Below are 144,179 nucleotides of genomic sequence, written 5' to 3'. Positions count from 1 at the left end.
ATCTCAACAGTATGTGCTCAATTCAAATCTAGGCCACAGACATGAAAGGGCAGTGTTTAACCCACTGCATCAACCAGTCCCTTTGATAGAATTATGTCTTTGTGAAGCTGCAAATTAAAATGAAAGACATTTCTTGGAAGCAAAACAACAAATGTGTGCAGAGATGCGTGAAAGGCCTATGCAAATAAAAATCAAGAAAATTACAGTTTTTCAAAATTCAGGGGACTGTAGTAAACATATTAGTAGCTTAGAATGCAGTTAAACTCAATAAACTGTGCAATATAATGGTTGCTGTTGGGGAAACACAGCCCCTCACCCAGTAAGTTCATCAGGAGCAGAAAACCATGTTCTTGGTGAGAGGCAATATGTTCTAATTAATTACGATGTCGTACAATGAAAGGGAACCTCCCTTTGATTGGCAGGTCTGACTCACAGCCCCTGTATCCTCCCACTTTTTCACACAGACAACTCGCTGCGAGCTGTTTTGCTGCTTTGTCCTTTTGGCCAAGCTTTCTGTGGCCATTTTAAAACCTTTTGTGATTGCCCAAACTCCAGGGAACAATTTTATTACTAAAAGCACTGTCTTAAGGTGTGTGAATATTTTCCACAGAGCTCTATGACTCCGGTGTTGTCCACGTTCTGTCCATCTCAGAGCAGTCTTTTGCGGTTCTCGGCACATTTTAAAACACTGTAGACCAATCACATCACCCAATTCTTCGTCCACGATGTGGACCAATATTTTCAATCTTCAGGGAAATAGGGGAAATGTTGCAACCCCTACAGTTCTAACACTGCTGTGCAGTCCAATATGTGGCACAAACCCATTAGCACCACATTATGTATTTGCAATGTTCTGAATAGATGCTTAGGAAAAGTTTGCAAATGCAAAAACTTTGTGGAAAAAATAACAAATTTATATTTTTCATCTGGCACAAAGAAAGTCACCTTCCACACAAATATATTGGCTCACAACTTGCAGTCAGCAGCGAAGCGACGGCACTCACCGCTGACCTCTAAGAACGCTGCCCTCAAAGATCTCTCGACCTTAATTTGATTGTAGTGCTGTCAAAAGGGGATCCAGAGTGTGGAGCAGCAGTGATATCATCAAGCTGTCTAAGCAGCCAATCACATTGAAGAATTCTTACAGCAAATCAGGAAATAAGCACTGATTATCAATTCACTTAAAAAAAATTACAGAGAGCAAAATAAAGATTGGGACGTACACATGGGGTTAAGGTAGAAGCTGAAATATCATAAACAAACTTTAAAAAAATATTATTTAAAAATTCTAGTCATTTTTATCATAATGGAGAAATTTGACATTCCACAAATATAAAATTATTTTTCAGGGCCAGAACGGTTGTTCAGCAGTCAATACACTGTTAAAATCCCAGTTACACCTATTCCAACAAGGCTTAACTTTTTATAGGGTGTTCAGCAGCGATATTAGAGCAGAAAGCTTAAGTTTTCATCATTTCAACTAATTTCACTGATTGCCGGCTATGGAGAGTTCCACAGCGCAGCCTGTGGTGAAGCAGGGAATGACTGACCGCAACGTCAGGATTTCCACGTTTATCTGCGCATGTGCTAAATACTGAAGTTACGGTCAGTTTCAGTGGGGTAAAGACGCCGAACGATGACAGTTTCGCTGTCATTACCACAGAAAAATCTGGGCAATTAATTAAACCAGGACTCAAGTGGAGATGGTTGCATAGTGGTTATGTTACTGGACTAGTAATCCAGAGGCCTGGACTAATGATCTGGAATACATGAGCTCAAATCCCACCATGGCAGCTGGGGAATTTAAATTCAGTTAATTAGATAAATCTGGAATAAAAAGTTAGTATCAGTAATGGTGATCATCTGCTTCACTAATCTCCTTTAGGGAAGGAAATCTGCTGTCCTTACCTGGTCTGGCCTATATGTGACTCCAGACCCACAACTATGTGGTTGACTCTTAACTGCCCTCTTAAATGGTCCAGCAAGCCACTCAAACCGCTGCGAAAAACAATACTAGGCCCCGGATTCGGACATGAAAAAGGCACACCCAGACCAGGTGGCCCTGGAAAGTCCCCCTCACTAACATCTGGGGACTTATGCCAAAATTGGGAGAGCTGTCCCACAGACTAATAAAGCAACAGCCTTACATAGTCATACTCACAGAATTATACCTTTCAGCCAATGTCCCAACCTCGCATAATACCAAGCCTCTGACCTGCTCTTGAAGCCACTGTATTTATGTGACTGGTCCAGTTGAGTTTCTGGTCAATGGTGACCCCCCAAGATGTTGATGATGGAGGATTTGGCGATGGTAGTGCCGTTAAATGTCATGGGGACATGGTTAGTCTTTCTCTTGTTGGAGATGGTCATTGCCTGGCACTTGTGTCACAGAGTCTGGGGAAGTGACTCACCTCCTGATTCCCCAAAGCCTTTCGACCATCTACAAGACACAAGTCAGGAGTGTGATGGAATACTCTCCACTTGCCTGGATGAGTGCAGTTCCAACAACACTCAAGAAGCTCGACACCATCCAGCACAAAGCAGCCCACTTGATTCGCACCCCGTAAACTGCCTTAATCATTCACATCCTCCACTGCCGGCGCACCATGTCTGCAGTATGTATCATCTACAAGATACTCGATAGCAACTCACCAAGGCTTCTTCAACAGCACCTCCCAAGCCCACCACCTCTACCACCCAGAAGGGCAAAGGCAGCAGGCGCATGGGAACACCACCACCTCCAAGTTTCCCTCCAAGTTACACGCCATCCTGACTTGGAAATATATCGCTGTTCTTTCATCATTGCTGGGTCAAAATCCTGGCACTCCCTACCTAATAACACTGTTGGAGTCCCTTCACGACACAGACTGCAGCAGTTCAAGAAGGCAGCTCACCACCACCTTCTCAAGGGCAATTAGGGATGGGCAATCAATGCTGTGAGGGCAGTAGTGTGAGGGCAGTAGTGTGGGGGCAGTAGAGTGAGGGCACTAGTGTGAGGGCACTAGTGTGAGGGCAGTAGTGTGAGGACAGTAGTGTGAGGGCAGTAGTGTGAGGGCAGTAGTGTGAGGGCAACAGTGTGAGGGCAGTAGTGTGAAGGCAGTAGTGTGAGGGCACTAGTGTGAGGACAGTAGTGTGAGGACAGTAGTGTGAGAGCAGTAGTGTGAGAGTAGTGTGAGGGCAGTAGTGTGAGGACAATAGTGTGAGGGCAGTAGTGTGAGGACAATAGTGTGAGGGCAGTAGTGTGAGGACAGTAGTGTGAGGGCAGTAGTGTGAGGGCAGTAGTGTGAGGGCAGTAGTGAGGACAGTAGTGAGGGCAGTAGTGTCAGGACAGTACTGGGAGGGCAGTAGTGTGAGGGCAGTAGTGTGAGGGCAACAGTGTGAGGGCAGTAGTGTGAGGGCAGTAGTGTGAGGGCAACAGTGTGAGGGCAGTAGTGTGAGGGCAGTAGTGTGAGGAGAGTAGTGTGAGGACAGTAGTGTGGGGGCAGTAGTGTGGGGGCAGTAGTGTGAGGACAGTAGTGTGAGGGCAGTAGTGTGAGGGCAGTAGTGAGGACAATAGTGTGAGGGCAGTAGTGTGAATTCAGTAGTGTGAGGGCAGTAGTGTCAGGGCAGTAGTGTCAGGGCAGTAGTGTCAGGGCAGTAGTGTGAGAGTAGTGTGAGGGACGTAGTGTGAGGGCAGTAGTGTCCGGGCAGTAGTGTGAAGGCAGTAGTGTGTGGTCAGAGTGAGGGCAGTAGTGTGAGGGCAGTAGTGTGAGGGCAGTAGTGTGAGGACAGGAGTGTGAGGGCAATAGTGTGAGCGCAGTGTGAGGACAGTAGTGTGAGGGCAGTTGTGTGAGGGCAGTAGTGTGAGGGCAGTAGTGTGAGGGCAATAGTGTGAGGGCAGTAGTGTGAGGACAATAGTGTGAGGACAGTAGTGTGAGGACAGTAGTGGGAGGGCAGTAGCGTGAGGGCAGTAGTGTGAGGGCAACAGTGTGAGGGCAGTAGTGTGAGGGCAACAGTGTGAGGGCAGTAGTGTGAGGGCAACAGTGTGAGGGCAGTAGTGTGAGGGCAGTAGTGTGAGGACAGTAGTGTGAGGGCAGTAGTGTGAGGACATTAGTGTGAGGACAGTAGTGTGAGAGTAGTGTGAGGGCAGTAGTGTGAGGACAATAGTGTGAGGGCAGTAGTTTGAATTCAGTAATGTGAGGGCAGTAGTGTCAGGGCAGTAGTGTCAGGGCAGTAGTGTCAGGGCAGTAGTGTGAGAGTAGTGTGAGGAGAGTAGTGTGAGGGCAGTAGTGTGAGGGCAGTAGTGTGAAGGCAGTAGTGTGTGGTCAGAGTGAGGGCAGTAGTGTGAGGGCAATAGTGTGAGGGCAGTAGTGTGAGGACAGTAGTGTGAGGGCAATAGTGTGAGGACAGTAGTGTGAGGGCAATAGTGTGAGCACAGTGTGAGGACAGTAGTGTGAGGGCAGTTGTGTGAGGGCAGTGGTGTGAGGGCAGTAGTGTGAGGGCAATAGTGTGAGGGCAGTAGTGTGAGGACAATAGTGCGAGGACAGTAGTGTGAGGGCAATAGTGTGAGGACAGTAGTGTGAGGGCAGTAGTGTGAGGACAATAGTGTGAGGACAGTAGTGTGAGGGCAATCGTGTGAGGACAGTAGTGTGAGGGCAGTAGTGTGAGGACAATGGTGTGAGGACAGTAGTGTGAGGACAATAGTGTGAGGACAGTAGTGTGAGGGCAGTAGTGCGAGGGCAGTAGTGTGAGGACAATAGTGTGAGGGCAGTAGTGTGAGGGCAGTTGTGTGAGGGCAGTAGTGTGAGGGCAGTAGTGTGAGGGCAGTAGTGTGAGGGCAGTAGTGTGAGGACAACAGTGTGAGGGCAGTAGTGTGAGGACAATAGTGTGAGGACAGTAGTGTGAGGGCAATAGTGTGAGGACAGTAGTGTGAGGGCAATAGTGTGAGGGCAGTAGTATGAGGGCAATAGTGTGAGGACAGTAGTGTGAGGGCAATAGTGTGAGGACAGTAGTGTGAGGGCAGTAGTGTGAGGGCAATAGTGTGAGGACAGTAGTGTGAGGGCAGTAGTGTGAGGACAGTAGTGTGAGGACAGTAGTGTGAGAGTAGTGTGAGGGCAGTAGTGTGAGGGCAGTAGTGTGAGGACAATAGTGTGAGGGCAGTAGTGTGAATTCAGTAATGTGAGGGCAGAAGTGTCAGGGCAGTAGTGTCAGGGCAGTAGTGTCAGGGCAGTAGTGTGAGAGTAGTGTGAGGGCAGTAGTGTGAGGGCAGTAGTGTGAAGGCAGTAATGTGTGGTCAGAGTGAGGGCAGTAGTGTGAGGGCAATAGTGTGAGGGCAGTAGTGTGACGGCAGTAGTGTGAGGGCAATAGTGTGAGGGCAATAGTGTGAGCGCAGTGTGAGGACAGTAGTGTGAGGGCAGTTGTGTGAGGGCAGTAGTGTGAGGGCAGTAGTGGGAGGGCAGTAGTGGGAGGGCAGTAGTGTGAGGGCAACAGTGTGAGGGCAGTAGTGTGAGGGCAACAGTGTGAGGGCAGTAGTGTGAGGGCAACAGTGTGAGGGCAGTAGTGTGAGGGCAGTAGTGTGAGGACAGTAGTGTGAGGACAGTAGTGTGAGGGCAGTAGTGTGAGGACAGTAGTGTGAGGACAGTAGTGTGAGAGTAGTGTGAGGGCAGTAGTGTGAGGACAATAGTGTGAGGGCAGTAGTGTGAATTCAGTAGTGTGAGGGCAGTAGTGTCAGGGCAGTAGTGTCAGGGCAGTAGTGTCAGGGCAGTAGTGTGAGAGTAGTGTGAGGAGAGTAGTGTGAGGGCAGTAGTGTGAGGGCAGTAGTGTCCGGGCAGTAGTGTGAAGGCAGTAGTGTGTGGTCAGAGTGAGGGCAGTAGTGTGAGGGCAGTAGTGTGAGGGCAGTAGTGTGAGGACAGTAGTGTGAGGGCAATAGTGTGAGCACAGTGTGAGGACAGTAGTGTGAGGGCAGTAGTGTGAGGGCAGTAGTGTGAGGGCAGTAGTGTGAGGACAATAGTGTGAGGGCAGTAGTGTGAATTCAGTAGTGTCAGGGCAGTAGTGTCAGGGCAGTAGTGTCAGGGCAGTAGTGTGAGGGCAGTAGTGTGAGGACAATAGTGTGAGGGCAGTAGTGTGAATTCAGTAGTGTGAGGGCAGTAGTGTCAGGGCAGTAGTGTCAGGGCAGTAGTGTGAGAGTAGTGTGAGGGCAGTAGTGTGAGGGCAGTAGTGTCCGGGCAGTAGTGTGAAGGCAGTAGTGTGTGGTCAGAGTGAGGGCAGTAGTGTGAGGGCAGTAGTGTGAGGGCAGTAGTGTGAGGGCAGTAGTGTGAGGACAGTAGTGTGAGGACAGTAGTGTGAGCGCAGTGTGAGGACAGTAGTGTGAGGGCAGTTGTGTGAGGGCAGTAGTGTGAGGGCAGTAGTGTGAGGGCAATAGTGTGAGGGCAGTAGTGTGAGGACAATAGTGTGAGGACAGTAGTGTGAGGACAGTAGTGGGAGGGCAGTAGTGTGAGGGCAGTAGTGTGAGGGCAACAGTGTGAGGGCAGTAGTGTGAGGGCAACAGTGTGAGGGCAGTAGTGTGAGGGCAACAGTGTGAGGGCAGTAGTGTGAGGGCAGTAGTGTGAGGACAGTAGTGTGAGGGCAGTAGTGTGAGGACATTAGTGTGAGGACAGTAGTGTGAGAGTAGTGTGAGGGCAGTAGTGTGAGGACAATAGTGTGAGGGCAGTAGTTTGAATTCAGTAATGTGAGGGCAGTAGTGTCAGGGCAGTAGTGTCAGGGCAGTAGTGTGAGAGTAGTGTGAGGAGAGTAGTGTGAGGGCAGTAGTGTGAGGGCAGTAGTGTCCGGGCAGTAGTGTGAAGGCAGTAGTGTGTGGTCAGAGTGAGGGCAGTAGTGTGAGGGCAATAGTGTGAGGGCAGTAGTGTGAGGGCAGTAGTGTGAGGGCAGTAGTGTGAGGGCAGTAGTGTGAGGACAGTAGTGTGAGGGCAATAGTGTGAGCACAGTGTGAGGACAGTAGTGTGAGGGCAGTTGTGTGAGGGCAGTGGTGTGAGGGCAGTAGTGTGAGGGCAATAGTGTGAGGGCAGTAGTGTGAGGACAATAGTGCGAGGACAGTAGTGTGAGGGCAATAGTGTGAGGACAGTAGTGTGAGGGCAGTAGTGTGAGGACAATAGTGTGAGGACAGTAGTGTGAGGGCAATCGTGTGAGGACAGTAGTGTGAGGACAATGGTGTGAGGACAGTAGTGTGAGGACAATAGTGTGAGGACAGTAGTGTGAGGGCAGTAGTGCGAGGGCAGTAGTGTGAGGACAATAGTGTGAGGGCAGTAGTGTGAGGGCAGTTGTGTGAGGGCAGTAGTGTGAGGGCAGTAGTGTGAGGGCAGTAGTGTGAGGACAATAGTGTGAGGGCAGTAGTGTGAGGACAATAGTGTGAGGACAGTAGTGTGAGGGCAATAGTGTGAGGACAGTAGTGTGAGGGCAATAGTGTGAGGGCAGTAGTATGAGGGCAATAGTGTGAGGACAGTAGTGTGAGGGCAATAGTGTGAGGACAGTAGTGTGAGGGCAGTAGTGTGAGGGCAATAGTGTGAGGACAGTAGTGTGAGGGCAGTAGTGTGAGGACAGTAGTGTGAGGACAGTAGTGTGAGAGTAGTGTGAGGGCAGTAGTGTGAGGGCAGTAGTGTGAAGACAATAGTGTGAGGGCAGTAGTGTGAATTCAGTAATGTGAGGGCAGTAGTGTCAGGGCAGTAGTGTCAGGGCAGTAGTGTCAGGGCAGTAGTGTGAGAGTAGTGTGAGGGCAGTAGTGTGAGGGCAGTAGTGTGAAGGCAGTAGTGTGTGGTCAGAGTGAGGGCAGTAGTGTGAGGGCAATAGTGTGAGGGCAGTAGTGTGACGGCAGTAGTGTGAGGACAGTAGTGTGAGGGCAATAGTGTGAGTGCAGTGTGAGGACAGTAGTGTGAGGGCAGTTGTGTGAGGGCAGTAGTGTGAGGGCAGTAGTGGGAGGGCAGTAGTGTGAGGGCAGTAGTGTGAGGGCAACAGTGTGAGGGCAGTAGTGTGAGGGCAACAGTGTGAGGGCAGTAGTGTGAGGGCAACAGTGTGAGGGCAGTAGTGTGAGGGCAGTAGTGTGAGGACAGTAGTGTGAGGACAGTAGTGTGAGGGCAGTAGTGTGAGGACAATAGTGTGGGGACAGTAGTGTGAGAGTAGTGTGAGGGCAGTAGTGTGAGGACAATAGTGTGAGGGCAGTAGTGTGAATTCAGTAGTGTGAGGGCAGTAGTGTGAGGGCAGTAGTGTGAGAGTAGTGTGAGGAGAGTAGTGTGAGGGCAGTAGTGTGAGGGCAGTAGTGTCCGGGCAGTAGTGTGAAGGCAGTAGTGTGTGGTCAGAGTGAGGGCAGTAGTGTGAGGGCAGTAGTGTGAGGACAGTAGTGTGAGGGCAATAGTGTGAGCACAGTGTGAGGACAGTAGTGTGAGGGCAGTGGTGTGAGGACAATAGTGTGAGGACAGTAGTGTGAGGGCAATAGTGTGAGGACAGTAGTGTGAGGGCAGTAGTGTGAGGACAATAGTGTGAGGACAGTAGTGTGAGGGCAATAGTGTGAGGACAGTAGTGTGAGGGCAGTAGTGTGAGGACAATGGTGTGAGGACAGTAGTGTGAGGGCAATAGTGTGAGGACAGTAGTGTGAGGGCAGTAGTGCGAGGGCAGTAGTGTGAGGACAATAGTGTGAGGGCAGTAGTGTGAGGGCAGTTGTGTGAGGGCAGTAGTGTGAGGGCAATAGTGTGAGGGCAGTAGTGTGAGGACAATAGTGTGAGGGCAGTAGTGTGAGGACAATAGTGTGAGGACAGTAGTGTGAGGGCAATAGTGTGAGGGCAGTAGTGTGAGGGCAATAGTGTGAGGACAGTAGTGTGAGGGCAGTAGTGTGAGGGCAATAGTGTGAGGACAGTAGTGTGAGGGCAGTAGTGTGAGGGCAATAGTGTGAGGACAGTAGTGTGAGGGCAATAGTGTGAGGACAGTAGAGTGAGGGCAATAGTGTGAGGGCAATAGTGTGAGGACAGTAGTGTGAGGGCAATAGTGTGAGGACAGTAGTGTGAGGGCAGTAGTGTGAGGGCAATAGTGTGAGGACAGTAGTGTGAGGGCAGTAGTGTGAGGGCAATAGTGTGAGGACAGTAGTGTGAGGGCAATAGTGTGAGGACAGTAATGTGAGGGCAATAGTGTGAGGACAGTAGTGTGAGGGCAGTAGTGTGAGGGCAATAGTGTGAGGACAGTAGTGTTGTGAAACAGTTGATTAAAGCCTTGTTTTATACTCAAACCAAGTGCTTAGTAGTTTTCTTACGTCACTGCCCTCACACTACTGCCCTCACACTACTGCCCTTACACTATTGAATTCACACTACTGTCCTCACATTGCCCTCACACGACTGCCCTCACACTACCGTCTTCACACTACTGAATTCACACTACTGCCCTCACACTACTGCCCTCACACTACTGCCCTCACACGGCTGCCCTTACACTACTGCCTTCACACTACTGCCCTCACACTACTGAATTTACACTACTGTCCTCACACTACTGCCCTCACACTACTGTCCTCACACTGTCCTCACACTACTGCCCCACACTACTGACCTCACACTACTGTCCTCACACTACTGTCCTCACACTACTGAATTCACACTACTGCCCTCACACTACTGCCCGACACTACTGACCTCACACTACTGTCCTCACACTACTGCCCTCACACTACTGAATTCACACTACTGCCCCCACACTACTGTCCTCACACTACTGAATTCACACTACTGCCCTCACACTACTGCCCGACACTACTGACCTCACACTACTGTCCTCACACTACTGCCCTCACACTACTGAATTCACACTACTGCCCCCACACTACTGTCCTCACACTACTGCCCAACACTATTGCCCTCACACTGCTGCCCTCACACTACTGCCCTCACACTACTGCCCCCACCCTACTGTCCTCACACTACTGCCCTCACACTACTGCCCTCACACTACTGCCCTCACACTACTGACCTCACACTACTGCCCTCACACTGCTGCCCTCACACTACTGAATTCACACTACTGTCCTCACACTACTGCCCCACACTACTGACCTCACTACTGTCCTCATACTACTGTCCTCACACTACTGAATTCACACTACTGCCCTCACACTACTGCCCTCACACTATTGCCCTCACACTACTGCCCTCACACTACTGTTGTCACACTACTGCCCTCACACTACTGTCTTCACACTACTGCCCTCACACAACCCTCACACTACTGCCCTCACACTACTGCCCTCACACGACTGTCCTCACACTACTGAATCCACACTACTGCCCTTACACTACTGCCCTCACACTATTGAATTCACACTACTGCACTCACACTACTGCCCTCACACTACTGAATTCACACTACTGTCCTCACACTACTGCCCTCACACTACTGACCTCACACTACTGTCCTCACACTACTGCCCCACACTACTGTCCTCACACTACTGAATTCACACTACTGCCCTCAGACTACTGCCCTCACACTACTGAATTCACACTACTGCCTTTACACTACTGCCCTCACACTACTGCCCTCACACTACTGAATTCATACTACTGTCCTCACTACTGCCCTCACACTACTGACCTCACACTACTGCCCTCACACTACTGTCCTCACACTACTGCCCCACACTACTGACCTCACACCACTGTCCTCACACTACTGTCCTCACACTACTGCCCTCACACTACTGCCCCACACTACTGCCCTCACACTACTGACCTCACACTATTGCCCTCGCACTACTGTCCTCACACCACCCTCACACTACTGCCCTCACACTATTGCCCTCACACTACTGTCCTCACACCACCCTCACACTACTGACCTCACACTATTGCCCTCACACTGCTGTCCTCACACTACCCTCACACTACTGTCCTCACACTACCCTCACACTACTGTCCTCACACTGCGCTCACACTACTGTCCTCACACTACTGCCCTCACACTACTGCCCTCACACTACTGTCCTCACACTGCGCTCACACTACTGTCATCGCACTACTGACCTCGCACTACTGCCCTCATACTGCCCTCACACTACTGTCCTCACACAGCGCTCACACTACTGTCCTCGCACTACTGACCTCACACTACTGTCCTCACACTGCCCACATACTACTACCCTCACACTACTGCCCTCACTCTACTGCCCTCACTCTACTGCCCTCACACTTACTTCCAGTGTGAGGGCATGCACGTGGCTTTGCCTGCACCACATATAAATGCTGAGTTGTACTACAACCGCAAAGGTTTCCACTCTCTGAATGTGCAGTTGGTGTGCAACCATGCTCAGCACATCAGGTGAATGCCCAGTATCCTGGCAGCAGTCATGATGCTTTTATTCTATGCCAGTCCTCTGCTCCCTCAGTCTTTGAGCCGCCAAGACAAACCAGATGGTGGCTACTGGGCGACAAGGCAATCCCTCGACCACCTGGCTCATGACCCCGCTCTGCAACCCAACCACACATGGGCAGCATGCATACGACGAGAGCGATGCTGCCACATGAAACATCATAGTGCAGACCACTGGTGTCCTTAAACAACACTTCTGCTGCCTGGACCACTCTGGAGGAACCCTACAGTACTCACCGGAGCTCGTATACCAATTTGTTGTCATCTGCTGTATCCTCCACAAACTGGCCATCATGAGGGCACAGCTCTTGCCACCAGGGATATGGCCTCCAGGGGGAGGAAGAGGAGTAGGAGGAGGAGGAATAAGAAGAGGTGGAAGAGGAAGAAGCAGAAGTGGAAAGAAGGAGGCAACCCAGACAACCTCTTTCTGACTGGGATATTTGAGAATGGCCAGCACCGTCTCCTCCAAGGGGATGAGGTGATGCAGGCGAACCTATCCCCCGCTGGTTAAAGTTTGCTGGCGCCGGTTATGCGCCACCTTTTCCTGCAAGAGAAAGGGAAGTGTGTCAGTGAGTGGTGTAATCTGTTTAGGTGATGTGCCTGTGATGGTTGAATAGCTGACAGTGTGCTCAAGCTGTGAGATGTGGGTGTGAGGCTTGCAACAGTGGTAAGTGTGTGCGGATGATGTGAAGTTACGAATGTGAGGTATGAGTCATGCTTGGTAGAGATTGTTGTTAGGTGAGTGATGGGGTGTGGTGAATTGAGCAGCGTGTGAGGCTAGTGGTGCAGATGGTGGGATTTGGCACTTGAAGATGAATTCACTGACCTTGACCACTCGTATGTGGTCATTAAACTTCTTCCTGCACTGCATCCATGTCCTCAGGGCTACACTGTGGCATTGAGAGCAACAGCTATCTGCTCCCGCTGCACTCAGGTCCATTGCCTGGAGGGCCTCCTGGCCCCCTGTGGAAATAGGAACTCTCTCCTGAAGTTGACCACCTGGACCAAGGCCTCCAGTGCTGCATCAGAGAACCTTGGTGCATGCTCTCATCCTTGTTGTGCCACCATTATAACTTTCTTGTTCACTGTCTTCCCAGCCACTTCAATCACCTGTTGCAGGTAGCAGGCACTCCCCTTTAAGAGGTGCAGACTGCCTTTAAGTAGTGCAGGCTAGCTTTAAATGGAGTTAGCCTCACACGAACTTGTGTGCCTTGCTGAGCGTTCAGCCACTCAGCAGCGCGTTCAGCACTGAGCAGAACGCTACAATCTTGCAAATGAGCAGGCAGCACAAAGGTCATATTCTGCCTGCAGTCTTCCATAGTGTATTTGGATTTCCAAAAGGCATTCGATAAGGTGCCAGATAAAAGGTCACTGCACAAGATAAGAGCTCATGGTGTTGGGGGTAATATATTAGCATGGATAGAAGATTGGCTAACTAACAGAAAACAGAGAGTCAGGATAAATGGGTCATTTTCCGGTTGGCAAGCTGTAACTAGTGGGGTGCCACAGGGATCGGTGCTGGGGCCTCAACTGTTTACAATCTATATTAATGAATTGGATGAAGGGACTGAGTGTAATGTAGCCAAATTTGCTGATGATACAAAGATAGGTGGGAAAGCAAGTTGTGAGGAGGACTCAGAGTGTGCAAAGGGATGTAGATAGATTAAGTGAGTGGGCAAAAATTTGGCAGATGGAGTATAATGTGGGAAAATGTGAAGTTATCCACTTTGGTAGGAAAAATAGAAAAGCAAAATATTATTTAAATGGAAAGAGACTACAGAACGTTACGGTACAGAAGGATCTGGGTGTCCTCATACATGAAACAATAAAAAGTTAGCATGCAGGTACAGTAAGTCATTAGGAAGGCAAATGGAATGTTGGTCTTTATTTCAAGGGTGATAGAGTATAAAAGTAGGGAAGTCTTGCTACAACTGTACAGGGCGTTGGTGAGACCACCCCGGAGTACTGCGTACAGTTTTGGTCTCCTTATTTAAGGAGGGATATACTTGCATTGGAGGCAGTTCAGAGAAGGTTCACTAGGTTGAATACTGAGATGAAAGTGTTGTCTTATGACGAAAGGCTGAGCAGGTTGGGCCTCTACTCATTGGAGTTTAGAAGAATGAGAGGTGATCTTATTAAAATATACAAGATTCTGAGGGGGCTCGACAGGATAGATGCTGAGAGGATGTTTCGTGGGGGAATCTAGAACTAGGGGGCATAGTTTCAGAATAAGGGGTCGCCCATTTAAGATGGAGATGAGGAGGAATTTCTTCTCTCAGAGGGTTGTGAATCTTTGGAATTCTCTACCCCAGAGAGCTGTGGAGGCGGAGTCAGTGAATATATTCAAGGCGGAGATTGACAGATATTTGAGCTACAGGGGAGTCAAGGGTTACGGGGAGCGGGTGGGAAAGTGGAGTTGAGGCCAAGATCAGATCAGCCATGATCATATTGAATGGCGGAGCAGGCTCGGGGGGCCGAATGGCCTACTCCTGCTCCTATTTCTTATGTTCACCTCTTGCTTTCACCCACCCCCCGCCCCCCTACCCCCGACCACAACTCTACCCTTGTGCCTGTCTAATTTCAGAGACCAAAGAAATCCAACTGGGCCAGCCAGTGGTGCAAGAGGAAGAGGGAGAGAAAGAGGAGAGTGGTGATGAAGATGAAACACCATCACTCGATCTGACATTCGCAGCCACCAGCTCAGATATTGGCACTGCACGGAATTTAGAGGGTAGCTCAGAGGTGGGATCTGTACGTGGTGAGTCACCGGGCACGAGCGGGCTGCAACCAGGGCAGGGGAAAGGGTGGCTCGGGGGCCAGCTCCCTGGAGGGCGAGGTCGCATACGAGTTCTGCTGCAAAGGAGTATGCAGAAGCTCAGCACCAACATTGCACAGGGCTTTGCGCAGAGCCTGGAGCCAAACTTTCCAGCGTGGAAGCGGGTGGGCAGATCCATTAACGCACTTGTGGACCCAACCATCATACAGCGTCTGATGGCAAATGTCTCAGCTTCCAATGCTGTACAAGCGGCATCCACCCAACATCTTCTGCTGCAATGGAAGCTCAGGCTGAAGTCATGCAAGCTCAGCTTGCTGCCACGCAAGCACAGGCTACTGCCATGATGGCTGGGTTTACCAGTTTTGAAAGGGGCTTGCAGGGTGTGACAGCATTCCAGCAATCTTTCCTCCAGCAGATTACTAGGATTGCCCCGGGGGAGTGGCAGTTCCTCTGTGGAGGACGAACCTGCTGTCCTCTCTCAGGATGACAGTATTCACACTCCCACAACTGCCACTCCGCCAGTGTCCTTGCTGTTGCCTGTCAGCCAGTCAGCCCAGACTGCTGCCGCTCATGCCGAAGTGGTGCAGTCCGAAGCCGGACCTACTAGGCCCAGAGCTGCTCGAGGTCATCCTGCAAGACCATCTGCCATCACTGGGGTAGCATTGAGGCACTTACTCAGGGGTACGGTAACATAGTGGGTATGTTACTGGACTAGTAATCCAAAGGCCTGGACTAATGGATCATAAGAACATAAGAAATAGGAGCAGGAGTAGGCCAATCGGCCCCTCGAGCCTGCTCCGCCATTCAATAAGATCATGGCTGATCTGATCCTAACCACCAATCTACTATTACAGAACCATCTCCTGAATCTAACAGAATTAGACACACGAAATAGGAGCAGGATCAGGCTACACGGCCCCTGGGCCCGCTCCGCTACCCACAGGGCCATGTCCGATCCGAACCTAGACTCATGTCCAAATTCCTGCCCGCTCCCCGTAACCCTTAATTCCCTTTACTTCTAGGAAACTGTCTATTTCTGTTTTAAATTTATGTAATGATGTAGCTTCTACAGCTTTTTGGGGCAGCATATTCCATGGACCTACCACCCTCTGAGTGAAGTAGTTCCTCCTCATCTCAGTTTTGAAAGCGCAGCCCCTTATTCTAAGACTATGCCCCCTAGTTCTAGTTTCACACATCATCGGGAACATCCTCCCCGCATCCACCCGATCCAACCCCTTCACAATCTTATATTTTTCAATAAGATCGCCTCTCATTCTTCTGAACTCCAATGAGTAGAGTCCCAATCTACTCAACCTCTCCTCATATGTCCATCCCCTCATCCCCGGGATTAACCGAGTGAACCTTATTTGTACTGACTCGAGAGCAAGTATGTCTTTTCTTAAGTATGGACACCAAAACTGTACGCAGTATTCCAGGTGCGGTCTCACCAATGCCTTGTACAACTGAAGCAATACCTCCCTATTTTTATATTCTATCCCCCTAGCAATGAAAGCCAACATTCCATTGGCCTTCTTAATCACTTGCTGCACCTGCATACTAACCTTTTGAGTTTCGTGCACCAGGACCCCCAGATCCCTTTGTACTTCAGTACTTTCCAGTTTCTTGCCATTAAGATAATAACTTGCTCTACGATTTTTCCTGCCAAAGTGCATAACCTCACACTTTCCAGTATTGTATTCCATCTGCCAAATCTCTGCCCACTTACTTAGCCTGTCTATGTCCCCTTGCAGGTTTTTTATGTCCTCCTCACTCACTACTTTCCCTCCCATCTTAGTATCATCTGCAAACTTTGATATGTTACACTCGGTCCCCTCCTCCAAATCGTTAATATAGATTGTAAAGAGTTGGGGACCCAGCACTGACCCCTGCGGAACACCACTAGTTACTGATTGCCAGTCTGAGAATGAAGCATTTATCCCAACTCTCTGCCTTCTGTTAGATAGCCAATCCTCTATCCATGCCAGAATATTACCCCCAATCCCGTGATTTTTTATCTTAAGCAATAATCTTTTGTGTGGCACCTTGTCAAATGCCTTTTGGAAGTCTAAATACACTACGTCTACTGGTTCCCCTTTATCCACCCTATATGTTACTTCCTCAAAGAACTCCAGCAAATTTGTCAAACATGACTTCCCCTTCATAAAACCATGCTGACTTTGTCCTATTAAATTATGATTATCCAAATGTCCTGTTACTGTCTCCTTAATAATGGACTCCAAAATTTTACCTACCACAGATGTTAGGCTAACCGGTCTATAGTTTCCAGTCTTCTGTCTACTGCCCTTTTTAAATAAGGGTGTTACATTAGCAGTTTTCCAGTCTGCCGGGACCTTTGCCGAGTCCAGGGAGTTTTGGAAAATTATTACCAATGCATCCACAATCCCTACCGTCACTTCCCTCAAGACCCTAGGATGTAAGCCATCAGGTCCAGGTGATTTATCCGCCTTGAGTCCCATTATTTTACCAAGTACCACTTCCTTAGTGATTTTGATCGTGTTTAGCTCCTCCCCCCCATAGCCCCCTGTTTGTCCAGTGTTGGGATATTCTTAGTGTCCTCTACTGTAAAGACTGATACAAAATATTCATTCAGTGTTTTTGCCATCTCCATATTTCCCACCATTAATTTCCCGGTCTCATCCTCTAAGGGACCAACATTTACTTTAGCCACCCTTTTTCTTTTCATATAACTATAAAAACTCTTACTATCTGTTTTTATATTTTTTGCTAATTTACTTTCATAATCTATCTTCCCTTTCTTAATCAATCTTTTTGTTATTTTTTGCTGTCTTTTAAAGTTTTCCCAATCCTCTATCCTCCCACTAGATTTGGCTACCTTATATGCCTTTGTTTTTAGTCGAATACTATCCTTAATTTCTTTACTTAGCCACGGATGGCTGTCTTTTCTTTTACACCCTTTTCTTCTCAGTGGAATATATATTTTTTGGAAGCTGTAAAATAACTCCTTAAATATACACCACTGATCATGTATCGTCTTACCCTTTAATCTATTTTCCCAATCCACTCTACTCAATTCCACTCTCATACCTTCATAGTCTCCTTTATTCAAGCTTAGCATGCTTGTTTGAGATCCAACCTTCTCACCCTCTAATTGAATATGGAATTCAACCATGTTATGGTCACTCATTCCAAGGGGATCCTTTACTAGGACATTTTTAATTAATCCTGTCTCGTTACACAGGACCAGATCTAAGGTTGCTTGCCCCCTGGTCGGTTCAGTTACATACTGCTCAAGAAACCCATCCCTAATACACTCAATGAACTCATCCTCAAGGCAGCCCTGCCCAATTTGATTTGTCCAATTAATATGATAGTTAAAATCCCCCATAATTATAGATGTTTCCTTATTACAAGCCTCAACTATTTCCTGATTGATACTCCGTCCAACAGAGTTGCAACTGTTCGGAGGCCTATAGACTACGCCCACTAGTGTTTTTTTCCCCTTATTATTCCTTACCTCCACCCAAACTATTTCATTATCCTGATCTTTTGACCCAATATCATTTCTCTGTATTACAGCGATTCCTTCCTTTATTAACATAGCCACCCCACCTCCCCTTCCTTCCTGCCTGTCCTTCCTGATCGTTAAATAACCTGGTATGTTTAATTCCCAGGCATTGTCACCCTGCAGCCATGTTTCTGTAATGGCCACAAGATCATACCCATATGTAGTTATTTGTGCCATTAACTCGTCTATTTTGTTACGAATGCTACGTGCATTCAGATAGAGAACTTTCAAATATGTTTTGTGACACTTAGTTCCTGCTTTTGCCCTTTTTATTACTTTACCTTTTACTCCATACCTTCTGCCCCTTCCTGACACGCTCTGGTTTTTAATTTCCCCACTGCTACCTAAGTCTATGACCTTCTCTGTTGTCATTTTTATTATTTGCTCTCTAGGAACCTCCCCCCGACTAGTTAGTTTAAAGCCCTCTCTACAGCCCTAGTTATATGATCCGCCAGGACTCTAGTCCCAGCACTGGCCAAGTGAAGCCCGTCCCAATGGAACAGTTCCCTCCTGCCCCAGTACTGGTGCCAGTGTCCCAGGAAGCAAAACCCATTTCTCCCACACCAGTCTTTGAGCCACGCATTTAACTCTCTAATTTTATTTGTCCTAGCCAAATTCGCTCGTGGCTCAGGTAATAATCCAGAGATTATTACCCTTGAGGTTCTGTTTTTTAATTTGACCCCTAGCTGCTCATACTCCTTTAACAGAACTGGCTTCCTAGTCCTATCTACGTCGTTTGTACCAACATGGACCACGACAACTGGATCCACCCCCTCCCACTGCAAGTTTCTTTCCAGCACAGAGGAGATGTCCTTAACCCTGGCACCGGGTAGGCAACACAGCCTTCGGGACTCTCGCTCTCGGCTGCAGAGAACTCTATCTATCCCCCTAATAATACTATCCCCTACCACTACAACATTTCTATTTACTCCCCCCTCTTGAATGGCCCCCCATTCCACGGTGCTGTGGCCAGGTTGCTCATCCTCCCTGCAGTCCCTGCTCCTGTCCCCACAGGGAGTAAGAACCTCGAACCTGTTGGACAAGAGCAAGGGCTGCGGCTCCTCCAGCTCTACCTCCTGGATCCCCGTACCTGCCTCACTCGTAGTCACACCGTCCTGTCCATGACCATGGGCTACATCTGAATTAATTAACTTCATAGGTGTGACCACCTCCTGATACACAGAGTCCAGGTACTTCTCCCCCTCCCTGATGTGTCGCAGTGTCTGAAGCTCAGACTCCAGCTCATCAACACGGAGCTGGAGTTCCTGTAGCAGCAGACACTTGTCACAGACGTAATCACCGTGAGCCTCAATGGGGTTCACCGGCTCCCACATCTCGCAACAGTAACACATCACCTGCTCCATTCTATGTAATTAATTAAATTTGTTATTGTTAGTTATGGACACCCTCTGCCCGATTTTAGATGCTAGTATCCCCTTTAATTAATTGGATTTAAATTAAATCAATCCCTCTAGTTACACCAGTTAAATGGTTTACCAACAATCACTCTGCACCAGAAAGGCCTTATTAACTACAACCCACAGAGTTAAAGTTTGAAAAGAGCACCTAACACCCCACTTACCCTAACTCACACTTACCCAAACTCACAGCACTCTTTGATGACTCGCACTAAGACTGGTCTTTTTATACTGTTTGTTTGTTTACAGCCAAATGAGTCACCCCTGCTGATTGGTTAGAAAACTGGTTTCCACTGCCTGCTGTGCCAATTTACTCCTACTGCAGTGTAACCTTGTTTTACTCTTCTTAAACCAACAGAATCCCAAATATTTAACTTTCCCCCTTTACTTAAGCTGCTTAAGTAATCTTATCAAGAATGATTTAAAGAGAAATAACAATGAAAGAACTCTCACACTTACCCAAACTCACAGCACTCTTTGATGACTCACACTCAGTGCTTGCTCGCACTAGGACTGGTCTTTTTATACTGTTTGTTTGTTTACAGCCAAATGAGTCACCCCTGCTGATTGGTTAGAAAACTGGTTTCCACTGCCTGCTGTGCCAATTTACTCCTACTGCAGTGTAACCTTGTTTTACTCTTTTTAAACCAACAGATCCAGAGACGTGAGTTCAAATCCCACCACGGCAGCTGGGGAATTTAAATTCAATTAAATAAATCTGGAATAAAAAGTTAATATATGTAATGGTGATCATGAAACTGCCGGATTATTGTAAAAAAAAAATCTGGTTCACTAATGTCCTTTAGGGAAGGAAATCTGCTGTTCTTATCCGGTCTGGTAAAATTGAAGTCATTGGGGATTGGGTGGGGGGAAACTCTCCACTGGCTGGAGTCATACCTAGCACAAAGGAAAATTGTTGTGGTTGTTGGAAGCCAATCATCTCAGCCCCAGGACATTGCTGCAGGGCAGTGTCTTAGGCCCAACCATCTTTAGCTGCTTCATCAATGACCTTCCCTCCATCATAATGTCAGAAGTGGGGATGTTCGCTGAACATTGTTCAGTTCCATTCGTAATTCCTCAGATAATGAAGCAGTCCGTGCCCGCATGCAGCAAGACCTGGATAACATTCAGGCTTGGGCTGATAAGTGGCAAATAACATTCACGCCACAGAAGTGCCAGGCAATGACTAATTCCAACAAGAGAGTGTCTAACCACCGCTCCTTGATATTCAACAGCATCCTTCATGGTATTACCATCGCTGAATCCCCCACCATCAACATCCTGGGGGGTTACCATTGACCAGAAACTTAACTGGACCAGCCACATAAATAATGTAGCTACAAGAGCAGGTCAGAGGCTGGGTATCCTGCGGTGAATTACTCACCTCCTAACTCCCCTAAGCCTTTCCACCAGCAACAAGGCACAAGTCAGGAGGGTGATGGAATACTCTCCACTTGCCTGGGTGAGTGCAGCTCCAACAAAACTCAAGAAGCTCGTTGACTATCCAAGAGCGGTGGTTAGACTCGCTCTTTAGTCATTGCCTGGCACTTGTGTGACGTGAATGTTACTTGCCACTTATCAGCCCAAGCCTGAATGTTATCCAGGTCTTGCTGCATGTAGGCATAGACTACTTCATTATCTGAGGAATTAGGAATGGAACTGAACATTGTTCAGCAAACATCCCCACTTCTGACAAAGCAACCCACTTGGTTGGCACCCCATCCACCACCTTAATCATTCACTCCCTCCACCATCGGCATACCGTGGCTGCAGTGTGTACCATCTACAAGATGCGCTGCAGCAACTCGCCAAGGCTTTTTCGGCAGCACCTCCCAAACCCGCGACCTCTAACACCTAGGCCAAGGGCAGCAGGCGCATGGGACACCACCACCTCCAAGTTGCCCTCCAAGTCAGATACCATCCTGACTTGGAATATGTCACCATTCCTTCATCGTCGCTGGGTCAAAATCCTGGAACTCCCTCCCTAACAGCACTGTGGGTGTACCTTCACCACACAGACTGCAGCGGTTCAAGAAGGCGGCTCACCACCACCTTCTCAAGGGCAATTAGGAATAGGCAATAAATGCTGGCCTTGCCAGCGACGCCCACATCCCATGAACAAATGTTTAAAAATGCACAAGGGTGATTAGTTGACATTTGAATGAAACAAGCTGTCTATGAGGGGGCAACAAGACCTTTAAAACAGAGATAAGGAGGAAAATAACCTCATGAGGCTGGTCATAGGTACCCTCTCCCTTGTAATAGGACGATGGGATGGGTAAAAATGATTGACCCCGGGTATCCACCAGCTCATCGAAATAAGGTATAAAAACAGATGACCGAGAGAGGAAAACAGGCAGTTAGGGGCAAAGGCTTTCCCGAGGTGGCTACGGCCTAACACCTTGGTCAAGTTTAGCCTCTGAGGTGGCTGACAGCCTAACACCTCCAACAGCTCGAGAGATGGCCCAACGGAAGTGACGGCTGCAGCAAACTGCAGGAATCCACCCAATCCGAGACCACCGTACAGCCTCACCGTCCGTCCAGTTGTTTCATTCCATAGATTGCCCTCATCTATCAGGGGTTGTATGTCTACTGTATCTATTTCAATCGCATGTAGTAATATCTGTTTATGCTTTAAACTGTAGCTCTCTAATAAAAAGCCTTACAACTCCTAAGACCCTTTGGGTAATCTGTGTGTGACCTGTGATCCTAATGTTACGCTAGAACTGGGAGATGTTACAGATGTCGTCTGCTCCAGCCTGGAAGGAGCCCAACAATAAAGTTCAAGGCCACGGTCACCTTTACAGCCACTGGCCATGCTGTCCTCACCCTGGACTGAGGCTGCAGGTCTGTCTGCAGCAGATGGCAGATTTCAGTGAGTACCTCCTTAGTGAAATCGGAGACGTCACATGCACTGTTCATCGCTGAGGTTGAGGTAGGAGAATTGCTCCCAGAAGACCCTGGGTTGATATCTCTCTCTTAGGCAGTCCCTCGGAACCGAGGATGACTTGCTTCCACATTAGAAATGAGCTCGCAGGTGACTGATGAGTCCAATGCGGGACCTACAGTCTCTGTCACAGATGGGGCAGACAGTGGTTGAAGGGGCGGGTGGGCGAGGTGCTTGGGTTGACGTGCGCTCCTTGCGCTTGGCTTCCACTTGCTCCCGGCGAAGAGGCTCGAGGTGTTCAGCACCTTCCCGGATGCTTCTCCTCCACTTTGTGCGGTCTTGGGCCAGGGATTCCCAGGTGTCGGTGGGGATGTTACACTTTTTCAAGAAGGCTTTGAGGGTGTCCTTGAAGTGTTTCCTCTGCCCACCTGGGGCTCTCTTGCCGTGCCGGAGCTCCAAGTAGAGCACTTGTTTTGGGAGTCTTGTATCGGGTATGCGGACAATGTGACCCGTCCATCGGAGCTGATTGAGTGTGGTCAAAGCTTCGATGCTGGAGATGTTGGCCTGAGCAAGAACACTGACGTTGGTGCACCTATCCTGCCAATGGATTTGCAGGATCTTGCAGAGGCAGCGTTGGTGGTACCTCTCCATTGCTTTGAGGTGCCTGCTGTACATGGTCCATGTCTCTGAGGCATACAGCAGGGCGGGTATCACTGCTGCTCTGTAGACCATGAGCTTAGCATCAGGTTTGAGGTCCTGGTCTTCAAACACTCTCTTCCTCAGGTGACCGAAGGCTGCACTGGCACACTGAAGGCGGTGTTGGACTTTGTTGTCGACGTCTGCCCTTGTTGACAGTAGGCTCCCGAGGTATGGAAAGTGGTCCACATTGTCCAAGGACTTGTCATGGATTTTGATAATCGGGGGGCAGTACTGTGTGGCGGGGGCAGGTTGGTAGAGGACCTTTGTCTTACAGGTGTTTAGTGTAAGGCCCATGCTCTCGTACGCTTTGGTGAAGGTGTTGACGATGGTTTGGAGTTCGACCTCTGAGTGAGCGCAGAATCAAGCGTCATCTGCATACTGTAATTCGACGACAGAGGATGGGACAACCTTGGATCTGGACTGGAGGCGACGGAGGTTGAACAGTTTCCCGTTTGTTCTGTAAATTAGCTCCACTCCAGTGGGGAGCTTACTGAGGGTGAGATGGAGCATTGCAGCAAGGAAGATCGAGAAGAGCGTTGGTGCGATGACACAGCCTTGCTTGCCCGGTTCATACATGAATTGGGTCTGTGGTGGAACCGTTGGTCAGGATCACATTTTGCTGATCGTCGTGAAGCAGGCGGAGGATGGTGACAAACTTTTGAGGGCAGCCGAATTTGAGGAGGACACTCCATAATCCCTCACGGTTGGCAGTGTCAAAGGCTTTTGTGAGATCAAAGAAGGCCATGTACAGTGGTTGGTGCTGTTCCCTGCATTTCTCTTGTAATTGACGTGCGGTGAAGATCATTGTCCATGTGCCCCTTAGTGGGCGGAGTCCGCATTGCGACTCTGGGAGGAGCTCTTCAGCCACTGGGAGAAGGCGATTGAGGAGGATTCTTGCGATGACTTTCCCTGTGGCAGACAGCAGGGAAACTCCTCTGTAATTACCGCAATTGGACTTGTCACCTTTCTTGAAGATGGTCACAATTACAGCATCTCTGAGATCCCCTGGCATGCTCTCCTCCTTCCAGATAAGAGAAATGAGTTCATGAATTCGCGCCAGTAGTGCTTCTCCGCCATGCTTTAGTGCCTTGGCGAGGATTCCATCTGCTCCTGAGGCCTTGTTGTTCTTCAGTTGTCGGATGGCCTTTTCAACCTCATGCCGGGCTGGGGTTGTGCTGAGATGGTGGTGGGTAGCATGCTGCGGGATGGAGTTGAGGACACTCGTGTTGAAGACAGAGTCTCGGTTAAGGAGATCTTCGAAGTGCTCCTACCAGCGGGCACTGACTGCCTCTCCGTTCTTGGCCCGCAGTGGGGTGGGGCCTTGGGTGCTTGGGCCGTAGATGGTCTTGACTGCGCTAAAGAATCCATGCACATCATGGTTGTCGGCTAGCTGCTGGATCTCCTGCGCTTTCTCCTCCCACCACCTGTTCTTTAGGTCGCGAGTTTTTTGTTGGACCTCGGCCTTCAGGCATCTGTAGAGCTGCTTTCTTGCTCTCGAGTTCTGTTGCTATTTCCAGATCAGGAATGCCTTGTGCATGCGGCTTATTAGCTCCTGGATCTCCTGGTCGAACCAGTCTTGGTGTTTCCTGGTCGAGTGACCGAGCGTCTCTTCACAGGTGCTGATTATGGAGGCCTTGAGTGCACTCTGTGTCTCTGAATCACCGGGAGTCTTCAGGTTGGTTGTGAGGCACAGTCTGAATAGTGCTTTCTTAGTGGGGTCTTTGAGTGCTCCAGCGTTGATTTTCCTGCGGCATTGTTTCTGTTGCCGCCGCAGTTTTGGGGCCACATTGATGGAGTTGACAGAGCGGATTAGGCGGTGGCCTGTCCAGCAGTCAATAGCTCCTGTTATGGCGTGGGTGATGCGGACGTCCTTGCAGTCCTTCGCTCGGACGATGACGTAGTCCAGCAGATGCAAGTGCTTGGAGCGAGGGTGCTGCCATGAAGCTTTGTACTTGTCTCTCTGACGGAACAAGGTGTTGGTTATGACAAGGCCATGTTCTAAGCATTTCAACAGGAGGAGGGTACCGTTGCAGTTGGCTTTCCCTACCCCCTCTCTGCCGATCACACCTCTCCAGGAGTCTGTGTCCTTTCCAACTCTAGCGTTAAAGTCGCCAAGGAGGATCAGCTTGTCACCCGTTGGGACTCAGGACAGGGATTGTTCGAGGCTGGAGTAGAATTCCTCTTTGGTCTCGTTTGTGGCTTCCAGTGTTGGGGCGTATGCACTGATAACCGTAGCGCACTGGTTCCAGGCTAGGGTGAGCCGAAGAGTTATGAGGTGCTCATTTATACCGCTAGGGGAGTCTCTGAGACGCCCAACCAGTTCATTTTTTATGGCGAAGCCTACCCCATGGAGGCGGCATTCTTCTTCAGGTTTGCCTTTCCAGAAGAAGGTGTAACCACCGCCTTGCTCCTTGAGCTGGCCTTCCCCTGCCCGCTGGGTCTCGCTTAGGGCAGCGATGTCAATGTCGAAACGTCTGAGCTCCCGGGCAACGATAGCAGTACGGCGTTCCAGTCTGTCACTGTTGGGGTTGTCCATGAGGGTCCTGACGTTCCAGGTCCCGAACTTCATTTTAAAGGGTGGAAGATGCCTGTGCATGAATTCTTTTAACGTGGGGTGGCCGTTGCACACCAGCTACCACACGGGCTTGCCAGAGCAAGGTCTTGGTCCAATGGCAAGGAGATCCAAGACGATTGGAGACCAGGCTCTGCTACAACGGCCTAGCACACACACACAAACATAATGCTACTGTCCTCCTCCCTCCTTCCTGCAGGTCCTCTCTGCTTGGGTTTCGTAGGATGCATTGTGGTCCTCCCGACCTCACTGTTGGCCCATGCCACAGCTTCCCTAGGCCCCGACCCCGCTGCTGGTCCACGCTGCGCCACTCCTGGGCCTTGACCTCACTGCTGGGCTCATCCTCGCTCCTGGGTCCCGGCCTCGGACATGAATGTTGTTGTCTCTCACAGGATCAAATTAGCACTGATATTCTCGCGATCCCTGGCCCCGAGCTCCACTCGTGATCCACTAGTCACTAGATCACTAGTCTAGTGAAGAAGCGTAGTCTTGACGGCGGAGAGGTCTGGGAATTTGGGAGCTAAGTTTAAGTGAAGAGCCAGTGCTCACTGAGAACAAAGAACAGGCATGGTCGGGGGATGGGCAGTGGGCTCAGGTAACTTTAACCTTGCAGCTTGAACTTGCAGTTAGGGATAAAATGCACCCACTATTAGAGCCAGGGGAACTTAAACAGCAGAAGAGAGGAGACTGGGGGGAAAAAGAGCAAAGGATGGCAACGGATGGCCAAGGAGCTCCCTAGGGAGCTGCCAGCCCAGGAGCCATCTTGAAGCATCTTGAAGGGTGGATATGGCCTCCTGCTGAGAGTCCTTCCCCTCCACCTCCTCCCTCTTCTAGCAGCTTGTCTTGCTCTGTGTCACCTCTGCTCATTCTTCCTGTCATGCTGCAGGCCATGGGTGATACAAACTACTGCACCCATGTCTGGGAACAACTGGTCTGAGCAGACCGCTTGCAAGTCCTTGAGCACGTGCCAGAAAGCACCAAACACTTCTACAAACTCAGCAATAGCTAGTAGAAATCAATCAGCAGCTAACCTGTAAGTAGGTGATGATCTCTTTAACTAGCATTGGTGCGGGGGGGTCCTTCCGTATGTTCAGCTGTGTGAGGTTGCGAGAGGGCGTTAGCTGCAGCATCGAGGTCGAAAATGGCAGCGCTGGCATCAAATCAGCGTTACAGGCTGACTGATGTCACGATCTGCCTACTCTGCATATTACGATGCACGCTCCCAACGCTGATGCTAACGTCCTCACTAAAATGGTGTCTGGCGCGGCCCGCACCAGAAGTCTGCGTGCGCTGCTCGGATGCCATTTTCGAGCCAATTTGGCACCTGTAGCGCCCAAAAATGAATTTGTAGTCCAGGGTATTTTACAGCCCATCGGGAAACTGAGGGGATGGGGTGCAGTGCTGGTTTTACACCCCGCACCAGTGGCCCTGGATATGGAGCACACGGTGTCCGCCGGCACGCTCGAGGCCTTCCGCAACCGGTGGGCACCGCGGGGACTGGAGTGCATCATCACCCCGGCCAATCAAATTTTAATTTAAGTTGTTAAAGTTTTATTTAAAGTTTTATTAGTTACAAATTATTTGTTTAACCCTCCAAAACCAGAAGAGTACACCCCGCACCATTTTGCTCTCTATTGAAGTCAACACAGAGTAATATTGAGCGGGATGTCAATCAGCGTTACACCCAATCATGTGGGTTTCTCGCCCAATGAGTTTGGTTAATATTACCCCAAAGGCTGCTGGGCTGTGTGTCATCTTTTGCTCCTCAACTTAAACAATCACTAACCTGTTTTAGGACTCAGTGATGTGTAGATTGAAGCTCATAAGAGGGCTTATCGGGTTATATTTTACAGATCAGTGTGCAGCCCTGTATTGCGAACACTACTTCATTTAATCTATTCTAACAAATGGATGGTAAGGGGTCTTTGCAAACAATTAATTAAGCACAGCTTCATTGTTTTATTTGCAAAAAGCTGAACAAGTGCAGAGCTGAATGGCTGCATCAAAGGTTCCCATCTGTTCAGCCAAACCAATCAGACCAAAACAGCAATAATACGATTCACAAGGCTTTGCATTGAGTGTATCATTGCCAGTTTAACAGTTGGCATTACTACAGGTGTAATATCATAAACAGTTCACCTGTGTGCCCATTATAGTTGTTATTGGATGCCCATGAATCCAAAAAAGCTCATTGCAGTATGTGAGTTCATATGGACTGAAATTAAAAATAAATCTGTTTAACTATATTTTGGACATGGGTAGAAACATAGAAGATAGGAGCAGGAGTAGGCCATTCAGCCCCTTGAGCCTGCTCCGCCATTCAATGCGATCATGGCTGATCATCCAAATTCAGTACCCTGTCCCTGCTTTCTCCCCATATCCCTTGATCCCTTTAGTCTTAAGAAATATATCCAACTCCTTCTTGAATATATTTAATGAATTGGTCTCTACTGCCTTCTGTGGTAGAGAATTCCACAGGTTCACCACTCTCTGGGTGAAGAAATTCCTCCTCATCTCAGTCCTAAATGGCTTACCCCTTATCCTTAGACTGTGACCCCTGGTTCTGGACTCCCCTGCCGTCGGGAACATCCTTCCTGCATCTAGTCTGTCAAGTCCTGTTAGAATTTTATAAGTTTCAATGAGATCCCCTCTCATTCTTCTAAACTCCAGCGAGTACAAGCCCAATCGACCCAATCTCTCCTCATACATCATTCCTGCCATCCCAGGTATCAGCCTGGTGAATCTTTGCTGGTGAATTCCAGCCTTAAATGTAGTTGGTGTATATCCAGAGAGTTTCAGGGGTTGCATTGGTGTATATCCACAGTGCTGCATGGGTTACATTGCTCTGACCCTGTTCTGCAGGTGCTGCACTGTTGTGACTGCATAATGTGGGAATTGCATTGTTGTGAATATCCCTGCTGCAAGACTTCCAGTGCTGCATGTCCTGAGTGCTGCAGAAGCTGCACTGCTGGCGTGTCCGGGTGCTGCTGGAGTTGCACTGCTGCTTGTCTGGGGTGCTGCTGGAGTTGCACTGCTGGCGTGTCCGGGGTGCTGCTGCAGTTGCATTGCTGGCGTGTCCGGGGTGCTGCAGGAGTTGCACTGCTAATTGTCCTGGGTGCTGCAGGAGTTGCACTGCTGCGTGTCCGGGGTGCTGCTGGAGTTGCACTGCTGTGTGTCCGGGGTGCTGCAGGAGTTGCACTGCTTATTGTCCTGGGTGCTGCAGGAGTTGCACTGCTGTGTGTGCGGGGTGCTGCTGGAGTTGCACTGCTAATCGTCTTGGGTGCTGCAGGAGTTGCACTGCTAATTGTCCTGGATGCTCTGGGAGTTGCACTGCTGAAGTTGCACTGCTGCGTGTCTTGGGTGCTGCAGGAGTTGCACTGCTGTGCAGTTTGCATCCCTCCTCCTGCAAGTCTCAGGATCAGTTGCCAGTTGGCCAGCCCGCTGCTTGTGTGAGTGCGGAGAGCGGAGCGGAGAGACGCAGCTGCCGGGAGTTCAGTGCCATTTCTCTCGGCACGGTCCGGTTTCGGGGGTGTCAGTCAGACTGTCGGGTCTGGATGTGGTTGATGCTGCTGTGCTGTACCTGGAGGGACGATCGGATGGGCGAGGAGGAGGGTGGGTAAGGCCAGGCTGTCAGACGGGAACCTCAGATGCAGCAGACAGTGGGTGGGTGCAGTCAGTAACACCGGCTGACTGCAACCACCTCTGCTCATTAAAGAGGACTTTGCTGTCCCGAGCTCCATTCAGTTGCATGTTAATACTCTGAGGTGCTTATGAGCGTGTCCGGTGCCTGCCCTGCCTTGTCCATCCCCTCCAGGCTGCATTATGTTACATTGCGCTGACCCAGTGTTTATATCTCTTTCTGGTCGCATGCTCCATTGCATTGAGTTGCGGTGCTGTATTCTAATGCCTGGTTGCAGCAGGAGGCATAGCCTTCAGTCGGTTGCATTATGCTTTGTCTCTCTGGCTGCAGCTGGGTGCATGTCCTGATGGGCCCTCCGTGGTGTTGCCATAGGCCTGTCTGGCCGCAGGAAGGCTGCATGGCTCAGCTGGGCGCTATTCAGTCGCACTGAGTTGCTGTGGTGTGTGTTAACATTCTGTCTTGGGTTGCAGGGGGATGTTTGCCATGCTGTGCAGGATGTGGCCGCTCCATCTATGATGGTCAGTACCTTCAAGCTCTTAATACAGACTGGCACAACGCCTGCTTCAGGTAGGAACCCAAGCTCCTGGCACTACACCCAGTCTGCACCAATGTCAGTCAGCATTAATAGAAACAGAAAATGCTGGGACTACTCAGCAGATCAGGCAGCATCTGTGGAGAGAGTTATAGAGTTAACGTTTCAGGTCGATGACCTTTCGTCGATTTACCTCATCCGCAGTATTTTGCTTCAGTCAGCATTAAACCTGGTCCACATCCTGCGAATGCTCATTTAAAGCAATAGTTGATCTGAGATCCAGCTCATGTTGTATTCTGTAAATTGCATACAGTACACAGTGTATAATACACTGTTCATAGTGTGTGCACCATATGCACTGCACATAGTGTACACTGCACAGTACATAGTACCAGCATTGTCGATGGGATTTCAGTAGATTGTAATGGTGATCGTGTGAAGCTTTCCAACTATGTGCACCAGAACAGTGAAAAACTGCAGTAGAATTCTTGATTGTCCTTCCACATTTAGGTTGTGTCTGAAGAGAATTTTTGAGCATAACACTGGGGTGAAGTACTTATGTTTGTTTGTGTTTTAGGCAGTCCCTTGGAACCGACGATGACTTGCTTCCACATTAAAAATCAGTTCGCAGGTGACTGATGAGTCCAATGCGGGACCTACAGTTTCTGTCACAGGTGGGGCAGACAGTGGTTGAAGGGGCAGGTGGGTGGGGTGCTTGGGTTGACGTGCGCTCCTTGCGCTGCCTGCGCTTGGCTTCCGCTTGCTCCCGGCGAAGAGACTCGAGGTGTTTGGCGCCTTCCCGGATGCATCTCCTCCACTTTGTGCGGTCTTGGGCCAGGGATTCCCAGGTGTCGGTGGGGATGTTACACTTTTTCAAGGAGGCTTTGAGGGTGTCCTTGAAGCGTTTCCTCTGCCCACCTGGGGCTCTCTTGCCGTGCCGGAGCTCCGAATAGAGCGCTTGTTTTGGGAGTCTCGTATCGGGCATGCGGACAATGTGACCCGTCCATCGGAGCTGATTGAGCGTGGTCAGAGCTTGGATGCTGGGGATGTTGGCCTGAGCAAGAACACTGATGTTGGTGCGCCTATCCTGCCAATGGAGCACTGGTGTGGGAACAATTTGAATTAAGAATATTAACACAGTGTATTGGCATAAATACAATTTTACCTAAGGTAGTTGTACCAATAAATGTTGTGACAATACTGCATGTAGTAAACCATGCACAGCAGACATGAATGTACTGCCTGTGGTGTACACTGAAATAAGTACTGCCCACCACACTGTTACTAACCATCCCCATGCTGTTGAGGTCTGACCATTTCCACTATACAGTGATACTGTCTGAACATTCAGCATTGGGGGATTTATAAACAATGTACCAGATGAGACAAAACTTGGAAGTATAGTGAACAGTGAGGAGGAGAGTGATAGACTTCAAGAGGACATGGACAGGCTGCTGCAATGGGCGGACACGTGGCATATGAAATTTAACGCAGAAAAGTATGAAGTGATACATTTTGGTAGGAAGAACGAGGAGGGGCAATATAAACTAAAGGGTACAATTCTAAAGGGGGTGCATGAACAGAGAGACTTGGGGGTATATGTGCACAAATTGTTGAAGGTGGCAGGGCAGATTGAGAAAGCAGCTAAAAAGCATACAGGATCCTGGGCTTCATAAATCGAGGCAGAGTACAAAAGCAAGGAAGTTATGATGAACCTTTATAAAGCACTGGTTCGGCCTCATCTGGAGTATTGTGTCCAATTCTAGGCACCGCACTTTAGGAAGGATGTGAAGGCCTTAGAGAGGGTGCAGAAAAGATTTACAAGAATAGTTCCAGGGATGAGGGACTTCAGTTATGTTGATAGACTGGAGAAGCTGGGGTTGTTCTCCTGGAGCAGAGAAGGTTGAGAGGAGATTTGATAGAGGTGCTCAAAATCATGAGGGGTCTGGACAGAGTAGATAGAGGGAAACTGTTCCCATTGGCTGAAGGGTCGAGAACCAGAGGACACAGATTTAAGGTGATTGGCAGAAGAACCAAAGGCGACATGAGGAAAAACTTTTTTACTCAGCGAGTGGTTAAGATCTGGAATGCACTGCCTGAAACGGTGGTGGAGGCAGACTCAATCGTGGCTTTCAAAAGGGAATTGGATAAGTAACTGAAGGAAAGAAATTTGCAGGGCTATGGGGAAAGGGCGGGGGAGTGGGACTAGCTGAAGTGCTCCTGCAGAGAGCCGGCACGGGCTCGACAAGCCGAATGGCCTCCTGTGATGTAACCATTCTATGATATGTTACTGTAAAGATCTATTTGTGGACTATTGTCTGTCAGACCCAGACATTTTTGTTGGTGGTTAGCAATGAATCAATGGCTACACTATTGTAAAGTTCATCCAACACACACTATTCTGTGTGTACTATTCTGGGATCAGTAAGTTATACAGATATGTCTGCAGTATTAGAGTCATGCTGTAACAATAATCTGTTTACACTATTATAGTGACAGTATGGCACAATGCCTGCACTATTGTAGGGTTGCGCTGTTGCCCAGTGATTGTGTGCAGTATTATAGCTTAGATCTGTTGCACAGTGATTATATACACTATTGTAGGGTCGACGTGTTGCACAGTTATTTGTGTGTGTATATTGCAAGGATAGTCTTTTACGTGTGTGTGTGTGTGTGTGCACGTGTGTGTGCGTGCACGTGTGTGTGTGTGCGCACGTGTGTGTGTGTGCACGTGTGTGTGTGTGTGCACGTGTGTACTATCATAGGGTCAGACAGTGACAGTTTGAAACACAGGAAGTAAATATTGCCCAGATAAGAGCAATGGGCACTGCCAGTCTGTAGTAATACCAATGGTGTGTAGGATAATGCCCATTTCTATCATGATACTGGCATTTTGTGCTGTAGGGCTATTGATGAGTATTGACTTGCTATAAATAATTGGATCACTGGCAAGTATTAACAGTCTGCGCTATACTGCCTGTCTGTAGAGAATTGTCAGCAATGGATATTGCCAGGTTGTAGAGTAATGACCATTACGCTCTACTAAGCTGTAAAGGAAGAAGGAACTTGCAGTTACACAGTGCCTGATGATGTTTCTCCAGTGTTGCCAAGCTCTGTTTTATTGCCAGTCTGTAGAATAGTGCTGTCGGGACTGAGTAATGCCATCATTGACAGTCCGTAGGGTAGAAAGAGAATACTATAGATAGATGGATGGATACATTTATACAGCACCTTTCACAGCCTCAGGATGTCCCAAAGTGCTTCACAGCCACTGAAGTACAGCAAAGTGCAGAGATAAAGGCCATATTATCTGTTTTTAGTGACGTTGGTTGAGGGATAAATGTTGGCCAGGTCACTGGGTCTTTCATATCTACCTGAGAATGGAGCCTTGTTTTAACATCTCAGCCGAAAGATGGAGCCACTAACAATACACAGTCACTGAGCATTCCACTAAAGTATCAGCCTGGGTTACGAGCTCTGGAGTGGGGATTGATCCCACAACCTTCTGAATCCAGAGGGAAGAGTGCTACTACTGAGCCAAGACTGACCCTCTCCCCGAGCCATACATCCCCCACATACACTCTTCCTGCTCCGCCCATTAACTGTTCGTTCTTAGCTGTCTCCATTAGTGGGTGCTGTTTAACACTACGCCCTGCCCTCTGGAGCTCTGTCCCTTAAATCCCTCACCATTTCCCCCTCTACTCTAAAATGTCTCCCAAATGCTCTTTGACTGGATTTTTATTCCCCTCCCCCCCAACTTTTGAAATATTAGTTCTTGTTGCAATTGATCTGGGATTTTGAGGTTGTAACTAGCAGAATAGATAAGTGGATGTGGTGTATTTGGATTTTCAGAAGACATTGAATAAGGTGCCACACAAGAGGTTATTAAAACAAAATTAGGGCTCATGGGATTGGGGGTAATATACTAGCATGGATTGAGGATTGGTTAATGGACAGAAAACAGAGAGTAGGAATAAATGGATCATTTTCGGGTTGGCAGTCTGTAACTAGTGGGGTACTGCAAAGATCAGTACTTGGGCCTCAGCTATTCACAATCTACATCAATGATTTGGATGAGGGGACCAAATGTAATATATCCACGTTTGCTGATGATAAAAAGCTAGGTGGGAATGTAAGTTAGGAGGATGCAAAGAGGCTAATAGGGGATATAGACAAGCTAAGTGAGTGGGCAAGAACATGGCAAATGGCATATAATGTGGAGAAATGTGAAGTTATCCACTTTGGTAGGAAAAATAGAAAAGCAGAGTATTTTTTAAATGGTGAGAGATTGGGAAATATTGGTGTTCAGAGGGACTTGGATGTCCTTGTGCATGAATCACTGAAAGTTAACATGCAGGTACAGCAAGCAATTAGGAAAGCAAATGGTATGTTGGCCTTTATTACAAGAGGATTTGAGTATAAGAGTAAAGATGTCCTCCTGCAATTATATAGGGCCCTGGTGAGACCACACCTGGAGTATTGTGTACAGTTTTGGTCTCCTTACCTAAGGAAGGATATACTTGCCATAGAGTGAGTACAATGAAGGTTCACCAGACTGGTTCCTGGGATGGGGGGTCTGTCCTATGAGGAGCGATTGAGTAGACTAGGCCTATATTCTCTAGAGTTTAGAAGAATGAGAGGGGATCTCATTGAAACATACAAAATTCTTACAGGGCTTGACAGGGTAGATGCAGGGAGGATGTTTCTCCTGGCTGGGGAGTCTAGAACCAGGGGTCACGGTCTCAGAATAAGGGGTTGGCCATTTAGGACTGAGCTGAGGAGAAATTTCTTCACTCAGAGGGTGGTGAATCTTTGGAATTCTCTACCCCAGAGGGCTGTGGAGGCTCAGTCATTGAGTATATTCAAGACAGAGCTCGATAGATTTTTGGATATTAAGGGAATCAAGGGATATGGGGATAGTGCAGGAAAGTGGAGTTGAAGAGATCGTCAATCATGATCTTATTGAATGGCAGAGCAGGCTCGAAGGGCAAAATGGCCTACTCCAGCTCCTATTTTTTATATGTTTATAATAATGGGGTAGTGGAGAGGAACCTTTACTTGGGTTCTAACCCATGCTGTACCTCCCCTGGGGGTTGTTTGATGGGCCAGTGTAGAGGGAGCTTTAGTCTGCAATTTGTGACCAGTGTTTGTAGGCTAAAAATTATCCAGGGTTCCTGTTCCTGATCGCTACCCAGTAACTCCTGCTGGGAATTGCACGTGTCGAAGTTGGTTAAGGACATTATTGACTTGGACTGTTCACCCTCTAGGTGAATGATCCGCCCTGTCTACTCACATATGAAGAACGACTGCTTGTTTGAGACACCCGAGGGCTGCTGCTGCCTGTGGAACTGTCGGTGCCGGATGGTGCAGCAGGGGAGGCGGTCTAACAGAGCACTTCCTGTGTAAATGAAACCTCAGGAAGTAGTACACCCTGTGTATAATACTGACCCTATCCCCTCCAGGCATTTAGTGTGCATTCTCTCTCTTCATACGCGCACTTATTATTTTGCTAATATTTGCAAATACAGAAAAATATACCCCATGGGGAATCCAAACTCATTGGCCGCGAAATTCGGTCCGTAGCGCTTTTTTTCCCGGTGCTACGGGTGCTGTTTTGTGCCGAAAATGGCATCCGCATCGCTCGTGCACACTTCTGGTGTGGGCTGCGCCAGATGCCATTTTAATGAGGCCGCTGGTACAAGTGCTGGGAGCGTGTACCAGGAGTATGCAGAGTGCGCTGATCATGATGTCAGTCAGCGTGTAACCCTGATTCGACATCGACGCTGCAGCCAGTGCCTTGTCTTAAACACACACAGCTGAACATGCGTTCAGCAGCAGGAAGGACACCCCACCAACGCTATTTAAAGGGATCATCATCTGCTTTTAGGTTAGTTGCTGCTTGATTTCTACTGGCTCTTGGTGATTTTTGTAGAAGTGTTTCTTGGTTCGATGTCTTATTTGAAGTTGCTGAAGTCTCCAGGGAGTGGCGTGGCAGGTTATTTCAAGGCTTCTGCTCAGAGCAGTTGCTCCCAGACATGGGTGCTGCAGTTTGTATCACTCTTGGCCTGCAGCATGATGGGGAGAATGAGCAGAGCAACACACAGGAGGACAAGCTGCTCGAAGGGGGAGGAGGGCCCTCAGCAGGAGGCCATTTCCGCCCAGGGTCTTCAGGGAGCCCTTCTCCTGCCGCAACCTCAGCGAGAAACAGTGTATGCAACAACTCCGCTCCCCTAAGGAGGTGCTCACTGAAATCTGGCCCCTGTTGCAGGCAGACCTACAGTCTGAAAGCAAAGCGAGGATGGCACTGCCAGTGGCTGTGAAGGTGAGCGTGGCCATGAATTTTTATTTATCGGGCTCTTTCCAGGTTGGAGCAGGCGGCATTTGCAACGTCTCCCAGTTCGCTGTTCATCGTTGCATAAGGGAGGTCACTGAGGCTCTGTGCAAAGAGAGGTGAATACATTTCATTCTTGCCGGAGAGAAGCAGGCGGAGCGATCATGCAGCTTTGCCAGGATTGCAGGCTTCCCCATGGTGTAGGGTGCCATTGACTGCACACGCATCACTTTGTGGGCACTGCAAGTGAACTCCGAGATGTACCGCGACTGGAAGGGATTCCACTCCCTCAATGTCCAGCTGGTGTGCGACCATACTCAGCGCATCATGCAAGTCAATGCTCAGTATCCTGGCAGCAGGCACGATGCCTTCATTCTGAGGCAGTCCGCTGTACCATCTGCATTTGACCCACCACAACAAACCAGAGGGTGGCTACTCGGCGACCAGGGCTATTCGCTGACCAACTGGTTCAGGACACCGCTGTGCAACCCAACCACACGTGGGCAGCATGCATATAATGAAAGCCATGGTGCCACACGGAATTTGATCGAGCAGCCCATTGGGGTCCTTTTAAACAACGCTTCTGCTACCTGGATCGCTCTGGAGGAGCCCTGCAGTACTCGCCAGAGCGCGTCTCAAGATTCGTCATGGTCTGCTACATGCTGCACAACTTCGCCATCGTGAGGGAACAGCCCTTGCCACCAGGTACACGGCGAAGAGGAGGAAGGGAGGAGGAATCCAAGCTGCCCCTTTCTGGCCGGGCTGCCCTTTGTCAACTGATCTGACTGCAGTACCAGTGAACGCAGCCCCAATTCCCCATTCTCCCACAGTCCCACGGCTTGCCTTCCCTCTGTTACTGACCATCACAGCGTCCTCTTGGCCACAATGCTGAAATAGAAGCCACCACAAAACAAACATTCCAATCCAACTTTATACATCAATCCATCCAATATTAAATAACAAAGTCAACTAATCAGCCTTGTGCATTCCCTTAGTGCCTGTCTTCCGTGTGCCTTTGCCTGTCCTAGTGCTCCTACGCAGTGCTACCCCAGTGGCTGCAGCATGGCTGCTGGAAGGCTGCTGTTTTTCAGTGGGAGAGACTGCAGATGGCCTTGGAGGACAACCTCGAGCAGCTCTGGGCCTAGTAGGCCCGGCTTTAGACTGCATGTGCGGCAGCAGTCTAGGCTGGTTGGCTGGCGGGCAACAGCAAGGGCACTGGCAGAGTGGCAGTGGTGGAAGTAGGAATGCTGTCCTGAGCGAGGACATCACGTTCGTGCTCCACGAAGCCACTGCCAATCCCCCGGGGCGGCACCTCCGCAATCTTAGTCTGGAGGACAGATTGCTGGACTGTTGTGACCCTGCAAGCCCCTTTCAACACTGGTAACCGCAGCCATGATGGTATCAGTCTGTGCTTATGTGGCAGCAATGCCTTCAGTCTGAGCATCCACTGTAGCACTCAAGATATTGGGTGGCTTTTGCTTGTGCTGCAATGGAAGCTGAACCATAGTCCATCAGACGCTGTATCACGGTTGGATCCACAAGTGTGCTAATGGAGTTGCCCATCACTTCCTGGCAGGAAAGGATGGGCTCCAAGCTCTGCACAAAGCCCTTTGCAAGGTTGGTGCCATACTCCTCCATGCTCCTTGACATTGCACTCAAGCTTTCTGGCAGGCCTGCACTCTACAGTTCCCACGCAGCCGGCTCACCAGCTTTTAAATTGGAAAAACTGCGCATGCGCGGTATGTTGAATGAGCCACGAACCCCCCAAAAAATTAAAGGGAACAAATCAGGCTTCTTCTGTAGGCCTCCCCATCGAAGTCCTCATCTGAGTCCTGTGCAGCAGAACTCATGTGCAACCTCGCTCTCCGGGGAGCTGGTACCTGCGCTACCCATTTCCCCCTGCCCTGGCTGCAGCCACACGTGCACAGTGCCTCTCCGCCTGCAAATCCCGCGCCTAACCGATCCTCTAAAATATGCGGAGTGTCAGTATCTGAGCTGGTAGCTGCAAGTGTGAAATCGTGTGACGGGGCGTCTTTTGCATCAGTTCCTTCTTTCTGCTCCTCTGCCACTGCCGTTCTTGGGTATCTGAAAGGAGAAAGGCACAAGGGTAAGGTTGTTGGAAGGGAAGGGGGCGAAGCAAGAAGTGCATGCTTACACCATCGGCAGCTTGTAAATCAGAAGAGATTGTAGGATGAGGGGGAAGTGGGATATGAGAAGGAGGATTAGGTATGATGATACCGACATCTTGTATTGTTTTGGTCCCGCCGCTGACTACAAGCTCAGCGCTGGCCGCTCCAATTATCTCCAGCACTATCTCCTCCATGGTAGTTAGGTCCTGCAGGCACGCCTGTCCCCCTGCCAGTTAGGTTTTGTTGCCACTGGTTGTCAGCCATCTTGTCCTACAAGAGAGAGGGGAGTGTGGTGCAATGTGTTTGGTTGATGTGCCTATCATGGTTGAATGGCTGACATTGGGTGCAAGCTGTGAGATGTTGGTGTGAGGCTTGCAGCAGTGGTAAGTGTGTGAGGGTAATGTGAGGTATAAGTCTTGTTTGATAGAGATTGTTGGTAGGTAAGTGATGGGGATGTGGTGCATTGAGCAGTGTATGAGGCTAGTGGTGCAGATGGTGGGATATGATATTTGAAGATGAATTCACTGACCTTGACCACTTGTGAGGTCATTAACCATCTTCAGGTCCTTGGGGCTACACTGCTGGCATTGACAGCGATCTGCTCCCATTCCCTTCTCAACATGTGTCTGGAGGGTCTTCTGGCCCCCTGTGGATAGAGGGCATCTCTCCTCCTGTCCACCTCCTGCACCATGGCTTCGAGTGCTGCATCTGATAATCTGGGAGCCCTCTCTGCCATGTTGCGCCATTTTCACCTCTCCCTGTAGGTCACAGCTCCCTATACAGCCAATGTCCCAAACTCCTCCATCACCATCCCTGGGTATGTCCAAATCCACCAGGGGTGGCAGCGGCACAGTGGTATACAGTCGGGAAGGAGTGGCCCTGGGAGTCCTCAACATTGACTCCAGACCCTATGAAGTAATAAATACTGGCCTTGCCAGCAACGCCCACATCTCCTTAAAAAAAAACAAATAAAAAAAAGCAGCGACTTCCAGTACCTGCTGCAGCCAGAATGCACCTCCCATTGAAGATGTGCAGGCTGGCTTTAAGAAGTGCAGACTATCTCTAATTGGAGCGAGCCTTGCACGGACTTGGCCCCCCTGCTGAAGCGTGCAGCCACTCTGCGCGTTTAGTGCTGGGCTGCACGCTGCTGTCATTTAAATTAACGGGCAGCATCAAGTTTGGGTGCTGCATGCATCGGAAGGAACGGGCATGGGGTAGTCGTGCATTGAGAAACCTGCGCCTCTTTTCACTTCTTATCCAATTTCTCGGCCATTGTCTTTGAGCGCAGTGATGTTTGCAGCATGGAGCCTCGATCACATGCAGCGTTTAAAACCATGTTCCTATTAATTTCTACATACATCTGTTGGACATCTTGGAGAGGTAAAGATTAATAATTGAACTGAACTGTATAACTTCACAGAGCAAAATGCTTTCCAAAATAAACAAAAACAGTGGGATGCCTCAGCAAGGAAATGTGATGGGCGACGTCGTCCATGAGTTGTTTTTTAATTTTTTTTATTCGCTTATAGGGTGTGGGCATCACTGGCAAGGCCAGCATTTATTGCCCATTCCTAATTGCCCTTGAGAAGGTGGTGGTGAGCCGCTGCAGTCCATGTGGTGAAGGTACTCCCACAGTGCTGTTAGGTAGGGAGTTCCAGGATTTTAACCCAGCGACAATGAAGGATTGGTGATATACTTCCAAGTCAGGATGGTGTGTAACTTGGAGGGGATCTTGGTAGTGGCGGTGTTCCCATGTGCCTGCTGCCCTTGTCCTTCTAGGTGGAAGAGATCGCGAGTTTGGGAGGTGCTGCTGAAGAAGGCTTGGCGAGTTGCTGCAGTGCGTCTTGTAGATGGTACACACTGCAGCCATGGTACGCTGGTGGTGGAGGGAGTGAATATTTAAGGTGGTGGATGAGGTGCTAATCAAACGGGCTGCTTTGTCCTGGATGGTGTCGAGCTTCTTGAGTGATGTTGGAGCTGCACTCATCCAGGCAAGTGGAAAGTATTCCATCACACTCTACTTGTGCCTTGTAGATGGTGGAAAGGCTTTGGGGAGTCAGGAGGTGAGACACTCGCCGCAGAATACCTAGCCTCTGACCTGCTTTTGTAGCCACAGTATTTATGTGGCTGGTCCAGTTAAGTTTCTGGTCAATGGTGACCCCCAGGATGTTGATGGTGGGGGATTCGGCGATGGTAATGCCGTTGAATGTCATGGGGAGGTGGTTAGACTCTCGCTTGTTGGGGATATGATGTGGAGATGCCGGTGTTGGACTGGAGTGGACAAATGTAGGAAGTCACACAACACCAGGTTCTAGTCCAACAGCTTTATTTGAAATCACAAGCTTTCGGAGCGCTGCACCTTCATCAGATTTGTTGGAGATGGTCATTGCCTGGCATTTCTGTGGCACGAATGTTACCTGCCACTTATCAGCCCAATCCTGAACATCATCCAGGCCTTGTTGCATGCAGGCATGGACTGCTTCATTATCTGAGGAGCTGTGAATGACGCTGAACACTGTGCAGTCATCAGCGAACATCTCCATTTCTGACCTTACGTTGGAGGGAAGGTTGATGTGGAGCATTTATTCAACACTCGACACAAGTCTGTCAGGTACAAATCAAAAGTCTTTATTACACCAGTGGGGAGACAATCTCTTACTGGCGCACCAGGAGACTTCTCCAAATTGATACAGTAAGCCTTACATATTTATGCGTTCAAAAGTTATGGTAGCATCGTGCACAATCCCGTTGCACTGTTTTAATTGGCTTAAAGCCCCCGTGCACAGTTGCTGATTGGCTAATTCCCTCTCGCGCGTCACATGACTGTTCGCCTATATTTATTGTCACATGATCTTTATGGTCTCACCTGTTGTTATAATTTTGTAACCTTCAGTAAAACCACATGTCTGCATTTCCATAGTTTGTGGTTAATCATAGATGATGCTTCTGAGCTAATTTCATCTAACCTTGCAAAAGCATCAAGACCTTCTGGTCAGCATGTCTGAACTATCTTTGCTGGTCTCTGTCTCAACCGTTTCTAGTGTGCAAGCTGCATTGTTAACCCCTTAATTCCTGAAGGGCGCTGATGCCCCACTTCAAGGTCATTGATGAAGCAGCTGAAGATGGTTGGGCCTAGGACACTGCCCTGAGGAACTCCTGCAGCGATGTTCTGGGGCTGTGATGATTGACCTTCAATCACCACAACCATCTTCCTTTGTGCTAGGTATGACTCCAGCCAGTGGAGCGTTTTCCCCCTGATTCCCATTGACCAGTTTTACTGGGGCTCCTTGATGCCACACTCGGACAAATGCTGCCTTGATGTCAAGGGCAGTCACTCTCACCTCATCTCTGGAATTCAGCTCCTTTGTCCATGTTTGGACCAAGGCTATAATGAGGTCGGAAGCTGAGTGGTCCTGGCGGAACCCAAACTGGGCATCAATGAGCAGGTTATTGGTGAGTAAGTGCTGCTTGATAGCACTGTCGATGACACCTTCCATCACTTTGCTGATGATTGAGAGTAGGCTGATGGGGCAGTAATTGGCCGGGTTGGATTTGTCCTGCTTTTTGTGGACAGGACATACCTGGGCAGTTTTCCACATTGTCGGATAGATGTTAGTGTTGTAGCTGTACTGGAACAGCTTGGCTAGAGGCGCAGCTAGTTCTGGAGCACAAGTCTTCAGCACGATAGCCTTTGCTGTATCCAATGTGCTCAGCCGTTTCTTGATATCACGTGGAGTGAATTGAATTGGCTAAAGACGGGCTTCTGTGATGGTGGCGACCTTGGGAGTAGGCCGATATGGATCATCCACTCGGCACTTCTGGCTGAAGATGGTTGCAAACACTTCAGCCTTGTCTTTTGCACTCGTGTGCTGGGCTCCACCAGCATTGAGGATGGGGATATTCATGGAGCCTCCTCTTCCTGTTTGTTGTTTAATGGTCCACCACCATTCACAACTGGATGTGGCAGGACTGCAGAGCTTTGATCTGATCCGTTGATTGTGGGATCGCTTAGCCCTGTCTATAGCATGCTGCTTCCGCTTTTTAGCATGCATGTAGTCCTGTGGTGCAGCTTTCCCAGGTTGGCACCTCATTTTTAGGTATGCCTGGTGCTGCTCCTGGCATGCTCTTCTACACTCCTTATTGAACCAGGCTTGCTCCCCTGGCTTGGTGGTAATGGTAGAGTGAGAGATATGGCAGGCCATGTGGTGGAATACAATTCTGCTGCTGCTGATAGCCCACAGCGCCTCATGGATGCCCAGTTTTGAGCTGGTAGATCTGTTCTGAATCTATCCCATTTAGCACGGTGGTAGTGCCACACAACACAATGGAGGGTGTCCTCAGTGTGAAGATGGGACTTCGTTTCCACAAGCACTGTGCGGTGGTCACGGCTACCAATGCTGTCATGGACAGATGCATCTGCGACAGGTAGATTGGTGAGGACGAGGTCAAGTAGGTTTTTCCCCTCACGTTGGTTCTCTCACCATCTGTTGCAGGCCCAGTCTGGCAGTTATGTCCTTCAGGACTCGGCCAGCTCGGTCAGTAGTGGTGCTACCGAGCCACTTTTGGTGATGGACATTGAAGTCCCCCACCCAGAGTATATTCTGTGCCCTTGCTACTCTCAGTGCTTCTTCCAAGTGGTGTTCAACGTGGAGGAGTACTGATTCATCAGCTGAGGGAGGGCGGTTGGTGGTAATCAGCAGGAGGTTTCCTTCCCCATGCTTGACCTGAAGCCATGAGACTTCATGGGTTCCAGAGTCAATGTTGAGGACTCCCAGGGCCACTCCTTCCCGACTGTATGCCAGTGTGCCCCCACTCTTGGTGGGTCTGTCCTGCCGGTTGGACAGGACATACCCAGGGATGGTGATGGAGGAATTTGGGACATTGGCTGAAAGGTATGATTCTGTGAGTATGACTATGTCAGGCTGGTGCTTGACTAGTCTGTGGGACAGCTCTCCCAATTTTGGCACAAGTCCCCAGATGTTGTTGAGGAGGACTTTGCAGGGTTGACTGGGCTGGGCGTGCCGTTGCCGTGTCTGTAGCCTGTGTCGAGGGCGATGCCAGGTGATCCGTCTGGTTTCATTCTTATTATTTTGTTTTGTAGCAGTTAGTTACAACTGAATGACTTGCTGGGCCATTTCAGAGGGCAGTTAAGAGTCAAACACATTGCTTAATGTGATTAAAGTATAACTTTTGTGGCTCATGTAATAAACATAGGCAAAGAGGTCAATTACTATAGTTTAGGAAGATTAAGAATTAAGAAGGGGAAAATAGAATACGAGAGTAAGTTTTCAGGGAACATAAAAACTGTCTGTAAAAGCTTTTATAGATATGTGAAGAGAAAAAGATTGGTGAAGTCAAGCGTAGGTCCCTTGCAGTCAGAATCGGGAATTTATAATGGGGATCAAAGAAATGGCAGACCAACTAAATACATATTTTGGTTCTGTCTTCACAAAGGAGGACACAAATAACCTCCCAGAGATGTCGGGGAACATAGGGTCTGATGAAAGGGAGGAACTGAAAGAAATCAGTATTTGTAGGGAAATGGGCCTGGGCAGCACGGTGGCATAGTGGTTAGCACTGTTGCCTCACAGCGCCAGGGACCCGGGTTCGAATCCGGCCTCGGGCGACTGTCTGTGTGGAGTTTGCACATTCGCCCCGTGTTTGCGTGGGTTTTCTCCGGGTGCTCCGGTTTCCTCCCACAGTCCAAAGATGTGCGGGTTAGGTTGATTGGCTATGATAAATTGACCCTTAGTGTTAGGGGGATTAAATACGTGGGGTTACGGGGATCGGGTGGAATATGTGTCGGTGCAGGCTTGATGGGCCAAAATGGCCTCTATCTGCACTGTGGGGTTTCTGTGATTTCTGTGATTCTGTGAAATTCAGTTGCTTGCGCCAGCCGGTAGCGCCTTAGGAGGAGGAGATGTTGGGCGCTAGGCGGCTAGCGGCCGGGCGCAGCGCGATCTGCGCCTCTCCCCAACTTCACTAGAGATTTAGCGTCGGCGCAAAGTCTTCGCGCGCGCTCAGCTGCGCGCGCAGATCCTGACGTCATTTCATCATGCAACGCCCTTTGTGCGCCCCAAACCGGAACTTCAGTGGCGCCGCCCTTCTTTGCGCCTGGCGCCCCCAGCGACTGGTAGAGGGGAACGGTTCCCAGTCGGTGCGGGGGGCGCTATTTAAAGGGGGCTCCTCCTGCATTATAAGTGACAGCCATTTTGTGCCAATCCTTCTGTGTGAGAGACAAAGGCAGAGAGCTTTCTGCTTTGACTCAGCGCTCGCACAGGTACTTCTGGCTTCAGGCCAGAGCTTTGCACTTGGATTTCACTTTCAGTGCCATAGCCTTGAGTCGCCACATATACTGTAATGGGAGCTACAATGGGTGGAAACGTTGGCTTTCAGCATTGCATTCAAAGGGATCAGAGACGCCGTGAGAGAGTGCCAGTCATGGCCAGACGGAGAAGGGCCAACAGGTGTCGGCACAGGAGGCCTTGCCCACCCAGGGTATACCGCCAGCAGTTCTCATATCTGAACATGTCTGAGGAGCAGTGTGTTCAGAGGCTGCGATTCAGAAGGGAGGTGGTCACTGAGATCTGCCACCTGCTTCGCAGAGATCTGCAGCCACAGCTGAGGAGCAGGACGTCTCTGTCGGTGGCAGTGAAGGTGACGGTGGCTCTCAACTTCTATGCCACCGGCTCCTTCCAATCCGCTACTGGGGACATTGCCAACATCTCCCAGTTCGCGGTACATTGCTGCATCCGACAGGTGAACAATGCCCTTTTCAGAAGGAGACGTCAGTACATTTCCTTCCCCATGACCCTGGACAAGCAGCAAGAGCGTACAATGGGATTTGGAAGAATAGCGGGCTTCACCATGGTCCAGGGTGTAGAACTGATGAACCAGCATTGGTCAGGCCTTGCTTCAGGGCTGCAGTGCGCAGGGCATGGCAGCCAGACAAGTCCACCCTCCCCCTTTAAGAGCTGACCGGCGCCAGAGTGTCTGCCGTCAATCAGCAACTCGCCGCACCTGCACTGCGCCCGCCCTCGGGGGTATCGCCCCGGACCGCAGGCTTAGCGCCTAATGATAGTCGTGCATCACCTGTTTTAGCACAGCAGCAACCTCTTGGGGCGATGCGACTGAATATCGGCGAAGGTGGCGCGAACTTGCGCCGGGCGCAAACTTTAGCGGCCGCCCGACTGTAGCGCCCCGAACGTGGCTATACTGAATTTCTAGGCCATGGTGTTAGGGAAATTGATGGGATTGAAGGCCGATAAATCCCCAGGGCCTGATAATCTACATCCTAGGGTACTTAAGGAAGTGGCCCTAGAAATAGTAGATGCATTGCTGATCATCTTCCAACATTCGATGGAATCTGGAACAGTACCCATGGATTGGAGGGTAGCTAATGTTACCCCACTATTCAAAAAAGGTGGTAGAGAGAAAACGGGGAATTACAGACCGGTAAGCCTGACATCGGTAGTGGGGAAAATGCTAGAGTCCATTATAAAAGATGTAATAGCAGAGCACTTGGAAAACAGTGACAGGATCGGACAAAGTCAACATGGATTTACAAAAGGTAAATCGTGCTTGACTAATCTACTGGAATTTTTTTTGAGGATGTAACTGGTAAAATAGATATGGGAGAACCAGTGGATGTAGTGTATTTGAACTTGCAGAAGGCTTTCGATAAGGTCCCGCATAAGAGATTAGCGTGTAAAGTTAAGGCACATGGGATTGGGGGCAAGGTATTGACTTGGATAGAGAACTGGTTGGCAGACAGAAAGCAAAGAGTTGGAATAAACGGATCTTTTTCCGAGTGGCAGGCAGTGACCAGTGGGGTACCGCAGGGATTGGTCCTTGGACCCCAGCTATTCACAATATATATTAATGATGATCTAGACAAGGGAACTAGATGTAATATCTCCAAATTTGCAGACGACACAAAGCTGGGTGGGCGTGTGTGCAGTGAGGAGGATGCCGAGAAACCCCAGGATGATTTGGACAGGCTGGGTGATTGGGCAGAAGCATGGCAGATGCAATATAACGTGGATAAATGTGAGGTTATCCACTTCGGTGGCAAAAACAGGAAGGCAGATTAGTATCTGAATGGCAATAGATTGGGAGAAGGGGAAGTGCAACGAGACCTGGGTATCCTTGTGCACCAGTCACTGAAGGTAAGCATGCAGGTGCAGCAGGCGGTTAAGAAGGCAAATGGTATGTTGGCCTTCGTAGCGAGAGGGTTTGAGTACAGGAACAAGGATGTCTTGCTGCAGTTGTACAGGGCCTTGGTGAGACCACACCTTGAGTATTGTGTGCAGTTTTGGTCGCCTTATCTGAGGAAGGATGTTCTTGCCATGGAAGGAGTTCAGCGAAGATTCACCAGGCTGATACCTGGGATGGCAGGAATGACGTATGAGGAGAGATTGTGTCGATTGGGCTTATACTCGCTGGAGTTTAGAAGAATGAGAGGGGATCTCATTGAAACTTATAAAATTCTGACAGGACTGGACAGACTAGATGCAGGAAGGATGTTCCCGATGGTCGGGGAGTCCAGAACCAGGGGTCACAGCCTAAGGATAAGGGGTAAGCCATTTAGGACTGAGATGAGGAGGAATTTCTTCACCCAGTGAGTGGTGAACCTGTGAAATTCTCTACCACAGAAGGCAGTAGAGGCCAATTCATTAAATATATTCAAGAAGGAGTTGGATATATTTCTTAAGGCTAAAGGGATCAAGGGATATGGGGAGAAAGCAGGGACCGGGTACTGAATTTGGATGATCAGCCATGATCGCATTGAGTGGCAGAGCAGGCTCGAGGGGCCGAATGGCCTACTCCTGCTCCTATCTTCTATGTTTCTATAAGCAGTTAATAAAACGACTCGAAGGATTCAAGAACAGATAGGTCAGGAAGCCTTGATTGAGGAAAATATATTTGAAGCAAACAACTGAGACTGTTTAAGTAAATAGTCTGATCTTGGAGGGTTCAACAACAGATACGTCATGAGGTCTTATCTATGACGTGTACCTTTTTGATGCCGGCAAATAATAATAATAATCAACTTTATTGTCATTGTTAGTGCACAAGTGCAGTACAACGAAATGTAGGCTTGCGGCTCCCGAGAGTGTACATTTAGATTAAGACTAAGTTGTATAAAGGAACCTGGTTTTCAACAGTTAGTTGGAGAGCTCGAACGATACAGAAACCGAAAAGCTACATTATAGATTGATCACCTATGCTCTATATGAATAAAGTCTGTTCCGTACACTCCACCGTCAAGCGTGTCATTGTGAACCGTCGAAGGAAGGAGGTTGACTAACTGTTGATCCAGCATCAAGTTGCTGATACTAACTAATCTTGGTTTTCTGATTTAGGGTTTATCCATTAATTAGACAACGGCACTAAGAGCAGATCCTCCTCGCTCACAAAATTCAAGCAGGACAAGCTTCAGGTCGCCAGCCCTGGTTGGATGTATTCTGGAGGTTTCATCACAGACATCCCGCCTCCAACCGCCCCGCCCAGCCAAACAGACTTTTTTCCCCCCGTCTCCAATATTTTTATAATTACAATACGAAAGTATTCAAAGAAATTGAAAAAATGCACACTTTTTGTGAATGCCCCATGATTTCTTTTTTCCCCAGGTTGCTCTCAGTAGTGGAGATTAATCTTTAATTTCTGGAGGATTGGTAACCTGAGGCAAGCTAGTAAACAAGGACTGAGTTCCCTGAGCTTCGGGGGCCAGATTGCCAGGGCTTGGAGGACTGCATGTGGCCACAGTTTGCACACCCCTGTTGTAGTTCATTGAACAAGTGGATCCCAACAGTGTCGGACAATTGCATGAATAAGCTCCAGTGCAATTGGAGGAGAGGGACTGTGTGAATGAGGTTCAAAGGGAGGGGGAGGGGGGCGGGGGTTGTAGCAAAAGATGTCAATTTCAGAAACCTGCGAAGTTCTTCTTCTTAGGCGGAACCGAGGATGACTTGCTTCCACATTAAAAATGAGTTCGCAGGTGACTGATGAGACCAATGCGGGACCTACAGTCTCTGTCACAGGTGGGGCAGACGGTGGTTGAAGGGGCGGGAGGGTGGGGTGCTTGGGTTGACGTGTGCTTCTTGCGCTTGGCTTCCGCTTACTCCTGGCGAAGAGACTCGAGGTGTTCGGCGCCTTCCCGGATGCTTCTCCTCCACTTTGTGCGGTCTTGGGCCAGGGATTCCCAGGTGTCGGTGGGGATGTTGCACTTTTTCAAGGAGGCTTTGAGGTGTCCTTGAAGCGTTTCCTCTGCCCACCTGGGGCTTTCTTGCCGTGCCGGAGCTCCAAGTAGAGCGCTTGTTTTGGGAGTCTCGCATCGGGCATGCGGACAATGTGACCCGTCCATCGTAGCTGATCGAGCGTGGTCAAAGCTTCGATGCTGGGGATGTTGGCCTGAGCAAGAACACTGACGTTGGTGCGCCTATTCTGCCAATGGATTTTCGGGATCTTGCGGAGGCAGCATTGGTGGTACCTCTCCAGTGCTTTGAGGTGCCTGCTGTACATGGTCCATGTCTCTGAGGCATACAGCAGGGCGGGTTACATTGTCATTGTGAATCAAGCCCACTTCCAGATTATTAACTTCTCCAAACCAGTTCCTCCTTGATGTCACCAAAACATTGTCACAGATCCGCAGCAATGCAAATTATGTTCCTGATAACTGTTTTCATTTATGACTGGAGCAGGGAGTGGAGTTCAGTAATAATTTCCCCCATCCTCTATCTGTTGCTGTTGATGTGGGTTGCAACAGGAAGTGAGCTTGCTCGCTGTGTCTATGCTGTTGTGAGATCATTATCTATTCTGGCCAGTGGCTAATTTTGGAGGCAGTGCAGCCGGGCAGGTATCTGCAGAGTCTGCGAGCCGTTACTGCTCTTGCAGGGTTTGTGTTTCAGTGGAGTTAGAGGCAGTGCAGCTCTTTGACTGAAGAGCCGCAGAGTTTTAGAAATTATTCAGCGGTGGGCAACAAGAACTCCGAGTGCTGTCGCCCAGAGGGACAGAGAATGCTGACGCGCAGCTACAGAGTACGCTCCTCAAACCGTGGGGTCAGGTGAGTAGCAGAGCTCCCAGGATCGCTCCCACCTATTGACAGACAGACAGCCAAGTCATTTATAATCTGTGATACTTGCCGACCGTGAGAACCAATGCCAACCCACCAGCTCTTAGTACAGTACAGATTACTGCTGGAGACAACTCGCCTCCCGACTGTGTCCTATCTCCTTGCCCCTTTCCCTTCTGAAGCTCTGAGGTACCATCAGCCGTTGCCCAGCCAAGGCAGTGTTGTGATTATGTTTATTTAAGATTACATTGGCACCAGCATACTCGTGGAAAAACCGTACTTCAAGAAATGTGCTTCAATACTGTGTGACATTCTAATTCATCACCATCACTATTGACAGACCTGTACCCAACAGTACTGTACCCCTGTATTATACAGTGGCAGACCTGTACCCAACAGTGCTGTACCGCAGTGTTATACAGTGACAGTACTGTACCCAACAGTACTGTACCCCAGTGTTATACAGTGACAGACCTGTACCCACCAGTACCGTTCCCCAGTGTTATACAGTGACAGTACTGTACCCAACAGTACTGTGCCCGTGTTATACAGTGACAGACCTGTACCCAACAGTACCGTACCCCAGTGTTATACAGTGACAGTACTGTACCCAACAGTACTGTACCCCAGTGTTATACAGTGACAGACCAGTACCCAACAGTACTGTGCCCCAGTGTTATAAAGTGACAGACCTGTACCCAACAGTACTGTACCCCAGTGTTATGCAGTGACAGTACTGTACCCAACAGTACTGTACCCCAGTGTTATGCAGTGACAGTACTGTACCCCAGTGTTATGCAGTGACAGTACTGTACCAACAGTACTGTACCCCATTGTTATACAGTGACAGTACTGTACCCCAGTGTTATGCAGTGACAGTACTGTACCAACAGTACTGTACCCCATTGTTATACAGTGACAGTACTGTACCCAACAGTACTGTACCCCATTGTTATACAGTGACAGTACTGTACCCAACAGTACTGTACCCCAGTGTTATGCAGTGACAGTACTGTACCCAACAGTACTGTACCCCAGTGTTATGCAGTGACAGTACTGTACCCCAGTGTTATGCAGTGACAGTACTGTACCCCAGTGTTATGCAGTGACAGTACTGTACCCCAGTGTTATGCAGTGACAGTACTGTACCCCAGTGTTATGCAGTGACAGTACTGTACCCCAGTGTTATGCAGTGACAGTACTGTACCCCAGTGTTATGCAGTGACAGCACTGTACCCCAGTGTTATGCAGTGACAGACCTGTGCCCAACAGTACTATACCCCAGTGCTTGCTGCAGCTCCTTAAAGTGACAGGGCCATTGTTAAAGGGGAAGAAGCTTCTTCTGAGGTCTTGAATGAAATGTGGAAGTGGCTTTGAATGAGCCTAGCTTCATTGTGGAAGGTTGGGAGACGTGGAGTGGCCGTTTCTTAATGCTCTCAGTCCTCCTGACCCCTGCTGCTACAGTTCCCCACCCTCACCAGAAATCCTTTTGGTCTTGAGTATCAGTGATTGAAGGGCAGGTAGGAGTTGAAATCAGTCAGAGTCCCAAACGTTGATTCCTCCCCCTCCCCTGTGTCATTAACATGTGATGGGGTGACCAATAGGTGGAAGGGGAGGGAAGTTCAGAGGGCAGTTTCAGGGATAGAGGGGTGGCGGTAGGTCTTCTCACTCTATTTTCCTCAGAACATCACTCAGCGACCGCACAGAAACCGATGAGTTCCTGGAGAAAACGCCAGGTTAAAACTCAGTTGTCTCAAACTCGTTTTGGACAGAGGATCAGATTTTGTATCTTCAGTCCAGTCTGTTGAGGATAGGAGAGCCGGTAATGGAGTTTGAGAGTTATATATCAGTGCAGGAACAGAAATGCAGTGTGCTGTTACCTCAGCCATAGGCAGTAACGCAGTGTGTAAACCCTGTTAATTCAGGGATAGGCAGTAATTTAGTGGAAATGTGCTCTTGGTTCAGTTATATGTGTCCGTCTGTTAATGTGTGACATTCCCCTGGATGCATTACAGGAAGGTTGTATCCTCCAGCTAAACATCGGCTGGAAGAAATAACCTTCCTGTAATGCATCCAAGGGAGTGTTGGACCAAAGCCATCCTCTTTGGCTCCTGCAAAAAAAAAACCCAGACCCTTGCTACTAACTCCAGCGCCCACACTGGTTACTGCCTCAGACTGAACCAAGTTGTTTGCAACCTCAGCATCCTGTTCTACTCCAAACTGAACTTCAGATCCCATATCCTCTCCATCACAAAGGTCGCCTACTTCCATCTCCATAACATCAGCCACATCTGCACCATCTTCGCTCATCTGCCGTTGCAACCCTCAGCCATGCCTTTGTCACCTCCAGTGCTTTCCTGCACAGCCTCCCATCCTCCATAAACCTCCTCCTACAGGAAACTTTGTGATATCTGGCACCGACGGGACCAGCGTGTTGCTGATCTATCAAAACTGCCGGACATACAAAGTTAATGTTGAAGCATACGGAGGTTTTCATCTCCGTATCTGACAACAAACACTGTTGCTTAGCAACAGCTTCTAAAGAGTCGGCTGCAGCTGCAAGCGTCTCTAGCTGAAGCTGTTGCTATAGCTACAGACCTTGCAGTGCCTGACTGGGGAAAAAAAAAGAACGAGAACTAAAAAAACTTATAGAAAACGGCTCCTGATTTTTGCCGTTAGATCGAGTATTCCGGACATACAACCTCCGGATAAACCAAAGTTTCCTGTATAAATCTCTGCAGCCCATATCACATCCGGCACTACGTCCCGCTCATCCATCACCCCTGTCCTTGTTAACCTACATTTTACCCCAGCTCTTCCCCCACGCCGCACCCCACCCACCGCAGCCGTACCTCTGATTTAAAATTCTCATCCTTGTGTTTGAATCTCTTGATGACCTCCCTGTCTCTGTAACTTCCTCCAGCCTTACAAACCCCCTGAACTCGCCACTCTTCTGACTTCAGTTGCTTGTACATACACACCCACCCTTTGCCCCACCATTGGTGCCTGTGCTTTCAGCCGCCTCGGCCCCGTGCACTGGAATTCCCTAAACCCCTCTGCCTCCCCTTCCTGCTTTAAGATCCTCTTTGACCAAGCATTTGGTCACTCCTCCTACTATTTCCTCTTTTGGCTCAGTGTCTGTTTTCCTCATTCACTCTGTGAAGCACTTTGGGATATTTTTCTACATTAAAGACCCTATATATATGAATGCAAGTTGTTGTTTTTATTGTAACGCCGTCACTCTCCCTCAAAGCAGTGATGACCTCAGAGTATTTGTACAACTTCCAGTTTTAAATAGGTGGCATCAAGGCGTTGAATGTAATGGTTTGAGGAACATTTTGTCAACTCAGACTTCAACACAGCATCAGCACCTCACCACTGCACTGTCCCACGGCCCGGCCTCTTCAGAGCAGCTCCGCATAGACCGGCATCTTAAGAGTGGCCCCGCCCAGGCCTATTTGCAGTGTTTGTTTATAAAGTCTAGGTTGAATATATTGGCTGTGAAGCGGATCGCTCTGTTTATGTCGTTGTTACACAAAGATACAACGCATAGCTTCACAGAAGTTTCTTCGCTCTCAGGGAATGTGTGTGGGAATGTGCAGCCCACTGTCCTTGTAGTCAGTCCCCCTCTTCAACGGTGTGAGCACCATCCAGATTCAGATAGTTGCCAATAATTTTGAAGAATGGAGACTGGAGAGTGAAAGGTCGGTTTTTGACTTCTGCACTTTAAAAAAAATTTTGCTGTGTGCAGACTCGATCGACGCCCATCTGCTACATTTATAAGCAGACCCCATCCCAGCTGGGTATGGATTGCACCAAGAGTGCAGCCCTAGTCTTTAGTCAGTGGGGTTGTTCAGTGTGTGACCTGGTGAATCGGGGCCTGGTGATTCGTACACCTGATGTATTTTTATTCGATCTCGGTTGCTTGACTTGTTTTCCTTTCACTGAATTTTACTGTCTGCGTTTCTTGCTTTTAATTCTCTTCCTTCATTTCCATTTCCTCATTAAAAGTTGAACTGTGTTTCAAGCTGTCCGACGGTGGCCTGGAATCGTGAGTGGCTCCTTGATTTGTTCCCTTCCCCACCCCCCGGCCACTCTCTGCCACATGTACCGTGCCCGGCTACATGGACCATCCAGTCAGATTCGCAGGGTGGCGGCCAGTAATTCGGTTCATCGAAAGTTGGGCAGTTTACTGAAATTGGGGGCAGATTTCGGATTTGTGTCTGCACAACCAGCCCCGTTTCTACCTGTTGTATGCATGAAGGTATCTGTTGCCTATTTGGGTGTCCACGGTCAGACCTGTTTAGTGCAGGCACCCAGCGTACTTGAAAATGCTCCATCCTGTCTGGGTTTTGGACCAGGCAGTGTGACAGTGCGGCACTGCAGTTAATGGGACAGAAACACCAGCTAGTTGGGAGCTGTACAAGGTAAGTGTAAGACATCTCAAACTGCAGTACGGCGGATGTGTTTGACCAGCACTTGGCATCCTGAATCGTCAGGGAGGAGTTTAATGGGATTTATGAAGCAGGAGATTGGGTCATTTTTCAGGAGTCACTAAAGTTATAAACCAGAGCGATGTACAGGAAACTTTGTTATATCCAGCACCGTCGGGACCGAGCTGTTGCCTATCAAAACTGACGGACATACAAAGTTAATGTTGAAGCATACGGAGGTTTTCATCTCCGTATCTGACAACAAACACAGCTTCAAACAGTCGGCCCGTACCTTGGAAGCATCTCTGTAGCTTAGCAACAGCTTCAGAGAGACTTTCCAGAGCCCGACTGTTGAAAACAAAGCCACGAGAAGAAAACAAAGCCACGAGAAGAAAAAAAACCTAACAAAACGGCTCCTGATTTCTGCCGGTAGATCGAGGTTTCCAGACATACAACCTCCGGATAAACCAAAGTCTCCTGTAATAGCTATGGGATGTCACTACGGTGATTACTACAACCATTCCGGCCTCTTCTCCTCATATTATTACCTCTTTTTGTGAGGCAGCCTATGGCTGAATATCCAGCTGAAGCTTCTGTTTTAAACGCATTTCTCCAAAAGGCTGTGGGAATGATTTAAAAGCAGCAAAACCAGCAGCAGCCACTCACTGCACATTGGTGATGGTCAGGAGGTTGGCAGGGCCTCCACTAACTCCTGACGAGATGGCGTCAGGACCATCGACCTGTGGTTTCACAGAAATAAATAGAGGGGGGTGTAAAACACTTTGGTCTTTAAAACTGGAAATCCTGGTGGCTGGTTCATATATTTTTAGTATTTCCATTCAAGCCACTCATGACCCAGCCTGTCCTGTGAGAGAACCAGAGGCATTGGCAGCCCGAGCACTGCCCCGTGCCCAGGTGGCTGCGTGGAGATGCCCTCGCGCTTTAGGTGGCACAGATTCTGTCTCGGTGTGGCACAATGCCTAATCGTTTCTTTCACTATTAACAAGCCGGTGACTGGGGGCCAAGCAGAATTTTGTAAGTGGAAAGACTGCTCGTGACAGTTCCTTCTCCGAACCATTCCACTAACTCAGGGTGCTTACATAGTTGGCCAGCAAGTGCTGCTGACTGCAGACGGGGAGGAAAGGGGCAGTCGCTGCATTGACCTCAAAGACGCCAATTGGTCCAGAGGTCATGGGTCAGAGCTGTGCTTTATTCTCATCTTTGGGGGATCCAATTTCTGAAGCCTCTATGAAATTAGCCGAGGCCCTGAGTAATGTCGCTTCCCTTGCCTGGTTGTTGAAGAGCTGCTCGCTGTCGTATAAGAGGTGGGAAGAATGGATGCAAGAGCTCCTGACAGTTCTTGTTTGGCTGCGGAGGAGAACATCAAAGCCTCGCAGTGTTCATTGTCCGACTGCCGAATCTTTCGGCTAATCCCTGACTGATGCTCTCTGCATGGGATGTTTAACGATACAAGATGCAGCTTTAGTGATTGCTGCTGTCGGAGGGAGGGGCAAGCTTAGAGGCAGCGGGGGAGGTCACAGCCGACAGTGAGAATTCATCAGAAACCTTAATCAGCTCCATAATTAATCTGCCCATATCATAAGACACAAACTAAAAGTGGAAAAGAGTTTTATCTTAACATCAGGAGTTTGACATCTGATTTGCATCTTAGAAATTTTTGGATAATCCACTTAAAAACCAGTGTGTCCAGTTCAAACTGACCGGTAGGAATGAGGTGTTGATGATTACAACGTTTGCACCGCGATTACAATGTTTGCACTGCGACACCTCTCCACTCCAGCCCCGTTATCGACCGTTCCCAGTTTAGTTATCAGCTGTTAACTGCATCGGGGACTCATCCACCCTCCACTCTCCCACAGAGCAGTGGCTGAAAATGCAGTCTTTTCAGATCCGTAACTTTCCTGATAATGTCACCCTGACGTGGATTGCAGTGTGTGCCCGTGCGTCCGGCCAGATTGCTTGTTGGTGAGATGCACAGAGACGGTACTGATGCCAGTTCTCAAATTCAGTACTTGTTGGTGTCGGAGATCGCTCGGCCCTTGCACACGTCCTGTTTAACTGAGCTGCTTTTCAATGTGTCATGTGTGCTTTTTATTTGTGCATTTGCCCGGGGTCCGGTTTGTAGCTCGGCAGATCGCAGCATGCGTGTGTGTGTGTGCGCGTGGGTGGTATTGAGCTCACTACCCGAAGGATAGGAGTGCAGAAGCTCAGACTGGTAACCTGCGCTGCCCTTGGTGCTTAACATCCCCTGTTTCTGCCTGTACAGGTGCTGTGAGTGTAACATTTCGCTCTCTCACTGGTATTACGAGAAGGAGGGACGGCTCTACTGCAAGAAGGACTACTGGGCCCGATTTGGGGAGCTGTGCCATGGCTGCTGCGAGCGTATCACCAAAGGGCTGATCATGGTAAGGGGCCTACACGGGTGGGGGGGGCAGCAATAGGTTTTACATGTCTTCCCTGAAATGCAGGGACACACACATTAACGCTGCTCTCTGACCCTCACATAGCCCTTTCACTGATCAGAAGTCTCCAGATCTCCTAAAATAAAGCATCTGGAATTGACAGCTGGACGTTGTTGGCAGATGTAACAACAACAACAACTTGTATTTATATAGCGCCTTTAAGGTAGTAAAACGTCCAAGGCACTTTACAGGAGTGTTTTAAGAGAAAAAAATTTGACACCGAGCCACATAAGGATAAATTAGGGCAGGTGACCAAAAGCTTGGTCAAAGAGGTAGGTTTTAAGGAGCGTCTTAAAGGAGGAAAGAGAGGTAGCGAGGCGGAGAAGTTTAAGCAGGGAATTCCAGAGCTTAGGGCCTAGGCAACAGAAGGCACGGCCACCAAAGGGTGAGCGATTATAATCAGGGATGCTCAAGAGGGCAGAATTAGAGGAGCGCAGATATCTCTGGGGCGGCGGGGGGGAGTGGCTGAATGATATTACAGAGATAGGGAGGGGCGAGGCCATGGAGAGATTTGAAAACAAGGATGAGAATTTTAAAATTGAGAATGCATGGAGTCATCCTGTACAGCTGCCACTGGAACGCAAATGGGTACAGCTCCGGTTGTGAAGCTGGAGTGAAATGAATTGAATTCCGTTCTTTTCTTGGCAACACAGATGCACGTGGAGTGTCTGGTGTATCCACTGGGCAGAAATCACCAACACCTCTCAACAATGCAAGGTGACTCCCAGCACCTTGAGCAATCTCAGCATACAGTAAAGAAAAGTTTACTGGGCCTTGGAATGTATAGTCGGGGACAGAAGTGTAAATCCCAGAAAGTGATATTGACTGTACAAGGCACTGGCACACCAGATCTAGAGAACTGTGTCCAGTTCTGGTCCTCATAACAGTATAGATATCTCGGCATTGGCGGCAGTTCAGAAACCTGGCTTAAAGCAGCTGAGCTATGAGGAGAAGTCAGGGATTGTTTACTCTGGTGATGAGCAGGCTCGGGGGAAGAGGTTATGTAAGATCCTTAAGATAACAGATAAATTGAACCCCAATAATCTAATCTAGGGAGACGGAGCCGAGCCTAGAAGAGTGGAAATGCATGGGTAGTTTAGGTTTAAGTAGCTGATGAAGAGCCTGGTGTATGTGTGGAATTTTGCCCAAGGAGGCAGATAGTGTGGAAAAATTGAAGGTAAAATTGGAGATGGTTCAGGTAGTGGGCAACTGAGGGAGGCTAGTTTTGGGGATTGGCAGAATGGACTGCAGAGTCTTTTCCAGTCCTGAGCTTGTGTGTACCCCCTGAAACACCAGGACCTCCAATCACCATAGCAACCTCAACCACCCTAGCGACACCAGCACCTCAACCACCCTAATGACAACATCAACAATATCAGTACGTCCGACCATCTCAACACCTCCAGCACCACTGACAACCTGAGCACTTCCAGCCATCCCTGGCAGCACCAATGTGACCAGCTGGATGTATCAATCAGCGCTGAGAATCTTTGTTGGTTTATCCTGCAGGTCGCTGGAGAACACAAGTACCACCCAGAATGCTTTGCGTGCCTGAAGTGCGGTGCATTTATTGGCGATGGAGACACATACGCCCTAGTAGAGCGCTCCAAACTCTACTGGTAAGAACTGAGTATGGAGATTGGACACTTCAAACCTGAAGGTGTCTTGTCAGTTACATTTGGTCTGTTTCGATGTGACGCTAAATGGGTAAACTGAAGGGGTTAATTCCACCTGAGTTTGTGATTGAAGACAGTCCCACTTATTTGTTCTGTAATAGTTTTATCAGTACTTTGTTGCACATTAAGAGGAGCATCAAGAACCAGTCGTTTTTTCGACACTTGGGGAGGGGAGGGACGGACAGCCAGTCGCACACGGCCAACACTCACAGCCATCAGTGTTGAATAATTGTAGGAGTATTGAACACTTCCCTGATGTGCTGAAATCTGACACCGTGCTGTTACATGGATTGTGTTGACATTAGAAAGCTGTGTTGGTAATATCGCCATGCATGCAGTTGGTTGCAGGCCTTCTATCTACAAACTTTAAAGATGTTTAAATTAGTCTGTGATTCTTGACCATTCTTCTAAATGTTGTAGAACAACAAGACGCGTTCCTCTTCAGTGTGTAATCAGTCCCGTCACGAGAGATCGGTGAGGAACAGCTCGGTTATAGTGTGTAGTGTTTGAGGCATCAGTTGCATTTCCAAACTGTTTTTTGAACAAAAAGCTTGGGGCTATGACAGTTCTTCATGTTGCCAGTTTTCTCCCTTCTCACCTCCTGCTAATCGACCAAAGGAGGCATCACAGCTAGCCACACCCACTCCTCACCCACTGACCACACGCTCGCACTCTCTGGGGAGCAGAGATCACTGGTTAGCAGTAGCAACAGGAGCTGAATTTTTTTTCTTCCTCCATTCCTCCCACCACCCACCTGCCCCCTGCCCCCAGCCATCCCAGCTGAGATCAGCTGTCTCCACATAGATCAAGGACTGAACATGGGATGTTCTAGTTCTTCTGCTTTGGAGCCAGACTGGCTGATGCCTTAGTGATGTGACTGTTAATCTTTCGCACAGTTTGGTAGCCATCTAGAGTGTTTTTGTGTTCTTGTATTTCACTTGTTCATTGTCTCTTCCGCAGTGGTTGCTGCTACTACCAGACGATAGTCACGCCCGTCATTGAACAGATCCTACCAGACTCTCCCTGCCCTCGGATTCCGCACACTGTGACATTGGTTTCAATCCCAGCCTCCACGGAGGGAAAGCGAGGCCTCTCTGTGTCTGTCGATCAGCCCTGCAGTCCCAGGAGCTGCTCTTCCGAGTATGTGCACACCGTACGGGTCAAGGAGTAAGTGAGAGTGATCACTATAATAGACAAGAGATTGTTGCTGTCATTAGCGGGGGTATGGCGGGGTGTTTATCTGCACCTTGACAGTTTACAGCCATTCTGCAGTCAGTGATCCCTCCTCAATTAGTGGGGGGAAGGCGGGGTGAGTGACTGGCAGGGACATTAGGTGTGAGCTTGTTTCCTTTCCTCAAGGTGCTGGTTTATACCTGAGTATGGGCCCTGCTGGACTTCACTCAGTATCTTGGTACGAGTGGCCACTATCCAAATGTGCTCCCAGGCAGTGAGTGTTGATGGGCTATTTGATCATGCAGGGCATCACTGTCCTCTCCCGATGGCCACACTCGTTCACTTCCCAGTAGCAGTGGCTGGTTAGCAGGGACCCGAGCTGATTTTTTGCCCTCGTGAGCAAGGGGATGCTGAATCCAGTTGTAGCACGCCCGCTACCACCACTGGGTAAGATCAACAAAGTCGAAGCAGGGAGCTCCTGGCCTATACAGCTCAGCTCCAGATTTTCTTTTTATTTTCTTTTTACTAACATTGATCGGGAGAGGTCGGCCTTGAAATCTGACGGCAGCTTGAACGCGTACCTCAGAATGACCTCGTCTACCCGGGTCAACACATCCCAGCGTTCACTGGTCGCTGTGGAATCCTGCAGCACCAGCTTGAGCAGAAACCTTGTGTCGGGGTACGATAACCCTTGAAACCTGCCACACATTGTGGGGTGAACGCTAGCCCTGCCAGATCTGAGTGCTATCAATACGTAGAGGTAACAAATGTAATCCAGCAATCCCAGTACAAGAGTTCAAAGTAACAGCCCCCTCCTGAGCTAGCTGGATGACAGAATTAACGGCACCGTAACTTCAGATTTTATCAAGTTTTCTCAGGAAAAAATACTGTTAATTTTTATTAGTAAATTGGGAACATATTCAGTACGTTCAATTGAGTAATATCAATAAACAACTGTACACTGGAGAAGGTGTTGAAGAGACACAACTAGTTCTGGGTGCAGCTGCGAGAAACTCTAGTGGCAGTAGCTTTGCTGGGCTGCAATAAGGATTACTACAGTTGTTAAGTCTGTGTGTTATAGTGCGAATTACTACACAGACCACAAGAGTAAATTGTAACAGGTCTTTACTAGTCGAAGGTCAGGGCGGAACTGCCCAATAAATCATTACACAGCACTTATATACCGGTGTGGTCACCACCGGTATTACAGTATACAGCAGCCAAGATAAAGTAGTGCAACTCTTAAAATAGTTCTCTTAAAGGTGGAACGGTTACATACACCACAACAGTAATGAGACTTTGAACATATTCCAGTTGGTGTTTTGCACTGTAAAGGCCAGGAGCAGCAGTCTGAATTTCTGGGTGTGGTGGTAGGATTATTGTGCACTGACCTCGCATTGTTTATTTTTTTCTGATAAAAGAAAGGCCTGGTTTAAAAGAGGTGGATAATCTAGTCATGGCATTAGGTTCATGCATCCCAATACCTGTGTAGTGTAATGTAGTGCTTTGTTTTCCTATTTGTTACTGAACTTCCCTGATTTCCCATAGCAATACTCATGGGAAATCTTGAGGTCTGGATCACAGCTGGCAAACGTTTAGATGCAAACCCAGCCTTTCCCGTGAAGAGCATTGCTCAGTACAACTTGTGGGGAAGTGGTCTAACTATCTTGAGATCATTTAGCAGTTAATTGTTGGAAGTTTCTCTAAATTGACAGCTGCTTGGCTCCACCCCTTGTTATCTTGACTTCTCATCTCAATATTGTAAGTAAAAAGGAGGAAATAACTAGCTTTTTTTCCTCACTTTTTTAAGATTGGATTTTTTTAAATTAATTTTCGGAATGTGGGTGTTGCAACCAAGACCGGCATTTCTTGCCCATCCCTAGTTGCCCTTGAGACGGTGGTGGTGGACCTTCTTGAACCACTGCAGTTTATGTGGCGAAGATACTCCCACAATGTTGTTAGAGAGTTCCAGGTTTTTGGCCAGCGACAATGAAGGCACGCCGATATAGCTCCAGGTCAGGATCATGTGTGGTTTGGAGGGGAACTTGAAGGGATTGGTGTTCCCATGCACCTGCTGCTCTTGTCCTTCTAGCTGGTGGAGATCGTGGGTTTGGGAGGTGCTGCCGAAAAAGCCTTGGCGAGTTGCTGCAGTGCATCCTGTGTATAGTACACACTGCAGCCACGTTGTGCCGGTGGTGGAGGGAGTGGCTGTTTAAGCCAGTGGATGCTTTATCCTGGATAGTGCCGAGCTTCTTGAGTGTTGTTGGAGCTGAGGGCAAGCGGAGAGTATTCCATCACACTCCAGACTTTTGCCTTGTAGGTAGTAGAGAGGCATGGAGGAGTCATAAGGTGAGCCACGCTCTGCAAACACCCAACCTTTGACCTGCTCTAGAAGCCAATGGCATTAATGTGGCTTGTGTGTATAGTGGTGATTTTTTTGTGTTTCATTCAAAGTGTGATGCCTGGAGTGTTACGATGCTATCAAAACTTTTGTATACATAAGTAGATCAATGAAGAACGTGAAATGGTCAATAGGCCCAACAAGACTGTCCCTTTATAACATACATAACACCCTTGCCTGCCTTCTCACCATATCCCCTGATCCCTTCTCTTAACACAACAGTGAAATGGGAGATGGCAGCCACATATAGCATGTGAGGAGTAGCAAGCATCAACTATAAATATTGGAGGAGAGTGAAGATTCCAACTATATATTGAGGGAAGGTGGTGGGAAGGGCCAATGTATCTAAAGGGTGAGTGGGATAAACCAACTGCACATAGTTGGGGAGTGGGAAGTGACACGGGGGGAGAGTTACTAACTGTATGCAGTGGTGGGTGGGGGGGAGAGAATGTTGACAACTACTGATGAAGGGTGATGCGGTCCAATGAATTAACTTGGTATTTGAACCCATCACCATAGTATATTATTTGTATAAATCACCTGTGCCCATTCCTTTCCTGAAAGTGAGGCCTACATTGGGTTGCAAGACATGGTTTGTGATGAATGCCAGAAGTTGGGAGTAGCTGTTTTCACTGAGTAAAGTTGTGATCAGTGCAGCCATCTTTAGTCGCCTGATGACCCTGACCACGTTCTTCCTTGTTGGTTCCATTTCTCTTCAGGGGGATTAGCAACTCTGGGATAATGTATTTCCCAATATTGTGTGGTGTTTGGTTATCTCTTGGTACGGTTCATGTTTAGTTTGCTCTTGTAATATAGAAACATAGAAGATAGGAGCAGGAGTAGGCCATTTGGCCCTTCGAGCCTGCTCCGCCATTCAATGAGATCATGGCTGATCATCCAAATTCAGTACCCTGTCCCTGCCTTCTCCCCATATCCCTTGATCCCTTTAGCCTCAAGAAATATATCCAACTCTTTCTTGAATATATTTAATGAACTGGCCTCCACCGCCCTCTGTGGCAGAGAATTCCACAGGTTCACCACTCTCTGGGTGAAGAAATTCCTCCTCATTTCAGTCCTAAATGGCTTACCCCTTATCCTTAGACTATGACCCCTGGTTCTGGACTCCCCGGCCATCAGAAACATCCTTTCTGCATCTAGTCTGTCCAGACCTGACAGAATTTTATAGGTTTCGATGAGATCCCCTCTCAATCTTCTAAACTCCAGTGAGTATAAGCCCAATTGACACAATCTCTCCTCGTACGTCATTCCTGCCATCCCAGGTATCAGCCTGGTGAATCTTCGCTGCACTCCCTCCATGGCAAAAACGTCCTTCCTCAGATAAGGCGACCAAAACTGCACACAATACTCAAGGTGCGGTCTCACCAAGGCCCTGTACAACTGCAGCAAGACATCCTTGTTCTTGTACTCGAACCCTCTTGCTACGAAGGCCAACATACCATTTGCCGCCTTAACCGCCTGCTGCACCTGCATGCTTACCTTCAGCGACTGGTGCACAAGAACACCCAGGTCTCTGCACTTCCCCTTCTCCCAATCTATTGCCATTCAAATAATAATCTGCCTTCCTGTTTTTGCCACCAAAGTGGATAACCTCACATTTATCCACATTATAGTGCATTTGCCATGTTTCTGCCCAATCACCCAACCTGTCCAAATCGTACTGGAGTTTCATGACATCCTCCTCACAGCATACCCTCCCACCCAGCTTTGTGTCATCTGCAAATTTGGAGATATTACATCCAATTCCCTCGTCCAGATCATTAATATATATTGTGAACAGCTGGGGTCCTAGGACCGATCCTTGCAGTACCCCACTAGTCACTGCCTGCCACTCGGAAAACGACCCGTTTATTCCAACTCTTTGCTTTCTGTCCGCCAACCAGTTCTCTATCCAAGTCAATACCGTGCCCCCAATCCCATGTGCCTTAATTTTGCACGCTAACCTCTTATGCGGGACCTTATCGAAAGCCTTCTGAAAGTCCAAATACACCACATCCACTGGTTCTCCCTTATCTATTTTACCAGTTACAGTAGATTAGTCAAGCATGATTTACCTTTTGTAAATCCATGTTGACTTTGTCCGATCCTGTCACTGCTTTCCAAGTGCTCTGCTATTACATCTTTTATAATGGACTCTAGCATTTTCCCCACTACCGATGTCAGGCTTACCGGTCTATAATTCCCCGCTTTTTCTCTGCCACCTTTTTTGAATAGTGGGGTAACATTAGCTACCCTCCAATCCATGGGTACTGTTCCAGAGTCTATCGAGTTCTGGAAGATAACCAGCAATGCATCTACTATTTCCAGGGCCACTTCCTTAAGTACCCTGGGATGTAGATTATCAGGCCCTGGGGATTTATCGGCCTTCAGTCCCATCAATTTTCCTAACACCATTTCCCTACAAATACTGATTTCTTTCAGTTCCACCCTTTCATCAGACCCTATGTTTCGCGGTATTTCTGGGAGGTTATTTGTGTCCTCCTTTGCGAATGTGGTTGATCTAATGCCTACTGAAGATGGGCTTGTATAGTCATTGCAGTCAATAATAATTAAAACATGCTTCCAAAGATTTGGGTGGTCCATCCAGAGAAGGTTTTACTGCTTCTGGTCCACAAAATCGGGTAGACTTCATGGGCATAACCAATTATTGAAGAGCTTGAGCGAAACTTTGTCTTGCAGGCACCAGTGATATAATCGAGAATAACCTTCTAGCTCCCTCATATCCGAAAACTCTTCGTCGTGGTCATTTATAATTCCTATAACACCCTTTGTTGCAGAGTTGACATGGACTGCATCAGTCCAGATGTGAAAAACTCCATTCACGTTGGTGATCGGATCCTGGAAATCAATGGCACACCAATCAGGAATGTGCCTCTGGATGAGGTAAGCTGAGAAGGGAAGGTAGGAGATCAGCAAGTTATGTATCTTGGTCACTCTGCAAAAATCCTAATTCACACTTTAATCAGACTGTACGCATTTAAAATTAATGCAAGTCTATTGAATGAAACTGCCCGTAATTAAATGGCAGTCTCTTAGGGGAGAAAGGGAAATGCCAACTGTATGTAGTGGGGCAAGGGAGACTGCCAGCTCCAGATAGTGGAGGAGGGGAGACAGACTTTACATATGGGAGTGTCGGTTCCATATAGTGGGGAGGGGGAACCAGCTAATGCCACTCGTACAAAGTGGGCTGGAGAAGAGTGGGAGTTAATAACTGTAACTGGTAGGAAAAGGGTGGGAGATTCCAGCTATATATAGTGGGGAGAAGGAAGTGGAATATGCCAGCTGTATATAGTGAGAAGTATGTACACCAAAATTTTACAATGGGATGGAAACTGCGAGTTGGATTGTCAACTGTATATGATGGGGAAGGGAGTGAAAGATGCCAACTGTATAAAGTAGTGAGTGGGAGATGCCAACAATATATTGAGAGTGGTAGAATTCAACTGGACATAATGGAGTTGGGGAGAGGGAGACGCCAACTGTGTATGTTGAATGGGGAGAATGGGAACACTAACCATGTGTAGTGTGGAGGAGTAGGAAGAATCAACTGTATGTGGCGGGACAGAATTACTGGCACTATGTAGCGAGAGAAGGGACTGGGAGAGACCACCTAGTGGGTGGAATGGGATAAACCAGTCCTACATAGTTTGGGGGGGTGGGGAAACAATGGTAAGTGCCATCCGTCTATACAGTCAGCAACTGTATATAGCAGTGAGGGGAGTATTGCTGACAAGTACTGCTGGAGGGTGATGTGATCCATTGTAAAACGGGCCTGACATTCTACGTAGACCACATCTTGTGCTGTGAAAGATTTACTGTGTTTGGATCCTGAAGCTGGCAGTGTTTTGATAGTGTGACGTTTGACCTCCTCAGATTGACCTCCTGATTCAGGAGACCAGTCGCTTGCTTCAGTTAACCATTGAACACGACCCACATGATGCGTTGCTGGAGGAACAAGTGGACACTATCAGCCCTATGTCAGACACCTACAGCCCACAGAAACCAAGCTCCCTGAATGGCGAAGGTAGCACCGTCAAGAAACGTCCCATCATGTAAGGGCACATTGTAGTTTGTATTGAATGTCCACTTGATCTGCCATTTCTTAATATGCGGCATCCTATAATCTAACTTTTAAAAACACACAGAATCATAGAATGATACAGCACAAAAGGAGGCCATTCAGTCCATCGTGTCTGTGCCGGCTCTTTGAAAGATGCATGCTCCTTTTCAAGCATTCATTCTTGCTGTTACAATATATAAGTTGTAGGACACACATTCGATCCTCCATTCCATTAAGTTCTCAATCTTGGCTGTGGGGAAACATCAAGCAGAAGACGAGTACCTCTCCACAAGGTTGGAGGGATGAAATCAGCATGTTAATCGTCCTTGAGCAATTTCCTTCGCCTCTTTTGTGACTAGTTCAGAGTGGCATTGGTAAAGATCTGACTGAAGTTGAAGTTGGCCCCCTTCAGTCAGAGGACCTAGGTTGACCTGGTGTTTGAATTACCCTTTAACATTAGGGGAACTGAAAGGAGCTGAATTCCTGCCAAGAGCATCAACCTGTAAATTCCTGTTTTAAAATTGGTTTCTCGGTTCTGTCTAGTGGTGGTATTTGAGTGAAATCAAAATACTTTACAAAAAGAAAAGCCCAATTCACTAAAACACTCCTGGCATGATCCTGGGAATTACCAACCTTTCTACACTGACAATAATGGAGAAAAGGCCAAACTTAGTTACAAAGGAAGGAATTCAGGAATATTTATTTTCGAATGAGCTGTTAGATCGAGTCTCCGGCTGCCTGCTGGTAGTTTGGATGGATGTTAAAGATCGTGTGGCGCTGTTCGCAAAGGGGCCGGGAGTTCTCGTGTCCTGGCCAACATTCAGCCAACAACACCGAAAATCAAATGAACTGGGCTTTATCTCATTGTTGTTTGAGATGTTACAGGTACAGAATGGCTGCCCTGTTTCCCCACACAACAGCAGTCATTGCACTTCAAAAGTAATTCCCCATGTGAAGTGCTTTGCGATATTTCAAAGTGAAAAGTGTCAATGCAAGTATATTTATTAACAGCAATGGCTCAACACCAGTTAATGTTCATCATCTGTAAAGTTCCATAACACTATATGAGTTGCCGGATGAGGATGAAGTGACGGTCATGTACCTTGATTGACTGACCATTTGACAAGGCGGCCCTCCACAGACAATCCAGGATAAAGTTGTAAATCACAGCTCTCTGATACACTCGGGTTCCTTTACTCACCAGTGAATCACAGAGCCACACAGACCAAAGGCTCCAGATTCAGCTCTTGGTTTTTACTGAGTTAGCTGATACGGGCTAAGGCAGCAGTTGGGTTAAAAAAAAATCAGACAGGGTTTCCCCTCCTAATTGCTAATCACTGACCACTACTGGATGTCAGTTAAGAGCAGGACACTGAGGAAATTAGGGCCCTGAAATTTCACAGGGCTTCCCCAGTCTCCCGCCATAACCTGTGCAGAATTTCAGGGCCGGTCATTTTTGGAGTCACTTCGATCTCTTACTGTACTTTGTGCTCTAACCAATACCTGTATATTAAGTTCTGAATTGGATGGCACGAAGAAAGAGCTTGCATTGTGTACCATTGGCACCTCTCGGCAGGAGTGCTCTTCCAGGGCCCACAAGAATAATCTGAGCCGCTGCCACTCTGTGACCCTGGTCCGATCTCAAGGCCTTATTCTGGCGAACTGTACCGGGCCTCCCGCAACTCGCCTGCCAAATTTAAATGAGGCTGAGGCCTCTTTGCCACCGGATTGAATGGCGATGAGCGCACTCCGCCAATTGGTCGCCCAAAGTTAATATTGCCCCTGAAGTGTTTTATTCAGGTCTAAAATATTGACCGAACCTAGAGTGTCACTTAGTACTTTTCTCATTGCAGCCCTTTGTCTTCACTTGAACTGAGTATCTGTAACTCTGTGTGTGTGTGTGCGTGTTACCTACTATATCGACTCCTGGATACAGCCTTCACTTTGTTTAATAATTGACGTTATTAGAATGTAACAAAACATGGACTGGAACTCACTGAGTTTGATTTATTGGACCAGTGTCCATATCGACCATTATAACTCTTACTCTCCATCCGCCTCTAGGAGAAGCTGCAGTATTGATAAATCTCCAAGCACTGGATCACCTGCCTCTCAAAAGAGAGATTTGGGCCGCTCTGAGTCCCTGCGAATTGCCTCCAAAATGCATCGTATCTTCCGCCCTTCTGACCTGATCCATGGGGAAGTGCTGGGAAAGGGCTATTTTGGACAAGCCATTAAGGTATGCTTTTCACAAATCCCTATCCCTGTTCCTCTCTGCTTCTTTGGGACGAATTTTACTGCAGATACTTTCTATTCCCTGCTCCTTTCAGTCTCATTAGCAAGCTCTGTCCTATAGAGTACTTTCCATTGTGGGTCCATGTTGGGCTGGGGTTGTTGACAACATAAACTGCTGAGTGACACCGGCTGAGTCACAAAGTGGTTTATCTTTCATAACCCACCTGACCACTGACTCGTATTCCCTTGAGAGACTGAAGAGTATTACAACCAGTATCTGCGTGCCCTTTATTTGTCTTTCGTCTCCTAATAAACACCGAGGTACATCCTCTGGGATGGAGAAGGATAGAAAATGCTGTTTCTTCAGGCAAAGACGCTGAATAGAACCAAATTGTGTAAATCTGTCGTATCTCCTTTCCTAATGGCAGTGCTCTGTCCTAGTATATATATTTTTTTTTACTATTGACTCTGGTTGGATACCAGTCTTGACATCCTCTCAGATCCGCCACCCTGTCTGCTAGACCTGTCCTCGGAATTAAGAGTTCCTACTGAGATGTACAGACGAGTACAATTCTCACTGCTAATCGCAAGAAGCTACATCCCCCGCTTTGGCAAAACCCTACCCTTCCCATCATCAACTTGTGGATTAAGATCCTTCCTGGAGGCCCATACAGTCTCCTCCTGCAGAGAGCGATGGATGATCGATGCCAAGGAGGGCAAACATCCCCATTGGTCTCCAGCTATACAGAAAGAGTGACCCAGTCCCATAATGCTCTTGGAGAAGGTGGCATGACAAGACGTTGCAGCCCTGTTTTGACTCTGCTGTTCCCAACATTTAAAGTTTGGTAGTCAGAAGAAAATTTGTGTAAACTTTGTTGCTTTTTATGCTCTCTTCAGTTTTTTTTAACTGGCATATCTTGTGCAAAGCAGTTTCTTCAATTGAACAGCCTGTCTCAGCTGCCTCATGTAAGCCCATCTGCCTGGCTCCTCTAGTTGCAGGGCTATATTCTACAGTACCTCGATTTACACCAGAAGTACTGTAAATAAATACCCCAGCTCAATACACCAACCTTACCATGAGCCGAAATAAAAAGCAGAGTATTTATTTCTACCCATGTGACAGTGACACTGAATGGAGTGACGTACAACTTGTTACCTTGAGTGGAGAGACATTAGCAAAGATCTCACATTTTGAAATGGACTGCAAAATGAGATGATAAAGCATCAAATTAATATGAAACCTTATCCAAACCTAATGCTCAAACCTTACCCTACTTTCTCAGACTTTACACTAGTTGACACCAGTAAAACCTATCCTACCTTCAAACGTACTACACTCCCAAACCAGTATTCAAACAATATTCTAGCCCAATACACAAAGCAAGTGTCCACATTGGCAGAGTGGTAGCACTCTGGCCTCTGAGTTAGAAGGTTGTGGGCTCGAGCCCCATTCCAGAGACTTGAGAACATAGTCTAGGCTGACACTTCAGAGGGAATGCTGTACTGTCGGAGATGCCATCTTTGATGAGACATTAATCTGAGGCCCCATCTGCCCTCTCAGGTGGACGTAAAAGATCCCATGGCGCTATTTTGAAGAAGAGCAGGGAGTTCTCTCTGGTGTCTTGGCCAGTATTTATCCCTCAGTCGACAACACTTTATATAAAAAAAAAACATTATCTGGTCATTATTACATTGCTGTTTGTGGGACCTTGCTGTGCGCAAATCGGCTGCCATGTTTCCTACATTATAACAGTGACTTCACTTCAAAAGTACTTCATTGACTGTAAAGCGCTTTAGTATATCCTAAAGCGGTGAACTGCACTATATAAATGTAAGTTCTTACCCGCCGCCTAACACCATTGTGGGAGCACTATCGCCGCACGAAGAATGTCCAGCACCACCTTCTCGGAGCAACTGGGGATAGGCAATAAATGTGGCCTTGCCTGTGTCATCCACAACCCATGAACAAATATATATTGAAAAATTTCAAACTTTACCCCTAGCCTGATGCAGCAAACTTTACCCTAGTCCAACATCCTACCATACTCACAACCCAAACATAAACCTTACTCCAGCCCAAAATTCAATTTATGAACTGTAATCCCAGTTTTAGTATTCATCTCTACAGGTATATGTGCCTGTTTGATCCCTGAATCTACGATGTGGGATTGCTTTGTGGTTGTGGACGTGCTCAGTGCAGCAGTATCCATTTCCCTCTTCGCATTTCCTTATTTTTCCTTTGATCAGGTGACACACAGAGAGACAGGAGAGGTCATGGCGATGAAGGAACTGATCCGATTTGACGATGAAACCCAAAGGACCTTTTTGAAAGAGGTTGGTAAATGAGAGTTTCATTTCTGCTGACAGTATAGTAGTTAATGTGTTTGTGTAAAAGTTCTGTGTGCTAGTGTAACGCAGCCCATTTAATTCAAATAGCTTAAATACTTTAATATTACTATTCATCCTGCAGAAGATGCTATTGGAGGTGATACTAATGTACTATTGGCTTGATTGGAGATGTTAATGATGTAAAATGGGTTCTATTGACCATGTTACTGATGTACCATGGATTCTGTTAGAGATGTTGTTTATGTACCCATGTTGTTATGAAAATGTGACTGTGGTACCATTTGTCCTGTTCGAGCTGTTAAGTACCATTGATCCTGTTGGAAATGTTGCTGATGTCCCATTGATCCTGTTGGAAATGTTGCTGATGTCCCATTGATCCTGTTGGAAATGTTGCTGATGTCCCATTGATCCTGTTGGAAATGTTGCTGATGTCCCATTGGTCCTGTTGGAAATGTTGCTGATGTCCCATTGATCCTGTTGGAAATGTTGCTGATGTCCCATTGGTCCTGTTGGGAATGTTGCTGATGTCCCATTGATCCTGTTGGAAATGTTGCTGATGTCCCATTGGTCCTGTTGGAAATGTTGCTGATGTCCCATTGATCCTGTTGGAAATGTTGCTGATGTCCCATTGATCCTGTTGGAAATGTTGCTGATGTCCCATTGATCCTGTTGGAAATGTTGCTGATGTCCCATTGTCTCCTGTTGGAAATGTTGCTGATGTCCCATTGGTCCTGTTGGGAATGTTGCTGAGGTCCTGTTGGAAATGTTGCTGGTGTCCCATTGGTCCTGTTGGAAATGTTGCTGATGTCTCATTGTCTCCTGTTGGAAATGTTGCTGATGTCCCATTGGTCCTGTTGGAAATGTTGCTGGTGTCCCATTGGTCCTGTTGGAAATGTTGCTGGTGTCCCATTGGTCCTGTTGGAAATGTTGCTGATGTCCCATTGGTCCTGTTGGAAATGTTGCTGATGTCTCATTGTCTCCTGTTGGAAATGTTGCTGATGTCCCATTGGTCCTGTTGAAAATTTTAGATTCGAAGCATCTGGGAAACAGCAAGAAGATGGTGGTCCTGAAAGTCTGCAGGACTTTGGCAGGAGTCCTGTAGAATAGGCTGGGACCCAATAATCCTCTGTACCCTGTTGGGGGTGGAACCGCTCTCCAACTGCAATCATGGCCATTGCCATAAGGAGGGGGGACGAGAGCCGGTGAGTTCGTAGATGTCTTTAGATGGACCCGGTGTATGGTCAGCAACTGGGGGGCATCCCAACTAGCCTGATCCTGATGGGCGCTTTCTCGAAGAAGTTATTGGCTCGAGATCCGATGCATGACGCTTGTTTGAACTTTCCTCCCTTCCTAGCCCAGGGCAAAAACATTAGTTGCACCATACCCAACATGAAGGCTAAGATCAGCTAAGTCAGCTCCAACTGGGATCTTCCTAGTCTGCATGGCTAGATTGCACACTAGATGGTTCAGTTAATAAATGCAATATCAGGGAGAGCTCTTTATGTCATGTTTTAAATTTAGTGCACTGTTCAGTGTTTAACCATCAGCTTTGAAATCTGATTGGGAGAGATTGCAAAATGGCTGAGAGTATCTCTCCATATTGTTGTGCAAGAGGTGAGTGGATCAGGTGTGTGAAATCACATGAGAATGGAGGGAGTGCTAATTTTATACTTGGCTCTCACTGGCTTATTAATATAGCTTGTCTTTCCCTCCTATAATCAGGTTAAGGTGATGCGCTGCCTCGACCACCCGAATGTTCTCCGGTTCATTGGTGTCCTTTATAAAGATAAGAGGCTGAACTTCATTACAGAGTACATCAAAGGAGGAACACTGAGAGGCATCATCAAAGATTTAGTAAGTGATGACCGAACGAACACAGTCTACTTGTTGGGAGGGTGTGCAGGATTGCTCCAGTTCAGAACCACAGTAATACTAGGAACTGCATCCCAGTGAAGGTTCCATTGAACCTTTGGCCAAGTGGTTTCCTGTGATGGTTGTCATGGTGAAAGCAGTCATATCTACTAAAGAGTAAAGTTTCTGTAGTATAGGAAGACTGTCCATATAGGAGGAGCAGCACTGCCAGTTTGGGAAGACTATTCCATTTTGTCCCAAGCACGCAGTCTGAAAATAGAATGCTGATTAATCTAAAGACTGCCACAGAGATATGCACAAAGTGTAAACAGAGAAATCGGGGTAGGAATCAGTCTGGGTCCATTTTTGGGTCCAGTTTTGGATAGAAATTGATCCTCGGCCCTTATTAGCATACTTGGCTGGTCGTGCCGCGTAGCTCTGGGCAGCTCTCCTGAGCAAAGACTTCATTTGCGGGCAGCCTGCCTTGCTGGCAGTGACTCTCAGGTAAGTCCCTAGAGATGGTGTTGGAGCAGGCTGTGGAGGGGAGCGGGGTGATCACAGCACCTGTGGCATCGGGGTGGGGGGGCGGGGTTGGAGAACTTCTGCTCCTCCAGCTCCACAGGAAAGATTTTTATTCAGTGAATTTTTTTCCCCCAACCTACCGGGGCTGCTGAAGATTCCTGAGGGGGTGGGGGGAACAGGCCCGATGTTTGCCCCGCCCATCGGAGGCAAACTTCTAATGGGAGCCATCAACAGGTGTTTGGTCCCTCATTTGCATATTCCTAATACCTATTTTAGGTGTATGCCCAGGACCTACGAGTTTAGCAGTGGGACCAGTGCCTGTGCAGATTGGATGCAGGCTGTTCCACTGATAAATTGGTGTGCTTTGCCCCCGGACTACGGCCGAAAAATGAGCGCAACACATGCCAATTTCTACCCCTTCTCTGAGAAAGCAGTATACAAGATGAATTTATAGGAACAGGGAAAGACCATTTAGCCCAACAAGCCTGCCCCTTTTCCATATGAGTACAGCCTACTGTTTTTTTCACCATGTTACTCAACCCCTTCTCTCCAGAAACAAATCGACGTCTCTTGACCCCTCAGTGTCCTTCTATGGTAACTTACTGCAGCACAATTTCATTACCCTCTGGGTAATACATTCCACCTGACTTCCCTTTATACACCTAACTTTAGCACTTTTCATTTCTGCTCCTGGTGCTTAAGCTGTTTGCTGTAGTACGGCTGGAGAAAGCATGTAACCGGTGAAGAGGTTGTTTCATGGGAGCTGCTTTCTTTCGATGAAAAGTTAAACATAACAACACTAACTGGGCCCTCTTTGATTCGTCCCTCCAACAGGACAGCCCGTTGCCATGGAATCATCGCGTGAGCTTTGCCAGGGACATTGCTGAGGGGATGGTAAGCTTCTGGGTCTTGTTGTGGAGGATTGAACAGAACTGCATACAGAACACTGACCTCGGTGGTCTGAATTCAGACCAATAGCAGAAAAAGGGGATTGTTAGTGTCTTTTTCAAGGGGGTGGGGCAACTCGTGGATGTTAAAACTGTCATTGACTCATAGCCCCCTGGGCTCAGATTCATCACAGGATAGTGTAATGAAGTTGGGCTTTGTGTCTGTGTGAAGTCTAGTTCCATCATCTCTCTCAAACTCTGCTGGGGACAGAACAGAGGTGTGAACTGCTGCTGTTGCGATCTTGCTGCTAGATTCAGTCTTTAGTTGTATTTATGCTCATGAGAGGACCCACTTCAAACCGTACCAGCCTGATTTAGTGCACTTGAGTTTCTTGTCTTTTTTTTGTTCCTTTTTAAAATTCCACTGAAAGACCAGTGCCGGTGAACTGTGATCCAAAAGCAAAGTGTGATGTGGTGACTGCAGCTTTGTGGAAGGCTTTGCCACTGCAGTCTGTTCACCAGAGGGCTGGGGCACTGCAGTCGGTTCACCAGAGGGCTGGGACACTGCAGTCGGTTCGCCAGAGGGCTAGGACACTGCAGTCGGTTCGCCAGAGGGCTAGGACACTGCAGTCGGTTCACCAGAGGGCTGGGGCACTGCAGTCAGTTCGCCAGAGGGCTGGGGCACTGCAGTCGGTTCACCAGAGGGCTGGGACACTGCAGTCGGTTCACCAGAGGGCTGGGACACTGCAGTCGGTTCACCAGAGGGCTGGGACACTGCAGTCGGTTCACCAGAGGGCTGGGACACTGCAGTCGGTTCACCAGTGTAAGTGGTTTTTGACCCTAGCCCAATTGCTAGACGGACGGTTCGAATCGCCCCCGCCTTATGAAAATTCTATACCCGGGAATTATTATTCAGAGTGTAAATTAAATAAGTCACGGACAGGAATGCTTCGGTGAAAAATCAAACTTATATTTATTTGGTCTAACATACACTGGCTAAAACATGCACTACTAAACAAAATCACTGTCTCTGTGGAGAATAAAATCCAGGTTACAAACAACATACATACAGTACACAACTGGGGACTATAACGAGCAGTAATTCCCTTGTTGCTATGGTGGACTCTAATTCCACCCCTACCAACGAATTACCCAGTCGCATAAACCCCTTTGCCTGGCTGAACCAAACGAAGCTCCCCCCCTCGGAATAGCCCAAAAGCTTCACTTCTGAGAAAACTCTGAACCCTTACAACTCACGGGTTACCAGCTTGGGACACTCGAGACTATGCTTACCCCCACACGCGGTCGGTTTCGATCGCTCCGCTCAGTCGCTTCTCTGGTACTTCTTGTTAGGTTGATCTTGGTGGAGCGAGAGAGAGAGAATGGTGGAAAATAATTTATCTTTATAGGAGTCTGGCTACCCCTATCTTTCCTGCCAACCTTTAAAATCCTTTTGTTTCCAAGCACTCCAGTGCTTAATCAGTGATGGGCCATCCTCAGACCCATGAGTATTCTGTGATTGGACTCTAATGGCCCTAAGTCTGGGACACATCTCAGTCTTTGTGTTGGGAAAAACTGGCTCCTCTCCAGCTGGCGAGGCCAGTGGGTTCATTGTTCTGCTTCTCTTCTGAGATGGAGGTGAGAAGTGCTTTTGCATATTCGAGTGGCTTTCTAACAAGTTCAAGTTCAATGGCCCCCTTCCTTTTTCCAGGACTGTCAGGCGAACCCATACATTCTGGGTGACTGACAGTCCTTTTGTCACAGCCAACTGCCATGCGTTCTCTGGAGTTTTAACAAACCAGTTTTTTCACGAATCTGCACAGGGTGATCCCACCACAGGGAAAATGCCCTCAGAAAATCCCATAAAGCCCACAAAAAAATATTCTCGACTGAGTCCATTCTTTAAAGAGAGACTTTGCAATCTCTTCAGTCCCCCGTTTGATGCTTTTCTTTCCACAAAGGATCACTCGACGAGAGAGCAAAGGTCAAAGTCTCCCACAAGTGAAGCTGTTTCCCTGATTATACATTTTAAAACCCCAGAACTGTACCTCTTACTGCGTGTCATAGTTCCCTTTTACCGAGTCAAAACATCAGCGAAACGGCTTCTTAACACATTCAAACGGCTGGGTTCCAATTCCCACTGACAAACTTCAAGTCAAAATACAGAACATTAATAAGATCCACAGGATGTTACCAAAAGGTCACCGCGCACATCACACAGTACAGCATTGACAGGTGGTAACACATTAAAAAATGCAACAGCGCACATTGCGCAATACAGAGAGCAAAACTATTACCAGAATACAATACACTTGCTTACAGAACTTTGGTACATTACAAGTTTTTGGCAGGGACAAAACCCATCATCAACATAAATCAATTACACCTTTCCGGATCGATCTAACACCCCTTGCCACCGCGCTTGGAGTATCTGGCTCCGTCGCCTGCAGCTGGTGTAAAACAAGTAGCTTACAAGCAACAATTGTATGATAACTAATGCATGGGAACAGATGCGGATCCAGGGAGGAATCTCTATACTCAGACCGATGTCCCACCATGGTGGCGAGACAATCCCCTTGATCTCCTCCCCCACTTCTACTGTCTTTTGCTCTAAAGTGTAAAAATGTTTCTGGGAGAGCACAACGGTTTTTATTAACTCAGTGAGGTGTTCCGGCAGAAAAGGAATCGGGTACCCGAAATGCTCCACATAGTCCTGGAGACACGTGAAGGTGTTGTTCACAGTGAGGTGAATGGTCGAGGGTTCAGGGATGGGAGTAATTCGCTCTTGTGCCACTTGAACCTCGGCCTTGGGTTTGAAGCAGAAACTGCTGTCGCTCACCGGACACCACATGTCCTGGCTGTACCGGTAGTGGAGCGCCCTTGTGGTCACACAGTATGTCCCACTCCCTACGTCTGCTACCTGTGGAGGTACGTGATCTGGTGCCATCACTTCCATGGTGCAATTGATAGGTTCCGCACCTGCAGAAGCAAACCCACATTCTGGTCGCGCAAAAACATTCAAGTGCTGGGGACACAGTATTACGTGTGTACCCCGGCTCTGGCATCCGGAGAGGTCAGTGCCTGTCATAGCATGCTCCCACTTTATGACATACGGCGGGACCGCTTTAAAACGAACATGCACTCCTCCACGAATGACCCCGATTTTCTCAACCCTGTATACCAGTGCTGGCTGGGATGACCCGTCCATTACAAGCATCCTCACTACAATTCCCATCACTGTATGGTTGGACCACCCGCAATCTACAGGGACAGGGTAGGCTTCAGATGCTAAACGAAGCTGGCACGGGCTCAACGAATTGCTATACGGGTGCAGCACGGCGAGATGCTTATTGCTTAACCATGAAGGGACGCGACCATGCCTCAGGTCCTCCAGGTTACTGCGGCTCTCGCCCAGCAACCATGCTCCATACAACACACACACCTCATTCCGTGCAGCCTGCTCCGAGGCGTTCCTGTCCTCCCGTATCAAATCATTAACAGTTTTTGCGTGCCTCTCCAGCTCCGCAATGACCTCCTTTAAATGAACGGTCATTGCCTGGTCCTCATGAAGCTGTGAACGCACCACTGTATTCTCTTCCCCGAGAATCTTACGTAGTTGGTTCTTTAACCCAATGATCTGCATCTGGAGTTGTGCATCATCCATACTATTAACAATACATGTTCCTGTACTGAACGCTGTGGCTACATCGTTCCAGGTCCCTCTTCTCTGCCTCCCGGACCCCACACTATCCCCAACATTCAGATTATAAAGCTGTTCTTTCTCTACATTTCCATAGTCCAGTTCATAAAATTCCTGAAACATCGCTTTTAACAGAGCTTCATAAAGCTTCTCTGTCTTCCTTGGACACCACACAGGCAGATGGACTTCAGTCAGGTTCAGGATCACGGATGCCACGACATAGTGCACATTCTGAAACAACACTTTGTCAGTAGGGATTAACACCAACCCATTCCCTGGACCCCTGGTGGTGGTGGGACACCCATTACAGTTGTCTGTACCATCAGGGGTCTGGGCGGGGGCTTCCTGGCGTATGAGATGAGCTCTGTGGCATTGATGGGGTTCGGGGGTTTTGGGATCACACAGGAGTCCACACTCCGATCCCACCCCCGGGGTCCTGCCATCGCCTGCTAAACGCGATCGACACACCCGCTGGGCAGATCTTTTCCGACCCCCACATACACACATAAATCCCTTCCTTGGATTCCCACCACTTATCCCAACACACATTCACTCCTCCCTGAGAACCTGTGATCATCCGGTACGTGTCATTACTTAGTCTTTCCCAGTCAGCAGTCTGGTCCCCTGTATCCGCGCTCAGTTTCCTGAGCCACCACCACCTTCCCAGTGGAATGTGTCCCCTACAACTAAGGCACACCCGTTTACCCTCTGTTACCCTAACCCGGGAGGTGGTAACCCCTATTCTCGGGCATGAGCTGGACGCTTCACCATAGGTGAACTCGTCATGGCTGGAATACCGGGTGGAATTCGACCCCAGCTATCCAGGCCATCTTCCCTCGTGGAGATAGATGCTCGCCCCATCCTTCGAGCCACTTCCTGTGGTCCCGGTCGGTCCTTCTCCGCCGGTGCAGCCGAGGATAACCAATTCCTCAGTGTCGCCCCTGTGACTCGTGCTGGCTTCAATCATGATGATCAGGACTACCATAGCTGACTTCATCTTGTTCTTGGGCGTTCCCTGAAAACACACAGAATGCAACGTTGTCCTTGGGTGATGCCTCACCTTTCCAGACGCAGCTACACACGATTAAAATCCAATCTATACAGACAAGCTAAGGCAACAGACAGGAGAGAAAGAAGTTATGTACAGCACCACCCGTCTCCGGGTGGCCACACTAGGTCTCCTCGGCCCTGGGCCTCTTACGACTCCGGCTTCCTTCGTTCACTGGTGTTTAAGGAGGCATCCACGGCACCCTCGGCCATGGGATCCTGGCACTCCTTCTCACTCCTGCCCCCACCGGCGGAACGACTGGTCCCTCTGTGGGCTCCTCACAGTCCCAGATTAGGGGCTGGAGACCCACACCTGTAGCGCAGCTCACCACTCCCTGCTGTTTCCTCTTATCAGCTCTTTCCCCGGGGTTGAAAAGATTGCACTGATTGATATGGAAACACTTAGTGCGTCGGGGCATTTTGACCACATATACCATCGGACTCGCCCTATCCACGATACTGTACGGTCCCATGTTTAGCGGTTCAAAAGTCCATATCCTGGCAAAGTTTCTAACCATTACTTGATCCCCGACCTTCCACTCGTGGTGTCTCTGAGGCTCAAGCAATAAACGATTTCTACGATGTTGCTTCCCCATGTTACTGGCAGCCTGCCAATGGATCTGTCAGATGCTCAAGCAAATTCTTAACAAACCTGTCCCGGTTCACCTCTCATCTGACCTTCCGTGAGAACCGGGGCCAGTACATGGCTGGGCGTTCTCATGACCCTGCCAGTCACTAGCTCATGCAGGGAATACCCTGTGCTTCTAGACGGGCTGGCTCGGACCCCCAGCAGAACAAACGGCAAGACCTCCGCCCATTTTCTGGGCGAGTCTCCCGTCTCCTTCCGTAACCTTTCCTTGATGGTCCTATTCATCCGCTCCACAATCCCCGATGACTGCGGGTTGTGTGCGACGTGCCATTTACCCTCTACACCTAGCATCTTCAGAGTCGCCTGCGTGACTGCCCCTGTGAAGTGACTCCCCTGATCGGACTCCAAATACTGTGGTAGCCCCCACCTAGAGAACACTTCTCACACTAGAATCATTGCGGTCCCCAAAGCTGTGGCTGTTTGGCATGGGAAGGCTTCTTCCTTTACCGTAATACCTGCCACTCCGTATGGACCCTTTACCTTATCTCCCTTAGCTAGCGTCTCCAGAACAGTCTTTAGGGCGGGATCTCGTGCCTGGACCATCTTTAGGTCCGGGGCCAATGCTACCCCTGCACTTCCTTGGGTCCCACCTCTGTCTCTGATCGCTGCTACCAGACTTGACCCATATGGATCCCAAAATGTGCCCGTTCGAGCATCCTCTTTGGCCAGCACATCGGCCTGCTGATTGCCCTCCGCACGGGGTTCAGTCTTAGAATGGGCCTTGACTTTGTGGATATAGAAATCCCCCTGGGTTCCTATCGATGTTAAGATCTGTCGCAACAATGGCTTGGTTGCTAGGGGTTTCCCGTCTGCAGATGTGAACCCGCGACGAGACCAAATGGCTAAATATTCTGTACACGAATTGCAAGTGAACATGCTGTCCGAGCAAATCGTGTAGGGTGTAGGGAACTCTTCGGGGTGGGTAACCACATACACCACCGCCGACAGTTCGGCGTGCTGGGCGCTCATGGTGCGCGGGAGTTTAATGGCCTTGGCAATGCCTGCCTTTGGGTCAAAAATCCCGCATCCAGTGAGTCGCTCCCCGGCCACCACTGTACTGGACCCGTCTACATAGATCTCACGGCCCGTGGGATGGATCCCAGCCCGAAACCCTATGTCTACGTCCCATATCCCTTCAACAGAACTTTTGTGGGCCACCCCTGGGTAGATCAAATTTGCGGCGAGCTTGGGCTCACGGAGGCCTTTCACACTCAAATTCATCTGAGAGAGCAATAAAGTCCAGCGAGCAATGCGTGCACTGCTCACCATGCCGTCCTTTATCCTCCCATCCAGAAGCATCTGAGTGGGCGTATGATGGGTTAAGAGAGTTATCGACCGGGGAAGCCCACATGAAGATTTGTGATCTCCTCACGGCCCAATGTGTGGCAAGCAGGTGCCTCTCACAATTAGAGTACCCCCCTCTCTACATCTGTGAGGATTCTTGATGAGTATACCACAGGCCTCAGCTTGCCATGCCGCTCCTGGAGCAGCACTGCGCTCAGACTGTCCCCTGTGGCAGCTACCTCCAGAAAGAACTCTTTTCCCCCATCAATCGCTCCTAAAGCCGGTGCGGTCTGCAGATCTCTCTTCAGACGACTAAAAGCTGCCATGCAGTCCTCCTCCCACTCCCAGCCCACTCCCTTGTGGAGGAGCCGGAGTAGAGGAGCTGCCGTAGCAGCATAGTCCTCTATGAAATCCCTACAGTATCCTGTGAGTCCCAGGAAGGATCTTACCTCCGTTACTGTGGTTGGGGCAGGTCCTGTACCGCCTTCCTCATCGATGGCCCTCTCCCCAGCACGCACGGTCAGCCCGAGGAATTTTACTTCCTGCTGGCCGATCTGTGCTTTCTTGGGATTAACCTTGAACCCAGCTTCCTTTCACAGACTCAGCAGCTCAGCCAGCTGGGGGCCATGCTCCTCCCCCTCGTTGGAGAACAAAAGCAGGTCATCCACGTACTGCACAAGCTGCTGTGGTCTGCTGAACCCTTTTAAACAGTTGGCCATACGTTGGTGGAAAATAGAAGGACTGTTGTGAAACCCTTGGGGCAGGCAGGTCCATGTGTACTGCTGACCCTGGAAAGTGAATGCGAACTTATACTGGTCCTCCCTTCTGAGAGGGATAGAGCAGAATCCGTTCGAAATGTCCAGCGCCGTGAATGTTTTCGCGGATGCTGGGATACTCCTGATCAGGTCAGCTACGGCTGCGACGGTGGGGGCACAGGCTGGGATGTTCTTGTTAAGAACCCAATAGTCCACAGTGGCTCTCCTTGAATTGTACAGTTTCCTAACCGGCCAAATCGGAGAGTTCACATGGGTCGTTATGGGTCTCAACACACCTGCTCAACCAGTGATCCCAATGCCGTCTCTAAATCCGCCACTGCCTCTCTGGGGAAGTTGTACTGTTTCTGTGGTCGGGCCATGGGGTCTCCTTCTACTCTGACCTCCACCCCTATTACCCTCCCACAGGCGTGCTTGTGTGTAGCGAATGCCGCGAGGTTGGCTTGCACATCCGCTATGTACTCCGCCGGGGTAGAAGTGACCAAAAGTTCAAGGTCATAACTACCCTTGGGCTTCATCATGCACACGGTTCCCTTGCTTTGCTTCCCTGGTATAACTACCACCTTGTTCTCCTTTCCTGTGCATGCTGCCCCCCAAAGACAGTGATTCTGGAAATCCACCAATATCTTGTGGGCCAGTATGAAGTCTGCCCCCAAAATGCCTATTCCCTCCCGCTCCCAGCGCATCAGGACACACTTCCACTCCATATGGAGTGTACCCAGATCGATGGCCAGCGGGATGGAGAAAGACCCAGCCTGCTCGTTCCCGGTGAACCCTACTAAGTTATCTGGGACCCCGCTCGATAGAGGTGATGTGGTTGGGTTATCCGCATAGACAATGGTGCTTGAAGCTCCAGTGTCCAGCAGATAAGTCCCTTGCACCTTCTCCACCCCCATCTTCACGCACGGTCTCTTCCAAGCATCATAACTTAGTGGGCACAGGTAAACGGGCTGAGAAGCCCCTAGTCATGGGTCGGGATTGTTCGGGGCGGATGGGAGTCCACTGCCACGTCAACCCTACCCTGCCCTGCCGGAAAGACTGCGCGGAGAGCAGCCACTAATGCCGCGAACGGATCAGTGCTGCTTCCTGCCACAGCTGCGGCTTTCTGCACTGGCGCTGGAGGATCCCCTTTCCCGCTCCTTTTGTCAGAGACTGGGCAATCTCTCCTCCAGTGCCCTTTACTCCCACACCCATAACAGCCCTGCTTCTTCTCTGAGCAACCCCCTTCCTGGCCCCACTCTCTTCTAACGTTGCCTCCACTAGGCTTTAACTCGTGTACTCTGCCCTTTGGTTTCTCATCCTCACCCCTACCATTCTTAAAGAGAGAGTTAACTGACGGATCACACACTCTTCTGTGGTCTGGGGATCCCTGGAATTGAACCACCCCTCTGCTTTGGCCTTGATCCTGGGCAGGCTGTTTGCCACCAGGGTCCTCAGCCAATGAGCCCTAGGCTCCCACTGCAGCTGCGCCCGGTCGGGCACCCCTGCACAGGCACTCCGGTAGACGGGCCAAAGCCTGTCTGCGAAAGCCTGCGGTGCCTCCCCAGCTGACTGCAGTGTCCTTTCCACTCGGGAGAAGGGACTTCCATCATTGAGGCCCATAGCCTCTAGGATGTCATCCTTTATCCTCTCTAACGTACCCTGCCCCCTCTTGCTACCCGCTGAGAGTGACTGGTACAACCTCCTATCCAAGGAAAATAAAAGTAATTTGGCTGTCTCAGCTTCGTTACAATTATTGATCCCCCCCCACCTGCTCCACATCTGTAAAATGGACAGATGGGTCCCCTGTGCTGGTCAGTTTGGTCAGGTTAGAGACCATTGCCTGCAGCTGGGTGGTCGTATATGGGACCACGAAGTCACTCTGCAGTGCTCCTTGCTCTTGACCGGCTACGGGCGCACCGTATTTCCACTGCTGGACAGGGCACATGGGTCCTGGTCCCGGCACTTCGGGCAGTGGTCAAGCATCCTCCTCTGCCTCACAGTCCTCCTTATCTCCCTCCTGCTCTTCCTCATCTACCCGGGCCATTCCCGGAGCTACCAAGCAGACCATCCCTTTGGCCTTAGATAGAGCATCGGTCAAATTCCGGATCTGCTCCTGGCAAGGACCCTTATCAAACCCTCCAGTGCTGGCGACTCTGTATGCCACCTAAATATCCTTCAACTGCTCTCCCAGCACGTTTACCTCACTCGACAAGCGAGCATTCTCCTCCCTAACCACCCTCTCGTTCCCCTTTGCCTCAGTTACCTGGCATTGCAGGAACTCCTTATGGTTACGGAAGGTTTCCTCCTGGCTTATTCTTCCCTGCTTCTCATCCCTTAGCTCCGTGCATAACCTGCTCCCTACTACAGCCCTTGCGTCTGACTGTGCCTTGGACTCCCTGAGCTCTGCCTCTAACTTATCCACCTGCTTATCTAGCAGTTGGACTTTTCTTTGTAGACAGACGAGCCATATCGCCTTTTCAATGCTGCGCCTATGCTACTTGCCCTCCGTCCATTCTGCTGCTGCGTCCACCGGATGCTCAGCACACAACAAACGTAGCACCCACTTCTTAGTGACGTTAACCTTCTTAAACACATATGAAGAAATCCTTTCCTCCATTTGGGATCTTTCGCCAGAAGCTCTGTCCATGACTGATTTACACTCCTGTAACTCAGGTCCTGCCGCGGTCGCCAAGAGTGGAAGCGGTTTTTGATCCTAGCCCAATTGCTAGACGAATTGCCCCCGCCTACGAAAGTTCTATACCCGGGAATTATTATTCAGAGTGTAAACGAAATAAGTCATGGACAGGAATGCTTCAATGAAAAATCAAACTTATATTTATTTGGTCTAACATACACTGGCTAAAACATGCACTACTAAACGAAATCACTGTCTCTGTGGAGAATAAAATCCAGGTTACAAACAACATACATACAGTACAAAACTGGGGACTATAACGAGCAGTAATTCCCTTGTTGCTATGGTGGACTCTAATTCCACCCCTACCAACGAATTACCCAGTCGCATAAACCCCTTCGCCTGGCTGAACCAGACGAAGCTCCCCCCCCTCGGAATAGCCCAAAAGCTTCACTTCTGAGAAAACTCTGAACCCTTACAACTCACGGGTTACCAGCTTGGGACACTCGAGACTATGCTTACCCCCACACGCGGTCGGTTTTGATCACTCCGCTCGGTGGCTTCTCTGGTACTTCTTGTTAGGTCGATCTTGTTGGAGCGAGAGAGAGAGAATGGTGGGAAAGGGTCTATCTTTATAGGAGTCTGGCTACCCCTATCTTTCCCGGCAATCTTTAAAATCCTTTTGTTTCTAAGCACTCCAGTGCTTAATCAGTGATGGGCCATCCTCAGACCCATGAGTATTCCGTGATTGGACTAATGGCCCTAAGTCTGGGACATCTCTCGGTCTTTGTGTTGGAAAAAATTGGCTCCTCTCTGGCTGGCGAGGCCAGTGGGTTCATTGTTCTGCTTCTCTTCTGAGATGGAGGTGAGAAGTGCTTTTGCATATTCGAGTGGCTTTCTAATAAGTTCAAGTTCAATGGCCCCCTTCCTTTTTCCAGGACAGTCGGGCGAACCCATACATTCTGGATGACTGTAGCACTTTCTCTTACTACTGGTCGGACCTCGAGAATTACGAATTCGCTTAACAATGACAGACAAGGATGTGAGCAATAAAATTGGTCTTTTAATCAGACTATAGTTCAAAATTCAAGTGTACATAGAAGCACCTTTGGCAATAAATTCAAAGAACTCCCGGCAATAAATATGCCTGCAACTTATCAATTCAAAGTATATAAAGATGCCCCTTTAATGATTCAAATGTACATAAAAGTACCCTCTTTAACTTTATCTAAGCCCATGTCCAATTCTCATACATACTCCTTCATTCTGGGTGATCGGTCAAAGGAAACTGTGAGTCGAAACATGAACTGGCCAGCTTTCTCACTTCAATCTACCTCCTGCACTGTCGTCTCTGTTCTCCTTCGTATCTCTGAAAACTCCCACCACTGGGTTATAAGGCCTCGTTGATCGTAAATTACTCTCTGCCTCCCTTGGATAGGTCTGCCCACTCCAAACCTTCCCTAATTGGAGTTCCATCCGCATGACACATTCCTCGTTCCTGTGAGATGTATGTTCTCCCCTTCTTGTCCAGGTGACCTCTCAACCAAAGAAGACACACTGACCACCATTTTGTGTCTTCACAAACAAAGAACACATGCTGATTTCTTACATTTTAAATCCATCCGTTATCATCTTGCAATTCGTTCGCAATTTCGATCTCCACACGGTAGCAGCGGTTTTATTACACTTTTCAGAATCTTTACAGTCCTCCCTCAAATGTCTCTCATGTTTATTCATGTGCAGACATTACACCAGAGTTGGAGCAGTATGTATTCCAATCGGACATAGTCCCCTTCTTATCCCCTATAATACGATATCTATACCCCATTTCACATTATTAAAGCTAATTCGGGAACAGTCCCCTCATATGCCCCAATTGTCTTCCCTTGTTCTTTCTTTGGTTACGTCTTGTCCGCATTCCCCACTCCCACATAAGCACGATTACACACACTAGCTGTAACCAAAGCAGTACTTGTGAGCACAGTCTTACCCATGGAGCTAAGTCTATACGATTAAATCCCAAATCCCACCAAGAAGTCGCCTTGTTCATTAACGAGGTTATTATTCTGGCATTAGCGTCATTCCGCCCTTTCAATACTGAGAATGTCTTTCCCACTTCTCCAATCCGTTTCACAAACTCAGTGAGATTTTCATTCATCCAAGGTAACCCATATCCAAAAATGGACACGTATTTCCCCAAATCCTCTATCTCGGTTAATGCCTTAACATGCATTGGATTCTGATCTATTAAAGGCAGAATAGTCCTGTTCCCGATTTTTACCATCCTTTTAGGTTTAATATATATAGTACTGTTAGATACCAGACATATTGACAATAACCTCCCTTGCATCTAATACAACATCATGTAACATTGACAACTCACTGGGAACCAACACCAATCCGTTAATCGGAGCAGGGAATGGGGTGGGGCACTCTTCACTCCCTTCATCGGGTGGAACAGGTTTCTCTCTCACCTTTAATTGAATGGCTTCTTGGGACTGATCAGGACATTGAATATTATCATAATGATTTTTAATTTGAGCATTTTAAACAAATCCTTTGCTGCTCATGCACCCTCTGCTCCGTTACCCTCACTGTCCAATTATAATATGTTATAGTTTGATTTTTAATTGCTACATTCATCTAATTTACAACAGAAAACCCTCTATCCAGTGAGGTTATGGTTTCATTGGTGCTGCTTCCGAGCTGCTGTGATTCCTGATATAGATCAATCCCATCCGCTACGAGCATCAAAGTGCTCAATGCGGACAGGAGTTTCCCCATCCTGGAGCTGGTAATCTTGCACCATCAACACTCATGCTTAAAAGAAAAAAAACAGACAATCCATTGCAGCTTTCCTAAGAGCCAAATGGGTTAATTCATCAATCCACTCAAATTTAAAACTTAAAAATTTAACAATGCCCAAAATGTTTACAAAACCCACATCTGCTTGTGGGGTTAAAAACAGAGTTCACAGCTGCTGTGAAAAGAGTTAACTTACATAAAGACATAGAAGATAGGAGCAGGAGAAGGCCATTCGGCCCCTCGAGCCTGCTCCGCCATTCAATGCGATCATGGCTGATCGTCCAAATTCAGTACCCGGTCCCTGCTTTCTCCCCATATCCCTTGATCCCTTTAGCCTTAAGAAATATATCCAACTCCTTCTTGAATATATTTAATGAATCGGCCTCTACTGCCTTCTGTGGTAGAGAATTCCACAGGTTCACCACTCTCTGGGTGAAGAAATTCCTCCTCATTTCTGTCCTAAATGGCCTACCCCTTATCCTTAGACTATGACCCCTGGTTCTGGACTCCCCTGCCATCGGGAACATCCCTCCTGCATCTAGTCTGTCCAGTCCTGTCAGAACTTTATAAGTTTCAATGAGATCCCCTCTCATTCTTCTAAACTCCAGCGAGTACAAGCCCAATCGACCCAATCTCTCCTCATACGTCATTCCTGCCATCCCAGGTATCAGTCTGGTGAATCTTCACTGAACTCCTTCCATGGCAAGAACATCCTTCCTCAGGTAAGGTGACCAAAACTGCACACAATACTCAAGGTGTGGTCTCACCAAGGCCCTGTACAACTGCAGCAAGACATCCTTGTTCCTGTACTCAAACCCTCTCGCTATGAAGGCCAACATACCATTTGCCTTCTTAACCGCCTGCTGCACCTGCATGCTTACCTTCATCGACTGGTGCACAAGGACACCCAGATCTCGTTGCACTTCCCCTTCTCCCAATCTATTGCCATTCAGATAATAATCTGCCTTCCTGTTTTTGCCACCAAAGTGGATAACCTCACATTTATCCATGTTATACTGCATCTGCCATGCTTCTGCCCAATCACCCAACCTGTCCAAATCATCCTGGAGTTTCTCGGCATCCTCCTCACAGCACACACGCCCACCCAGCTTTGTGTCGTCTGCAAATTTGGAGATATTACATCTAGTTCCCTTGTCTAGATCATTAATATATATTGTGAATAGCTGGGGTCCAAGGACTGATCCCTGTGGTACCCCACTAGTCACTGCCTGCCACTTGGAAAAAGACCCGTTTATTCCAACTCTTTGCTTTCTGTCTGCCAACCAGTTTTCTATCCCAAGATAGTACCTTACCCCCAATTCCATGTGCTTTAACTTTACACGCTAATCTCTTATGCATCTCTTTTGCATTTCAAAAGAAGACAAACACAGACATCACTCACTGTCGGGTTTGGTCACACAACCTCACAGCTTGCAAAGTCTTGTCGCTTTAAAATGAGATATCCTAAACATTCTGTGAAGCAACTCCACACAATAGCATTTCCTCTTTTTTTCCCCTGGTCAACCATACTTGCAATTAGTCAAAAATTTACAAAAATTGTTGATGTGTTTTTGCCACTTATCCGGAACTAGTAGCTTCCACACAAATTTACAGCAGCCAGAATTTCACCGTGGCCACAATAAAAGTCTGGTTTTAATGGGTTAATTAACCTCAATAACTCCAATTCAATTCAAACCAATATTTTAAAACTAAGCAGTATCACTTGAAAAACAAAGGAAGAAGCCACACTAACAAAGAAACATTCACACATGCTTTGTAAACGTTCTATTCATTTTATTCCAGGCACATTAACTTCAAGGATGAAGCTTATCTTTTGTAAAACAATGAACAAACTTAAAACAGCCACTTGTCCATCATTCAAGACAAGACAAGCTCTCAGTACAGAAAAGTAGGTGGGGCTGAAACAAACACACCAGACACTTTCTTTCAAAGACAGAAAACTACCACACTTTTAACACACACTTTCACACAAACTGAGATTTCAGCATTCCTTTCTGATCCTTTCACTCAGCAAACCTTGTGTTTTACTTGTTTTGGACAGAAACTAATAGCTTTGTGTCGGTAAAACTTTAATTTTTCCCTTTTTCCTTTTCTTAAATTGCCTTCACAACCTATTCTCCCAGTCTTACCTCACTTGCGGTTGCATCATGCAGCTCCAACCATCCCCTTTATTTCCCTTTGGGATTACCCGCACCTCTCCTGATTTATCCTCTTCTGCTGCGCCCCACAAACAATCATTATGACGGTCCACTATCACATTGTGGGCCAGCCTCCAATCAGAGCCTAGCACTCCATGCCCTTCCTTCTCCCAATTCATAAGAACACATTCCCACTTCGATTCTAGTCCCCCTACCTTAACTTTTAAAGGTCTTGATACCGCCCCTGCCTTTTGGTTGCCCGTGAAACCGGCTAACACATATGGTGTTCCTGACGACCATGGGGAACTATCAGGACATTCCGAGTGAATCACGCTGCTTGAGGCTCCGGGATCCACTAGACACGTCCTGTTTGTATGTTCTACTTCTACTTTCACATATGGTTGTCCCCAATTGTCGCACCTGAGGGGACACAGGTACTCGGGCTGGGCGCGGCCCCTTCACCTGAGGGGACACAGGTACTCGGACTGGGCGCGGCCCCTTCACCTGAGGGGACACAGGTACTCGGGCTGGGCGCGGCCCCTTCACCTGAGGGGACACAGGTACTCGGACTGGGCGCGGCCCCTTCACCTGAGGGGTCACAGGTACTCGGCTGGGCGCGGTCCCTTCACCTGAGGGGACACAGGTACTCGGGCTGGGCGCGGCCCCTTCACCTGAGGGGACACAGGTACTCGGGCTGTGCGCGGCCCCTTCACCTGAGGGGACACAGGTACTCGGGCTGGGCGCGGCCCCTTCATTGTGATCTTAGTGATGTTTCACTTCCTTTTGCAGCATCCACCTTCCCCATGACCCCTAGTTGTTTCAGGGCTCCCACTAAGGCCAGCCCCGCCTGATCGGTTACTGTTGCCTTTGTCTGCTCTGTAGGCACAGTGGGCCTTGTAATCGGTTCTTCATTTCTATCTTTCCTCGGTCTTCTGCAGTCTCTAATAAAATGTCCCTTTCCTCCACAATTAAAGCATTGCTTATCCTCCATAGGGGGGTAATCTCCTTCCTGTTTCCATCCCCTTGTTTCACATACCTTATCATGTTGTCTCGACTTAATTAGGCCCCTCCCCTACTTCTTCCTGTCTTTCTCTTTCAAAAGCTAGGGTCATTTTCCGCAAGGTCTGTACCTCTGTCTGGTTGCCTTGTGGGTCATACCATGCTTCTGTCACTGCTCTAATATGTGGCAGGCTATTGGCTATTAATGCTCGCAGCCAATGATTCAGGGGCCCTGCTGCAAGGTTAGCTCTAACAAGTATCCCTCCACAGGCCATGTTATATACCGGCCACAATCTTTCTGCATAACTTTCAGGACTCTCCCCGCGTCTTTGCTTAGTTTTGCCCACCTGTTCGAATGGATTACCTGACCCATACCCTAGTGCTATCGGGATTTGGTCTTTAACTTCCTGCAATGTTCCTGTACCCCTTTTTGTGGCGGCTGGTAAGCCACTTAAGACCGATATTGACAGCGTAAATAGTAACATCCTAATGTGTTCTGGTTCATCCCACTCATTTATCGCGGCCGCAGCTGCTACTTCCTGAAACATAATTGTAGGGTCATCGCCCATTTTTAGTTTCCCTAAATCACCCACCATTTCTTTCCATTGCGTGGTGTTATACGGTATGGTATAATCACTCTGAAACGCCCCTCTATTCCCTACTCCTGCAGGGGGACCAAATTTCTGCTGCCTCATAGGATTCATTGGCGGTGGGACCGGAGGTTCCGCTACTTCTGGCGGGAGTCTCACTTCCCCGTATTGTGGCCCATCATCAGACCACTTTCCTTCCCCCTCGATATCCCTTTCCTTTTGGGTCATTAAGCATATTATCCCCTTCTCTACCGATAGACGAGCTTTCAATCGATCAATCTCCTTTCGGCATTTAGTGGGATCAGCTTCTCCTGCTTTCTGTTGCTGCAACACCTTAAATGCTGTTTTTACATTGCTTAACTCTTCCTCAGCCGAGGCTGCCGGCCCATGTTGCTCATGGTTTTCTTTCTCCCATCTATCAGCTCTTCGCCAATACTCCGTCACCTGACACTGCACGTATTCTATGTTACTTTCCCCTTTCACTTTCTCAGCTTGTCTCTGTTCTTTTAATTCCTCTAAATCTTTTAACAAACGGTTCACCACCGCTTCCCTGTCGCTCGCCTTTTGTTTCAGTTGCTCAATCTCTTTCTTATTTTGAACTAATTGTCTGTGATAGACTAACAACCATACCGCTTTATACTATGGCACCTTTCCGAACGGACCTTCCGTCCATTCCTTTGCTTTTTGTACAGGGTCATCGTTCTGCACAATATCTCTAACCCATGGTTTATCTGTATCAAATTTTGAACTAATATATTTTGCTACCAAATCCTCCATACTTCTCACTTTCTTGTCCGGCATTGTTATAAAAATGCTTTTTCCCCTCGAGGTCCCTTCGTGGTCGCCAATTTATGCAGCACTTTCTCTTACTACTGGTCGGACCTCGAGAATTACGAATTAGCTTAACAATGACAGACAAGGATGTGAGCAATAAAATTGGTCTTTTAATCAGACTATAGTTCAAAATTCAAGTGTACATAGAAGCACCTTTGGCAATAAATTCAAAGAACTCCCGGCAATAAATATGCCTGCAACTTATCAATTCAAAGTATATAAAGATGCCCCTTTAATGATTCAAATGTACATAAAAGTACCCTCTTTAACTTTATCTAAGCCCATGTCCAATTCTCATACATACTCCTTCATTCTGGGTGATCGGTCAAAGGAAACTGTGAGTCGAAACATGAACTGGCCAGCGTCCTCACTTCAATCTTCCTCCTGCTCTGTCGTCTCTGTTCTCCTCCTTATCTTTGAAAACTCCCGCCACTGAGTTATAAGGCCTCGTTGATTGTAAATTACTCTCTGCCGCCCTTGGATAGGTCTGCCCACTCCAAACCTTCCCTAATTGGAGTTCCATCCGCATGACACATTCCTCGTTCCTGTGAGATGTATGTTCTCCCCTTCTTGTCCAGGTGGCCTCTCAACTAAAGAAGACACACTGACCACCATTTTGTGTCTTCACAAACAAAGAACACATGCTGATTTCTTACATTTTAAATCCGTCCGTTATCATCTTACAATTCGTTCGCAATTTCGATCTCCACACGGCAGCAGCGGTTTTATTACACTTTTCAGAATCTTACATGACTGACTGTTCTTTTGTCACAGCCAGCTGCCATGCGTTCTCTGGAGTTTTAACAAACCAGTTTTTTCACGTATCTGCACAGGACGATCCCATAACAGGGAAAATACCCTCAGAAAATCCCATAAAGCCCACAAAAAAATATTCTCGACTGAGTCCATTCTTCAAACAGAGACTTTGCGATCTCTTCCCCAGAGGGCTGGGGCACTGCAGTCGGTTCCCCAGAGGGCTGGGGCACTGCAGTCGGTTCCCCAGAGGGCTGGGGTGCTGCAGTCGGTTCGCCAGAGGGCTGGGGCACTGCAGTCGGTTCCCCAGAGGGCTGGGGCACTGCAGTCTGTTCACCAGAGGGCTGGGGCACTGCAGTCTGTTCACCAGAGGGCTGGGGCACTGCAGTCGGTTCCCCAGAGGGCTGGGGCACTGCAGTCGGTTCCCCAGAGGGCTGAGGCACTGCAGTCGGTTCACCAGAGGGCTGAGGCACTGCAGTCGGTTCACCAGAGGGCTGAGGCACTGCAGTCGGTTCACCAGAGGGCTGAGGCACTGCAGTCAGTTCGTCAGAGGGCTGGGACATTGCAGCCGGTTCGTCAGAGGGCTGAGGCACTGCAATCGGTTCGTCAGAGGGCTGGGGCACTGCAGTCAGTTCCCCAGAGGGCTGGGGCACTGCAGTCGGTTCGCCAGAGGACTGGGGCACTGCAGTCTGTTCACCAGAGGGCTGGGGCACTGCAGTTAGGTTGGCCCCCACCCCGATCCTCTCAGCAGGTCTGTCCGCCTTTCCTCTAGGGTGTACAGAAGTGGAGTGTCTCATTGAATAAACTAAAGGAGAAATGGTAATTATTTCAAAACTCTTCACTTTGCTCCCTGAATCTTTCTGATTTCAGTGCTACCTGCATTCCATGAATATTATCCATCGAGATTTGAACTCTCATAACTGCCTAGTGCGTGAGGTAAGCGCCAGCGTAACGTGGGCAAAGGGGTGAGACAGATTTCTGTTGACCGTTTGGGATACACGTGGCGCAGCTTTTCCCACAGAATTATCCTGAATTGTCTTTTGTGCCAGTGCAGCCTGCTGCACAACTGGAAGCGCACAGAATGAATGCACCTTCCCCACAGCCAATCACTGTGTTCCTGGCCAGTGATTAGGGGCCATTGGAGATCCCCGCGCGATGGTGGTCTCCATCAGAGGAGCGGGGGGGGGGAATCCCCGGGTGATGGTGGTCTCCATCAGAGGGGGGGGGGGGAGATCCCCGGGCGATGGTGGTCTCCATCAGAGGGGGCGGGGGGGGGAATCCCCGGGTGATGGTGGTCTCCATCAGAGGGGGGGGGGAGATCCCCGGGCGATGGTGGTCTCCATCAGAGGGGGGGGGGGGGGGGAACCCCCGCGCGATGGTGGTCTCCATCAGAGGAGCGGGGGGGGAATCCCTGGGCGATGGTGGTCTCCATCAGAGGGGGGGGGGAATCCCCGGGTGATGGTGGTCTCCATCAGAGGGGGAGGGGGGAATCCCCGGGTGATGGTGGTCTCCATCAGAGGAGCGGGGGGGGAATCCCCGGGTGATGGTGGTCTCTATCAGAGGAGCGGGGAGGGAATCCCCGGGCGATGGTGGTCTCCATCAGAGGAGCGGGGGGGGAATCCCCGGGTGATGGTGGTCTCTATCAGAGGAGCGGGGAGGGAATCCCCGGGCGATGGTGGTCTCCATCAGAGGGGGAGGGGGGATCCCCGGGCGATGATGGTCTCCATCAGAGGGGGAGGGGGGGAATCCCCGCGCGATGATGGTCTCCATCAGAGGAGCGGGGGGGGAATCCCTGGGCGATGGTGGTCTCCATCAGAGGGGGTGGGGGGGGAATCCCCGGGTGATGGTGGTCTCCATCAGAGGGGGAGGGGGGATCCCCGGGTGATGGTGGTCTCCATCAGAGGAGCGGGGGGGGAATCCCCGGGTGATGGTGGTCTCCATCAGAGGAGCGGGGGGGGAATCCCCGGGCGATGGTGGTCTCCATCAGAGGGGGAGGGGGGATCCCCGGGCGATGATGGTCTCCATCAGAGGGGGAGGGGGGGAATCCCCGCGCGATGATGGTCTCCATCAGAGGGGGAGGGGGAGATCCCCGGGCGATGGTGGTCTCCATCAGAGGGGGAGGGGGGATCCCTGGGCGATGGTGGTCTCCATCAGAGGGGGAGGGGGGATCCCCGGGCGATGGTGGTCTCCATCAGAGGGGGAGTGGGGATCCCCGGGTGATGGTGGTCGCCATCAGAGGGGGAGGGGGAATCTCCGGGCGATGGTGGTCTCCATCAGAGGCGGGGGGGGATCCCCGGTCGATGGTGGTCTCCATCAGAGGAGCGGGGGGGGGAATCCCCGGGCGATGGTGGTCTCCATCAGAGGGGGAGGGGGGATCCCCGGGCGATGGTGGTCTCCATCAGAGGGGGAGGGGGGATCCCCGGGCGATGGTGGTCTCCATCAGAGGGGGAGGGGGGAATCCCCGGGCGATGGTGGTCGCCATCAGAGGGGGAGGGGGAATCTCCGGGCGATGGTGGTCGCCATCAGAGGGGGAGGGGGAATCCCCGGGCGATGATGGTCTCCATCAGAGGGGGGAGGGGAGATCCCTGGGCGATGGTGGTCTCCATCAGAGGGGGAGGGGGGATCCGCGGGCGATGGTGGTCTCCATCAGAGGAGCGGGGGGGGGAATCCCCGGGCGATGGTGGTCTCCATCAGAGGGGGAGGGGGGATCCCCGGGCGATGGTGGTCTCCATCAGAGGGGGAGGGGGGATCCCCGGGCGATGGTGGTCTCCATCAGAGGGGGAGGGGGGATCCCTGGGCGATGATGGTCTCCATCAGAGGGGGAGGGGGGATCCCCGGGCGATGGTGGTCTCCATCAGAAGGGGGAGGGGAGATCCCCGGGCGATGGTGGTCTCCATCAGAGGGGGAGGGGGGATCCCCGGGCGATGATGGTCTCCATCAGAAGGGGGAGGGGAGATCCCCGGGCGATGGCGGTTTCAGTCAGCGGGTGGGGGTCCTGAGAGATTGAGGTTGCGGGGGGGCCCCGTGCGATGGCAGACCCTGTCGTTTGGGGGGAGGGGGTGTCCTGGGCGATGGCAGCTCCTGTTTAAGGGGGGGTGGGGTTGTCCTGGGCAATGGCCGTTTCTGTTGGGGGTACCGGTCTCTCTGAGGGGGGGCGCCGGGTGTCCTGGCCAACGGTCTCTGTTGGGAGTAGCGGGGTGGGCGGATGAGGGGTCCTGGGTGACAGAGCTGTTGGGAGTAGCGGGGTGGGGGGAGGGGTCCTGGGCGACGGAGCTGTTGGGAGTAGTGGGGTGGTGGGGGAGGGGTCCTGGGCGACGGAGCTGTTGGGAGTAGCGGGGTTGGGGGGGGGGGGAAGGGGTCCTGGGCGACACAGCTGTTGGGAGTAGTGGGGTGGGGGGGGGGGGGAGGGGTCCTGGGCGATGGAGCTGTTGGGAGTAGCGGGGTGGGGGGGAGGTGTCCTGGGTGACAGAGCTGTTGTGGGGGGTTGTCCTGACGATGGCGGTCCCTGTCAGATTGTGCACGTGGGCTTTCCCCTCAATTTCTGTCTTGTATTTCAGAATAAAACTGTCGTGGTGGCAGACTTTGGATTGTCTCGACTAATGGTTGATGATGTAAAGCAGACAGACAATCAGTCACCAGGAAACCTGGCCACCATGAGGAAGCCAGACAGGAAGAAGCGCTACACTGTGGTGGGAAATCCTTACTGGATGGCTCCGGAAATGATTAACGGTGAGCATGTAACGGGGGAAATATCTTTTCCCCAATTATTCATTCATCTCTCCTCAGGGTGCTCAGTGTTGCTGAGATTACACCATGGAAACCGCATTTTCCTGTCCACGGATCCATTCTTCATATGTGAGCATGGAAGTGAACATCAGCAAGCCATTCAGCAGCACAGGACATGATCCTTTCCTCGTGTAACCTCCACAAGTGAGCGCCTTCCAGCAGGAGCTCAGTGGATCGTGCTCGGGAATGAGCATCTCCCAGCCGATTTATTTTTTCTTTTCCACTTCCGTGCATCGGGGTGCTGCTGCCATTCAGCACAGACGGGATCAAACCTGGAGCTTTCTAGTCCGGTGGCTCAGTACTACATCTGACCGTAGCTTTACCCAGTGGGCCTCGGAGCAACTGGGTGGAACCTTTTCACACAGCACAATGACCTGGGTTTTAAAATGATCGTCTAGTATTGGCCAGGAGCAGGTGTCGACACTGCATCTTGAACAAGGATGGCTCAATTTAATTTGATCAAATCACCGTTCTGGAGAAGAGACTCATCCCTACTGTCTGGCCAAGGTTACAGACCACAAATTTGGTGTCCCGTGTGGTGACCCATGGTGGAAAGTTGCTCCTGGTTTTGGGTCACCCATGTGTAAAGTTAAATATGTGCTATCCAGGTGCCCTGAGAGTCTCTAACACCAGCATCTCTGAACCAATTGCAGACAGTTCAACCTTGCACTAATGATTTTTGACTACAGGCAGAGCATGGGAAGAGCACCAGTCTGTGTGTATATGAGTCAGACAGAAGGTGATGCTCAATTAGTTCTATTCAATATAGCATATTAGTGCTTCCATGTACTTGCTTTTGCTAGTGAAAGCTGTCCAGCATTCAGCACTGCTCTCTCGTGCTCGCTGGTCCTCCATGTTACTTTCTGATATTTGCAGTACTGTTTGACGCTCAGCGGTACTCTCTGGTCCTCAGTGATAGAACATAAGAACATAGAAATAGGAGCAGGAGTAGGCCATACGGCCCCTCGAGCCTGCTCCGCCATTCAATAAGATCATGGCTGATCTTCGACCTCAACTCCACTTTCCTGCCGGATCCCCATGTCCCTTAATCCCCCTAGAGTCCAAAAGTGTATCTATCTCAGCCTTGAATATACTCAGTGACTGAGCATTAACAGCCCTTTGGGGTAAAGAATTCCAAAGATTCACAACTCTGAGTGAAGTGATTCCTCCTCATCTCAGTCTTAAATGGCCTACCCCTTATCCTGAGACTATGCCCACTAGTTCTAGACACTCCAGCCAGGGGAAACATCCTCTCAGCATCTACCCTGTCAATCCCCCTCAGAATCTTGTATGTTTCAATGAGATCACCTCTCATTCTTCTAAACTCCAGAGAGTATAGGCCCAATCTATTCAATCTCTCCTCATAGGACAGCCCTCTCATCCCAGGGATCAATCTAGTAAACCTTCATTGCACTGTCTCTAAGGCAAGCATATCCTTCCTCAGATAAGGAGACCAAAACTGTGCACAGTACTCCAGGTGTGGTCTCACCAAAGCCCTGTATAATTGTAGTAAGACTTCCTTACCCTTAGGGCTGGATTTTCCCGAAGCTGTTGGGAAGGAGGCGGGACTTCAATTTTGGGGTTTTTGACCCTCCCACATCGACGTCTGGCCAATCTGCTCGATTTTCCCTTGATTGACCGTGTTGAGCCCGCCCAGCGGGCTCAGCAAGCCAATTAAGGGCCACCCGGCAACAGGTGACGTCACAGACTGCAATTTCATCTGTCAAGATTCCTTGACAGCACGGTGGCATAGTGGTTAGCACTGTTGCCTCACAGCGCCAGGGACCCGGGTTCGAATCCGGCCTCGGGTGACTGTCTGTGTGGAGTTTGCACATTCTCCCTGTGTTTGTGTGGGTTTCCTTCGGGTGCCCCGGTTTCCTCCCACAGTCCAAAGATGTGCGAGTTAGGTTGATTGGCTATGATAAATTGACCCTTAGTGTTAGGGGGATTAAATACGTGGGGTTACAGGGATAGGGTGGGATATGTGTTGGTGCAGGGGTTACGGGGATTGGGTGGGATATGTGTCGGTGCAGGCTCGATGGGCCGAAATGGCCTCTATCTGCACTGTGGGATTTCTGTGATTCTGTGACCGATGAAATATCAGTGTTTCAGAGCTGTTTGAAGCTGTGAAACACTGACAGTCTGAGTTCTAAGATGAGTTCTTCGCAGACTCATTTAGAAATCTCAGCAGCACTCAAAGCTGCAGGCTGTCACTTTTCACAGATCGCAGCCGCTCAGCTTTGAGTTCCGGCTGAGTGATGGGCTCCCGACGGCTACAGGAAGAAAGGCTGTTAAGATAAGTACAGGTAATTTAAACTTCTTTACACACTTACCTTTGCACTCATGCACCCATCACTCACCTGAGCCCCGACATCGCGACCCCTCCAACTCCTTCAACCCGAGAGCCTGCCTGCTCTACCTGGCGTGGTTTGGAGCCATCGGGAAACCTAGTCGAAACCCCTGAAAATAGGGATTAGGCTAAAAACTGCCTGTTAACTACCTGTTAACAGGCAGTTAATTGGCACTAATCCCTTCCCGCCTGGTTTCGGCGGGTCCCAGTGCGGAGCGGCTACCCGCCGCCCCTGAAACTTGCGTGGGGCGGGGTTTTGGGCGGGATGGTGTCGGGACCCCCAAATTCGGGATTTCCCCCCGCCCCCCCCCCCCCCTCCACACCTGAAAACCCGCCCGACGGCTGGGAGAAAATCGGGGCCTTATACTCCAACCCCCTTGCAATAAAGGCCATCATGCCATTTGCCTTCCTAATGGACACCTACATTTCTGTGAACACCAATATTTAATCGTTTCTCACCATTTGAAAAATATTCTGTTTTCTATTCTTCCTACCAAAGTGAATAACCTCATATTTCCCTACATGATACATCTGCCACTCACTTAACCTGTCTATATCCCTTTGCAGGCTCTTTGTGTCCTCCTCACAGCTTGCTTTCCCACCTAACTTTTTGTATTGTCAGCAAACTTGGATACATTACACTCGGTCCCTTCATCTAGGTTATTAATATAAATTGTAAATAGCTGAGGCCCCAACACTGACCCTACTAGTTACAGCCTGCCAACCGGAAAATGACCTGTTTATCCTTAATCTCTGTTTTCTGTCTGTTAACCAATCCTCTATCCACGCTAATATATTACCCCCAACCCCATGAGCCCTTATCTTGCATAACAACCTTTTATGTGACACCTTATCGAATGCCTTTTGGAAATCCAAATATACTACATCCAATGGTTCCCCTTTATCTACCCTGCTAGTTATATCCTCAAAAAACTCTAATACATTTGTTAAACACGATTTCCTTTTCATAAAACCATGTTGACTCTGCCTAATCATGTTATGATTTTCTAAATGCCCTGTTGCCACTTCCTTAATACAGGAAACTTTGTGCTATCTGGCACCGACGGGACCGAGCTGTTGCTGTTCCATCAAAACTGCCGGACAAACCAGCGCTAGTGTTGAAGCATACGGAGCTTTTCAGTTCCGTATCTGGCAACAAACACTGTTGCTTAGCAACAGTTTCTAAACAGTCGGCCGTACCTTGGAAGCGTCTCTGTAGCTTAGCAACAGCTTCAGAGAGACTTTGCAGAGCCTGACTGTTGAAAAAAAAGCCACGAGAAGAAAAAAAACCTAACAAAACGGCTCCTGATTTTTGCCGGTGGATCGAGCATTCCGGACAATTAACCTCCGGATAAACCAAAGTTTCCTGTAATAGATTCCAGCATTTTCCCGGCAGCTGATGTTAGGCTAACTGACCTGTAGTTCCGTTTTCTCTCTCCCCTCCTTTCTTGAATAATGGGGTTACATTTGTGATCTTCCAATCCGCTGGGACCGTTCTACAACATAGGGAATTTTGGAAGATCACAACCAATGCATCCAAAATCTCTGCAGCCACCTCTTTTAGAACCCTAGGATGTAGGCCATCAGGTCCAGGGGATTTGTGTTATTTTAATCCCATTAGTTTCTCAAGTACTTTTTCTCTACTGATCTTGATTACTTTTAGTTCCTCACTCTCAGTAGCCCCTTGATTTCTCACTATTTTTGGTGTGCATTTTGTGTCTTCTACTGTGAAGACAGACACAAAATATTTGTTTAAAGTCTCTGCCAACCCTTATTCCCCATTTATAATTTCACCTGTCTCGGCCTCTAAGGGACCAACGCTTACTTTTGGTACTTTCTTCCTTTTTACATACTTGTAGAAGCTCTTACAATCTGTGTTTATATTTCTTGATAGTACTCTCTGGTACTTGGTGGTACTCTCTGTTCACTGGCATTCTCTGGTAGTGATCTTCACTGATCTATTTTTATTTTCTCAGGAAAAAGATATGACGAGAAAGTTGACATCTTTTCATTTGGGATTATGCTGTGTGAGGTAAGACATTAAACTGAGTAGCTCTTGATTGCTTGTAAAGAGATTAAAGACAAGGAACCCACCTTCATGGTAGTTTTCCAATCCATCGGCTCTGTAAATTCAGTCATGCGGTGGAGAATTCCTACCAGATTGTGGCATTGTTTCACAGTATTTCACCTCCATTTTGATTGTAGCTCACTCCATTGTCTGTGTTGTCACTAAGATTATGTTGTGTATTGGTACTGTAGCAGGGTAATTTGAGGCACAGGCTGATGAGGGCCCTGATCCCAGAGAACCTCCCCTTTAAAAGATAATTGCACTTGGAGTGGGAGGTGACTTTCCCCAGGCAGCGAGGTTCAAGGGAGTAAAAAGCGCTGAAAGACTTGCTGTGTGGTCTTGCTTTGCGTTATGTGCATTAGAAAAAGATGTTTGGAACTTGGATTTTTCAACAGCTTCTGTTTGTAGGGAAAAGGAGGCTCCAAGATGATAGGACCTTGTAATGTACCAATATATTTTGAGAAAAGTTTCCTTCTGCCAGTTGTGTGCTGCTTTGTAATGCTTTAACTAACCTTAATCCAGAGACAGACCTGTACCCACCACTACTTCACACTGGCATGGATAGAGGATTGGCTCTCTAACAGAAGGCAGAGAGTTGGGATAAATGGTTCATTCTCAGACTGGCAATCAGTAACTAGTGGTGTTCCGCAGGGGTCAGTGCTGGGTCCCCAACTCTTTACAATCTATATTAACGATTTGGAGGAGGGGACCGAGTGTAACATATCAAAGTTTGCAGATGATACTAAGATGGGGGGGAAAGTAGTGAGTGAGGAGGACATAAAAAACCTTCAAGGGGACATAGACAGGCTAAGTAAGTGGGCAGAGATTTGGCAGATGGAATACAATACTGGAAAGTGTGAGGTTATGCACTTTGGCAGGAAAAATCATAGAGCAAGTTATTATCTTAATGGCAAGAAACTGGAAAATACTGAAGTACAAAGGGATCTGGGGGTCCTGGTGCACGAAACTCAAAAGGTTAGTATGCAGGTGCAGCAAGTGATTAAGAAGGCCAATGGAATGTTGGCTTTCATTGCTAGGGGGATAGAATATAAAAATAGGGAGGTATTGCTTCAGTTGTACAAGGTATTGTTGAGACCGCACCTGGAATACTGCGTACAGTTTTGGTGTCCATACTTAAGAAAGGACATACTTGCTCTCGAGTCAGTACAAAGAAGGTTCACTCGGTTAATCCTGGGGATGAGGGGATGGACATATGAGGAGAGGTTGAGTAGATTGGGACTCTACTCATTGGAGTTCAGAAGAATGAGAGGCGATCTTATTGAAACATATAAGATTGTGAAGGGGTTGGATCGGGTGGATGCAGGGAAGATGTTCCCGATGATGGGTGAAACTAGAACTAGGGGGCATAGTCTTAGAATAAGGGGCTGCTCTTTCAAAACTGAGATGAGGAGGAACTACTTCACTCAGAGGGTGGTAGGTCCATGGAATGTGCTGCCCCAAAAAACTGTAGAAGCTACATCATTACATAAATTTAAAACAGAAATAGACAGTTTCCTAGAAGTAAAGGGAATTAAGGGTTACGGGGAGCGGGCAGGAATTTGGACATGAGTCTAGGTTCGGATCGGTCATGGCCCTGTGGGTAGCGGAGCGGGCCCAGGGGCCGCGTAGCCTGATCCTGCTCCTATTTCATGTGTCTAATTCTGTTAGATTCAGGAGATGATTCTGTGATAGTAGATTGGCGGTTAGGATCAGATCAGCCATGATCTTATTGAATGGCGGAGCAGGCTCGAGGGGCCGATCGGCCTACTCCTGCTCCTATTTCTTATGTTCTTATGTTCTTAGTGTGATACAGCTCAAAATGGTCTCACAAACCAAATTTGAAAGGGTTTCATCTAAACTAGCCAGGGGTTTCCTACAGTTCAAATGAACGCAACGCAGATGAGATCAGCTCCACCCACTATTGCACGAGAGCGAAATCCTTGACCGCGTTGGTTATGAAGAGGTAAATTGTTCCTGAAACTTATGCACCACATATCCTGTCTTTAGTTATTACACACTATAAGGCTCACAAGGACAGCTGTACAAGGAGCTCTGTTTTAGAGGTCAAGGGGTCGATTTTCCTGGAGCCTTCAGGCAGGGTTTCAGGCGTGTGGGGGGGGGTGGGGAAATCCCGAATTCGGGGGTCCCGACACCATCCCGCCCTAAACCCCCCTCCACGCAAGTTTCAGAGGAAGCGGGTACCCGCCCCGCGCTGGGACCCGCCGACCCGAGGCGGGAAGGGATTAGTGCCAATTAACTGCCTGTTAACAGGCAGTTTTTAGCCTAATCCCTATTTTGAGGGGTGTCGTGTGGGATTCCTGACGGCTCCAAACCACGCCAGGTTAGAGCAGGCGGGCCGTCGGGTTGAAGGACTTGGAGGGGTTGTGATGTCGGTGTTCAGGTGAGTGATGGGTGCATGAGTGCAAAGGTAAGTGTGTTTGGTGTGTCTGAAGAACTTTTACTTACCTGTACTTACCTTAACAGCCTTTCTTCCTCTAGGCGTCGGGAGCCCATCATTCAGCCGGCAGTGAAAGCTGAATGATTGCAATCTGTCAAAAGTGACAGCCTTCAGCTTTGAGTGCTGCTGAGAGTTCTAACTGAGTCTGTGTAGAAGGACTCAGGTTAGAACTCAGACTGTCAGTGTTTGACAGCTTCAAATAGCTGTGAAACACTGAGATTTCATCTGTCGGGACGCCCTGACAGATGAAATTTCAGTCTGTGACGTCACCTGTTGCCGGGTGGCCCTTAATTGGCCTGCTGAGCCCGCTGGGCGGGCTCAACAAGGTCAATCAAGGGAAAGTCGCGTGGATTGGCCAAACATCGATGTAGGCGGGACTAAAACCCGAAAGTTGTAGTCCCGTCTCCTTCCCGACAGCTGGAGGAAAATCGACCCCCAAGTCTCTGTACAGTGTGTTCCACTGTACTGATGGACGAGTCTGTGATGAAGCCAGTGTGCTGAAGGCATAATGTACCCAGAATTATGAACTGATTCTCTCCTGTATGACAAGGGCATGGGCTCACTGAGGGCATCAGCTTCCTTTCTAATTTGTTGATGCTTTTACTTTCAGCTGATTGGTAGAGTAAATGCAGACCCAGATTACCTGCCCAGAACAACAGATTTTGGTCTGAATGTCCCGGTTTTCTTGGATCGATACTGTCCCGAAGAATGTCCAGCTGCCTTCTTTCCCATTGCAGTCATGTGCTGCGACCTGGATCCTGAAAAGAGGTGAGTCTGTCACAGAATAATTTGAGAGTAAGGGTTTGGGCGGAGCTGAGGGTTGAGGTGTAAGGGTTTGGGCGGAGCTGAGGGTTGAGGTGTAAGGGTTTGGGTGGAGCTGAGGGTTGAGGTGTAAGGGTTTGGGTGGAGCTGAGGGTTGAGGTGTAAGGGTTTGGGTGGAGCTGAGGGTTGAGGTGTAAGGGTTTGGGTGGAGCTGAGGGTTGAGGTGTAAGGGTTTGGGTGGAGCTGAGGGTTGAGGTGTAAGGGTTTGGGTGGAGCTGAGGGTTGAGGTGTAAGGGTTTGGGTGGAGCTGAGGGTTGAGGTGTAAGGGTTTGGGTGGAGCTGAGGGTTGAGGTGTAAGGGTTTGGGTGGAGCTGAGGGTTGAGGTGTAAGGGTTTGAGTGGAGCTGAGGGTTGAGGTGTAAGGGTTTGGGTGGAGCTGAGGGTTGAGGTGTAAGGGTTTGGGTGGAGCTGAGGGTTGAGGTGTAAGGGTTTGGGTGGAGCTGAGGGTTGAGGTGTAAGGGTTTGGGTGGAGTTGAGGGTTGAGGTCTAAAGGTTTGGGTGGAGCTGAGGGTTGAGGTGTAAGGGTTTGGGTGGAGCTGAGGGTTGAGGTGTAAGGGTTTGGGTGGAGCTGAGGGTTGAGGTGTAAGGGTTTGGGTGGAGCTGAGGGTTGAGGTGTAAGGGTTTGGGTGGAGCTGAGGGTTGAGGTGTAAGGGTTTGGGTGGAGCTGAGGGTTGAGGTGTAAGGGTTTGGGTGGAGTTGAGGGTTGAGGTCTAAAGGTTTGGGTGGAGCTGAGGGTTGAGGTGTAAGGGTTTGGGTGGAGCTGAGGGTTGAGGTGTAAGGGTTTGGGTGGAGCTGAGGGTTGAGGTGTAAGGGTTTGGGTGGAGTTGAGGGTTGAGGTGTAAGGGTTTGGGTAGAGTTGAGGGTTGAGGCGTAAGGGTTTGGGTGGAGTTGAGGGTTGAGGTGTAAGGGCTTTTTTTGGTGATGTTGAGGTTTGAAGTATGAGGTGGAAGGTTTTGGGATGGATAGATTTGGGCTGAGGTTGGAGATGGAAAGATTTGAATGGGTTGAAGTTGGGATGGAAGGGTTTGAATAGGTAAAGTTGGGGGTGGAAAAGATTGAATGGTGCTGCAGTTAGCTGGAAGGTGCTAAGGATTAAGGTGCAAGGGTTTGAATAGAGCCCAACCTGGGAAGATTTTGGATGACACCATGCTTTGGTGCATATGAATGTGAATGACACTGCAATTGGGGTGCCTGGGTTTGGATGACACTGCTGTTGGAGTGCCTGGGTTTGGTTGACACTGCTGTTGGACTGCCTGGGTTTGGTTTGGCACTGACGTTGGCTGGAAGGGCATGAGTGGTGCTTGGGGTGAAAGGGCTTGTATGCAGCACCAAAGTTTAATATGGAACAGTTTGGCTGGCACTGCAGTTAGGAACATAGGAATTGCTAGACAAAAGAGACCAAGGTCTATCTAGTTTGCTTTCTGCCATCCTGGTAGTTGCATGATACAACACTTATGGAGTTATTGACTAATCATAGCAATTAGTCTACAACAGACCCAGAATTGACAGCTGGGGTAGAAGGAATTGAGTGGAACTGTTTGGGTGGTGCTGAGGTGTGGCTTTCTCGGGTGCTGGGTGTTGTAGGGACTATGGTTAGTTTTGTTGGTATTTCTGGTTGCTTGCCCATCTCAGTGCCTCTGACCATTTAAAATTAACATCATTTTTAGCTCATTTTCTTTAATTTAATCCCCAACTTGGACCTGTTGGGCTAAATGGCATATTTCTGTGCTGTAAATACTTCGTAATACTAACTTGCACAATAGTGTACATGGAGAAGTTTTTACAATGAATATGTTTGGCTAATTTTTGCATTCATGAGCACAACCTTGTGTCGAACTCTTGGAATTAAGCGCAGTGAGTTTTGGGGGGAAAATGTAGTTTAATTTCCCCCTTCTACTTCCTCTCATTGGTTCATCTCTTCCCTCAATCTGTCAGGGAATGGTTTGAACCTCAATATTCCAGTGACCACTTCCATATTATAGGGCACACAGATTAGCAACTCCCAGGACTTGCTTAATGAGGACAGGCAGGTTTGAAAGTTTTGCTAACAAATGCAAATAAGGGGGGAGGAGTTTGACAGGCACCCAAGGCTGGGGTCCCCTCCTTCCGTGAGTCAGAAGGTTTGAGTGTTGGTGAATTAATTTCAAACCATATATTTGTTGAACTGTAGCATTTGAACTGCATTTTCACGACGTCTTCCAGAGCCCACTGCGTTGCCACGGTAACTGGCCCATCACACTGGTGCTGATGCTCTTGTTTCTTTTCCGCAGGCCATCCTTTATGAAGCTGGAGCAGTGGCTGTTAGCCCTGAAACTGCACCTGGAGATGCACCTCACTCTCACCTCTGACCTGGAACAGATCAATCATTCCTTCTTCCAGAATCATTCAAGAAGCAAAGAGACACTTCTGGAAACCATGTGAGCTGGCCCTACTGAGCAGGAGGCTGAACCATTACAGTGTAACCTACAAGCATGCTGATGTTCAGCTGGCCACCTTCACGTAACCACACATTTCACCTGCATACTGGGCACAATCAGACCTGCAAGTACACAACTGTGCTGTTTATAACCCTGCAGGATGACCCTTCAGCTTTAACATTTCACCGAACAGCAAGACTCAACTAATGTAAATAACTGGCCACATCCAGTTGGACACAGAAACGACATATATACAGTATATAGGATATTGGTATAAGTGGCTATTTCCACAGGGGTGTTCTTGGAACCTCAGTGCCCAGGGCACCTGACACGAGATTTGTAGATAAGTGAATCCTGCATTTACTGTCAGGACAGAGTTGCTGCTCAAACTCTGGAGACAGGAAAAACCTGCTTTGGGGTACTGTGTGAAAGACATTTGGGCAGTGCCACCCAGCTCCTAGTAGGCATGGACCCACAGTAGAAAAATGCCTCTAACTTGGCAATTTCACTAATAGAGCGGCCACAGGATGGCTGGTATGAGAATTGGAAAGTTGCCACGCTGTGCGATAGGAGGTGCTGTTTAGGTTGGGGCAGAGTAGAGGGGAGTTTTACCCTGCATCTAATGAGTGCTGTGCTTGAGCTGGGTATGCACGATACTGACAGCGTGTACCTGAAATGAAAGCATTCCATTCCAGGCACTAACATCCCTTGTCTCGATGAGGACAAAATTAGAAACTGGCATTAAGCATCCCGCAGGGAGACAAACTGCTTGTAGTTCATCCCAATTTGGAAACATTGACGATTGAGGGACAACAACCACAGCTGAAGTTTTAAACAGCAATTACGTCCCATGACTTAGATAAGTTGTTTAATCTGAGGAGAGGAGCATATAGTGATAACTTGTTACTTTATCAGGGTCTGTAGCTGTGCAACATGTAGTAAGGAGCTGCTTAATTAAGGTTAAGACTCTTTAATGGAATGAAAAATCTATTATCTGCTTAAAGTAGGTATCTGTTGAATGAAGGATTTTCAAAATGGTGACTCCAGTATCGAGTTAGGAGCTCCGAGTTTGGATTATTGTACCTCAGTGAGTCACTCTATCGGACCTCTTCACTTGGAGTGTTCACTCAGATTGAGCCCCTCCTGACCTGACCCACTCATAGCCTCTTCAACCTCCCTAGCTTCACCCAGTCTCCCCATTTACACACTGTCTGTTCAACCTCTCCGGCCTTGGCTCACCATCCCCATTGACAGTAACCCACCATTTTTGAACAGAAGTGCAAAGCACCTCATCATCTGACAGTCCAGCTTATACATTACCACCGTATTTGAACCACAGATTTACTTGACTTCTTTCCTATTACTTGTTTTCAGGAGAGCTCCATGCTAGTCTCTCTTCCCTTTTCTTCAGTCTCTATCACACACATTTGGCCATTTTTTAGTGTTACGTATTAATCTTGTTCTATGCATGATACTTTCTGCTCCAAGAATCTCAGTTCCTGACCCTCTTCTACCCTTAGCGTCTCAACCATTTTTATTAGCCTGGAACCTTCTTTGCAATCTTAACCATAGGTTGTAGGATTTCCGAGATGTAGGCTTTGAGTTGGTGGCTAGTTAATATAGTACCAGTTGCACTTAATTTCTAGCACTCGATATTCCTCCCCTTTCTCTCTCTTCCTCCCCCCCCCCCCCAATAAGATGACCCACGTCACCCCACTTCTCCCATTCTCTAAAACATCTCATGACACCTCATGGCATGGCACCCCTTGGAGAGTTTGAAATTAAGTTGGTCTCTGATCTAAGTATTGTGTATCCACCTAAATCAGTGTCATTTTAATCATTGTTGCACCATCCAACATGCAGCTACTGCTTTTCCTTAAGCCTTAGGTTTGGGTTGTGGCCCTCCAGGAGCCGGGATGCACAAACTCCTGGGAAAGGTTCATCTGCTTCTCGCTGGCTGTTCTACTCTGTGAACTCTAATTAGATTCGGCCCTGAATTTCTGCAGGACCAGCAGCACACTATGTCAGCCGGGACTGCAGTGTGACCATTGGGAAATGGGTTGAGCAACCGGCTCCCAGCCCAGGCCTGAATACACCGGCTCCCAGCCCAGGCCTGAATACACCGGCTCCCAGCCCAGGCCTGAATACACCGACTCCCAGCCCAGGCCTGAATACACCGACTCCCAGCCCAGGCCTGATTACACCGGCTCCCAGCCCAGGCCTGATTACACCGGCTCCCAGCCCAGGCCTGAATACACCGGCTCCCAGCCCAGGCCTGAATACACCGGCTCCCAGCCCAGGCCTGAATACACCGGCTCCCAGCCCAGGCCTGAATACACCGACTCCCAGCCCAGGCCTGAATACACCGACTCCCAGCCCAGGCCTGAATACACCGACTCCCAGCCCAGGCCTGAATACACTGGCTCCCAGCCCAGGCCTGATTACACCGGCTCCCAGCCCAGGCCTGAATACACCGGCTCCCAGCCCAGGCCTGAATACACCGGCTCCCAGCCCAGGCCATGCGTTTCCATCAGAACCTGGTTGGGACAGAACCTCCACCTGCCCCAAACATGGCTCATGATGTCAGTGGGATTGGGATGAGGGAATTCCCAAGTCAGGCATTTCATTGGCTGCAGGCTAATAGCCAAGTAACCTGGACACCGGGATGAACTCTGCGATCAGGTCTGTTCAGTGGCACAAGTGGTGCCTACCTAGGGTTCGAGCCTGGGTTCCGGCATAAAGCCCCAGCAGAACAATGCCGGGCAGTCTTCAAATATTTTTACGGACGATGGCCATGCCTGCAGCACGAATGGCTGCCTATCATCACTTCTCACACACACTCGCACACCATTTCCAACGACTAGAATTCACTTTTGTTTTCTGTTCTTCATTCCCTGTGATTGATAGTTCTGGTCTGTAATTTGCATAATTCCTGCTTTTCATAGACTATTTGGGATTGTATGTTCACTTCTCTTTCTCTACATCAGATTTACATCTACATTATTGTAGATTGTCTGCTATTTTTGAGCTTCCAGGCTAACTGTTTTCTGCCCTCTCCCTGTGTTCTATCTATCCTGTTCACATCACAAAGGAGAGTCACTATTACTGGGTACCAGGCACTTTCACCAGTCATAGTTGGCACAAGACTGGAAGTTACATTTCAAGAACTGGGTGATGTAATGTCTGAAATGCTCTTTCACCTCTGGAACCTGGGTTCTAACCCACCCCAGACTGAGGAGTTGAAAATCTCATCTCTGCCCAAATACATCCTTTTTGCCAACACAATCTCAATCCTACAGCACAAAACTGCCCCGAATGATAATCTCACCCTCGAATGGCCAGTGCATGAATTGGAAAAATGACACAGTAGTGCATTTGGGTGAGGCGTTCTCGGCTGAGGCACACGGTGGGAAAAGTGCAGAGGGAGCTTTACTCTTCATCTAACCCACGTTGTACCTGACCTGTGAGCGCTTGATGCTGACACTTGTTAGCCAAAATGGAAAGTGTTCCATTCCCAGCACTAACATCCCCTTATCATTCCGAGATGCAATTCCACTCAAGCTTCCTGTCTCTCTTTGATTCTTCAGATGATGAAATGGTTACAGCATCATATTCTCCTTAGAACTTGCTTACATTAGTCAATCCTGGGCCACCCATCCGCAGAGAAATTCCAGACCATGCACTTTGTATCAGACCTGCTGAATATTAGACTTCTTAATATGAAGATTAATGTGAGCATTTTAATCATAGTTCTTTCAGCTCCCTCCTGTTCACAACCCAACAGAGCAGTGGACTTGAATATGACCGATCCAATCAAATCACATATAGGGATGCTTACTAAACCTAAGGCAGACTTCCAGACGCCCATGGGCTTAGTGCCAGTATACTGTGATTTGAACTATCGGAAGCTCTGTTGACTTTAGAAGGATTTACAGCTTATGTAAATTAAAAAGGCTGTTCAGAGAGTGACTTTTCATCCTGAGTTAGTAAAATAAAGTTGTGGCTTGAGTCCTATGTAGAGCTTACCTGCGAGGTGGAGAGTCACCACTCTACTTTTACAAAGACAAGGAAAGAAAAGATTGACATCTCCACTTGCCCCCCTCCTCCCTGACATGCTGGCCTGACCAAACAGTTTACATTGTGGTCTGTCAACTGATACTTGGAAAATTCAAATCCGGTATTCCAAGCACTGCTGTCTTATTCAAGAAATTAAAAGTTGTGCATCGACCATGAGTAAGGGGTTTGAGTTAAATATCTACAGGAAACTTTGATATCCGGCACCGACGGGACCGAGCTGTTGCCGTCCCATCAAAACTGCCGGACAAACCAGCGCTAATGTTGAAACATACGGAGCTTCTGGCAACAAACCCTGTTGCTTAGCAACAACTTCTAAACAGTCGGCCGTACCTTGCAAGCGTCTCTGTAGCTTAGCAACAGCTTCAGCGAGACCTTGCAGAGCCTGACTGGTGAAAAAAAAGCAACGAAAAGAAAAAAAAAACTAACGAAACTGCTCCTGATTTTTGCCGGTGGATCGAGCATTCCGGACAGTTAACCTCCGGATAAACCAAAGTTTCCTGTAAGTATCTTTGTTCAATAGCAACCCCATGTTAGTCCTGCAGGAACATCATTAAAATCACACAGCTCAGTGCTACCTTGTCTATACTAACATGAGTGTACTGTGTCAAAACTCTGGAGACTTTCAGCATCAACTGCCTGACAGCAGATGTGGGGCTCCCGTGAGGTTAGCATTTGTAACTGTGGTAGGCTCCTCTGATGCTTGGCCTTAACCACTTTGCTGCACTTAGTGTCAGCCGCCTGATAATGACACATAGCAACAGCCACTTGTAATTATATCCATGCAACTGTCTTCAGTAAGTTTGAAGGCTAACGTTGCAATGCATGCTGTGTAGTATCCAAATCATCTCGCTCTAAAATATTCACCAGTTCACAAACGGCAAGAGGAAAGGAATAAGCTGAAGTAGTTGTCTTTACAGATTACTAGCAGTAAGGTGCATTGGATTCTTGCTTTGGCATTCTGGTTTAAATGTGTTTTAGATGTTAGTTTTTGATGGAGACAGAGTTGCAATTACTCAGTGAGTTAAATGCAGCTTGTGTTGTGATAATGAGCCGATTGGACCAGTTTCATTCCCTAGGTGTGTGCCTCGTTAGCTGAGATCCACTGGGTAGGGTGGGGGGGATAAATCAGCTTAGGATCTTACTTCTGAACACCATCCACTGACTGATGCTGGCAAATTCACCTGTGTGGCCATCAAGTGAAGACCGGATCAAGCTGGTCACTTAAATGAATTAAAGGAGGTTTGCCTGCACCTGAGGATCGATGGTCCAGAATGTCAATGTTTTCATGAGACGAGGAAATTGGGGGGGGGGGAGTTGACGAGTTGCCATGGCACAGTACTCTGTGATGGTTTCAGTACCCACCACATTACACACTGAGGGAGCTAGGCACTAAACTGCAGTTTGGTAGAGCCTACTTGTTGCCGTTTTATGCAGTTGCAGACTATAAAACTCCCTAAAGCAAGCTTGGAGCCTCCCAGAGTTTTACAAACAGCTCTCACGGTTCGAATATAGTTTTATGTTTTTGAATGCAAACTTCCAGCCTTAAGTTTTATGGATTTGGCTATAGTGAAAAGAAAGATGACACTGAGAGAACAAGGGCCTCATTCTTATGAAGTGTGTGTCTCAACCATCAATTACTTCAGAAACTCTTAACACATTTGAATATTGTACACATTCAAATTACTTAACAATACATATAACTCTATAAAATGGCTGAGTCGGTAAATGCATTGGTATGGTACTGAGCCATACAGACGAGGAAGATCCCAGATTCGATCCATGATCTGTGCTGCATTAGAGGCAAGACATTACAATTGGCCTCAGTGCTCCTGGTTTAGGAACGGTGAACAAATGGAGCAAGGTTCCTGCCCCTGATTTCCATCCAGTAGCCCCGACTGAAAAGTGCACATATGTGGACTGTAGTTGGCACAGGATTGAGCTCGGTTGCAGTGTCAGCGATGGTTAAATAGCCTGGTGACATTCATTGCCAGGATTCAACCGTGAAGATTGGCAGCTTGGGCTGCTGGTGGATGTAGAAGCGTTCCTCAGCAACACTCGGCACCTTCAGTCGTCAAGAGAGAAACTTCAGTAAAAATGGAGGAATGTTACCTGCCATATGATAATGGTATCAATTTTGTACTTAAACTTTACACAATTGTATTGTACAGTGCCATGCCCAAACAAAAGGCACGAGTTGTTATTAATAGGATAATTATGTGCAAATTATATTCATTGTAAGCATGTAGGTCTAAACCAAGTGACACCAAAACCTCTGCCGTCACAAGAGTGTTCGGGACCATGTGTTGTCACTGAAAAAACCTGCAATGCAAACCTGTGAGACTCATCACACTAAGTTAACCTGTGCCTTGTTTAGTCAAAGCTGCCAAGGACCACTGGTTGGCTTGTGTTGTTTGTGAACTCAAAACATGCATTTTCTAACATTGTTAATTTATTGTTCCTGTGGATTCAGTCACATCATTCCAGTGTTTAATTCTTCATGTTTATATTTTGAAACTCAAGCTGTGAACATAGTGCACTTTACACACAGGAGGGTGGCTATGACAGCAAGTCTGTAAAGTATTGTAACGGGGAAATGGAATAAAACCAGCTTCATCTCAGCCAGAAACTCTGTCGCCTTCTTGTACATTCTGTAAAAATACAGAGAATCTCCAATAAAGGCTGAGGGGTACTAACCAGGCAGAGTTCCTGCTCCTGATCACTGTGCAATGACTCCTGCTGGAAATCAAGTGTGTGAACATGGGTGAGGGTGTGATATGCCCAAGGTTAAATATGCTGCCAACAATCATTGATTAGATTGTACATGAGGATTTTGCTGAGGTAATCTTCAATTGATCAGCAAGCATGGAACTGTAGCCCATGAAGGAGAACATCAACAGGAAAGGAATGAGAAAGGGCTTATTCTCTATTAGAAATTTTGGTAGACATTCTCCGATGATAATTGGGGACTGGTGGTGCATGCAGTTAGACTGACCTTTCTGCTCTTTCCTCTGCGACCTTGGTCAAAATTGAGCCCGGACCAATGGGATAAAAGTCTCCTCTGTCTTCTGAATGAAGGGTCAAGTGACACATCAAATGAGTGGTGCTGTCTCAATCAAGTACTGGGTCAGCATTGGCCCACAGCACAAACCTGTTCTTAATTGGCAATCTCAGAGACTGCAGGAAAGCTGTCACATTGGACCAGTAGGTAGAGCGTGCTATTTTGAGGTCTGAGCTGAGGGGCAGAGTAGAAGGAGAATTAACCATGCTGTGCTTGAGCTGGATGCTTAACACTGACATGGGGTATCCAAAATGGAAAGTGTTCAATTCCCTGGCTTTACACTACATTTGGCTCTGCTATATGTGACCTGAACACGCATTGAGAGCTTTGCATCGAAGGGGCCAGAACAAAAATGGCCACAGTAATAAACAAACAGTGCAGACACACCAAGATCCTTTATTAAGATTCAACACGTATGATTAAACAGCATCCTCTGCTGGAGAAAAACCAAGGCACCACTGAAACGATGGAGGGGAATTGTATCAAAGTGGTTTCCTCTCCCCCATTGAGCTATTAGAAAAATTCATGAGTTAACATTTATAAAGAAATCAAACCCATAACATTAACAGTGATAAGGAGTTAATGATTTATTTATAACTACTAGATCTCTTACACTAATGGAAAAGTCAGATCTATTGCTGTATAAAGAAGTGGGCATAGTGTGCTTTTGGTGATATAAAAGACTTGCATTTATATCGCGGTTTTCACAACCTCACCAAAGCGCTTTACAGCCAATAAAGTACTTTTAAAATATAGTAACTGTTGTAATGTAGGAAATACGGCAGCCAATTTGTCACATCAAGGTACCACAAGCACAAGGTGATAATGACCAGTTCATCTGTTTTAGTGATGTTAGTTGAGGGTTAAATATTGGCCAGCACACCAGGAAGAACTCCCCATGTCTTCTTTGAAATAGTGCCGCGGGATCTTTTACATCCACCCGAGAGGGCAGACAGAGCCTCAGTTTAACGTCTCATCTGAAACACAGCACCACTGACAGTGCCACACTTTCTCAGCACTGCACTGGAGTGTCCGTCTAGATTTTGTGCTCAAGTTCCTGGAGTGGGACTTGAACCCACGACCTCTGAGCCACAGCTGACACCTAGAGTGAGAGGATACACCATTGTGACAATTTGGGAGATGGTGTGGGATTGTTTACTGAACTGGGGTAGTGAAGTGATATGATGTGCTGTGGGGTACTGAGTAGTTTGATGGAAGTAGTGAGTATTTAAATGAGGAAAGTATTGAGGATTGGGGGGAGGGTAGTTGAGGCAGAGTGCTAAGTAGTGAAGTAATAGGGAGGGGTACAGAGTACATGAGGGATGGGGGTAGTAGGCAATCAAGATGAGTGACATGGGGAAGTTGAATTTGTTTAGGGAAAATTCATAATTGTGGAGGTAGAAGTTAGTATTTGGAGGAAGGGTAGTGGATATGTGTGGAATGATATGGTGAGAGGGTGCGTAATGAGTACTGGAGAGGTAATACGTGTGGATGGTGTCTAATGAGCCTGGGGGTAATGGATGTTATGGGGCTGGTGGGTATTTGGTTGGTGGAAGCAGATTGCAGACTGGGAAACAGGTAAGGGTAGCAGTTTGAAATAGATGCAGATGGAGAACAGTAGAGTTGGAGGGAGGAATGGCTATGGAGGATGAGAGAGTGAGACGCACCTAACTGAAGTGTAGAGAGTGAAGAACCAAAGTGAACACAGGCAGCCATGAAGAAACGGAGAGCGGACAGGGCTAAAATGGGAGGTAATAAATCCATAAATGGAAGCGATGGAATAAATGAGGGAAAAAAGGAGGAAGGGAACTGGATGGAAATGAGGAATGGATGAGGAGCAGAGACATAGTGAGGCTGAAGACGTTTGAGAGAATAAGCTTTCCTGGAAAGAAAATAAAACAAGCCTTTGGAAGGAGCACACCCAGGCTTTGCAAGAAGTAATTAATTAAATAAATCAGGGTTAAAAAAGAAACAAAGCAAAAAAAAGAAATTCAAAATTATATCAACTTTAAAAAGATGAAACTTGAATTATATGGATTCTTGCTGTGAATTAATTAAATGAAAGCAGCTTCAGTGAGAAATTTGTGGGCTTACCACAAGAATTAAATAAATGGAGGCTCAAAAAGAAGGAATTCAAAGTTAGACATTTAAAAAGATATTTAAAGGATTACAAAACATCTTACAGTTAGTGACAGGTCAGCCAACCGTGGATGGAGTTAGGAGATGGATTTTGCAATGCAGCAGCTCCACTGAGCGTTGGGAGGCCCGCTGCTTTGTAATGGTAAGTACGGAAAGCAAGTCGCAGTTCAAAAAAAACTTAGGCCTTGGAAAAAGTACTTCTAGATTTTACCCCAGCCGTCACAAAACCATGACACAGGAAATGAGTGCGCCAAACAGGACGTGCATGCTAGGGACAATACCACATTCAATAATGAAATAAAAATGATTGTCATTAGGTTTGAACCTTGCATAAAAGTTCATAAAAAATGAGTAGAAATATATTTGGAGATTTTTAAGAGAAAATTTGTAGAGCCTCAATAAAGATCATTTAATGGAGACTCATGTGACTGATCCAGCTAGAGATTGGTGAGACACAGGAAATTATGAGCTGTCGAGGATTTAGAATGGCAAACAGATGAAAACAAAGTGCCAGTAATGAGGGAAATTAGCTAATAACATATACCGAAAAACAGTCATTAATCAGGAGGCAGCATCCTCCAGCATTCAATTAATGCAACGCTGTTTATCTGCAGCCCGCCACTCGATACAATCGCATCCCTGGCAATGAAGCTGACAATCACCATCAGCGTTTCATTGTAAAAGAAAGGTTTCTTAACGAGACAGCTCTCCGTACAGTTTCAGTCACAGCAGAATGCTGTGCTGTAGGCCCAAGCCCTGGTTCACTGCAACAGGAGGCTGCATGATATTCAGGACTTTATTCTGCGTAGTCCAGGGCAATACTGGCTGGGCCTCAGGAACAACTAGGCCTCTTCCAAACAAACAGAGGGGATCATATTAAAAGAAGCTGGAATCTTTTTCCATTTAGTAACAACTGCCAGTCTAAAATAAATAATGATCATCACCATGTCAGTAACAAAAATAAGCTAGGTACAAAGTGCAGTCCCAGCACCCTTTTACTGATAAAATCTCCCACCACCAGTTTTAGTCTCTGGCCTATGCTAAGCTAGCTGATCTCAGCCAGGATGGCAGTAGGAATGGGATCATTGGCCCCGGGGCCAAGTAGGGGAAAATGGGCCAGGATCTCGCTACTTTAAATGAGTAACAATATGATTGGTGCATGTAGCATAATAACTCAGCAAAGAATTGCAGTGCTCCAAAAAGAAAATACTGCAGATGCTGGAAATCTGAAATAAAAACAAAATGCTGGAGAAACTCAGCAGGTCAGGCAGCATCTGTGAAGAGAGAAACAGAGTTAACTGGAGTTCTGACAAAAGGTCATCGACCTGAAACATTAACTCTGTTTCTCTCTTCACAGATGCTGCCTGACCTGCTGAGTTTCTCCAGCATTTTCTGTTTTTATTAAAGAATTGCAGTGCCTGGGTTTAATTTAAACTACGTAACTTATTGTTTGAAATCACAATGTTTTAGTTCCTATAGCAATGTAACAGATACAATCAGACCCTTCCTCTTTCAGTTTGGAAGTTAATAAAGCACACACAGTCTCTTCAGACCGCTATATTAAAACAGTTCAGTCTTCCTCTGACGGGAGCTGGCTCCATCTCTGTGGCACATCTTCAGAAGGCAGTTGTAATCTTCCTATTTGATTTGTGAGCTGTTGTCTTTTGTTCCTTTTAGTTAACATCATGCATCCATTAGAAGTGTTGCAATATATTTCTTCTACTCCTGTGGACAGTTTAACGATTGATTCATACTTTACTGTGTGCACTTTTCCTTCTGTCTTCGCTCCTTCTCAGTCTTCTACGTCTGTCCAGAACTCTTTCTGATATGATCTGAAATTTTGTTTTCAAGTTATTTCTGCTGCAAAAATTTCCCCTTTAAATAAATCAAGATCGAAGAATACTTCCAGCAGTCTGACTCATCGATCATCCCATATCACTGTTTCAGATCAAGACTCCGGAACTTCATTAAGAGTACCAGCTATTTGAGAAACATAGAAAAATAGGAGCAGGAGTAGGCCATTCGGCCTTTCTAGCCTGCTCCGCCATTCAATATGATCATGGCTGATCCTCTATCTCAATACCATATTCCCGCTCTCTCCCCATACCTCTTAACACCTTTTGCGTCTAGAAATCTATCTATCTCCTTCTTAAATATATTCAGTGACTTGGCCTCCACAGCCTTCTGTGGTAGTGAATTCCACAGGTTCACCACCCTCTGAGTGAAAACATTTCTCCTCATCTCAGCCCTAAATGTTCTACCCCGTATCCTGAGATTGTGACCCCTCGTTCTAGACCTCCCAGCCAGGGGAAACATCCTCCCTGCATCCAGTCTGTCTAGCCCTGTCAGAATTTTATACATTTCAATGCGATCCCCTCTCATTCTTCTAAACTCTAGTGAATACAGGCCTAGTCGACCCAATCTCTCCTCATATGAAAGTCCTGCCATCCCAGGAATCAGTCTGGTGAACCTTCGCTGCACTCCCTCTATGGCAAGTTAAAAAAACCTGATTACTTATTGCCTCAGGATAAACAGAAAAGGTACTTTAAACTGCGTAACAGGCACCGTTTACTTTAACACCATTCCCTCTTCAAATCACCTTTTTCTAAGAAAAACTCTTAATCAAATTGGTGAGATATATGTTTTAAGTAAATACTCAACAAAAACTTGGCTGTTCTGTGTTACATCAATGTCCATTTGAGCACAGGTAAGAAAGTCCCTCTGTCTCTAGGGAATTTGCACCCCAAAGGCTCCATAGCAGCAGAGGGAACATTCATGAGAAATGTTCATACTTTGCTCATGATCGGCATAAACGAGGCTTCCACAGGAGATACCACTGATGTCACCATGTGCTCGATTGCACACTACGATGGTGCTCCATGACATCACTCGTGGAGATGCTATCAGATATCTTGAGTATTAGATTCCTTAGCACCACTCTGGTCACCTTCTGATGTAAACCAGTAAATCCAAGAAGACATGTTGCTGCTGTACTAAGTCTCCATTTCAATGTAGGGCTACTAAGGCCTGTACTCCCATTCACCACAACAGAGGCATTTAGCATGCTGGGCCTCTGCCCTGTACCAGCTGGCCCCTCATCAACATTTGCAGGCCCTTCCTCATCAGTGCTTAGTGCTGCACCCTCTGCCTTCTGAAGAACATCACTCGTTCTCCTGCACTGTGTACATCTATGACTGTGCCTTCTACAAGGGAGGTGGTGACAAAAACGACTCCCTCCCCACACACCCAGAAACTTGGTCGAGCATTGTCCCATGAAGACAATGCCTCTTTAAATGTGACATAAGCTACTATTGGTTGTCCTACAAATTTTAGGGAAGACCACGATCCCATTCAAGTATCAGAAGTACACCAGCTGTAAGTGTTAAACCTATGGTACTGGTATAAATTTTTAGCTCCGGTTCTAGTTGATCATCACTGGTAATGTCAGAGCTCTCCTGACCTTCCAGTGGGGTATCCCCAGACACCCAGGGTGAGTCCTGCCCCCCACTGGTGTACCTGTTGGACTGTCACACGGCCAGGTGTCCCTGGTCCACATTGTGGCGTGTGCGGGAGGTGCCCGCGTCCTTTGTGTTGGGGGCCGGGTGTTGGTGAGAAAGGGTCAAGGCAGCAGACAGGCGCTCGGAGCTGAGACAGAGAGAGAGAGAGAGAGAGGGGAGGCAACCCGAGCCACCAGTGACCACGGCCACCGCCAATCCAGCAGTGAGGAGCCGAGCCCCGGGTGAAGATGACTGATGAGCTGCTGCAGAAGGCGCTGCTGAGTATGGGTAAGTCCCTGGACACTTTCACACTCAGTGATTTCCAGCCCCCAGCCGCTATTTACAGCTCTCCCCCTTCTCTCCCTCTTTCTCTTTGCCGGCTTCCCGCTCCGGTTCCACCTCCGATCTCCATGACTTTGGGAACCACCACCACCTGATCGCGGTGCTTGGATGGCCCAGACCGGGAGGTAAGCGCTCAAAGCTCCCTAACTATTCATCTTTCTCCTGAGGCTAACGCTGTGCCCTGGCAGCATTAGCAGCTGCCACCATGGAAACCATTTAGAAATCCAAAGCTTGAATATTTTTTATATACAGTTGTTTACCTTTAGCATATCAAAGAAAGATGGGCCGAATGGCTTCCTTCTGCGCTATAAGATTCAGGGGGGAATTTCAACCGAATCGGTCCATCAGGAAACTCGCTGGTTTTCACCCCGCCCGATTTTACAGGTCGGGCGTAAAACCCGGCGAGTTAGCTTAAAATTCCTCCCAACGATTCTATGAACTTGCATTTCGACAGCACCATGCGGGACATCCCAAAGCACTTCACAGCCAATGACATCGTTTTGAAGTGTAGTCACTGCTGTTTTTGGAGGCAGATGTGATTGTTAAATTGTACACAGCAAGGTCCCACAAACAGCAATGAGATCACTGACCAGTGAATCTGTTTTTGGTGGTGTAGATTAAGGCATAAACGTTTCCCGGGACACCTGGAGACCTTCCTGCTCTTCTTTGAATAGTGCCGTGGGATCTTTTACATCCACTTGAAAAGACAGATGAGGCCTGGGTTTAAGGTCTCATCCAAAAGATAGCGGGGGTGATTTTCGGCAATACTTTAGGCGCTAAAAAGCCTCCGAAGTGGCCAAGCTGGGGTCATAGAGTCATAGAGTAATACAGCACGGATAGAGGCCTTTCGGCCCATCGTGTCCATGCCGGCCATCAAGCCCTGTCTAATCTAATCCCATATTCCAGCATTTGGCCCGTAGCCTTGTATGCTATGGCATTTCAAATGCTCATCCAAATGCTTCTTAAATGTTGTGAGGGTTTCTGCCTCCACAACCCTTTCAGGCAGTGAGTTCCAGACTCCAACCACCCTCTGGGTGAAAAAGTTCTTTCTCAAATCCCCTCTAAACCTCCCGCCCTTTACCTTGAATCTATGCCCCCTAGTTATTGACCCCTCTACTAAGGGGAAAAGCTCCTCAGCATCCATCCTATCTATGCCCCTCACAATTTTGTACACCTCAATCATGTCCCCCCTCAGCCTCCTCTGCTCCAAGGAAAACAAACCCAATCTGCCCAGTCTCTCTTCATAGCTGAAGCGCTCCAGCCCTGGTAACATCCTGGTGAACCTCCTCTGCACCCTCTCTAACGCGATCACATCTTTCCTGTAGTGTGGCGACCAGAACTGCACACAGTATTCCAGCTGTGGCCTAACCAGTGTTTTATACAGCTCCATCATAACCTCCTTGCTCTTATATTCTATGCCTCGGCTAATGAAGGCAAGTATCCCATATGCCTTTTTTACCACCTTATCCACCTGTTCCGCCGCCTTCAGGGATCTGTGTACCTGCACACCCAGATCCCTCTGACCCTCCGTCTTGCCTAGGGTCTTTCCCTTCATTGTGTATTCCCTTGCCTTGTTAGACCCCCCAAAGTGCATCACCTCGCACTTTTCCGGGTTAAATTCCATTTGCCACTGTTCCGCCCATCTGACCAACCCATCTATATCGTTCTGCAGACTGAGGCTACCCTCCTCGCTATTTACCACCCTACCAATTTTAGTATCATCCGCGAATTTACTGATCATACCCTTTACATTCATATCCAAGTCATTAATGTAGACCACAAACAGCAAGGGACCCAGCACCGATCCCTGTGGTACCCCACTGGCCACAGGTTTCCAGTCACAAAAACAACCTTCGACCATCACCCTCTGCCTTCTGCCACTAAGCCAGTTTTGTATCCAATGTGCCAAGGCACCCTGGATTCCATGGGCTCTTACCTTCTTGACCAGTCTCCTGTGCGGGACTTTATCGAAGGCCTTACTGAAATCCATGTATACCACATCCACTGCGTTACCCTCATCCACACACCTAGTCACCCCCTCAAAAAATTCAATCAAATTAGTCAGACATGATCTTCCCTTGACAAAGCCATGTTGACTATCCCTGATTAATCCTTGCCTCTCCAAGTGGAGACAAATTTTGTCCCTCAGGATTTTTTCCAGTAATTTTCCTACCACTGATGTTAGGCTCACTGGCCTGTAGTTCCCCGGTTTTTCCCTACTACCCTTCTTGAATAATGGTACTACATTAGCGGTTCTCCAGTCCTCTGGCACATCCCCTGTGGCCAGAGAGGTCCTGAATATATGTGTTAGAGCCCCCGCAATCTCCTCCTTTGCCTCACACAGCAGCCTGGGGTACATTTCATCCGGGCCTGGGGATTTATCCATTTTTAGGCCAGCTAAAACCGCCAATACCTCCTCCCTCTCGATGTTAATATGTTCGAGCATATCACAGTCCCCCCGCCCTATTTCTATGTCTACATCGTCCTTCTCCATAGTGAAAACAGATGCAAAAAATTCATTTAGAACCCCTCCTACATCTTCCGGCTCCACACACAGATTGCCACTTTTGTCCCTAATGGGCCCTATTTTTTCCCTAGTTATCCTTTTACCCTTAATATACTTATAAAACATCTTCGGATTTTCCTTTATTTTGCTCGCCAGTGTTATTTCATGGCCCCTCCTTGATCTCCTAATTTCTTTTTTAAGTATCCCCCTGCACTTTTTGTACTCCTCTAGGGCTTCCTCCGTCTTTAGCCTTTTGTATCTACCAAAAGCCCTCCTTTTTTTCCTAATCCATTCCCGTATATCCCCTGACATCCACGGTTCCCTGTGGTTTTTGGAACCACTCTTGACATTTATGGGAACATGTTGCCCTTGTATGATCTCAATCTCCCTTCTGAAAGCCTCCCATTGCTCCGATGCGGATTTTCCTACAAGTAGCTGATCCCAGTCCATTTTGGCCAGATCCTGCCTTATCCTATTAAAATCGGCCTTCCCCCAATTTAGAACCTTTATTTCCGGCCCATCCCTGTCCTTTTCCATGACCACCTTAAATCTTACCATATTATGGTCACTATCACCAAAGTGCTCACCTACTAGCACTTTTTCCACTTGGCCGGCCACATTCCCTAGAATTAGGTCCAGTACCGCCCCCTCTCTTGTAGGACTTTCTACATGCTGGCTCAAAAAGCTCTCCTGGATGCACTTTAAGAATCCTACACCCTCTGAGCCTTTCACACTTTGACTATCCCAGTTAATATTGGGGAAGTTGAAATCCCCCATTATTATTACCCTATTATTTGCACATTTCTCTGAGATTTGCCTACATATCTGTTCCTCTATTTCCCCCTGACTGTTTGGAGGCCTATAGTACACTCCCAGCAAAGTGCTTGCCCCCTTTTTGTTTTTAAGCTCCACCCATATGGCCTCATTAGAGGACCCTGCTAATATATCATCCCTCCTTACTGCAGTAATTGACTCCTTAATTAATATTGCGACACCCCCTCCTCTTATACCTCCCCCTCTGTCTCGCCTGAAGATTCTGTACCCCGGAATATTGAGCTGCCAGCCTTGCCCCTCCCTCAACCATGTCTCCGTGATAGCAACAATATCATACTCCCATGTGTTTATCAACACCTTCAGTTCATCCACCTTATTTGCAAGACTCCTTGCATTAAAATAGATGCCATCCAGCCTTGCCCTTATATATTTGCCCTGTCTACCAAGCTGACTTGTTTTTTCCTCCATAATTGGCAGCACATCCCCCCCTATTTCAGCTTCCCTCTGTATCCCATCCCCCTGCCAAGTTAGTTTAAACCCCCCCCGACAGTGCTAGCAAACCTCCCCGCAAGGATATTTGTCCCGCTCTGGTTCAGGTGCAACCCGTCCGACTTGTACAAGTCCCACCTTTCCCAGAAGCAGGCCCAGTGATCCAGGAAAGTAAAACCCTCCCCCCTACACCAACTCTTTAGCCACGCATTCATCTGCTCTATCCTCCCATTCCTATACTTACTAGCACGTGGCACTGGGAGTAATCCAGAGATTACACCCTTTGAGGTCCTGCCCTTTAATCTGTTACCTAGCTCCCTAAATTCTTGATGCAGGACCTCATCCCTCTTTTTACCTATGTCGTTGGTACCAATGTGGACCACGACCACTGGCTGTTCACCCTCCCCCTCCAGAATGCCCTGCAGCCGCTCAGTGACATCCTTGACCCTGGCACCAGGGAGGCAACAAACCATCCTGGAGTCACGTTTGCGGCCACAGAAACGCCTATCTGTTCCCCTTACTATAGAATCCCCTACCACTATTGCTCTCCCACTCTTTTTCCCCCCCTCCTGGGCAGCAGGAGCACCCCCAGTGCCAGGAAGTTGGCTGCTGCTGCCTTCCCCTGGTGAGTCATCCCCCTCAACAGTATCCAAAGCGGTATACCTGTTTGAAAGGGGGATGTCCGCAGGGGTTCCCTGCACTACCTGCCTGCCTTTGTTGCTCCGCCTGATGGTCACTCCCTGTGCTGCCCTACCCTGAGGCGTCATAAGCTGCAATGCTGGTTTAGTCCACGTTTAGCCCAAGACGTCATCTTGGTAAAGGAATTGAAGGCAACGCTAGAAAAGACCACCCGGAGGCTCGTTAAATGCCTGCTATCGCTCATTAAAGAGGCTGCATGGCATGTTGGTGGCTAACGCTTCAGCTAAGAGTGAGTGCTGTGCTACTCCACCTCATTGGGCACCTTATAGGAGTCACCGGGAGAAAGGGAGTGCTTGGTCATTGGCATCTTGCTAGGGGTCCCCCTTGGCCTGGACGAGTAATGGGAGGGAGGACATGAGGCAGAGCAGCACCAGTTGCTGCAGGAGAGAGGGAGAGGAGGTACAGGAGGGCGAGGTGGCGCATTTCCCCCCTGTGGGTACAGGACACCCCTCCTCCTCTGGACCTCCTCCACCAGGACCTCTAGTGCCACGTCCGAGAACCTGTGCGCCCTCTCACTCGGTCCCTGAGCCACCCTGAAACCTGCCGCTGTGTGTCAGCCAGCACAATCCGCACCTTCAGTGGAAGTGAGTGCGAGGAACCCACATATACTGCTCCATGAAAATTGTGTCTAATCAGCCTGCAGGTTCCTGGTTTAGCTCCTCCGGGCAAGTTCAAATCATGGTAATCAGCAATTAGAACCAAAATTGTGTGCTAAATCCGGACTATCAAACAAGCCAGTCTTATTTGCACTGCACCTATTTAGCGCCTGTTTTCACCCTTTCTAATAATATAATACTCCCTCAGTCTCAGTACTAGATTATGTGCTAAAGTTCCTGGACTGGACTTGAACTCAGGATTCTCTAACTCAGAGGCAAGAGTGCTATTACCACTGAGCCAAGCTGACCCTTGAAAAATAAAATGGTTTGGTATCAAAGCAGCAATTTCCTAAAATGGTTTGATCAGATTGTCTGTACTTCTATATCCACTGTGGTAGGGAGTTGGTCTGGCTCATGGCACGCAATTGGCTGACCCACCTCTTGTACATTATACAATATAAAATGTTCCTCCTCTTTCTGCCAATTTTCTCCCTTCTCGAAGGTGCTGACTCCTGCTAGGATACAGTTCAGCTACCTCACTCCTGGCCATTCTTCACCTGTCGCCCTAGATAGAGGGTTCAATTGTACAAATTGTAGCCTCTACTGCCACCCCAGCTAAGATCAGTTCACTCAGCAGAGACCAGCGATCAAACCTGGGACCTCTCTGGTCTATATGGCTCAGCTACTCACTGCCTTAACTCACCAAGGCATTGAGTGAACTTGGTTGTGGGCCTAATGATGGAATCTGTTCCCTTTAACCCTCTGTACAAATGCCTTGTACAAATTTACCGTTACCTTTTTAACCTAGTACTCTCAGCCCCTGCTCATAAAACACAAAGGCCTAAAAAATGGATACGGTCTGAAAATGGGTGCGGGCAGCGCAAAGCACGAAGTGCCCACGCCCGTTCAAAGTGGTGCAAAATTCATGCTGCCTGCTCATTATAATGATTGTAGTGCTGATCTTAGTGCTAAACGGGCTGCTGATTGGCTTAGCGCTCAACAGGGGGGCCAATATCGGGTGCAGCCTACTGGCCAATAAGGTTCTCTGCACTACTTAAAGGGGAGGTGCTTTGTTGCAGAAGCGCCTCATTATCATTTTGGAGAAAGCCATGGCCCAACAGCCAAGAGAAGGGTCGAGAAGATTTTCTGATGCGGCACTGGAGGCCTTGGTCATTGGGGTTCAAAGACGCCGTCAGGTCCTCTACCCACAGGAGGCAGAACAACAGAAGGCTATGGGAGGAGATCGCTGAAGCCGTCAGTGCGACGAGTGTTGTCCCCAGAACCTGGATCTAGCACCGCAAAAAGTTTAATGACCGCACACTAGTGCTCAAGGTCAGTGAATTCATCTTCAAATGTCTTATACCCCCATCTGCACCACTGGCCTCACACACTGCTCAATGCACCATACCCCCATTACTCACCTACCAACAACCTCTAACAATCACCACTCATACCTCACAATCATAGCTTCACCTCACCCTCACACATTTACCACTGCTGCAAGCCTCACACCCACATCTCACAGCTTGCACACACTGCCAGCTATTCAACCATGGCAGGCACATCATCCAAACACATTGCACCACACTCACTAACACACTTCCCTTTCTCTTACAGGCAAAACTCGCTCATAACCGTCGGGAGCAGCAGCAGACGGGTGGCAGGGAAGCCCACCTACAGAACTTGACTGCACTGGAGGAAGCAGTGCTGGAAATTATTGGAGAGACCCTCAGAGTCTGTGGTGAGCAGGGAAGTTGAAAGCATTGCTGATGATGACTGTGTGCTCATACCTAATCCTTCTTCTCACATCCCACTTCCCCTCATCCCACAATCTCTTCTCACTTACAAGCTGCTGATGGTGTATGCATATATATCTTGCTTTTCCCCCCCTCCTCTCACTACAAACCGACCCTTGTGCCTTTCTCCTTTCAGATACCCAAGAAGTCCCACCAGCACAGTCAGTTCCCGAAGTGATGGAAGAGGTGAAGGAGAAGAAGACGCACCATCACTGCATCTGACACTCGCAGGCACCAGCTCAGAAAATAGCACTGCGCAGACTTTAGAGGTGGGATCTGCACGTGGTGAGTCACTGGGCACAAGTGGGCTGCAGCCAAGCCAGGGGGAAAGGGTAGCTCGGGTTCCAGCTCCCCAGAAGGTGAGTTCACACATGAGTTCTGCTCCACAGGACTCAGATGATGACCTCGCTGCAGTGACCTTCAAAAGAAGGGTAATGGGCATGCACACAGAAATGCTTGGTGCAATGGCAAGCCTGCCAGAGAACCTCTTGTCAGTGTCAAGGAGCATGGAGGAGTCTGGCTCCAACATTGCACAGGGCTTTCCGCAGTCCGTGATTTTCAGGATGGAAATGATGGACAACTCCATGAGAGACCTTGTGGACCCAACCATGATGCTGCATGTGATGGGCGATGTCACAGCTTCCATTGTAGCACAGGCGGAAGTGACCCAACGTCTCAGTGCTGCAGCGGAAGCTCAGACTGCTGCCACCGTGGCTGGGTTTACGAGTGTGGAAAGGGGCTTGCAGGGTCTCCCAGCACTCCATCAATCTGTCCCCCAACAGATGGCTAGGAATGCTGAGGCACCACCTCCGTGGAGTGACAGTGGCTCCGTGGAGCAAGAACTTGCTGTCCTCTCTCAGGATGACAACATTCGTACTCCCACCACTGCCACTTTGCCAGTGCCCTTGCTGCTGCCTGTTGTAAGACGTGTGGAAATCGCCCATCGCCCCATTCAACAGTTCCAAAGTTCAGACCCATCGAACAGACAACACAAAACCCAATGAATCTGTGAAACTTCTTTTACTTAAAAATCAGCAAGAGATTACAAGTAAGCATCCAACAGTTATGTAGCGTATAATAATTCCCAATTATATCTCAGCGTACACATAGCTATCTTTTTACTTTAAGCTCAAGGAAAACACCACATACGTACTAACACCAGTGATTGGTCAATCCAGCAGTGACTAGACATATGATTTCTGGCAACTGACCAGGTCGTCCGGCTGCAGCCCCGAGTGTTTTGAAACAGCACCTCTTATACCCCAAAATTTAGCAACCCTCCCACTGCATATGTGTCCCAAATTATGTTAGTAATGGTCAGCAGTTGTTTCTCAGACCCCCTTATCACTAGTCCGTTAAGCATCTGTGGGCCTTCATGGCTGGTTATATTCCAAAGTCTGAAGATGTTTCCACAGTTCAATAGTCTGTTCCCACAAAACTCTCAAAGCCATCCCTGATGATGGTGTGGAGATGCCGGTGTTGGACTGGGGTGGACAAATGTATAAGTCACACAACACCAGGTTACAGTCCAACAGTTTTATTTGAAATCACAAGCTTTCAGAGCGCTGCTCCTTCGTCAGGTGAGGTGGAGAGATGCCTATAGACACAGATTATATAGTCAGAGAATAATGCCAGATGATTACAGGTAATCTTTCTAACTGCCATTTATCACACCTCGGCAGAGAGATAATCACAGCAATCAAAGGTTTGCTTGCTGTGATTATCTCTCTGCCGAGGTGTGATAAATGGCAGTTAGAAAGATTACCTGTAATCATCTGGCATTATTCTCTGACTATATAATCTGTGTCTATAGGCATCTCTCCACCTCACCTGATGAAGGAGCAGCGCTCTGAAAGCTTGTGATTTCAAATAAAACTGTTGGACTATAACCTGGTGTTGTGTAACTTCTTATATTTATCCCTGATGATGCCATTGAAATATGACTCGATTCCAAACTAGAATTCTGACAAGCAGGGAGTTAGTTCAGTGAAATAGCACAGAGCTGGATTTCATTACTGCCAAGAAGATTGAAAAATAGGTTTTACAGTGTCTTTGTTTTCCAGTGTTTTTCTTCTGTTACTCTGTGGAAATAAACCTTTGACAGATGGTCCATAATTGATACTGGCAAAATAAGCACTGAGTCACAAACCATCAGGATCAATGTAAATTCACAGGGGGAGAAATTTGGCATGTTAGCACCTCCCGTTAGCGCCGGGGGGGGTGCAAATGGGGCGGTAATGGGTTTGCGGCGGGGTGCGGCGAATCCAACGCCGCACGCCACATTCACCCGGGATTTAGCGCTGGCGCTAACAGTTATCGCCTAGGCTTTTAGCGGCTGCCAGATCGTGACGTCATTGCCTTTGGAGTGGCCCGTTAACGGCCCAGATGCAAAATTGACTGTTGCCTCCTGCCTTAGCGCCGGGCGTGAACAGTGGCAGGAAGAGGAGGCGTGATGCAGTCGGATGGCCGCTGTAGGAGCGGTATTTAAAGGGATCAACATATGGTTTATTTTTAGGGGCCAATCAATGCTGCCTTGTCAGGTTCACATTGCGAAACAGCTGTTTTCTACATTTATTACTTTCAGGTGTGTTCTGCCTGCTAAATATTTGTCAGTTGCAATCTGCTAAGATTTCCAAGTCCTATTCTTGGTTACATTAATGGGGGCTGTACTGCAACCTCCCCTTTAAGAGCTGGAAGGAGCCAGTGAGAATGATGAGTCCCGATTGCAGTGCACTTGAAATTGGTTATCGCTCTGTGGGTAGTGCCCCGCTCTCTGTGGGTAGTGCCCCGCTCTCTGTGGGTAGCGCCCCGCTCTCTGTGGGTAGTGCCCCACTCTCTGTGGGTAGTGCCCCGCTCTCTGTGGGTAGCGCCCCGCTCTCTGTGGGTAGCGCCCCGCTCTCTGTGGGTAGTGCCCCACTCTCTGTGGGTAGTGCCCCGCTCTCTGTGGGTAGTGCCCCGCTCTCTGTGGGTAGCGCCCCGCTCTCTGTGGGTAGTGCCCCGCTCTCTGTGGGTAGCGCCCCGCTCTCTGTGGGTAGTGCCCCGCTCTCTGTGGGTAGTGCCCCGCTCTCTGTGGGTAGTGCCCCGCTCTCTGTGGGTAGTGCCCCGCTCTCTGTGGGTAGTGCCCCGCTCTCTGTGGGTAGTGCCCCGCTCTCTGTGGGTAGTGCCCCGCTCTCTGTGGGCAGTGCCCCGCTCTCTGTGGGTAGTGCCCCGCTCTCTGTGGGTAGTGCCCCACTCTCTGTGGGTAGTGCCCCGCTCTCTGTGGGTAGCGCCCCGCTCTCTGTGGGTAGTGCCCCGCTCCCTGTGGGTAGTGCCCCGCTCTCTGTGGGTAGTGCCCCGCTCTCTGTGGGTAGTGCCCCTCTCTCTGTGGGTAGCGCCCCGCTCTCTGTGGGCAGTGCCCCGCTCTCTGTGGGTAGCGCCCCGCTCTCTGTGGGTAGCGCCCCGCTCTCTGTGGGTAGCGCCCCGCTCTCTGTGGGTAGTGCCCCGCTCTCTGTGGGTAGTGCCCCGCTCTCTGTGAGTAGTGCCCCGCTCTCTTTGGGTAGTGCCCTAAGTTAGGTGTTTAGCGCTTGATTTAGCGCTCCAGTTATTTCTTGGAGCGCTAACAATTTAGCGGGAGGTCAGAAGGATTAGCGCCTGGCGCTAATTCTACAACTTTTGAAAATTTAGCGCCCCAACTGGGGCGATACTGAATTTCTAGCTTGATTCTGTATTTCTGTATCTATGACTCGTTTCTTCCTCTTTCTGTTTCTGTAAGCCTTCCCTTTGCCTCTGCTCTTCTGAATAACTCCTGCTTTCCTTTTGCCTTTCTCTCTCTGTATGTAGCTCCCACTCTGAAGGCCTTTCACACACCTTCTTTCCCTTTTTCTGTTTATATCACCCTCAGAGGAAAGGGTGCAATGGGATGACATGATGGCACAAATAATATCATAGTTATTTAGATTAGGTCATGGCGTGGCTCTGTTTGCACACCATCAGGATAAGATTAAAAGGGCTAGAAATTCATTATAGTCCAGGAATGGACGATATCATTAGAAAACTTGGAGAATTAGCGCCAGGTGCTAATGCTTTAGGCTGCATGCAAAATTCGAGCTCACTGCTCAAAGAAATGATTGGAACGCTAATTCAAGTCTTTAAGCCCAAGCTCATTGGCATTACACTCAAAGGGTGGACCAATATCAGGTGCAGTCTAATTGCAAGTCATGATTGCCACAAGCTTTTTCCAGTTCTTAAAAGGGAGGTTCATTGATGCTGCAGAACCTTATTCTCAGCATTGCTGTGGCTGTGCAGATGCCTCAGCAAGGAGAAGGAGCCGGAGGACTGAAGCAGCTGTACTCATGGTAGATCCACGCCCCAGGGAGGGAGCCCGCAGATTCTGCGATCAAGCATTGGAGGCCTTGGTGTTCGCTGTGGAGAGACGGAAGGCAGTGCTCTACCCTGCAAGTGGCAGGAGGCCCTCGCTGCAAATCCTCTGCACCATGTGGGGGGAGGTAGTGCAACACGTCTTGGGCAGTACTGTTGTCCCCAGGACCCACACACAATGCAGGAAGAAATTTAACAACCTCACTCGGGTGGTCAGGATGAGTGAATGCTTCTACAAATGCTGCGCACCACCATCTGAACCACAGTCTTCACACACTGCCCAAACACCACACCCCCAGCACTCACCCACCAACAATCTGTACCTACCAACACTAACACCCACATCGCACACCTTACACACAATGATAGCTATTCAACTATGGCAGGCACATCACCCAAACACATTGTTCCACACTCACTCACACACTTTCTTTTCTCTTGCAGGCCAAGGTGGCTCACAACAGGAGAGAGCAGGAGCGCACAGGCGGGGGACAAGCCAACACCCAACCACTGTCTGAGCTGGAAAATAGAGAGCTGCAGATTAATGGACGCTAAGTGGTGGATGCCATGGCCGCCGGCAATGTTGACCCCCTTGGGGACAACAACATTGTTCATCCCTACTACTTCTTCTCACATCCCACTTCCCCCTCACCCCACAAGAGTTTTGCACTTTCCAGCTAATCATGCTGTATGCATGCATTTCTCCCTTCCTGCCCCCCTCCCCTCACCTTAACCCGACTCTTGTGACTTTATGCTTTCAGATAATCAGAAAGCATCTGAGCAGCCTGTCCCTGAGGGCACCATAGAGAGTGAGGTGGGAGAAGAGGAGGAGGAAGAACACACCACGTCACTGCATGTCTCACCCGCAGACACCAGCTCAGATACTGGCACTATGTGTTCTTTAGAGGCTAGCATAGTAGCGGGAACTGCACAGGGTGAGGCACCGGGGACGAGTGGGCTGCAGCAAGGCCAGGGGGAAGGGTAGCTCGGGAGCCAGCTCCCCGGAGGCTGAGTCCGGCGCGAGTTCTGCTGCACAGGACTCAAATGAGGACCTCAATGGGGAGGCCTTTAGAAGAAGGGTGATGGGCATGCACACGGAGATGATAGGTGCAATGGCAAGGGTGCCCGAGAGACTCTCAGCAATGGTAAGCAGCGTGGAGGAATCCGCCTCCAACATTGCACAAGCTTCTGTGCACATCATGGAGCCCAACATTTGCAGTCTGCAAAGGATGGTTGACTCCCAGAGAGACCGTGGCGACCCAGACATGATGCCATGCATAATGGGCGTTCAGGCAGCTTCCATTGCAGCACAGGTGGGAGCATACACCACGTCTTAATGCTGTAATGCAGTCTGTGCTTGGTGGCATCGATTCTCAGACTGCTCTCATGCAGTCTCAACTTGATGCCACACAAACTCTGACTGCTGCCATCGTGGCTGGGTCTACTACCATCGACCGGGGCTTTCACGGTGTCACAGCAGGCCAGCAGACTGTGCTCCAACAGATTGCTAGGGATGCTGAGGTCCTGCCCCGGGGGTGTGGCAGTGGGTCAGTGGAGCAGGAACCTGCTGTCCTCTCTCAGGATGACAGCATTCCTGCTCCCACCACTGCCACTCCGCCATTGCCCTTGTTGCTGCCTGTCATCCAGCCAGCTCAGACTGCTGCCGCCCATGCTGAGGTGGTGCAGTCTACAGCCAGGCTTTCCAGCCCCACAGCTGGTCGAGTTTTCCTGCAAGGCCATCTGAAGTTTCCCGCACGGACACTCAGCAGCCTTCCACCAGCCCTGCTGCATCCACTGGGCCAACACTTCGTAGGAATACTAGAATAGGCAAAGGCACAGTAACGAGAGGCACGAAGGGATTGCACAAGGGTGAATCGTTAATATTTTTGTTGTAAATATGTGTTCACTGATTGTTGATAAATTTATTAATTCAGTTTGGATTATTTTGTGGTGCGTCTCATTTCAGCTTTGTGCTGTGATACGGCCTGCGACAGGGATGGAATGATGGGGATTTGGTGAGCAACGGGGATCTGGGGTTTGATTCTTTCGAACCGCAGTCTGATGAGGCGGTCACAGACTGCCCTTCCAGAAGGCCGATTGAGTGGCTGCCTCCTCCCTCCTGTTCCTCCTCCTCCTTGTCTACCTCGTCGTCGTCTTCCTCTTCCTCCTCGTCATACTCCTCCTCTCCCTCTTCCTCCTCCTGAGGTGGTCCCACAATCCCTGGTGGCAAGGGCTGGGCCCTCATGATGGCTAAGTTGTGGAGCATGCAGCAGACCACCACGAAATGGGACACCCGCTCAGCCGAGTACTGGAGGGCTCCACCCGAGCGGTCAAGGCTGCGGAACCGTTGCTTCAGCAGGCCGATGGTCTGCTCGATGATGTTCCTGGTGGCAGCCTGACTCTCATTATATGAGTGCTGGGCAGGAGTGTTGGGGTTGCGGAGGGGAGTCAGGAGCTAGGTGGAGAGCGGATAGCCCTGATAGCCAGCTGTGAGCTTGATGTGGTGGCTGGAAGAGTGCTGGCACACTGGCACAGGATGAAGGCATCGTGACTGCTGCCAGGTTCGCTGTCTGTGGTTGCACACCAACTGCACAATAAGTAAGTGATAGCATTTGCAGTTATGGTCAGGCTTGTTATGAAGTGCCCGCAAAGCCACATGGGTGCAGTCAGTAGCACCCTGCACCATGTGGAGTCCCGCTATCTTGGCAAAGCCACATGCACGCTCGTCCTGCTTCTCTTTGGTGCTGGGGAAGGAAATCACAGAAATCACAGAAACCCCACAGTGCAGATAGAGGCCATTTCAGCCCATCGAGCCTGCACCGACACATATCCCACCCGATCCCTGTAACCCCTACACCAACACATATCCCACCCTATCCCCGTAACCCCACGTATTTAATCCCCCTAACACTAAGGGTCAATTTATCATAGCCAATCAACCTAACCCGCACATCTTTTGGAAATGTAGTCTCTTCTACTGTAGAGAGCCTCTATGACCTCCCAGATGCAGTGATGGACGACGAACTGTGAGATGTTAGCTATGTCTCCTGGAAGGAACCGCTGGCGAAGAAATTGAGGGTGACGGTGACCTTGACTGCTACTGTGAGAGACATGGTCGCCCTGATCTGAGGCTGGAGGTCTGGTTGCAGGAGGTGGCAGAGTTCTGTGACCACCTCCTTTGTGAAGCAGAGCCTTCTAATACACTGCTCCTCGCTTAATTGGAGGTAGGAGAAGTGCTCTCGGAATACCCCCAGAGGATAAGGCCTCCTGCTGAGAGCCCTGATGGCCCTCCTCCTCCCTCTGGCCACATGTTCCAGTCTTTTTCACTGCCTCCGCTCCATCCGCTGTAGATCCTGGAGGGCGAGGTTGACTGTCAGTACAGCCCCCATTAATGTAACCAAGTGTGGTAGTTTGAATTTTTAAAGAATAAATGTAACTACTTTTTAGTTGCCACAACACTCCTCATACAAAATAACCTTGAAATTACTGAATTAAACTGTTGCACTATGTGAAACTGACAAGAAACCACTGAAACTCCACTAGCCTGACAGCTGCGAGTCATTACTGTTGATCCCTTTAAATAACGTCCCTGGAGCCGCCTTCCTGCTGCTTCACGCCAGCTCGCCCTGTCACTGTTTACTCCAGGCGCGAAGGTAGGTGGCAACAATGAATTTCACAGATCGGGCATTCAGTGAGCATTGCACACTCACTGACGTCACGATCCACCTGGCATTGAGGCCCCTGGCGATAACTGTTGGCAGCACTGTGGGGGGGGGGTGGATTTGGCGTGCGGCTTCGGATTCGCTGCGCCCCAGCGATAATACTCTAGCGCCCCATTAGCGCTATCTGCTGGCGCTAACGGGAGGCGCTAAGGTACCGAAATTTTCCCCCAAAGACTTTTCCCTATCGATAACATCTCTTTCATAGAGCCTCACTTCAGTCCCTGTCGCTTTATCTGTTCATAAAACACTTGAAAATGTGCATTGTGGAGTTTGTTGAGATCCAAATTCACTGGATAGAGAGAGGACACCTAAATGTGATACCTGAATGCAGATAGGTGAAGTAGGTCCAAAACTAGACTGGGATTGAGTGTAAATGTTATGAATTTGTGCTCTCAATGTGGAGCTTCATCCATCAGGCGGTGATTGTGGGGATTCGAGCATGATGCCAACAGGATTTTCAAGGTGCCCTCCTGATGGGAGGGTGAGGGATGAGACTTCACAGTGGGAGTGCAAATTTTTAAAATTACCCCTTGGATGATTGGTTCACTCATGATTAAAATTCATCAGAACCTTAATAGTTGACACTTCCACATGGTGAGGTACAAAAGTAATGGAGAAAACCTGACGCCTATTTTTAACAACAACTATTTGTTTTCTATCTCAGTTTTTCAGGTGACAGTCCTAACTTGAAGGTTTTGGCCCCCATTCATACAAACTTTTCTGTGTAAAATCTTCAGCTCCTCAAACACTTTGCTGCCTGTTTTGCTCATTTTAAAGAGTGTGACGTTTCTGCTTGCTCATCCACTGTTGTTCATTCTTTGAGGTGCAGTCAGTGATTAGTTCCGCTGTCTATATTACGCTGACTGTAATCCCTGCCTGCAGAGTTCCAATCTGTTAATGAGGGTCTAGAATGCTGGCAATAAGGAGCAAAGGTTTACTGAGATCCGGCACTGCATTTAACCCAATGAGATTACTGTGCTCAGAATGATACGCTGTGATGTGGTGCTAGATAGATGTCTCTTTAGTTTTTATTGGCTGGCACTGGAGATGTCACTTCCTGGTTTGTGTGGCGTGGGTTCAGCCTAGTAGCAAAGGTGTTCCAGCAGAGGGAGGCCTGTTAGCTGCTTTCGTCCACCATCTGTTGATGCCTTTGTGCAGATTTAATTCGATGAATTAATTGATAAGTGCCTCAAGGTCATCTGACCATCCTGGATGTGGATTGTGCGTTCTGGGTTAGAGGGCAGCTGTTGAAGTGACAGATGGTGCTTGCTCCGTTTGGCTTTTATATCTCATGTAAAGTAAATGTGAAATTCTAGCAGCACCATATGACATTCAGATTTGCAAAAGACACCCAGTAAGTTGAACTTCTTGTGCCTACCTAGGATTGAACCTTGCGTTATGTAAACGTATGTTGGATTTGAGCTGTTGTTTCTTCTGATAGATTTCCTGTAATTCTGCTTGCTCTTACTTCGCTCTCTGTGTTAATAAGTGTGATGTTCTCAGGGTTAATGAGCTTCATGTTTTGGAGCTAGACCTAGTTTATTCTGGTGTTCAGATAGCGCAGTCAGAATATCACAACCATTCTATCTGTCCAAATTGAGGTGTATGTTCCATTTGTCACAGGAAATTACTGAGATGATCTTCTGGACTAGTTTCGATCGCCTAAAGGGGTTGGAGAAGAATTTCCAGGATATTTTTTCCCCAAATTGGCCTGGGTTTTTATCTATTTTTTCACCTCTCCCAGGAGATCACATGGTTTTTGGGTTGGGTAGGGAGTGTATATAATGGCCCAGAAATTCGGGTCGGGGCTTCCCGCTGGTGCAAGCCTCCGACCTGCACTTACCTAGCGCGCCGGCCGTTGAGCTGTGGGCCCGCGTGGGATTCCGATCCTGGGCCTCCTCCAACTGCCGGCATGCAGTGCTTGTGTATCCCAGGGGCGCAGTTAGTTCGAAGCGTCCCCTGAGATCACGTGGGCCATGGAGAGCCAATGGTAGCAGGGAATGCTTCATTCATTAGTTTGACAGGAAGAGCTGTCAAACCTATAAATACTACAGGAAACTTTCGATTTACCAGCACCTAAATAACCGGAAATCTCGGTTAACCGGCAAAATTCAGGAGTAGGTTCAGGTAAGTTTTACGTCATATTGTACTTGCCTTCCTCTGATCTGTTGCTGCGCAAGGGTGTGGCTGCAGCTGTTGCTAACCTACAGAGACGCTTGGAACTTGTGGCCATTGTTCTGCACTTGTTGCTAAGCAACAGGGTTTGTTGCTTTATACGGAGCTGTCAGCTCTCCGTATCTTTTACTATAGCTTTCGGTTATCTGGAATTTTTGATGAACCGGCACCGCGTCGGTCCCGTCGGTGCCGGATAAAAAAAAGTTTCCTGTATAAGCCCCAAAACATCACTAAAACTTCAAATACATTTTTTTAAATCACATTTTTAAATAAACTATAAATTACATGAAATAACTATTTTAAACAATAATTTAAATTTTTGAAAAAATTAATTATATTTTCTAACGGGGCTAAAAATAAACTTACCTTTCTTTAAAGTATTTAAAAATAATAAACCTGTGGAAAAAATGTTTTAATTTTAATTAATTCACCACTTACCTTGTTAAAAGCAGGCCTTGCGCCTGCTTTTTATAAGTGTAACTGCTGGAGACTTACCCTCCCGGGAAAACCTGCAAAAAGAACGTAAGTTCAATGCACACACGCTGCCTCTCCGGCGCATGCGTTCCACCTGTCAACTCCTTTCAGGGGAACGGAAGTGCCGGTTTCCCGTGCATGCGCAGTGCATGCACGAAACCGGCACTTTCGTTGGGCCTACGCGTGAGTACCCCGTGCGTACTCACACGTTGGGACCCAAATTTCTGGGCCATTGTGATACCTATGTGGGACAGGCTGAATGGACCAGAGGGTCTTTTCCTGTCCATCATTATTCGTATGTTTTACGAGCTCCTGTGTGCCTCTTCTATTGGAAAGAAGGACTATTTTATTGGTATGTTTGGAGCTAGCACATGCCATACATAGCAAACAAAACTTTAGATAAACTCATCACTAAACAGAGACCAGTTACTTGATTGTCAAATTTATTTTATGTTATTTCTTGGTTGGCCAAGAACCACATTTGTAGGCATTTCTACATAATCTGTGACCATAACTTAGCCCAATATATGTCCAGTTTCTTTTGATGCTATCTGTAAGCCAATTCCATGTAACTTAAGCTGGCAACCACTTTGGTTGCCCAAGATGGCCTTAATATATGGTCAAAGGTTTTGATCTCCTATTTTTTGTGCTACTGTCTAATTTATTTGTGCATGGAAGTTGAACAAATGGACAATTTTACATTGCCTATTGCAGGAATAGTCTTCCTTGTTCTTGAATGCATTTTAGTTCCCATAATTAGAAGAAGGAAGGGCCAGTTCGAAGAATTGTTTTTTTCACACAGAGGGTTATTACAATGTGGAATGCTTTATGATAAGCGGCTGTTGAGGCAAAGTCTATAACTTAATTTAAAAGGGAATTGGATAAGTATTTGAAAAAGAGAGGGTGTATAAATGAGAGACTAAATGTGATCCTAATAGGGTGAAAAGAAACAGCAACAGAGTGAGGGAAAGATAAAATGTGAGAGTATAAGACAGATTGTAAATAAGAGGGAAGTATGAGTGTTGACTGTTCATATTATGTGTCCTTTTTTGAGGTTAAAATTCATGCAGAGTTTATGTCAAAACTACAGACAATATCATCATGATTTTCTCTTTCTTCTCGTCCTATTAAGATCACATTTAATCTCTCACTTATACTCCCTCTCTTCCGCTCTTTCCAGTTTCTCTCACACGTCTAGTGAAAAGAGATCTAGTAGAATGAAATGTAAACGACCTTGCTAGCGGAAGTTGGGACACTACAGTGAGTCCTTTTGTGTAATCAGTTCTATTTGTGAATCAAGAGAGTTGGTGAATAATCTTTCCCAGTTGCTCGAAGCAGATGTCATTTGTAGCCTGTTGTAATAGTTCAGAAATATCTCATTACTTTTGTTTCATACCCTATAGCAAATTTTGGTTTAACCATATTCTGCTGTGAAATTATTCGGGCTCTCCCCTGCAATCTCATTGGATAGGCATGTATACGGATGTAAAATAATTGGCACTTGAACCAATATTTGGCAGTGTAGTGAACAGACATCACCTCTATATAGCAACTACAACAACAACTTGGCGCCTTTGTGACACAGTTGACAATAATGCTCATTATTTACCACGGCACTTTTCTTCAAATTGAACACCTTTTGCTGAACATCCTTCCAAGGAGGGCTGCTTATTGACATCAGTTAACCTTCCAAGCAATTGCCTTTCCTGTCCGCTGCTGTGTTGTCATGGGTCTGAGCATAAAGGGAATTTCTCCATTTCCTCCCACCATCCACAATGATTTGCCACACCTCATTGGGGAAGTAGATATTTCGACTGCCCAGCTCCTGCCATCAGTGCTCCAATTTGTGAACAACACAGCTGGATTAATTGCCCTGAGTATTGTTTATGTTGTTTACGTAACTATTAAAAGGGTTTACTGGTGATTCCGCACAATGAGTGCAGATTTTTCTCTGTATTGTGTAATGTATCTAAGTCCCAAGAATAAGCTGTGCGCATTCTATTAGGAGAAAAGTAAGTGAACCATCACTGCACAAATAGAAACTTCATCCGCACTGAGTGAGGCTCACTCTAAAAAAGTGAGGTTCTTGCCTCCCCAGTATAGTGAGGTATGGTGCTGTCCTTTGACTTCAGTGAATGATATAGGCCCCTTGTTTTTGACTTGTGCCAGACAGTACAGAACCCCCTGCCTGGCCAGTGTGAGTCAGTACAGAGCCCCCTGCCTGGCCAGTGTGAGACAGTACAGAGCTCCCTGCCCGGCCAGTGTGAGACAGTACAGAGCCCCCTGCCCGGCAAGTGTGAGACAGTACAGAGCCCCCTGCCTGGCCAGTGTGAGACAGTACAGAGCCCCTTGCCTGGCCAGTGTGAGACAGTACAGAGCCCCTTGCCTGGCCAGTGTGAGACAGTACAGAGCCCCCTGCCCGGCCAGTGTGAGACAGTACAGAGCCCCCTGCCCGGCCAGTGTGAGACAGTACAGAGCCCCCTGCCCGGCCAGTGTGAGACAGTACAGAGCCCCCTGCCCGGCCAGTGTGAGACAGTACAGAGCCCTCTGCCGGCCAGTGTGAGACAGTACAGAGCCCCTGCCTGGTCAGTGTGATACAGTACAGAGCCCCCTGCCTGGCCAGTACAGAGCCCCCTGCCTGAACTCTGAGACAGTACAGAAGCTTGTACTGGTTCACAGAGAATGTACACTAGAGCCTGGCCTTTTTGACGCAGAACAGGAACCTCCCGCCTGGCCTGTGCGATGTAGTACAGAGCTTCCTGCTGGTTCAGGGCAAACATGTGCCAGGAGCTCCTGCCTGGCCTGTGTAATTAGAAAAGAGGGGCGCCTCCCCAGTGCAATGCATCTGCCATTTCAAATCTTACTTCAGTAATATTTTCAGCAGGTGAGGTGTGAGCAGCTCAGAGTGCTTGCATTTCTTAACAATCCCTCCACATATTACCGACTATTTATATCGCTCCCCTCTGGCAAGCAAGGGCACTGTCACATGATCCCAGGGTTCTCCAATCGGAGCCGTGTCAGCTGGCTTTATGGTCTATTTCCTGTGTGCGTGTGTGCTGTGTGTGTGTAGAGAGGGTTCGGACTGCAGTTTGTGTTCAGCACCTCAGCAAAGGAGAGTTCCCACTTACCGCCAGCATCATCATCATACAAGGCAATACACAGCAGTGCCAGCTCAGGAGAATCCAGACATGGTAAGCCAGGCCTTTCATATTATGCAGGAGAGGGCTGATTGATCAGCAGCTGTACTTCGTCCAACTTTCATGGGATTCAGCCAACTTCACGTGGCTACTGAAACCCTATTAAATGCGGCATGTTTCAGGAAGGTACCCAGCAGTCTCCTCTACTTCACTAATCAATGAGTACATGGGAGAGTGATGGAGTGATGGGTGCAGGTGAGGATCTGTCCATCTCTCTCTAATGTGCTTGCTGTCTGTGAAAACTCTCTCTTGCAAGAAAGCATTGATTGTGCTGATTCAGTGTCTCCGGGACTGCTGCTGTCGGGCAGGCTGTAGGTGCAGAGAGCGAGCAGGACAACAGCCACAGACACAGGCAGATGCTGAAGACAAGGGCTCCGGTTTGTCCTCACACAGCATCAAAGTGTCACTTATTCTGTTCGCCATATCTTCCTTGCTCGTGGCCTTGCTGCAGTGTGGCTGTAATAACCTTCTTAAACCACAGTGAATCATTAAAATCCTGAGCTCCTAAAATATTGGGTAGAATTTGAGAGATTTGGGAGAGAATATTTCAGTGTCCACTTACTGTAAAGGGGGCTTTAAATGGTGCGGCTACTTTTGAATGTGTTGCTGGCAGGCTGGTTTTTCGCCTGAGGAGCTAACATTGCAGTAGAGGATTACAATAGCTTAAAAACCCCAATCCACCCCATTTAGATCGGAGCCTGGGACTGGAGCACTTTCAGTATCAAGTGTTATTCAGGTTAGGTATAACAGCATTCGTTACTCAACAACGTGGCTCAAACCAAAGCTCAGAAGGTCAAGTCCTACTATGTATCAGTATGACATTCTTCCATTTCCCATGCTAGGCAACCTGTAGGCTTTCTGAAATTGCCAATGTAGTGCCAAATGAGGGGTGATTTTGTGCTGTGGATCCATACCCACTGGGATCTCAGTTGAGGCTACTCAAAATTATTTCAGTTAGGACTCTTAACAGCCAACAAGCAGGAGAGACTTAGGGGGAAAAATTCAGTATCGCCCCATTTGGGGCGCCATTATTGGCCATGCGCAAAGTTTAGCGCCTGGCGCTAATTATCTCCTCCGACGGGAAACTTGGCTTTTATCGCCTCTGGATGTGATTGGAGCGCTAAATCAGGCACTTCACACCTCTCTTAAGGTGCAAAGGCCGAGCAGCGAGGCGCTACCTCAGAGTGCTGGTGAAGCAAGGAAGGGCAAATCAAAATGAACCTGCAAAGTGCTGCTCAGTACCCAAAACCCCTTCACACAGCGTTGAATCTCTCCAGAAGTCTCTCTCTCTCTCTCTCAGAATCCGTGGTGCAAAAATGTCACCAACAAAAAAAGGCAGGAAGCGGTCACCTTTAAATAGCGCTCCCCCAGTCCCTTTCTGACTGCAAAACGTTCCCCTCAACCTGTCGTTGCTAGTGGCAAGCGGTAAGGCAGGGGGCGCCACTCAATATCCAGTCCCGGGCACTACCGGGGCGTTGCGCACTCGACTGGCGTCATGATCTGCCGGCGCAGGAGATCGTGGCGGTAATGTTTAGCGCCGCCGCAAAATGTCTAGTTAATTTTGCAAGCGCCGCAAATATCGCCATGCCCGGGCGCTAGTTGCTTTGTGCCCCATTAGCACCCTCTTAAGGCGCTAATGGGAGGCACAAACAACTGAATTTTTCCCCCTTACTTTCTTGCCCTTCTCCTCCTCGCCCGTGTAGATGACTTTGACCTTTACTGGGGTCAGTTCTTGTATCCCCCATTACATCAACTAAGTGGTGGTTCTTCATGTGTGAATGGTAACTGTTCTACTGTGAAGGCATCACAGCAAAACTCCCAAGCTTAGAATTAACAAAAAACCACGACAGCATGTTGAATATAAGATGGTTGTTTATAAATTTTGTAGATTGCAGAGTGATTAATGATGATCCAATACAAATGCTGTATTCAAATGTGTCACTCAACTGCTGAATGATATTGGCCCAGAAATACGGCTCGGGCAGAGGCGCAAGACGGTCAGTATCGGATCGGCCACCTGTTATACGCAGGCGCTGCGCATAATGGCCGTTATGTGCCATGGCCCGAGACGAATTTCTAGGCCATTATATTGTTCTGAAGAGACATTGCTCATGGGTAGTCAGGAACATGGGTTACAATTCCTAAGGTTTCCTGTAGACCTGCTGCGGCCTAAACCTAACACTAGCTCGCACAGCGCTGTAATACAGCAACATTTACTGAAGGAAATCACATGACCGATTCCTCCTGACAGAGCGTCAGCCACCAGTAGTACTTCTCGGATAATCACGGACACACACATGGCCCACACTTTTCCATCCATTCATTTTAATCAACAGGGAAGCATGTCATCGATTTCCCAATATTCACTTCCAGTGGGTGATACTGCCTGACAAAAGCAGCATTCGGAAGATTGGCCTACAAGTGTCTGGTACAAGATCAAAGTATGATGCACCTTACTGATACTAAAAGATAAAGGCCTCACCTATATTATAGTTTGAGACCTGTATCTTTCAGTAAGAAAGTTACTAAAGTGGAAGGTAAATAGTATTACAAATATTTTTATATATTATATATTATATATGTGTGTATATATTTGTGAATGTTATGGGGAAAAAATTTGTCCCCTTAGTGCTGCCCATTAGCACCAGTAGATGGCGCTAATGTGGCGTTGAGACCAGTACCGACAGGACAAAGTGAATCCAGCACCGCACGCCAAATCGGGACCCCCCATAGCGCTGCCGGTAACAGCTATCGCAGGGGACCTCAACACCAGGGTGATCGTGACATCAGTGAGTGTGCAACACTCACTGAACGTCCAATTTCCCAAATTGCTTTTAGCCAATTACCTCACCACCTGGAGTAAACACTGACAGGGAGAGCTGGCATCCAGCACCAGGAAGCCGGCTGCAGGGTCATGATTTAAAGGGATCATCAGTAATCACTCGCACCTGTCTGGTTTGTGCAGTTTCAGTGGCTTTTGTTAGTTTCAGCTACTGCAACAGTTTCATTGAGTAATTTCAAGGTTCTTTTGTATCAGGAGTCTTGTGGCAAGTACAAAGTAGCTACATTTATTCTTCAAAGATTCAAACTGCAACACTTGGTAGATTAATGGGGGCTGTACTGGCATGCCACCTCGCCCTCCAGGATCTATGGTGGAGGGAGCGTAGGCAGCAAGAAAGACAGGAACATGTGCACAGAGGGAGGAGGAAGAGGACGAAGAGGAAGAAGATGAGGGACAGGAGGGAGGGAGGAGGCAGCCAGACAATTGGGCTTCCGGACAGGCGGTCCATGATGTGGTGTGCCACCTCCCTCCACATAGTGCGATAGACTTGTGGCGAGGGCCTCCTGCCAGTTGGTGGGTACAGGACTGCCCGCCTTCTCTCCAGCGCTAAAACCAATGCCTCCAAAACTTCATGGGAAAATCTGCGGGCTCTCTCCCTGGGGTGGCGATCTGCTATGAGGATTTGTAAATAAGTGCTCCTTGTCCTTGTCCTTCTTCTTATGGTTGTTGAGGCAGCTGCACAGCCAACAATGCTGAGAATGAGGTGCTGCAGCATCAATGAACCTCCCCTTTTAGTGAAAAAAGCCTGTGGTTGTGATTAGACTGCACCTGATATTGGTCCAGCCTTTAAGTGTAACGCCAATGAGCTTGGGTTTTTAGACTTGATTTAAGACTCCAATCATTTTATTGAGCAGTGAGGACGAATTTTGCGTGCAGTCTAGAACATTTTCGCTTGGCGCTAATTCACCATATAACACCATGAATTTCTAGTCCTATATATATCTACTAGCTGGGGGGGCCCGGCATTGCCAAGGCTTTTTTGTAAAACAGCAGTTTACAAGGCCGCGTGGTTTACGGCCGGCCGCTGCCGCTCCCCCACTCTGTGTCTCGGGCCGAGCGGTTGTGAGGCCCGGCCCGAGTGACCCCAACGCTGAGGGGGAGAGAGAGAGACTGGGGGGGAGAGAGAGAGAGAGAGACGGGGGAGAGAGAGTAGAGAGACTGGGGGGAGAGAGAGGAGAGAGACTGGGGAGAGAGAGAGAGAGAGAGAATGGGGAGATAGAGAGAGAGAGAGAGAGACTGAGGGGGAGAGAGAGAGAGACTGGGGGAGAGAGACGGGGAGAGAGAGAGAGAGACTGGGGGAGAGAGAGAGAGAGAGAGACGGGGAAGGGAGAGAGACTGGGGAGAGAGAGACTGGGGAGATAGAGAGAGAGAGAGAGAGAGCGCGAGAGAGAGATTGGGGGGAGAGAGAGAGACTGGAGGAGGGAGAGACTGGAGGAGAGAGAGATGGAGAGAGAGAGAGACTGTGAGAGAGAGACTGGAGGAGGGAGAATCTGGAGGAGAGAGAGAGACTGGGAGACTGGGGGAGAGAGAGAGACTGGGAGAGAGAGAGAGAGCATGAGACTGAGGGGCGAGAGAGAGAGAGACGGGGAGAGAGAGAGAGAGAGACTGGGGGAAGAGATAGAGAGACTGGGAGACAGAGAGAGAGAGACTGGGAGACAGAGAGAGAGATAAAGAGACGGGGAGAGAGAGAGATTGGGGGGAGAGAGAGGGAGAGGGCTAGAAATTCGGTATCACCCCATTTGGAGAGGGAAGGAGAGAGAGACAGAGAGAGAGAGGGAAGGAGAGAGACAGAGAGAGAGAGAGGGAAGGAGAGAGACAGAGAGAGAGAGGGAAGGAGAGAGAGAGAGAGGGAAGGAGCGAGAGACAGAGAGGGAAGGAGAGAGAGACAGAGAGAGGGAAGGAGAGAGAGACAGAGAGAGAGGGAAGGAGAGAGAGAGAGAGGGAAGGAGCGAGAGACAGAGAGAGGGAAGGAGAGAGAGACAGAGAGAGAGAGGGAAGGAGAGAGAGACAGAGAGAGAGGGAAGGAGAGAGACAGAGAGGGAAGGAGAGAGAGAGACTGGGAGGGGAGAGAGAGATGGGAGAGAGAGAAAGAGTAGAGAGACTGGGGGGAGAGAGGGAGAGAGAGAGAGACGGGGAGATAGAGAGAGAGAGAGAGACTGGGGAGATAGAGAGAGAGACTGTGGGGGGAAAGAGAGAGCGACTGAGGGGGAGAGAGAGAGACTGGGGTAGAGAGAGACGGGGAGAGAGAGAGAGAGTAG

The 144,179-nt window shown here is 48.5% G+C and overlaps 2 protein-coding genes across 6 annotated transcripts in view; both read left to right on the top strand.

Moving 5' to 3' along the window:
- The first annotated feature begins 28,694 nt into the window (after positions 1-28,694).
- limk1a (LIM domain kinase 1a) lies at positions 28,695-111,877 on the top strand. The gene is made up of 16 exons (XM_085964356.1): positions 28,695-28,890; positions 29,389-29,485; positions 55,705-55,843; positions 57,410-57,519; positions 58,537-58,743; positions 63,946-64,051; positions 65,042-65,220; positions 67,293-67,467; positions 69,711-69,797; positions 71,535-71,666; positions 73,020-73,079; positions 92,153-92,218; positions 94,840-95,011; positions 99,395-99,450; positions 102,555-102,712; positions 105,036-111,877. Exons 1-16 carry the CDS (start codon positions 28,833-28,835, stop codon positions 105,184-105,186), a joined length of 1,953 nt encoding a protein of 650 aa, XP_085820482.1. The 5' UTR covers positions 28,695-28,832; the 3' UTR covers positions 105,187-111,877.
- Positions 111,878-134,314: 22,437 nt separating this feature from the next.
- Positions 134,315-144,179, top strand: part of LOC147102126 (septin-5-like) — a 136,181-nt gene continuing 126,316 nt past the window's right edge. For 2 of the 5 annotated variants that reach the window (XM_085964353.1, XM_085964349.1), the window contains exon 1: positions 134,316-134,587. Coding sequence is in view for 1 of the 5 variants with exons in the window: in XM_085964346.1 (XP_085820472.1) it covers positions 139,071-139,073 (3 nt within the window). In the remaining 4 variants the exon portion in view is untranslated. Of the gene's footprint in view, positions 134,588-138,920; positions 139,074-144,179 lie in introns of those variants that run through there. The other 3 variants (XM_085964351.1, XM_085964346.1, XM_085964355.1) reach the window with 2 other exon arrangements.

The sequence above is a fragment of the Somniosus microcephalus genome, chromosome 22 (assembly GCF_052327205.1).
Source record: "Somniosus microcephalus isolate GS21.2 chromosome 22, FLI_Smic_1.0, whole genome shotgun sequence".
NCBI lineage: Eukaryota > Metazoa > Chordata > Chondrichthyes > Squaliformes > Somniosidae > Somniosus > Somniosus microcephalus.
This window is presented reverse-complemented; position numbering and strand designations above follow the sequence as displayed.

Coding starts and splice junctions, on each gene's coding strand:
- limk1a (XM_085964356.1), top strand. CDS start 28,833: ATGTGGTTGATGCTGCTGTGCTGTACCTGGAGGGACGATCGGATGGGC. Junction 29,486..55,704: donor TGGCACAACGCCTGCTTCAG/GTAGGAACCCAA, acceptor CTGCCTGTACAG/GTGCTGTGAGTGTAACATTT. Junction 69,798..71,534: donor AAAGGACCTTTTTGAAAGAG/GTTGGTAAATGA, acceptor TCCTATAATCAG/GTTAAGGTGATGCGCTGCCT.